The 118,515-nt window shown below is 35.7% G+C and overlaps 4 protein-coding genes, 1 long non-coding RNA gene, 2 other non-coding genes and 1 pseudogene across 10 annotated transcripts; 6 read left to right on the top strand and 2 right to left on the bottom strand.

Annotated features, from left to right (window-relative positions):
- Nucleotides 1-12,084: 12,084 nt before the first annotated feature.
- Nucleotides 12,085-14,085, bottom strand: LOC132634162 (uncharacterized). 2 transcript variants are annotated; one of them, XR_009580064.1, is made up of 3 exons: nt 13,669-14,082; nt 13,136-13,192; nt 12,085-12,374 (listed from the first exon to the last, which is right to left on the bottom strand). It is a non-coding gene; the product is annotated as an uncharacterized LOC132634162 (long non-coding RNA). The 2 variants fall into 2 exon arrangements; XR_009580063.1 differs by having other exon boundaries at nt 12,085-13,192; nt 13,669-14,085.
- A 5,243-nt stretch (nt 14,086-19,328) lies between these two features.
- LOC132632438 (CDT1-like protein a, chloroplastic) lies at nt 19,329-27,052 on the top strand. 3 transcript variants are annotated; one of them, XM_060348365.1, is made up of 9 exons: nt 19,329-19,485; nt 20,590-20,837; nt 20,920-21,039; nt 22,177-22,402; nt 23,009-23,632; nt 25,206-25,401; nt 25,493-25,583; nt 26,425-26,494; nt 26,644-27,052. In XM_060348365.1, exons 2-8 carry the CDS (start codon nt 20,617-20,619, stop codon nt 26,477-26,479), a joined length of 1,533 nt encoding a protein of 510 aa, XP_060204348.1. In that variant the 5' UTR covers nt 19,329-19,485; nt 20,590-20,616; the 3' UTR covers nt 26,480-26,494; nt 26,644-27,052. The 3 variants fall into 3 exon arrangements, with proteins under 3 accessions (XP_060204348.1, XP_060204347.1, XP_060204346.1); XM_060348364.1 differs by having other exon boundaries at nt 25,200-25,401; nt 26,698-27,052; XM_060348363.1 differs by having other exon boundaries at nt 25,200-25,401.
- A 1,084-nt stretch (nt 27,053-28,136) lies between these two features.
- Nucleotides 28,137-30,594, top strand: LOC132632436 (pentatricopeptide repeat-containing protein At2g22410, mitochondrial-like; annotated as a pseudogene).
- A 729-nt stretch (nt 30,595-31,323) lies between these two features.
- LOC132632437 (kunitz trypsin inhibitor 5-like) lies at nt 31,324-32,252 on the top strand. The gene has a single exon (XM_060348362.1). The coding sequence runs from the start codon at nt 31,411-31,413 to the stop codon at nt 32,026-32,028; it is 618 nt and encodes a 205-aa protein (XP_060204345.1). The 5' UTR covers nt 31,324-31,410; the 3' UTR covers nt 32,029-32,252.
- A 20,365-nt stretch (nt 32,253-52,617) lies between these two features.
- LOC132632435 (protein virilizer homolog) lies at nt 52,618-91,377 on the bottom strand. The gene is made up of 29 exons (XM_060348360.1): nt 91,357-91,377; nt 79,178-79,299; nt 78,860-78,948; nt 74,752-74,875; nt 73,038-73,700; nt 72,514-72,882; nt 72,312-72,416; nt 72,021-72,200; nt 69,474-69,615; nt 69,175-69,356; nt 68,797-68,882; nt 68,669-68,717; nt 68,369-68,435; nt 67,764-68,242; nt 67,580-67,679; nt 65,094-65,227; nt 64,590-64,657; nt 64,265-64,481; nt 63,919-64,134; nt 63,614-63,769; nt 63,447-63,500; nt 63,103-63,299; nt 62,912-62,981; nt 60,140-60,462; nt 55,981-56,155; nt 54,511-55,902; nt 53,601-54,407; nt 53,290-53,361; nt 52,618-52,945 (listed from the first exon to the last, which is right to left on the bottom strand). The coding sequence occupies exons 2-29, from the start codon at nt 79,250-79,252 to the stop codon at nt 52,925-52,927; spliced, it is 6,612 nt and encodes a 2,203-aa protein (XP_060204343.1). The 5' UTR covers nt 79,253-79,299; nt 91,357-91,377; the 3' UTR covers nt 52,618-52,924.
- Nucleotides 65,740-65,842, top strand: LOC132634594 (U6 spliceosomal RNA). The gene has a single exon (XR_009580293.1). It is a non-coding gene; the product is annotated as a U6 spliceosomal RNA (small nuclear RNA).
- Nucleotides 91,378-98,753: 7,376 nt separating the features above from the next.
- LOC132634527 (small nucleolar RNA Z279/snoR105/snoR108) lies at nt 98,754-98,859 on the top strand. Its single transcript, XR_009580245.1, has one exon. It is a non-coding gene; the product is annotated as a small nucleolar RNA Z279/snoR105/snoR108 (small nucleolar RNA).
- A 3,130-nt stretch (nt 98,860-101,989) lies between these two features.
- On the top strand, nt 101,990-105,555 carry LOC132631337 (uncharacterized). Its single transcript, XM_060346923.1, has 5 exons — nt 101,990-103,070; nt 103,191-103,308; nt 103,489-104,259; nt 104,372-104,498; nt 104,848-105,555. Exons 1-5 carry the CDS (start codon nt 101,990-101,992, stop codon nt 105,553-105,555), a joined length of 2,805 nt encoding a protein of 934 aa, XP_060202906.1.
- Nucleotides 105,556-118,515: the final 12,960 nt, after the last annotated feature.

Here is a 118,515-nt window from a genome sequence, read left to right as displayed (position 1 = left end):
GAGATGTAGTTTTTTTGGGAATCACTCCTTAAATCTTATGTGTAAATAATATTTTCTTGTCTCATTTACTGATACAACCAACACCATCAATATAACTTACATTATTCTTGCTCTTTTTAACATTTCTTTTCAAATAATATGTATTTTAATTTTTGTATTCCCTTGGCCTTTTTTCAAGTCTCAGAAGTAATTTCATTAAAATAAGAGAGTCAAAATAAATCGTCGAACTTTTTTGTTGTTTTTTTCCTCGAATTTTCAAGCCTTGCATCTAGCATGTTGAAGTAACAAAAACTAATATCAAATTATCTGGTAAATCAGGTTCCATTATTCTATCTTTCTATTATTTTACATATAAAATTTGTTATATTTGAATTTCTTACTTTATATTATGTTTTAAATTATTTAGTAGAATATAAATATGTACATTAGAAAGTATGTATTTGATTATTCAAAACTCAAAAAGATGGATTAAAACTTTAACACAGATCCCAGGAGTTTTAAATAGTTTTACATACCAAAAAGTTAGAAAATAGGTTTCAAATGAAATTATTCAAATGAAATTATATACGATTTTTTTATTTTAACAAAAAGGTTAAGGCCTCTCATTGAAGTTTTGCTTTAGGTCACCATATGTATTGAGCCGCTCCCGTCTCTAACCTCCTTCTCAACTTTGAACCTAAATGTTCACTTTGAGCAATCTCTTTAAGCAATGTACATGTATTATATATTTACGCATACTCGACCGATCATGTATCACACTCATTGAATCTATCTCCTTGCATACTTACATTTAATTTCTTGATAGAGAGATGCACATATATAATTTGATGATGGAGTGAATCTTTTTGAACAATAAACGATAAATAGGTGAATTAAAGAAAAAGAACCAATAATTTGAGGATGGAGTGAATTATATATGTTTGTATCTATATGTATCTATTCGAGCAGAGGATTCTAAAGCTTAAAGTGATTAGAAAACATGTATTGACCATGTGGGTGCAAATTGTGAAGAATCGGAAAACAAGTTGGAAAGGGGGACCCCATTACTAAAAGACGTGAGTTTTAAACAACAAAATAGACCAGTTTTAATCCAACAAAATGTGTACCGATACGAATTCGATTTCCCAATATATATATATATATATAAGGGAAAAGGTGAAAATATATCCCTCAACTTTGTAACGTAGAGCAGATATCTCACTCGTTGAAAAAGTGGTGTGTGTATATATATATCCTTGCCGTTACAAAATGGTGCAAATATACCATTTTTGCTGATAGAATTTTTTGTAAAAATCATTTAGTTTATTTTTTAATTAAAAAAAGGTCACGTGGCTTTAAAAAAAAGTTTACCCATTTTTTTGAGTATACATATTTTTCTAAATTCAAATGGTAATTTTTTTGTTTTTTTTTTTCCTAGTGGGTCTGATTCGTTTTAAAAAATGGGTAGACTTATTTTTTAAAGTCACGTGGATATTTTTTTAAACGAACCAGACCCGACACACTAGTAAAAAAAATTACCATGTGGCTTTAGAAAAATATGTCTACTAAAAAATGGGTAGACTTTTTTTAAAATTAAGAAATAAGCTAAGTGATTTAAAAAAAAAAAATGTCAGAAAAAGGTATATTTGCATCATTTGTGTAACGGCAAGGGTATATTGGCACCATTTTATAACCGTAGGGGTATATATACACTACTTTTTTAACGAGATTGTATATCTGCTCGAAATCGCAAAGTTGAAGGGTAGATTTGCACCTTTACCCTATATAAAATATGGTCCCAACCCAGACGAAGCTTTCTTTTTTAAAACCATCTAATTCGAAACTCACTTTGTAGATTGTAGAATTTATGTTTTAGGTACATTATCGGTGTAAAGCTATTTTGAATTAGGTCATATTTAGAAGACTTATAGGCAACATTTTGTGATAAGTATTGATTCTCCTTATATAACTTAAATACTTGTGCTATGAAAGTGCTAAGCGTTTATAGCGAGTGATTTCGGATGGATTTATTCTTCTTTCCGGTTGAGGAAAACAAAGCAAGATTTAGGGTGCGTTTGACATGGATTTCAAATTTTCTCAGGTTCGGTTGATTAAAATTTTAGAAAATATTTTCTCTAGAAAAATAAGTTTTTTAAAAGTGAGTTAAATGACTTTCATAATATGGAAAACAAGCATCACAAGTGATATTCCACATTGTCATTGATTGTGTATTCCCACGCCTTCCAACACACCTCATCTTCACCCCACCCCTTATAGAATTTTTAAAATAAAATTAAACAAGTTCCACAAGTGATATTTCACATTGTCATTGATTGCCCTGTATAGCATGAGCCTTGCCATGAACGTTTTCAGTAAAGGATTGCATTCTATCTTATCATGCACCATATATCTATAGCAACCTCCACAGCCATAAACTACACCAAAACCATATCCAGAAAGATCACAAACAATAACTACAACAACATATCCAGTATATCCCATAAGTGGGTCTAGATAAGGTAGGATGTACGCGGACCTTACCTCTACCTTTGTGGGAGAAAGATCACAAACTGAAGAAAATAAAGGCTACAATATAGACGTTTAAAACACAAGGGCATAAAAATGTTAGAGCTAATAACATGTACCAACTTAACAAAAGCAAGACCTAGAGTAACATACGCATACGCCTTGCCCCGCCCTGCTCTATTAAAAAAATTCAAAAATTAAATTTTGCCCTGCTCTGCCTTACTCCGCCCCACCCTTTCCCGTTTAAGCCCTGTCCTGCTCCGTTAATGGTTAGCCTTGGCCTGCCCCAATTGCCATCCCTAATTTCGGCCATGAACAGTAGCTCCGTTTTGAGTTATTTCTCCTTTCTTCAATTGATTTTTTTCATTGCTATTTTTGCTCCATGTTTGGTACTTGCTGTGTAGCCATTTCGAAAAGCTTTTGTAACCCTCTTATTATTATAATAGTGGGGTATATGGATCTTTGTGATCCTGTAGTTTATACCTTCGATTTGAAGGGCTTTTCGTGATAAAATTTTGGGTTCTTTATTTGCGGATTTGCCTCTTTTTGACATAACAATGCACATAAACCAAAAAAACAAATTTAATTTGTATATGATGTTATCAAGTGATGCAACTTCGAATATACTCTATTTATATATATTTCAGTAAAAGCAAAATAAAAGGCAAACAATAGAGACTCAGAAAAAATCTTCTGGAAGACTTTGTTACACTACGAGCCAATGCGTGATTTTGTGACGGAGGCATGACCAATCAATAATAATTCTAAAAGGACACGCCGTCCATTAATTGTGAACTATATACTATCATCTATCAAAGTATATCGTTCCTTTCTTTCGGCAATAATGTCAATTTCTAACGGTCACCTAGCCAGTGGCGGAGCTAGAATTTCTGCCGAAGGGGTTCAAAATATAGAAAAGTAAACATATGAAGAAGTTTAAAGGGGTTCAACATCTACTATATATACATAAAAAATCCGCCGAGGGGATTCGGATGAACACCCTCGGCTCTATGTGGCTCCGCCACTGCACCTAGCTAGACATTTTATTTTTTGACTTTCCAACTTCCTTTTTAGATTCATAACACTACTAATCATCATATGCAAAGTCATGTTACGTACTTTGGCCAAACAAATGTGGAAAATAGTGTACTACTCTTATGTGGTCCAAACTTGTACTGCTCATGGTTGTTCATCGAGCAAGAACCTAATCAATGTACGTGTAACGTGTGCAAAGTTGTGAACTCTAGTTTGTCGAAAAGAATTCAATTTTAAGTGAAAATGAGTCATAAATATCTAATGATGAATCACAATTCACGTACTGAATGGAAATTTTGATATAGACAGGAAAAAGGGAAGGTAGCAAACCTCACATAAAATGCAGCAGCTATATATGTGTCATGAGTAAATGCAAAGACGAATTAAGAAATATCATGTTTATCTTTTTAAACATTTTATTCTTAATTCTTTTTTATTCATAAGACTAGTCAATATATCTCATGAAACTTCATTAATTATTTCGTCAAGATATTAATGCGAAATGTATTATAGTGTGGTCCATACTCTTAGTCATGGTTGTTCAAAGGATCAAGCAAGTAGCTAATATATACATGTGTCAAGTTGTGACCTAGTGGAGTGGTGGTACTAGAAACTGACATACAAATTGCGCTGAAATTATATCAATCTTAAATTCTAGTAAGAAATATACAGCTTTTTCCATTTATTGGCGCCTTCTATATGTTATGTAAATAAAAAAATATTTGAATTAGTTTTTCATAGAAAACGTGAAATTTTCTGGGAAAGAAAGAAAGAAGACAACGCTATCGTAACATTATAACAAGCCTCTTGTAATTGTCGCATAATAACTTGTTAAAAAATTGGGCGAATCAGAGTAGGTCACCTAGTGCAATTTCCAAACCTCTATCACGTAAGAGGAATTTCGATTTTTCATTTAGTGTTTCCTCCCAATTTTCTCCTACTCTTGGCCTTTACTTATTAAAGGAATTCTAATCTAAAAAATGTTCGAAATGTTGCTGTTACAAATTTCCATCAGTATGCGTGACAAATTCCCTGAATTTTACAGAAAAAAAAAGTTACAAGTTCAATTTTAGGTGCAACGAGTTATAAATATCTAATGATGATGAATGAGAGAATTCAATTGAATGGGAACTCTGAAATGGACTGAAAAAAGGCAACGATGCAAACCTTTCACAATGACATAAAAATGCAGCAGCTACGTGTCGTGGTGTGACTGTTTAGTAATTACTCCATCGGTCCCAATTACGTAGAATATTTAATTGAAAACAAGATTACAAAAATGGACTTTTTAAATATAGATGAATGACATTTTGTTTGAACCTATTATATAAGTGAAATACATCAAAAACCCTTTTAGAGCCCGTTTGGATTGGCTTACAGCTTAAAGCTGTTTGCAGCTTATAAGCTGAAAAAAATAAGTTGGGGTAGTCCAACTTATTTTTTTTGGCTTATAAGCTGTTTTCAGCTTATAAGCTGCTTTAGATAAACTAAGTCAAATGGGTCCAATTATTTTTTTGAGCTTATTTTAAGCATAAAATGACTTTAAGCTGGCCAGCCAAACACTCAAAAAAGCTGAAAACAGCTTATAAGCTAACTTATAAGCCAATCCAAACGGGCTCTTAGACTCGTTAGTATATTGACTTTAGACACTTAAATAAAGGTAAATATTAATTGATTATCTGAACACATGACAAGTGTTTATTAGGCATTTCTGGGCTCAAATCTTGAAAAGTTCTCTGTAGTGTTTTCAGGCACTTATTATGTGAACAAGTTTATCATTTGAAATATATCATGTCAACCCAGAGGCGGACCCAGAATTTTGAGTTCGGGGGTGCTGGATCCAGAAATTTTGAGTTCGGGGGTGCTCTATTAACTATTTATATTTGTTTCCTTTATATTTTCTATACAGTTATACACTCCGTAACTGAATTTAATGAGTGCCGGAGCACCCAAAAATTCTACATAGGTCCGCCCCTGTGTCAACCTCAATCCATAGAATCTCAAACCTTAGAATGTGTATTGTTAAAATATGAATCATACTTTAGATGATTAACTAATCCATGTAATAAGCGTTGTATAATTATTTTTGCATATTTTGAATTAAAAATATTTTAAACAATAACGATCATGTATTAAAATGCTTAATTACAATTGAATTGGATTTGAGTATCAAAATAAACCATACAAATAAAATTTAAGGGGCTGTCATATATTCCGCATTTATCAATATATTTCACCTTAAAAATAAATTTATGTCACATAAATTGAAATAGCAAAATTAAATGCAGAAACAGAGATGAAGATATATCATGTGAGGCAGAGACGGCAACCGAAAGTAATAACCATTTCGTTTTTTCGCCCATAAAAAGCAACATCACGTGCTGTCCAAGCCAAGCAGCCGTTGGTCTGTTGACGCGTGTCTTCAATTTCACCTTCCCTTCTCCATTATTAATTTATTAGAACTTTGTTCTAAAGTCAATTAATTATTGTCCCTCCTATCAAAAAAAAAAAGTGTTCACTTAGTCATTTACACACCTCTTTAGAAAATATTAATTGCTAAAAGAAAAAGATAATTTAACTAAAATGCCTCTAACTAAATAGGTATTGAGATTTAATCATATAATACTTAATAGGGATAAATTTGAAAAAATAAGGTTAATTCTTTCTTGATTTGTTAAGTGAACAATCTTTTTAACTTAAGAAAAAAGACTAAGTGGACACTCTTTTTGTAACACCGCGTACCTTTAACCTAAGCTTTGACCATGATCCTAAACTTAGAAAATCAGATAAAGAATGTGAGAATTGGAATTTCCCTGTTCAGTTGTAAGATGGGGGTTTACGCCCATGAACAGTGATCATATTTCAGTATACGGGCCGTAATTCAAGTCGTAAACTGGTACCAACGATTTCTAAGCATTCTGGAATTTGGCATTTGGATGTTATATTGTTAAATACGGATCGTATTTCAAAATACGGCCCATATTTCAAAACGTATTTGGAATTTGAGAAAAATTCCTTGATGAAAGTTGTAGATATTTGAAATACCTTTCCAACGCATATTATGGGGGTCAAACAGATACCTGTGCAAAGAGTTATGGCCATTTTACTAAAGAGACGCAGTGCAGTCCATACGGAATACGGACCGTATTTAAAAATACAGCCCGTCTTTCAAAATACGGCCAGTATTTAACTGGGCGTAAAATTCATTTTTTCAGAACAGTATATATTCGTTCATATCAGTTCAAATCATTATTTTTCATTCCTTCAAGCCCTAGCACGACCTCCTACCCTCCTCCATCATCAAGAGCACCAAGGTAAGCCTACTTTAATTATTCCAAGTCAATTCTAATACATATCCTTGTAATCTAAACAAGAAATCATCATTCCTAACCTAGGGTTTTCAAGAAAACCCATCCCAAGGTTCAAGAATTTAAGATTTTGGAAATCCTCTTCAAAGTTAGAGTCTTTAATTCAAGTTTGGGGCATTACCAGGTATGTAGAGTTACTATATATCTACGTGTGAGAACATCATTGTTCTTCCCCACGCCTCATAATCCAGAAATTATGATTCTCTACTAAAACTAGGGTTTCTACATCATGTTCATGACAACCCTAGGTCCATGTCCATAAATAGATTTTGTATGAATTGTTATTATTCTATCATTGTGTTCTTAATAACTCCATATGATTATTGAGAATCAGTTCGTAATCCACGAAAACCCATATCTTGTATTCCATGGGTTCTTGTATGCATGTTTTTAATTAAGAATGATTATTTCATGAATATCCTATATGTCTACAAGTTTTCATGCAACTATATTATATAATTATTTTCATGCTATGATACAAGATAATACATGCTAAATACAAGTTATTTCATGAAACCATGTTGACAAGTTATTTCATGAAACCATGTTTACAAGTTATTTCGTGAAATCATGATTACAAGTCAAGTACAAGTTAATTCACGAAAATCATGGGCTTCTTAGCCAATTATATCATGTTCATGTTTTTGGGAGTTGCACAAGTTACCGAGAAGGCTCAGATAGCCTGAAACTACGTAGCCACCGTAGGATAAGGATCGCTCCGCCCAGTTAGGACGATTCCTTAATTTACACTGAATGGATCCATCAGGCACGTTACCACCTTATACCCTGGCAAGGTATGGGGGCTCTGCTGGTCCGGCGAGGTACCAGACTTCACGTACCCACGTGGTGATATCACATTGTCGGTTTATGAAATGTTCTCCCTACTTATCATGTTTTACTTATGTTATATATATATATATATATATATATATATATATATATACTCATGCTCATGTTCGTGTCCAGGTTTTCAGTTTCAGTTCATATCATGTTATTTCATGTCCCATGTTATTTCATTCGGTTGCTTTACATACCAGTACATTCAATGTGCTAACGTCCCCTTTTATTGCCCGGGGGCCTGCATTTCACGATACAGGTACGTATTTACAGGACGCAGCATCTGCTCAGTAGGATTTACTCGTATCAGCTCATTGGTGAGCCCCATCTCATTCGGGGTTTAGTCAGTTATCTTTATTTTACTAGTCATGCATTTAAAGGTATGATGGGGAGCCTTATCCCAGCAAGTACGTTTTCCAGTCAAGATTCACGATTAGAGGTTTCATAGACTAGTCAGTTTAGTTATGTTAGACATGCAAGGTGTTTAGCCATCTTTGGCTCAACTCATGTTATTTCCGCATTTATGATTTAAACAAGTATTTCATTAAATTATTATGACATCTCATGTTTTATAAAAGCTCATCACGTTCATGCTATATTTTCGCTCATGTATGCCTCATGATGATTCAGCAAACCATGTGGTTCGCTCGGTCACATACAGTATGACACCGAGTGCCGTGTTTCGCCCAGGTCATGGTTCGGGGCGTGACACTTTTTGATCCGGGGGAGTATGTGCATTACTACTTTGTAAGTTTCAACTGTTAAAAACATACTCCCTCTGTTTCAATTTATGCGAACCTATTTCTTTTAGTCCGTGCCAAAATGAATGACCTATTTCTTAGTTTGGAAACAAATTCACGTTATGAAATGATTTACAACCACACAAATATTCAAACTTTATTTTGAACCACAAGTTTCAAACGCCTTCACTCTTTCTTAAATGTCGTGCCCGATCAAATGAGTTCACATAAATTGAAACAGAGGGAACATTATTATAGGAAAAGCGCTAGTATTAGATTATGTATACGAAGTATATATTATTCGTAATAAATGAAAGTAATGATCTAAGAGCCCGTTTGGATTGGCTTATAAGTTGCTTATAAGCTGTTTTCAACTTTTTTGAGTGTTTGGCTGGTCAGCTTAAAGTCATTTTGTGCTTAAAATAAGCTCAAAAAAATAATTGAGCTCATTTGACTTAGCTTATCTAAAACAGCTTATAAGCTGAAAACAGCTTATAAGCCAAAAAAAATAAGTTAGACTACCCACCTTATTTTTTTTAGCTTATAAGCTGTTTGCAGCTTATAAGCTGTTTGCAGCTTATAAGCATAAGCCCATCCAAACAGGCTCTAAAAGTGAGATATATAATCAATTTTAAACCTTTTTTTTCTGTGAGAAGAAATTCTCATGCAAAGTAACCGTATATTGTATTTTATTTGGCCATCATACACTAATTAAGATCGCATTCTTTCCGTCTGACAAACTTGCCTTTTTAGTCTATTCCGAAAATTAACTTATAGCTACATAAATGTCTAAACTTTATGTTAGACAACAAATAATAAAAAGTCTTTTCTTTTTTATTAAATATTATGTCAAGTTAAATGATGTCACACAAATTGAGACGGAATCAATATTATACTTCAAAACCAATCAAGGTCGTATTTGTTTAATGTGCTTAGGTCATGCTGCTGTCTGGCCACGTATAAGGTGCACGTGGAAGGACCAGGGAAGTTGGTCGGCTGGGGACCCACTATGATTTGTTAGGTGGGGCCTGGTGAGTTTGCCGCTATCAAATTTTAAAGATTTGAGGAAGATTTCTAGAGAGTGAAAAAACAATTAGAAAATGATAGTACCCTTCTTTGATGTCAGATTCAGATTTTTTGTCAGCTGATTGATGTTGATTATAAGGAATGGTCTTTTTTTTCCTTCTCCGGAAAGACTTTTCAAGCCTCAAATAAATCGTTTTTTTTTTTTTTTGGACTTAGTAGTAAATCTCATTTTTATTTAATTATTCAATATTTATTTGTGTTCGTAGCAAAAAAAAAATAAAAAATAGTTAAGTTATCAGGATTAAATTAAATAAGATGATAAAAACTAAAAAGATTAACCTGTCATATTACTAAGTTAATATATCCACAATACATTATATTTGTTAATAAAATTTATTTAAACACTCGAATTACAGTTTATTCCAATTGAACATTTTATACGTGGTAAAAAAAAATTATTAGACACTTTCAGATTATTTATTAAGAATCTCTACAATCCCAAAAAGAAGGACAACTATTATTCATTATAGATTCATAATTCACTTTTGTTGTCTGTGAACTACGTCGTTTAATACTATACAGTCAAATTCAAGATGGCAACACCTTTAAATTGAACTACGTTGCAGCTTTATAATAAATGGCCAACAATAACATAACAATCAAACTACCAAATACCTAAAAGAAGCAAAGACGTACATTAGTCCATTCCTATTCTTGGGTGAACCCATTTATTAATGAAATCAATAGGGATAAGAGGACAAAGAGTACAAACGAAGGGATAAAATCTTTTATTCAAGTTTGCGGCGTTTGGGAAATTCTTTTGAAATTAACCTTTTCTGAAGTTTTTTTGTTTGGAAATCTGTTATGAATTATGTGGATAAAGCCCAAACTAATTCAACAAAAGGGATTGGGCCTGGGGAGATCAGACGCAGTCAAAGAGTGAGGCAGCCCAACAAACAAATGAATGATTATATTTGGGAAAAGCACGTGACAAGAGAGAGAGAGTAGGGTGTTAAAAGTGGCAGCAGCGTCATTGACAAGGATAGTCATGAATTTGTTAAGAAAGTTATGATATTCTCATCCCCCTTTCTTCTGTGGCCTCTCACCCCCATTCTCACTATCCTTAGGGTTTTGTTTATTTTCCAGTTGTGATTTTCCTTTTGAGTTGGTAATTTGAAATTGCTCGTTGGAATCTATTAATACAATCGAGTTTGTTCCAATTGGTGCTTTCATTGATCTGACCTCCATGGGTGAATTGGATTCCAAGGACAAAGGCTCGGAGCTTGCTCCGGTGTCACCATCGGATTTTTCCCAGTTATCTTCTAAAGTGGATTCACTTTGCACTACTGTCGCTGCTCAACAGAAACTCTTTCAGGAATTTATTTTGTCCATGGCTTCACAATCCACTGCCGCTGCTCCAGTTCGTACTCAATCTGCGGAGGTATGTTTGACTCAAGGCTCTTGTTCTTCTGCTCCGATTACATTGCGCCATAAGCCGGCGACGGTTGAATTGAGTCGTTTCAGTGGCTCGATTTTGCCGGCCCATCAGTTGTCTCTTGATTCTTTTTACTTGGATGGTGAAGCCCTTGATTGGTACCGCTGGCTGTTTCGGAACAAACAATTGGTTGATTAGTCTCACTTTGCCGACAAGCTTCGTATTCGATTTCGTGCGACGTCTTTGTTGTCGCCGGAGGGCCAGTTGTCTAAGCTTCAACAAACGACCATTGTTGCTGATTACAGAGCTCGTTTTGAATCCATATCTAATGAAGCGGTGTGTTTGCCGGAGGTCTTCTTGGTGGAGTGTTTTAGTTCGGGCCTTCGTCCTGATATTCGAGATGAGGTTTATGCTATAACTGTAATGAGGTCTATTCTGCTACCCATAAGTGCAAGGCTCTTCCTCAATTGTTATTGTTGGAAGACTCTTCTTCCGGTCCCGTTGAAGTGCCAGAGAATTTTTCCCCCGATGATTTACTTGCAGAGGAACTCCAATGTTTGGAGGTACAGAACCTTTCCACCATTTCTTATAATGCTTTGATTGGTGGTCATTCTACTGCTACCCTTCGCTTTGTGGGTCATATCCGTGGTTCTCCAGTTCAAGTTCTCGTTGATGGTGGGAGCACGCATAATTTTGTGCAAGCACGAGTCGCTAAATTTCTCAATATGGTGGTTGAGCGTGCTCCAACTTATTCGGTGATGGTTGGTAGTGGCCAACGTCTGCTCACCGAAGGACTGGTTCCGAATGTTCCTTTATCTATTCAAGGCTGTGACCTGAAACTTGACTTACTTGTTCTTCCGTTTCATGGAGCTGATATTGTATTAGGTGTTTCTTGGTTGAGCACTTTAGGCCCTATCCTGTCAGACTACTCGAAGCGTCAGTTTGAGTTTTTCATCCAGGGAAAAAAACATAGTTGGGTCGGCGAACCCCCGTTGGAGGCTCAGCCAGTCCAATTACAGACCTTATGTCACGACCCAGCTAGGGGCCGTGACGGGTACCCGGGGCTATCCACCGAGCACCACTCGCTCTAATACTCATCTTACTCATTTAATGCCCTTTTACCAATTTTATACACGAATTGTAGGAAAATCATATTTTATATAGAAACATAAATACTTATATACATTTGCCTCTCGGCCATAAAAATAATATATACATAATAATAACATCTTGTGAGACCATCTGACCCACACTGCGTATCTACGAGCCTCTACTGACATACTAAACATATAGACGGAACAAGACTCCGTCGTGCCCAAAATATGCATATATACCAAAAGAAGAATCATAAGCACCTCCGGACAATGGAGTGCTCTTAATCAGCTGACAGCTACTAAGGGTCTGGACCAAGCTTACCTCCCTGTCTACCTGTGGGCATGAACACAGCGTCCAAAGAAAACAGACGTCAGTACGAACATTGTACTGAGTATGAGAGGCATAAACAATGAAGAAAGACAGTGATAATATAATGTGAACATCAATATGAAACATATGAATCTGAATGACAATCATAAAAGAAGTAATGCATGTTGTCTTACTCATACTCATCATAATCTCATATATGCATAATATGCAAGCTGCCCGTCCATATCGGAACGGTGTGATAATTAATAACATTAGCCCGCGTCCAGGCCTCCCGCGTCTGGGGTACCATCTCCTGCCGCCCACTAGTGGTGTCTGCCCATGCCAAAAGGTCATGGTGTATCCGTATAGCTGCCCGCCTTGGCGGTGACTGCCCGGCCAACTAGGCGCGGTGTAATATGATCATGACATGCTCATCAAAAATACTTATAATAATATGCTTATCATAATATGCTTATCATAGTACATGCATAAGATTCAAGATCAACTATACTCTATCGGGGTGGCGTAAGGTCGTGATCCCCCGATTTCATTATGGAGCAATTATTGACATTCTGCCTCACCTTGAAGGAATTAGTACATAAGGTGAGTGTAAGCAATAAATAGCATCATTATCAATATGGCATCATCATATCATATCTCTTATCTTATATAGGCATTTATGGACTTAGGTTTCTAGCTTTCCGGAAAATAGGAACTCATGAAGAGGAAAAGAACTTATGCTATAGGATTCATGCCGTTAGAAAGAAAGGACTAGCCTCACATACCTTTGTCGTTTAGCTATGTTATCGTTCACTTGCCCTCCCCCAATGTCACGCCGTTACCTTCACGGGAGAATTTGTATTAACATTAGTTAATCGATTATAAGAACGCGTCGTAAATTCTAGAGAAAATTGGGCAGCATTTCCCCTGTAAACTTAACAATCCTCGAAATTCCAACTTAGCCAAACATCAATAAAAATACCAACAACAACAATACCAACAATTTCATATCAAACTAGAATTAAATCCATTCTTAAATTACTTCCAAAACAGTCCAATATACATTCTCATACCGATACTTGTATACACTTCCTTATTTTCGTATATACATAGTATAACAACAAGCACAACCACAACAACTACAGCCAATTCCACGATATTCCAGTACACCAAACAATTTATAACGACCACCAAACAGTCCATATGATAACAATAACAATTTATCTGATTTCCCGCAATTAATTTCGTATTTCATTCATCTAGCAATCTAGATACGACTTGGATAAATCAAATACGTCTAGGAGAGAGGATCTCTTACCTTATATGCCAAGGAATACTTTTCTTCCACTTTACTTCTCTTTGAAAAAAAATCTCTGATTTGCTAGGATCCGGAGGAAACCGATGTTATAAACATAAAGTCGACGGAGGAGGATAACTATACATGGTCTTGGAGCAACTCTCTCCCTAGGCCAAATTCCCCATTTTCACGTTGAACCAGTGGCTTGAAAATACCATGGCTGGTGCCCTTTTATTAGCTATACATGGAAATGCTAATCTTCTTGGATGCTATGGTTCTACACAACTAATAAACATATATAGCAACATACGGTGGTGCTAGATATCTAGAGAAACTTAATGTTTAAGAACTAATATGTCAGATGTGTATATATATAGTTATATCCTAGCACAAAAGGAATGCAACAAATATAAACATATGTCGGATACGGTGGTGATTATTTCTATGTAAAGGAATGGTGTCCCACGTGTCTTAATAGAAAATATATCTTATCTCTTTGTCACCACTTTATGTTGGAAGACGTTCCTTGGTAATAATGATCTTAGCAAAATGACAAAATATCATAAGTAATATTGTCAATAGAAAGACTTCAACCTTATTCAAATATAAAAAAAAATATCTTATAACAATTGACACGTAAATATGGAGACATCTAGAAGAGTATATCTTATCTAATTTTCCAATCTCATATAAGGAGTACAAATTTTTTTACCATAAATTTTTAAAACGGTAAAAATATAATTTCCTTTCTTATGAGAAAATAATCTCTATCTTTACAATAAAGGAAAAATCACATTTATAAACTTCCTCATATAAGGTTTCTAATTTAAAGCATATCTAGAAGTAGTAATTTTAATAACTTTATAAAATCATATCTATCAAACTTTCTACTAAAATATTTTACCTAAGAGAAAAATACGGGATGTAACACCTTACGCCGCTTATCCGACACTGAAGCAATATCATCCTACTTCTGCTTAGTTCTTGTTAGTGAAGAATGTCCGGGTCCTCCCACTCTTCCTCCGGAGCTGTGTTCTCTCCTTGAGACCTTTGAGGATGTATTTAACAAACCTCATGGATTGCCCCCGGTGCGGCCGCAAGACCATACTATTCATTTGAATTCGGGCAGTGGGCCAATCAATGTAAAGCCCTATCGTTATCCTTATTTTCAAAAGCAAATAATGGAGAAGTTGGTCACCGATATGTTATCTGAGGGGATCATACGGCCTAGTACCAGTCCATTCTCCTCTCCGGTTCTGTTGGTTCGAAAAAAATATGGCACATGGCGATTCTGTGTTGACTATCGTGCCCTTAACGCCATCACAGTTCGAGATCGTTTTCCCATTCCTACTAGTGATGAGTTATTTGATGAGCTTCATGGGGCAAAATATTTCTCTAAACTCGACCTTTTGTCTGGATACCACCAGATTCGAGTTAGGCCAGATGATATCGAGAAAACAGCCTTCCGCACTCACGAGGGACATTATGAATTCCTTGTCATGCCTTTCGGGTTGTCTAATGCTCCCTCCACATTTCAAGCAACCATGAACTCTGTTTTTCGACCTTATTTACGACGCTTTGTGTTGGTTTTTTTTTATAACATCCTTATTTACAATCACACATGGGCCTTACACTTACAACATTTGACGCAAGTCTTACAACTCCTTCGTTCGCATCAACTCGTGGCCAAACGTTCTAAGTGCCTCTTTGGCCAATCACAGGTGGATTACTTGGGTCATATTATTTCCAAAGTAGGTTTGGCAGTTGATCCGTCTAAGATACAAGCCATTAGTCAGTGGCCTCCACCTCGAAATGTAAAGGCGGTCCATAGCTTCTTGGGCCTTGCTGGCTATTATCGTCGTTTTATCAAGAATTATGCATCCATAGCCAGCCCCTTGACTGATTTACTAAAGAAAGAGCCTTTCAGGTGGTCTTCTGAGACCCAAATTGCCTTTGATGCTCTGAAAGACAGAATGAGCCACGCCCCTGTTTTGGCTTTGCCAGATTTTCCCCAAAATTTCCAATTGGAAATTGATGCATCCGGGTTGGGTATTGGAGCCGTGTTATCCCAAAATGGACACCCCATTGCTTTCTATAGTCAAAAACTGTGTTCTAGAATGCAACGAGCCTCGACATATCATCGAGAGATGTATGCCATCACTCAGGCCGTGAGCAAATGGAGGCAATATCTACTTAGAAGGCGTTTCACCATTTACACTGATCAACAATCCTTGAAGAACTTAACTGAGCAAGTTATTCAAACTCCTGAACAACAAAAGTGGCTAGGAAAATTGGTTGGTTTCGATTTTTGCATTGTTTATAGGCCTGGAAAAACCAACAAAGCTGCAGATGCCCTTTCTCGCCCGCCTGATGGTTCTTTGCAGGCATACTCTAGCAGAACCTTTGAATGGCTAGATGAGATTCGGTTGGCTGCACAAAACCACCTGGAACTCTTAGCTATCAAGAAAGGCTTGGAGCAAGACCCTTTGGCCTTTGCTAATTATAATTTTCGTGATGGACTGTTATTTTTTCGTGGATGTTTGGTCATTCCTTCTGATTCTCCTGTTCGTCTACAACTCTTAGAAGAGTTTCATGCTTCTCCTATAGGAGGCCACGCCGGTGCGACACGAACTTTCCATCGGTTTTCTTCTAATTTTTATTGGAACCATATGCGCAAAGATGTGCGGGCTTATGTTGTTGCTTGTCAAGTGTGTCAACAGATGAAGGATGTTAATCGAGCGTCTGCAGGGCTTCTCCAGCCCTTGCCTATTCCGACCATGGTTTTTGAAGAAATATCTATGGATTTTATAACATGTCTTCCTAGTTCTAAAGGCAAGTCCACTATTATGACAGTGGTGGATCGACTGTCTAAATATGGGCATTTCGTGCCCCTGCCTGCTAGTTTTGATGCTCAGTCAGTTGCCTTGGCTTTTATTTCAAATATTGTTCGATTACATGGACCACCGAGAGTGATTATTACTGACCGCGATCCTCGATTCCTTCATTCCTTCTGGAAGGAAATTAATCGGCTTCAAGGGACTTCCTTAGCCATGAGTAAAGCCTACCATCCTCAAACGGATGGCCAGACAGAGGCGCTAAACAAATGTGTGGAACAATACTTGAGATACTTTGTGTCCGACAACCCGCATGACTGGGTGCCAGTGTTGCCTTGGGCTGAATTTTGGTACAACACGGCCTACCAATCTTCTGCAGGATTGACTCCATTTCAGGTTCTTTACGGGCGAGAACCGCCTTCTTTGGCTCATTATATTTTGGGTAGTGCTGCTGACGACCTAGTAGAAAAATATATGCTCAAGTGTGATGAAGTATTGGCCTTACTTAAAGCTAATTTGCTCAAAGCTCGGACCCGGATGAAGGCGATAGCAGATGCCAAACGAACTGATGTTCAACTGGAGGTGGGAGATTGGGCATATGTGAAGTTGAAACCTTATCGCCAGCACTCTTTAAGGCTTCAGAAACACTCCAAGCTCGGTAGGAAATATTTTGGACCATATCGTGTTCTTAAACGCATAGGGGCAGTTGCCTATAAATTGGACCTACCGGATGACGCTCGCATCCATCCTGTTTTTCATATTTCTTTGTTGAAAAGGTGTATTGGTTCTCCAGCGGTGCAAATTACTCCCATTATCAGGGCTTCTGTTGATGTTCCGCCATCTCCGAACCTTGAGGACAAGGTTCTGGATTCAGAGGAAGGTATTGTTATGAATTATGTGGATAAAGCCCAAACTAATTCAACAAAAGGGATTGGGCCTGGGGAGATCAGACGCAGTCAAAGAGTGAGGCAGCCCAACAAACAAATGAGTGATTATATTTGGGAAAAACACGTGACAAGAGAGAGAGAGTAGGGTGTTAAAAGTGGCAGCAGTGTCATTGACAAGGATAGTCATGAATTTGTTAAGAAAGTTCTGATATTCTCATCCCCCTTTCTTCTGTGGCCTCTCACCCCCATTCTCACTATCCTTAGGGTTTTGTTTATTTTCCAGTTGTGATTTTCCTTTTGAGTTGGTAATTTGAAATTGCTCGTTGGAATCTATTAATACAATCGAGTTTGTTCCAAAATACTTTTAGATATATTTGTTAGAAGAAAAAAGGGGTTTCAAATATTACCGATATTACTTTCTTTGTTCTATGTAAGGGTGTCAAATGGTGGTTGGATTAAATTTGGCGGAATCAAGATTAACTAAATTAATAAATGAGCGGTTTAATCTTTGTGTTGAGATGGATTTTGATTAAGAGATTAAACAATGGACCGTATGCTAACCCACTCAATTCTATCCAAGTTTTATTTTTTTTTATTTGTTTTCTTATAATTTATTTGATTACCAAGCAAAAGTAATATTTTTTTTTTAAAAAATTGTAATATTTTAATATATCAAACAAACAAATATTTTGATCCGTTTTCTTATGAATTAATTTGGAATACATATTTAAGCTATAAAAAAAAATCCAACATTTAAATTTGTAGACTTTGGCTATGCCCAAATTGACCCCTCATAAAAATATGCCCAGCGCCATTTTTAAGCCGCAACTATTTTTTAATGTGTAGCCAGTGTAGGCAACCTCCAAAATAATCGATATCCTACAATGCTTCTTATGAGTCAATGATTACAAACAAAAATAAAAAGATACGATCTTTGTCGCTAATTTGTTGCTAAATAAATCACAGCTAATTATTTTCTTTTGATTATCTGTCGCTAATTCAATGTAAATAGGATTAGGAACGAATTTTTCTATTTAACTGCAAATTTTATCCATCGCTGATCAATTTTTTTCTAATAGTGAAATTGGGATGAATAGTTGACCCAAATCAGATCAATTTTACGGTGGTTGATTTAGGTTGTGCCCAACTTGACCTGTCATGAAATTATGCAGTGCCATTTAATTAGGCGCAAAAACTTTTAATTTTTTTTTGTATTTGTACCCAGCATGGGCAAACTTCAGAAAAATCGATATCTTTTCGTGTTGTACAATGATGTTTTTCGAATCTATAGTAATAGTAGTATAATGCTTTCAAGAAATGAATCATGAGTTTCAAATATGAAAAATGAACTTGAATCAAATGGATATTGTTGGAAACAATTGGAAACATTAACAACTCACAATTGTTGCAAGATTGAAGAAGCAAGTCTTGAATATATAATATGAAAAATAAGTTTGTGGCCCTTATTGAAAAAACTTGAAACTATTGACGAATCACCATTTTGCAAGTTAGAAGAAGTGGATCTCGAAATTTCAATATTAAAATTGAGTACGAATTTTGTGAACTACATAAGACATGCAAGATTTGTCCATCATGCAAAACTTATTCAATTTAACAAGGAAAGTAAAATTTAACATGTCTAGCAAAACTGAAGAAATTGCACTACTTGGCCTTCAAATGGGCTGATCTCTATTTTTCCCCTTTAGCAATCCTTATGCCTAGTGCACATAAGTTCTTTAAGGGAGCGAGACATAACTTGTGTGATATTATCATACGAAAATATAAATATATGCCCCGTGAAAAAGTTGTTAGTTATGAGAGCAAAAATTAAAGACCAACACAAAATAAGTACATAAGTGCCAATGATCCAGCAAAACTTGGGAAAAGGCCCATCTTCCCAGAATTGAAACGTTATCTGGGCCTTGTGGCCCAAAGTCGGATATAACCCACTACATTTTTGAATGAAGATCGAACGGCTCTTTCCCTCTTCTCACAACGGAAAAAAAAAACCTTGGACTAGGGTTTTCAAGTGTTTGGCTGATTCTTCTTATCACTATTGCAATCTACAATTCAATTGCTGAAAGATTTGGTTCACATTCCTCAAAGTAGATCTAGAGGTGAAAATATCTCCATTTTTTACTTTTAAACGTACTAAGTCCATCTTAGTTTTTTTTTTTTTTGGTCACTACTAGATTATACAGTAGAGGGATTAAGAATACTGTTGGAAGTAATTGAGAATTACAGCACTGAAAAGTAATTTATGTGTGCACGTACTGTAATGCTCAAACTAGCAGCATCAAATATGCAATGCCTTATAACTTGTTGTTTCACTGTAGCTGTTCATACTAGGGACCTTATTTTCCTTTGATTAGTTTTAAACTTTTAATTTTATGTTGGTCAAGTTGATTTGTTTTATCTCAGATGCTAATTTTTTAACAGAAGATGTCGTCGCTCTAATTATACGCCTAAACTCCCTCTGGTCCATTTTACTTGTCATTTTTTTTTTTGCACGTTCCTTGAGAAAGCATTAATTAAATGGGTAATTTGACTAAATTATCCTTATTTATTCTTTCTTCTCAATTTAATACAGCTCTCTTTTTCACTACATTAATCTCTCTCCATATTTATTGAGTAAGGGTAAAGGTGGAAACTAATAGTTAATTATATCTTGGTTTTCTAAAATGACAACTATTTTGGACCATCTATTTTTAGCAAGGACGACATGTAAAGTGGACCGGAGGGAGTAGAAGATAAAAGAGAAAGTTTACATCCAACCTTCTCCGCTAGAATGGTGTACGGTTTTGGTTGTTATTGAAAGTTTGTGAAGTTGTAGCTCACAACTACTCTTTCTTTTCCTAATTATGTGTGTTTTTGCCGTTTCCTTTCATTTATTTTCAAGTAAATTGTGATTTGAATTATACTGTACTTCGCTATGCATAGGAGCCTAGCCCTTCAAAGAAAATTTGTCACCGGTAGGCCGTTTATTTGATTGTAGGAGTAATCAACTTCATTATGTCAAAAACACTTAAATAATTGTTTTTTACTGAATGTTTCTATTAGTTTTATGTTGTTCTTTCAATTAAGTGGATGCGTCTACTTTTACTTGTTGTAAATGTTTTGTTCATTGTCTTTGCAATTAAGGCACTAGACTCCTATATGATTCTACCGAATAATTTTGTCCTAATATGAAGGTGCTTATAACACGAGCTTTCTTCTTCCAGGTTTATACTGCTCTTTATATTTAGAACATGGAGAAAACAAACAATGCAGTAGCTGAAGAAGGAGTTCTGGATGTCAAAAATCAAAGCTTTCTGCTCGGGACAGAGAAGTCAAGTTTTCAATCTCCTTTACCTTTGGAGAAGAGGGGGATCACTGGAGTTGCAACAGGTTTTTCATCTGTTACACCAGCGAGAAAGAACGAGCAATCACACATTACACATGAAATAGATATCGCTGAGCTTCCTGAAAAGTCCGTTCCTCATTAAACTAGACTATAAGTTTATCCATGTAATGGTTTCTAACTCTAACAGTGAGTATGTTTTGATCTTCAGATACAGAAACTTGTCAGAGTTCTTTGATCACATGCTTTGCTCGTTGAGGTTGCTCAGTCTACGAAAACGGTCACCTACTTTTCAGAACGTATCCAGTCAGGTTGAAGTACTGACAGGAAGGTAGCTGGGTGGTTGCATACCTCATCTCCTCATTACTGTTTTTTCTTGACTATCTTATCAGTGCAGATTTCCTTCTATATCTGTTCTCTTCTCTAAATTCCTTTCCTGTATGTGGTAAATGGTAATATCTCTGCAATTTTTTGTTGATGGTGGCAGCTCTCTTTCTGGTTATCATTCTTGAGAAAATCAAAACAAAAAGGGTCCCAAAGCTAGTAGAAAATGTTATAACATACATGAATGATATTACCTTCTTCAAGCTCTTGTACATATCTCTCCTTTCAGAATTACCCATGATTGGATTAATGTCTTGAAAGGATCGAGAAAACAGAATTTAACAATTTGAAGCTATTAAATGGCATTTGTTTCAAAACCAGGCGACTTGTCTTTCACCAATAACCATTCTCCTAATAGTTTGGTTGAAAAAAGATTTCAAGAAAATCTCAAAAAAAAAAAAATCGACACTTTTTGAAAACAAACACCACCTGAATTGGTTTATTGGTCTTTCATTTATTTTAAAGAAATCTTTTTGACTTATCCTTAAACAATAGTATTGAGCCATATAATATGCTTTGCTGTGGAATAATTTGGTGTTGCAAATTGCAACATTTACTGAAAAGAAGTGCGAACCACTTGCTTTTAATCTGCTGAAAATTGCGGATATCAAAGGAACTAGAGCACTATGTATATAACAGTTGTTTTTCGACTGCTGAGCTATGAGCACTAGCAAGTAGCTCACTTGTAAGCATTGGTGGGTCACAGAGATATGTTTGACTTGTTAGTTGTTACATAGATTCTCCCATATATATTAAGTTGTATGAAGTGAAGTATCATGACTTTGTTTAGTGATGTAGTGATACTTAGTCCCGCTTTTGTTGGAAACATGTGGATTTATGGATTTATGAAACTGAGCTATGGAAGGGTGGTAAAGTGGGTTGTCTAGGACTGAGGGCGTAGTTGTTGATGTGGATTTATGGGTTGCAAATGCTATCAGTTTTAATTCACTAGTAAATCTACTGTCCCCTGACTGCAGCCATAAAATGTATCATACTAGAATATAGTGGTATCATTTTCTTTCTCAGTCCATTGTTGGAACATATTTCAGCAATTAAGTCTATATTCCTCTACTTCCTTTTTCAGAAAATTCACACACAGGCATCTTGCACAGATAAAGTACATAATTCCTGAAGCCATTCAGATAGATAAATTACTGGTACATGATGCAAAGACCATATGCATGAAGCCAGATGTTAAAATTACCTTGCATTTTGATGTTGTGGAAGATGACCAAGAACAATCGAAGTTTATGACCCTCAGCAGTCTTTTTGCATCCAAACTGATGGGTTTTCTCCATAAACATGCTCAGGTAATCACCCTTAAAGTTTTGGTATTTACCGGTTTCTGGAAGAACTCTTCAAACTAGTCTTGACACAAGTGGAATTGGATATGCAGAATCTGATGCTTCAGTAAACATTTATATCCAATCGAAAAATACCCTCCTTGTTTCTCCTTTCTCCTCTCATGCATAGACTTTTTCTCCTCTAATGCATGAAAAATATTGCTGTATTCATAACCAGATAAAGATAATTGTTCTACTTCATCAAAAAAAATAAAGTTAATTGTTCAAGAATATTTCTTGCGATATCACATCACTTCAATTGCTGATTTATTAGGTTCTTTATTTACTATTTTATGAAGAGCTACTGCAAAGGATTTCTTTATTTGAATGGATATAAGTTGTCTTAATCCAGAATAATGTATTGTAACTCTGTGCATTAGATTTTGTTCTTGCTATTACTTATCAACTCTTTCTTGAAATAATTTTGCTCTTTAAATTGTTTTTTGAAGCATAGAATGTGTGATATCCTGCTATTTGGAGGTCAAGACACATATCATGCATCTTTATTTTTGCAACTAAGTTGATTCCATCATATATATACTCTGAGATTTTAATTTTGCCAACTGTAAACAGGATTGCGACATCCCCGAAGCCATACTTCCTGACCCGTTTAACCAAAGCTGCCTCACTAGCAATGCAGACAAGTCGCCTATTGGTTTATCAAGTTCTCATGAATCCAAATCATTATCGTCATCCCATCTCTGTCCATCCTTCAGTCCACGCTTTTCTCGGCAAACGGCTTCTGCAGAAGCAAAACTAGATCACCTCTCGGTACCTTTGTCCACATGCTCAACTTGTGAATCTGAGTGTACATTGAATCAGGAACTTGACTCTAAAAGGACAATTCCTGAGTCATTCAAATCTTCCATCAACCTGAACAATGTTGAAGCGAGCCAACCTATACCGGCTTGTAGTTTGGTTGGAAATGAAAGTGAAAGAACTCCTGTGAAGATTCTGTCTGAGAGTGAACTAATGGTTGAAACACCTGCTCTGCCCACACCAAAGAGATCGGTGCCTATGACCGAAGATAAGCACAAGAAAATGACAGATCAAGACTCTGTTGTTTCCAATGTAACTGTCAAAAGGTCATTAGATTTTTTTACATTGGCTGGAGAAGAGACGCATGATGTCCTTAAAATGGAAAGGAAGACGATTTCAAAGGAAGATCACGTTAATGCTGATATATGCCCTCATGAGGTACCATTTATTACCTGGGAAAGTTCTTAGATATTTTTACATTTAGAAAAGCCACAGAGAAGTTTCTGATATCAATGTGATTAAGTTCATCTGAACACTCAATAGCTTGCCTGTCGATTACCTGTGTTTCTCTTTGCTCATTTAGTCTTGAAACGGTGTTGATCCACTATCTTTTACTAGTTTAAAACAATTTAGCTTTTACTACTGTAGTCAATTTATTATTGCTTTACCCTGAGTCGAGGGTCTATTGGAAACAGCCTCTCTACCTCCCAAGGTAGGGGTAAGGTCTGCGTACACTCTACCCTCCCAGACCCCACTTGTGGAATTACACTGGGTGTATTGTTTTTTCTTGTTGTAGTTTTTGCTGGCTAGGTATTTCTTCCTTCCGCTATCTTTGGTATAACTTATAAGCAGCTAAGTATTATGCTAATTTGGGCATCTATTTCCTGATTGGCTATTTGGTATTAGTATAGGAATCTTGTAGCGCACCTAAGGGTGTGGCCTAGTGGTCAATAAAGTGGGTGCAAATCTTGGAGACTAGGGTTCAGATCCCAAGAGAAGCAAAAAACAGTAGGTGATTAATTTCCATCTGCCTAAGCACACCAGTTTGCCTAATGTTTAAAACAAAAGTACAAGTTTTCCAGAGGAACGTGATAAAAGTTATCTTACAAAGGAAGAAACAACTAGACTGTTACCTTTTTCAAAAAAAAAAAAAAAAAAAAGGAAGAAACAACTAGAAAGTAGAAATTAGATGACATGCAGTGGTTGACAAGCATGTATGCTAGTAAAAGAGATTATTGGAAATGTTTTCTTTTTGTTCTTTGGATTCATCAATCTTTAAATTTATGCAACAAGACTCTTCTTTTTTCTTTTCTTTCTATTTCCCTTTTTGCTTTTATAACAGTGGTGTCTGGACCATTGTGTGTGCATCTCGACTATTCCATTGGGAACCTGCTGCACTGCTTAGGTATGGCAATAAAACAGTTCTAAACATTGAGTTATCAATTTTGTGCAAGGCAAAAAAGGGCAAGGTTTTAGCGTGATTTAGGTGGAATTTGTTTGAACAACAATTTTAGGTGAAATCAAAGTCCATGATGCTGGATCAATAAATTACCTAACCCTCCACCCCCCCAAAATGATATGTGATGGCTCAAGAACAACCAGAGTAAAGTAGAAAATGAAAGTGAAAACACTATTAAATGGTGGATACATCAGTTTTCATACAATAATAACTTATTGATATTCGGATAGTTTCCCCACCCCCCGATGTACAAGTGGTATTCTAAAGTGAAGCACCCCATGCATGGTTCTCTGCAGAAAACACCCAATCATCTATACTTTGGAACCTTGTGGGTACACAGAACTTTTTCATTCATCTCATTATGTTGTTGCGATTTGTTGAATCTTGTGGTTAAATGGGATTGCCATCATCCAGGTGTATGATTGAATTGCCTTATGTCTACTTTAGCATATTCAGAGCTGAAAGGCAACTTGGACTGTTGCCTCCACATTTTTGCTTGCGTTATTGATATGTTTACCATGAAATTAATTGTGAATCTTCTGGTAGGTTCAGGAAAGGAGTTGCTCCTTTAGCAAGGAAGCGAAGATTTATCAAAGACATTTAACTGCAGCCCGGCAGGAATCCTTTGGTTTATCCGATCTTGTTCGTCTGATTCACCGCATTTTTCAGTCTGTTGGCTGTCGTTCGATGACTAAAGTGGAACTTGTTCACAAGATCATAGTGAATGACTATGATATTGATGAGAACAGTATGCTCAAAAGCTGTTTCTATTCTTTCTTTCTTTTGCTGACTCGTGTTGATCTATTTTATGATCTTGTATGCATTTTGTATTCATGTAGCTGATGTGGAAGGGCAGATAGAAGTTCTTGAGAGGCTAGTTCCAGATTGGCTATGCAAGAAATCTGCTCCTACTGGAGACCTTTTGTACAGGTATCTATCATGTAAAACATTATACTACTTTTGGTTTGATCTGACTGTGTGAGGGAGCGTGCTGTGGTAGGATTTTTTTTTTTTTTCTGTTCTAGAGGTCACAGATTCAGTTTGCAAAGGCATTTTCTTCAGAGTCTACTTTTCCACTGTCATTTAGGTGATTTTGTGGACTCGGAGACTGTTTTCCTTAAAACCTTTATCCATTTTATATACTTGAAATTTGGCTTTTAAAAGGCAGGGTCAATATTGTTGCATTGATAGTGATAAAGGGGAGGCAACTAACCATGCTTAGTCACTGCTGTTTACTGGCACCTGTTTTGCACAATCCTTTAGATTTGCTTCATGTGAACGGAGAAGTGAGAGAAGGTTTTGGTGATTGGTTGGATAACAATTTAAAAGAGGGCTCCTTGTATAGGAGTTTGAGAGGAAATGAGGAAAGTTCCCTACTCTTTGAGATTCCTAATCATTTTGATATAATCATGACTTTCAACAATGACAAAATCATAAGAAATATTCTATAAGTATTTTTAGCGATTCTCTTGAGTTTTAACTCTTTTTGATTGTCATTTAAGCTATCATTAGCTTCTAGCATCTACCATTTTTGTCAAAGCTTGGTTGAGGAGACAACCGTAAACCAATAAACTTTGGCGAATGTTCACTTGAATGGCTTCTTTATGGTGAAGAGTATAATGGTTGCATAAACTTTTGGAGAATGTTAATTTTCATGGCTTCTTTTGGTGAAGTATATCATTGTTCTTCTCTTACTAATTTTTGGCTGTACTATACTTGGTTATTCATGGTTTTAAGTCTTGATGTATTGTAATGCTGTTTCTGGGTGTAGTATCAAGAAAGTTTCGGACTTGAACTCTGTCTGCGAAAGGGTTGTAGGTGTATGATCCATTTGGTGCGAGGTTAGTGGCCTTGCACTTCTATTATTATAAAGAAAAAAAAAATTGTGTGATTAACTCACTTACAAAATAAAACGGGACAATTATCCTAACCTTAGATATACTATGAAAGGCTCCTCTGCAAGCTTGTGATAATTTATGCTCTTTTCCAGGGGACATTTTGTTGGAGCTCCGATAATTTATGCTATTTTTCGACGCTCGTGCAGCATATACAAGAACTTGGTGCATTACCGGAGTATTTGAGAGACAAGGGAGGATGAATATTGTCCCAAAACATGTAGTGAATGCATACGGCCTTGTAATTCTATTTGAAGTAGATTAGTATCAATGAAGGCTGTGGAGCAGCCTGTTGGCATTAAAGTTGCTGTAGATTTGTAGTATGTAATACTAACTCACCTGATTGATTGATGCAGCAGCTTGGTGTTGCATTTCCTCCTCGTCATTCCTGCTTTTATTCTCTCCATCCTTGCCTACATTTACATGTATTTCCTTGTAACACTTTATAGAATTCACTCATTCACTAATATATTATGTAAAATAATGACTCAAACGTTTAGGATTCGGTATAGTTGATGAAACGCATCAAATATTTTGAGACTATGGGTGTATTCGGTTCGGTGTTTTCCAATTTTCTCATGTTTGTTTGATCAAAATTTTTAGAAAATATTTTTTTTGAAAACAAGTTCTTTAAAAATGGGGAAAATGACTTTCCTAATCAAAATAGGGAATCAAGTCTACAAGTGACATTTCACCAACCACCCTATCATTGCCCAACCCACCACCGAACCCCAAAAAACTCTCCCAACCCCACGTAGCACTACAACCCCCCACCCGCCTCCTAATTCTTTTTTTAAGTTTTAATTTTTTTTTCTTAAGAAAAAAGATTTAAAATATTTTTATTTTTTACACCACCCACCGCCCATGACCCCACCACCCCTTCCAAAAAAATAATATTTGAAAAAAAATAGTTTTGAAGAATTCTTTCTGATTTTTTACACCCCCCGTTCCCCCAACCCTTCGTCCCACCAACATCCCTTCCCGAATGTTCTACTTCATATTTAATTTTATTTTTTAAAAAAAATTATAAAAATGAAAAGTTTGCATGGTTGAATTTGGTGAGGTGGGTAAGAAAAAATTTCCCATTTTTTTATATTTTTTTTATAAAAATAAAATAAAATATATGAAATAGAATATTTGGGTGGAGTAGAAGGGTTGGATGGAGCGGTGGGTGGTGGTGTGGGGTAGGGTGGGTGAAGATGGAGTGCGTTCGAGGTGGTTGTTGGTTGGTGGTGGGGTGGGGAGAGATAAAAAATTCTCACCATTTCTTAGATTTATGGATCCAATTCAATTCAGTGAGATCTTTCATTCACATTGATTGGTAAGTGTGGGGGTTGGTGTTCGTATGGGTTAGGGGGTTAGTGGGGCTTCGGTGGTATTTTTCAAAAAATATTTTCTATCAACCAACCGAACATGAGAAAATATATAGAAATTCATTTATTTTTCAAGAATATCTTTTTGAGGAAAACACATTTTCCTCCTTACCGAACGCACCCTATATATGTATTGGAAGTTAAAGAGTATAAACTACCGAATTCCTTGGGTTTCAATGTCCCTTGTATTAATGTTTGGTACTCATAAACCATAATCACTCTAATCGTAATTGCTTTTGTTTAATTAGTTTCAGAGAACTCTTTTCCTTCTAATTCCATTTTATTTGGACTAATATTTGAACTCTAATGAATACACACGTCATCCAAATTCACAAGACATTTGTAGAAATGACCACCAAAGGCAAACGTCGAAGCTTGGAGGAAATATTAGAAGTAACCAAAATGCTGCCCATTAAATTAAAAATAGTCGGCGAATGTATAATGTGTATAATCCATGTATACTATATAGTTGTGCATTATAGAAGTATCAAGTGAGTGGACATAGTATTGAAGTGTTGGTACATTGATGATACAAAACAGTGAGAAACTGGTAGTAACAGCGACAACCTTGCAACGTCTACTTGACAAATGCATAATCCATAAGAATTTAATCAAGCAAATTCATGCTCAATCCATCACATGTGGTCTCTTTACCCAATCTCATCAATCTTTTGCATGCAAACTACTCAACGTGTACACTAAACTGAACAAACCATTGGATGCCCACAAGGTGTTCGATCAAATTCCCCAACCAGATATTGTCTCCTGGACTTGTCTTCTATCTTTACATTTGCAATTGCAACAACCCACTAAAGCCTTTTCTCTGTTCAACCACTTATTGGTTTCAACTTCACTTAAACCTGATTCCCATTCAATAGTTGCAGCTCTATCAGCTTGTGCTCGTACACAAAACCTGATAAATGGAAAAACAGTACACGCTATGGTTATATAAATTTATTGATCAACCTGAACCCATTGTAGGCAATGCACTGATTGATATGTATAGCCGAACGGAGAGAATCCATTTGGCTCAACGTGTATTTAACAGTATGTGCGTTAAGGATATTGCTACTTGGACTAGTTTGCTCAATGGGTTTGTAGTTTCCGGGGAAATAAAGTCTGCATGGAAGTTGTTTGATGAAATGTCGCAAAGAAATGTGATCTCGTGGACCGTGATGATTGTGGGATGTGTACGTGGTAAAGAACCCGTTGGGGCATTAGAACTGTTTAAGAAAATGAGGAAGGAAAGTGATGATAGCCCCACCTCAATTACGATAGTTGCTGTGTTATCTGGTTGTGCTGATATTGGAGCTCTTGATTTTGGGATGTCTATTCATGGATATGTAAACAAGGTAGCGGGTTTTGTTATGGATGTTGGGGTAAATAACGCGCTGATTGATATGTACGCTAAAAGTGGGAATCTTGATTTTGCTACGATGATATTTAGGGGAATGATAAAGAAGGATGCGTTCTCGTGGACCAGTATAATTTTAGGTTTGGCACTTCACGGTAGGGGAAGAAATGCACTTGAGGTTTTTGATGAGATGTTGGAATCTGGGGTGACTGCAAATGGGATTACGTATCTTTCAGTTCTATCTGCTTGTAGCCATGCTGGATTAGTTAATGAGGGGAAGGAATTATTCAACAGGCTGAAGAATGACACTAGTTGTGCCACTAAAATAGAGCATTACGGATGTATGGTGGATCTCCTTGGTCGTGCGGGTCATTTAGATGAAGCAGTGCGATTGATAAACCAAATGCCTATGAAACCGGATGCTGTTATATGGAGATCACTTTTGAGTGCTTCTGTCGCGAATACAAATTTGGAATTAGCTGAAATGGCTGCGGAGAAAGCACTTGCATTAGAACCTTACGATGATGGGGTGTATGTACTGCTTTGGAATTTGTATAATTCTGGTAATATGTTGGAAGATGCTTCCAGGACAGTGAAGATGATGAGAGATCAAAGAATCAAGAAAAAGCCTGGGTGTAGTTGGGTCGAAATTAATGGAATGCTTCATGAATTTGTGGCCGAACCTTCTGGACAACATGTTTATGATGGTATTTACAGGGTTTTAGACACAGTTGTAAAGCAATCAAATTTGGATATTCTTACTTATCCTGCAGAAATGTAGTCTTTTGAAAGCTGTAAAATTTTCTGCCCTGGATTGGTGTGACGTTGGGACAAAGGACAAAAAGCTATAAGAAAAGGTTCCAGTCCTAGTTCTTTTAACTATGGAAGACACTTCGTAATGTTTGGCAGATAAACACAATGCAGTAAGTTATTCTTGGTTAACTATTCTTGGCAATATGCAAATCAGCAGAGGCGGATCCAGGGGTTTAGGATTCTATCACAACTCATTTGATTTACTGTGTTTAAAATCAATTATTTACATTTAATTAGTGAAAATTTTAACACATATACAAAGTCTAAGCGAAAGCTTCTGAGTTTGAATGAAACCATACCCGTAACTCTACATCTGCCCCTGTGCAAATGCATCTATTGCACTCGTGTAGTTAGAATTTTCTTTTGTTGCATTTTTAGATTAGTATTGTGAATTGCAAGTTCTGGTTTTGTGTTCTCTTCTTCTCCATTCAATTCCTTGACTTGGTCATTGTATTTCTGGCACTACTAAAATTACAGTACTACTGCTATAATCTTGCCAGATAGTAGACTCTGATCATTTTTTCTTTTCTGTTCTTGCCTTTTAAGTTTTATTTTTTTGGATTTACTGGAAAAGAAAGACTCAATGTAGCCCCTAATCTGCGCGCAGCCCCTAATCAGGCTAATCAGCAGTACAAGTAAGAAACTTCCATTTTCCCCTTCTGATGGATACTTTAATAGATGATCTTTGACACGTCACGTGAGGTGCATCTAGATCATCTTATCCAGAGTATCCGCATTTAATTTTCATGCTTAGCTAATGGATGATCTATTCTAAATAAAATATTGTCAACAAGTAGAATTGTAGCAGAACTAGGGGCCAGCATGTAACTCCAATAATGATGTTGACTCGATTAAGTTTGGCCTTTTGAATGTTGAAACTTGGACTGGCAAAAAGAATTATATACATATATTATAAGTAAAATGAAGCTTAGAGGAAAAAGTAGCAGCATAATTTGCCAGCCATGAACTTATAACGTGCCGTAAAGCAAAGTAGAAGCGACTAAAGCGCATTGTTTAATAAGCTATACGTGCTCATCATTTTCTCAGTATCTTATCAATTTTTCAGAAAGTAGTAATTTGAAACTGAAAGTGATCTAAAATTAGAAAGTCTAGGATTTTGTGAAAGTCAAACACCACCCAAAGAAGAAAACCAATTTTTTTGTGAAAGTCAAACACCACCCAAAGAAGAAAACCAATTTTCTTTACATTTTTTTTATCCAAGGCCATGTGCGTTTCTTGAATTCCCACACCTATAAAAACCCAAAAATCCTTCAATACAATTGCAACATTACCTCAACTCCACATACCAAATACAGCTCAAAATGAAGATCAATCAACTCTTCCTTCCCTTCCTCATCTTAGCCATCTCTTCTAACTCTTTCCTCTCCTCAGCAGCCGAAGCCCCGCCAGCAGTAGTTGACATTGACGGAAAGATACTCCGAACAGGCGTCGATTACTACATCTTGCCAGTGGTACGTGGCAGAGGTGGTGGACTCACCCTGGACAGTACTGGCAATGAAAGTTGTCCTCTTGATGCTGTTGTCCAAGAACAACATGAAATCGACAATGGCCTCCCATTGACCTTTACACCCGTTGATCCAAAGAAAGGCGTTATTCGCGAATCCACCGATTTAAATATCAAGTTTTCAGCAGCCTCCATCTGTGTTCAGACCACCCTGTGGAAGCTTGGTGATTATGATGAGACGGCGGGGAAATACTTTGTCAGCATCGGTGGAAATGAAGGAAATCCTGGCAGGGAGACTATAAGCAACTGGTTCAAGATTGAGAAATTTGAACAAGATTATAAGCTGGTCTATTGTCCTACGGTGTGTAATTTCTGCAAGGTCATTTGCAAAGATGTTGGCATCTTTATTCAGGATGGAGTGAGACGTTTGGCTTTGAGTGATATCCCATTTAAGGTTATGTTTAAGAAGGCTTGACGGTTTTAACTCGTCAAGGATTCAAGAAAAATGATAAAAATAACAAAGTACTCAGCTTATTAATCTAATTGAATTTGTCTGAGATTGTACTGAATGTAGTTGTAATAAGAGAAGCATGAGCTTCCAAAGTCAAGAAAAGCTGTTAAGAATATATTTCTTTATGCCTTGTACTCTTTTGATTAATGTTGCTTCTTCAAGTCGAAAACATTATTATTGATGATTGATCTCTGTGTGTGTGTATATATGCCCGGTCCTTTAATTTCCTTACACACACACACACTACTACAATAATCATGTTTTTATATCAATTTTGTGTTAATTATGTTATCTAAAATCTATATATATATAATATAAAGTTAGGCAATAAGGAGCTAACGTGACACTTTTCTTTGGCTAAGGATCCTATTTATCTTTTTTCTCCATTTTTTGACTTTCTATCTCATTTTTCTCAATTGTTTTATTATAAAAAATCATCCCATAACTTACACCTCTTCATCTTCATAATTTCTACTTTAATTAGTATTAGTAATATCCAGTGGCGGAGCCACATTGAGGGATTCAAAATATAAAAAAGTAAGCATACGAAGAAACCTAAGGGCGTTCAACATTTACTATATATGCATAAAAAATAATTTTAACCTTGTAAAAATAGTGTTTTTTTCCGCTGAGGGTGTTTGGACGAACACCCTCAGCTCTATGTGGCTCCGCCACTAGTAATATCCATAACTCCCGAGCCTTTTATGTTTATAATCCTCAATTATTTAACTTTCTATTAGAAAACCCAATGCCAACCGTTTCTTGGATTAGAAGTGTTGTGTTTTAATAATATATATATATATCAAAGCTTAATACTGATTTACAATAGGGTTTATATTACATAGGTTTTTGACTGGGCAAGAGATTGGAGCATTTGATGAAAGAGAAGGGGAATATGGAAATTTTCTAGAGAGAGTTGGCTGATGCTCTTGTTGGTGACAATCTTTGCTTCTTCACAAATGCTGCTATTTATAGGTGTCTGGCGGACTTCAACTTCGGATTTCAAATGCTAAAGAATCTCTTGAGTTCAGCCTGGTGCTCTTTGAGCCCCATCGTCATGTGAACTTTTTCAAAAGAAACTTGATTTACTCGTCTTTTAGCTGATCTGTTCATTTACTGTGGCTGCTTTATTAAATTTTCTTTTAATAAAGCCTTATTTTTCTGCAAATGTCTGCTAGCCGTTGCTTTTTTCAACGAATCTTTCAGCCTTTTGTCTCATCATAACTATTTACGTCTGTCTGATTGTACACATATACATATATAATTTTTTTATGTGTCTAAATTATGTAGTGCAATAGAATCAAAACTCATGCCTGAGTCTACATCATTCGGATCTTGAGAGTCTTGAAATGCACTGTCTTGGAAATTAATATCATCTCCTTCGAAATCTGAACTATGGACTGGTGACATCCCTTGACTTGGAGATAATTCCGGACTAGGATTTTTAACTATATGTTTATCTTGTTCCTTTGTCTGGATTTTTTTTTCTAGTGTCTCTTTTACTATACTTTCTATTTTTTCATTCTTTTTCTTTTTTTTGCAAGTGTGCTTTTCTTTGTAGAAGTTGCTCCTTGCGTAAGTGTTTTTGGTAATCTCCGTCTTGAACATCCCTCATCTTCACTTTTTAGCAAAGTGACAACCATTAACGGATTTGATAAGTCTTTACCGACTAGCGTTTGAACCGGACTAGCTGTATCCTTACCCGATACAGTAGGTCTGACTGCATTCATTGGGGAATGCACACCCTTCTCATCCATTTTTCTCTGAGATGGAGAACTCTGAGATTGCATCAATTCGAACTTAACAACTTGTAGTCTTTGTTCTAATGTCTTCACTTGATCCAAGAGTTTCATTTTTTCTTGAACCAATGTCTCTTTCTGCTGTTTTAATCGTTTGACCATGTCGGTCATAGTAGAGCAGTGATCACAAAAAATTATCTTGTCTGTGTCTTTTTGTACATTGTACTGAGGGATTTTTTCTGGGTTTCGTCTGAGAGCTGGAGAAATATAGTAGTTTAGACCCAATGCTCCTCTTGCATAGTCTAGTGCTTCAGTGAAATCATTAAATCCTTTAAAAAGAGGTTTTCTTATGTCTTTAATAGAGTCTACAACTTCTATCCAAGTTTGAAAAATACCATTAGTTTTATCGTGAACTACAACATAAAATTTAAATTTTTTGTCTAAATTTCGGTCTGTAAAATACTGACGGAGAGAATTTATAGTAGCTACAAAATGTTTAGCGTCTTTTCCATTATGCGAAATCCATAAATTATCCACTAAGCATCTTTGTTGTCTGTCTATTACATCTTCTGGTAATACTTTAAAAGTCCAATTTGATGGCTGGAAAGCTACTAAGTTATTGGCTCCGAATTGTATTCTTTCCATAGTATTTCTCTCTAATAAAGATGTAGGTCTAAAATGAAGGTTACCTAATACCGTCTGTCTGTATGTGTCTTGGGCTATGCCTTTCCCCTTGTCTGCTGTCTGAGAACTGGAAGGTCTCATGCTGTTCAAATAAAAAATTAGTTAGTAGTAATCTTTAATCTACTTAATTGGTCTGCTAAATTATTATCTTTTCCTTTTATATGTTCAAATTTTAAATTATAAATTGAAATGGTATCTAAAAAATTTAGCCATCGTCTTCTGCTACTATTTTTATCATTTATCTTTTGATAAAATTTAACTATAGTTTCGCAGTCTGTTCTAACTAGTATTTCTGGTTTATTTAGGATATATAATCTAAAACTATTTAATCCATATATTACAGCCAAAATTTCTGCATCTATACTACTCATGTTTCCTTTTTCTTTATATTTACCACTTTGATAAGCACATATCATTTCTTCATTTTTATTACTATATTTATTAGGTTTTGCTTTTAATACTGCTCCCCATCCCTCAAAACTGTTGTCTGTTTTTATAATTAAATAGTCTGTTTCTAGAGGCATATTTAAATCGGGAATGTTCTTTATTTTTTCTTTTATTTTCTGTACTAATTTAATGTCCTCAATATTAAAGTGTTTTTGACCATTAGATCCAGTCTTTGAATACAATGGTCCTGCTATTTTTCCTAAATCCTTTATGGAATTTCTAGCATAATTGACTATTCCTAAATATTTCTGTAATTCCTTAACATTGTCTAACTTATCTGGCATTTCTAAAGCTTTTTTAGCTATATGAGGTTATAACTTTATCTTACCTTCTCCTAGTACTACTCCTAATTAATTTATATAATTTTTACATAATTCTATTTTTTTCTTACTAATTATTATTCCATTTTCTACAAATAGTCTAAATACTGTTCGTAGGTGTCCTAAATGTTCTTTAATATCTCTACTAAACACTAGTATATCATCTACATATACTAATACAAACCTTTTGTATTCTCCAAATATACTATCCATTTTTCTTTGGAAAATTGGCGGAGCTGTCTTTAATCCAAAAGACATTACTAACCATTCGAAATGTCCTTCAGGACAGGTGAATGCAGTCCACTCTATACTTTCTTCATGCATTCGCACCTGCCAATATCCTGATTTACAATCAAATTTGTTTAATATTTTCTTTCCTTAGATTCTATTTATTAATTTTGTTTTGTCTGGTAACTTATATCCATCTGTTCTAGTATTATCATTAAGTCTTTTATAGTTTATTACCATTCTCGCTTTTCCTCTTACTATTTCGCTGTGATTCCTTTTTTATTATATTATCTAGGTTTTTTTGATTTTTTATTATTCCTATTCTTTCTATTCCTGTTATAAAATTATATAACTCTGTCTCTATGTCTATTAAAGTATAATTTTTTTTCTAACGAATCCTCTGCTCCTAGAATTTATTCTTCTTCTAGAGTTAATTTTTTTTTTATTTCTGGCTTATCTTTACAACATGTATTATTTTCTTGACACTCTTCACAACAACTATCTTTTTTTTTTTGCAGTTTGCGTTGATCTGGTGTAAGGATCTTCTTATGACGGATTCTAGTTTCAGTCTTAAGAACTTGTACTGGTGTATGAGTAATGTTAGAAAATTACTCCATCTCTTGTAATCATACAACTGCCATTATTATGTAACATAAAGTCTAATCCTATGACAAAATCTACATTTATATTAAGGTCTCTTACCCATATCTTATCCATTTTATAGCTTGGTTTGTAAAATTCTGAACATGTATTTATAAAGCTAATATAGGCCTTATGAACATAATGTCTATATATGTTATGTGTTTCATCCATTTACATGGCTGCAACTGGTTTTTCTAGAATTTTTATTAATTAGGTGGAACTATTCTTTTATTTATTATGCACTTTGTGCACCCTGAATCTACTAATGTTAATGTTTTTATCTCATAATCATCTATTTTAATCCTGACAAGTATTTTTATTCTTCCTTATTTTTTATCTTCATTACATACCGATGCTTCATGATCTTCTATACTCATTAACTCTGCTTGAGAATCTTCTGGTATTATTCTTAATGGTTTCATTATTGGTTGTATATTTGATAATCTTATTTCTTCGTCTTCATTATCTACTTCTTTTTTGTTTTCTTTTTTCTAGGTTACATAATCTAGTTTCTAATTCATTTATTCTTGTTTCTAATATTATTATTCTTAGATTAAGAGTAGGATCTTCAATTTTTTTTTATGAGTTTCCTCTCTATTTATTTTTGTCTTAAATTCCTTTTCTATACCCATTGTACATCGTTCTATATAGCAATTTTTACATTTAGCTCTTTTGTCTCTACTAGGATACCATTTACAAAAGAAACATGCATTACTATCCAATCCCTTATTTCTTTCGAACTCATGGTTACAGTATTCCGCTATATTTGCTAAATTATCTATTGCTTCTAAGTCTAGATTTTCTAATCCAATTTCATTGATTAATTCTTCTGCTTCTGAGTCTGACGAGTCTGTTTTGATTTTTCTTCAGTGTCTACACTTACTATAAAATATATACTCTCTGTGTCTGACATATATTCGTCTACATTTATTAATGTTTCTTGAAAATCTTCAATTAACTGAGAATTTCTTATCTTATTATTTATTCTTTTTGGACATGTATTTGCTAAGTGTTCTATACTTCCACAAGTAAAACATTCTAGTTTATTTTTATAATTCCTTTCTGTTCGATATTTTCTTACATGCCTATTTCTATCTAAATAAGGTTTTTTGGCTGCTGATTTTCTAAGATAATATTTCTTTCTATTATATTGAGGATAATTTCTATTATAATGTGTTCTGTATTTTTTATGCTTTTTCTTTTTGTAATTGTCTTTATCATAACTTTGTGTACTATAAACGACGCTTTTACAAAAGTTCATTTCATTTTGTTTTAGCTGTATTTGTATTTGTATATGGGCGCATTTCTCTTGTAGTATATCCATTATATGTTGTATTCTATCTCCTATAGACCATTTTAGATTAGGATTTTGCACTACTCCGTCTCTCTTATTTCATCTATCTTCTATTTCTCTTCCTAAGGCTCCTGGTAGTTTATTAAATAATTTTTTACCTAATTCTTGGTCAAACGCATTTCCACTGATAATACAGTAGTAAAAATAATCGTTCAAAAACTTCTTAATATGAAACCAATTACTTATGCTTAGTTGTTCTAATTTTATTACCGCATTTCTCTGTAGTACTAATAATCCACTATTTGGGTCTTCTCCTGTAATTAAAGTATGTATTTTATTAGTAAAGTTAATTATATGGATTTGCTCCCATAGATACTAAGTGTTGAAATTCCATTGGAAAATTTTCCTTATAAGCTTCCCATAGAACTTTGGCTGATTCTCCTAAAAATGTTTCTAAATATTTATACATTGTTTCTGCGTCTGTATCACTATATGTTTTTATATAGTCTGCTACTACTATTCCTTTCTAAAGATCTATTACTGAATTCCATCTTTGTGGATCATGTGCTGCTATATTTAATATCTTACCTTTATTACCTCCTTCTTGAATAATAATAGGTTCTTCTATAGGCATTCTTTTTCTCGATGGTTTAACATTGTCTATAGGTTCTCCTGCTGTTCTAAAAACTCTTCTTCTAGGTACATTTTCTGTGCTTGTGTTCACTGTGTATTGCTCTCCTGTTGTTCTTTGGAATGGACTAGAACTAGATGCACTAGATTCCATTAATTCTTTTTGGCTTACTATTGAGTCTATCTCTATTTCGTCATCACTATATTGCATATCTTCTAATATTTTATCGAATCCGTCTGATTTCTTTTGGTATATATGTTCTACTCTATATCCCCAATTATCAATTCGAGCTTCACATAATTTAAAATGACTTATGACTTCTTTTATTGTTAGTTCTCCGAACTTACACCCTTTACATCTAAAAAACATACTTTTGTTTTCCTTTTGAAGCCTTTTTTCCTCTTCTATAGCTATGTCTACTTCAAAATCTCTTTGTATTAATTCTATGTTCATAAAGGTTGACTCAGTAGTTTCATTTTCATCTAGAGTACTTTCTTCTTCTTTGTCTTTTTGTGGCGTATAATTATAATTAGTAAAATGTATAGATGTTTCTCCCTTAGAATTAGTGTACATTATGTGAGATTCTGGTTGTAGAATCTTTCTTCTATTAAAATCTTCTAGATTCCATTCCATCCCCGCATATTCTTCGGGGTTTATCTTTATGGGTTTTATTAGTCTTATTCCTCTATTTCCCATTACTTCTACTACATCTTCTACCTTAATTTTAAATTTTGTATTACTATTATTAGTCATTTTTCCTAGAAATCCTACACATATTAATAAATTATTACCATTATACATCTCTTCATAGCCCTTGGTCCGTATTCCTATTTTTATGTGCTTTCCAAATTCTGCTAAATTCATTATAAAATCTGGGCTAATATAAAAGATTCCTCCATTATTTGTCATATTTACCTCTGTTAGTCCTATTATTGATTTCTTCATGTATGACCATCTATCGTCGTAAATCACTATTAGAACTTTAGTTCGTAAGTTCTTTCTAGTTAATCCTTTTAATCCTACTACTATTAATCTCATATGCATTAAACTTCTTCCAGTATTTTTTATTTGTCTTACAGTCGCTGGGTTTATTAAATTTATTGTAGTAACTTTAGTTCCTATGGCTGATAATTGTTCTTCTCTATAATGTCTATATAATTGTGCTGTACTTGAGAACTGTCCTATATTATATAAGGTTTTTGGATTTAATAGTTTTAATTGGTTTTGTTGGAAAATTTGTATGCCTCTATTTACGTCTATTACCTCACTTAGTTGTTGATTGTTTTCTTCTAGGGTTCTTCTACTTAAGATTCTTGATAAGAAATTATTACCTATCCTATTTTCTGAAAAACTTACTCTTGGTCTTTCTTGCCTTTCTGATCCTCATTCGTTTCTTGGTCTAGTTGAAAGAAGGTCCATCTTTGTGGTTTTCTGATTGCTTTAACTTTTTCTTTTTGGGGTGTTATTTCAACCTTCTTCAAGTGCTCTATTAATTCTTCAACTTCTTTATTTTTAGGGGTCTCTTTATTTTTCTCTGTTTGTTGTTCACTTAACCACCGAACGCGTTCACCTAATAATTCTAACCTTGGTACTATTATTTCTATTTTCTTTATTATTTATAATATTAGTGAAATTATAGTAATATTTTGTTGTATTATTATTTGGTCCGATTTAGTGTTAGATATATAATCTTTATAGTCTGCTAGTAAAGGTATAGACTTTTCTATTAATTTTGAGGCTTCTTCTTGAGGTAATGTTGGTCTACTCATGAAAGAGTGATTTCTTTTAGTTCTGCTACTGTCTTTTTTAATTCTCTAATGTCACTGGTTAAAACTTCTACTTGTTGCGTTATTTTACGGACTATGTGGGTTGTTTTTAGTTCTATTTCTTTTGGTTTTTCTGTAACAACTTTAACTAACTTTTCTATTTCTGTCTTTGTAGGTAATTTTTATAGATTAAATTTATTAACTAGAGTCTGAACTTTCTTTTCTAATTCTAATTCTTGTGTTTTTAAGTAATCTAATTTTTTGTTCTAATTTTTCTAATGTTTTCTTTTGCTTAGTTTGAGATGCTTCTACCACCTCTAGTATTCTAGTGATATCTTTATTATTTTCTTGTATTTTTTTACTAAAATTTATGAGTAAATCTATTAATGTATTCAACTGTTTATCTTCACTATGTAGTATATGTTCTCCGTTACTGAAATTGCACTTTATAATACCATGGTCTTTCAATGCTCTATACTTCTTTTCTGGATATATTCTTAAGTCTAAGTATTCTAGATTTTTTTAAGGTATCTATTTTTCTAGGCCTATTTATTATCCTAACGGAATTGTTATTTTACAAGCCTCCTTATCACTTTATAATAGTTGTAAGTCTTGCTATATCTTCTCTTAGACCGTGCAATTCCCACGTTATAGCAGAGATTGTCTCTTTGTTAATCTGACTTTGTAAGAGTCTATTGTTTATTAGTGATGATAATGTTTCTGAATTTAGTATCTCTAAGTACGCACTTAAGGCTTTTTCTACTTGTCTATATTCTTATCTTTTCTTTATATCTCTATAAATACCAATGATTAATATGTATTTGTCTAACAAAGGGTAGTGTTCTCATACAATTAATATGGTCTAAATCGATTTTGGTTCTTTGAGGTCTTCTAGATTATATATATCCTAGTAACTTATATTCTAATCTTGATGTTATATCTATTAATTCTTGTAGTCTTAACTGGTTTTCTTTGGTACTACTTAATTTAAGATATTCTGGGTATAGGTTATTTATCTCTTGCTTGACTTTTAAACAATTATCTTGCATTTATTAACTGAAAGGTATAAAGTTTACATTTTGTTCTAGACGTCTAATACGATCTTCAGCTCTAACGATCTCGTCGTTGATTATAAATAATTCCCAATTAAGATTATTTCTTAAACTTAGTATTGTTATATTATTATGTAAGTCTCGGTGATGGACTATGTCTATGTATCTACTGTATTCAATTAAAAACTTTCTTGTTTGTCTAAGATTTGCAAGTCTTCTTTGGGTGAAATATATCATACGATAATTAACTTATATATTGAGTAAAACTATGTTGTCTCATATAATCTTGTCTTTAAATAGGTATAGGTCCAAAAATCTTCTCGCTCTGATACCAAATATAACGGGGGTAGTAAATTTCTCAATAAGAAAAGTTCAAAGGACAAAGCAGGAAATTTATATTGTTTTCCAATAAATTTTTAACAATTTGATGTAGTACTGGTGTAGTACTGTTCACTTTTACTGTTCATTAAAAACTGTTCAAAGGTGATGTGGCATGCCTCTAAAGCCAAGGATGGCATTTATCTTTTTTTTCTCAAACCTTTGACATTCTTCTTAGTTTTTCCTATTTATATGATATATTAAAACATCTAAAAATTACTTCTTAATTACATTCTCTTAATTACCCATCTCTTTTTCAGTTTAGAAAGCTCAAAATTCATTGTCATCAATTTACGTGATTTAATGATCATTTATTACTCCCTTGGTTCACTTTTACTTATCAACTTCGAACTTTTCATGCTGTTTCAGAAATAATAAATGGAGTACATAATTTACCAATATACCCATATTAATTGATGCATAATTTTATTGGATTTGAAAAATGATTTGAAGTGAGTAATTAATACTATGGGTAAAATAGAAAAAAAACAAATTGTCTTCTCTTGATATGCTAAAAGTGACAAGTAAAAGTGAAAATTCATTTTTAGAATACCGGACAAGTAAAAGTGAACGGAAGGAGTATGCAATAAACAACGTAAAGAAGTTACCCATCTATCATTTTTCTTGATATTTTGCCTTTGTTCCAAAGAGTCCATATTGAAAGAAGTTAATTACACTGCCGTTTTCCTTTCATTTTGTGTACTTCATTTAATTTTATGCTTTTATTTGCCTATTAAACTTTCATTAATCACTCCATCAAGGCTCAAATATAACGTTGCCTTCACATATAGCTAGGTTTCTTGAAATTGTGATTTCATGATCCTTGGATAACATTTTTTTTACTACATATAGTCTTTTGCAATATTATGTCATTCATTTCATGCAATATAAGGATATTGAAGAGGAATATGGCATGTCTGGAAAAGCTATACGGAACGCCAATCAGTTGATTCGGTGTTCGTAAGTCATTTGTTTGACCTGACCACATTATTACAAGATGGTGTTCTTCGTAGAATGGATAGGGCCAGTCTTATTTTCATTTTCAATGTAATTGGTTGACATGCAAAATCCAAGCCTTATTCATATTGTATTGAAGACTTAAAGTAATCAATTTTAGATTGCCAATTTGTTTGTGATTCACTAATTTTCTGTTTTGCTAGCATCATTAAAGAGATTAATTTCATTCTACTTCTGGATTTTTCCCAGGCTATTATGGCTTTATGGGTTTAAAGGATTTGACAAACAGAAGGTCATGCGGAATTTGAAATATTGCAAGTTGTATCCCATGAAGAGGTGAGAAATCTTATACACCTATTTCTCATTCTTTCCATTTATTTGCTACATTAATAAACTGAAACGTCACTAATTCTTATGCGTTATGATCTTTCGCCTTTTTGTAGCAGTTGCGGATCCCTCTCCATTAGTTTGTGGAGTTCTTCTTCCTTTTTTTTCTTTATAATTTTTCAAATATTTGACTTATTTATTGTTTATGCAGGTTGATCAGTGTATAAATTTTTTGGATTTGGATTATTTTATTCTTAAAGATATTGTTAAAGTTATTTCGCAAGGGAATTCTTCAAATCTATTGTGAGGACCGGTAATTGTTGCATCAATTATTACCTTTTGAAAAGGAGTAACTTGCTTCTTCTTTCTCCTGTTTTTCTTTTTCTTTTTTCCCTTCCCATTTCTTCCTTGATTTTTGAGTATTGTAGCTTTTGTTTGTATAAAATGAAATTTTGAGTTATTCGTCTTTTAAAGAAAAAAAATTAGATTAATTCATTCTTTGAAAGGGGAAATAAGATGTATTTTAATTTTCTCGATGACAATTGTAGCCATTTGAAATTATTAGAAGTAGTGTTTTCAAGAAGTTGTTATAGACTATGTTGCTTGAACTCTTCAAAAATGTCATTGGCTTCATGTCGGATTCTTCAAAAGTAATGCATTTTTTGAGAATCCGACACGAGTGTTGCTGCATTTTTTGAGAGTTGAGCACATAGATTATAGATGCTTATGGAAATCTAGGATCTTCCTCCCATGAGTTTTAGTCGTTGCCTGTGAAATTGTTGTATATGACAATTAAGGGTATCAAAATTAGGTTATTCACAATTTCTTTATGTGTATGAATTTTTGTGAAAATCTGTGAATACTTTTATATTGCCTATTTAGTTCTTCGATTGATTTTGAAATAATAATTAATTTCTTTTCATGAATGAATGACACCGTGTATGAATTGATGCTAATATCTATACTGAGTTCTATTGGGTTTTCAATTCAAAAAGAGTTTAAAAAAATGATCATTTCTCTAGTGTCAACTTAATCTGAAAATTTTATTTATTTTCTTAATAATTGTTTTGCTTAGTAGTGAAAACAAGTCTCGGCTCTATGCAAAATAGAATTTCTCTGTTTGTCTCTACTTGGTTTATAAAAAGATCGTTCTAAATTGACAGCTTTGAGCGGATAAATTCACTAGTTTAAATATATGATAAGGTTTGATAATATTGTTTGGGTGAGCTAAATGAGCTATGAATCAGAGAGAAATTACCATGTACCATAAAAAGTAACGGAGAAAAATCTTAACATCCCAACCATGTCGATTTTGCAAAAGAATATTTTTTATAGAGGGTGGGCATGTAAAAGATGAGCAAAAATTTCTGTCTGGAAAATACAAAAGCCGAAGTGCACTTACAGAGGCTCTCGGTCGGTTTTCTGATTTTTTCTTTTTGAAAAATACCGATTGCGGGCGGTCAATTTTTTTTTAATTGAAAAAGTTTTTCAAAATTACACAATTATGAAATGTGTCATTCGGGGATCGAAAACCCCATCTTTACTATGGTAGGATACTTTTTTATCACTAAATTATTGATGCTCGTGGGTTTTAGACTTTTGTTTTTTTTATTTATATCCTTCAAATTCATTTTTTCGTGAAAATACGGTCGGTTTCCTTTTAATTTTTAATATTTTGCAAAACCTGACCGTCGTTGGTTGGTATTTCTAAAAAAAAATGTGATATTTTTTAAGACCGAGCCCAGTCGGCTTTAAAAAATTATTTATTCTAAAAAAGGAAAAAAATCAAACTGTCGACGAGTCGATTTTGACCTTTTTTAAATAGTGATGGCGACACCACCCGCATCCTTTACCGTTTGGCCTTGATAAGTTACAGACCCTTTACACTCACAGACCACAATCTTGGCATTAACATCAGTGCCTTCCAGCGATCCTGATTCACGTTGGGAAATCTCTAGACCGTACATGATAGGTATACCAAGGAAAATGAGGTACGAGGGAACTTTTTATTATACAAGTGACTCGCCATCATATGCTTTCCAAATTTCTAGCACGGTTGTTGCTACTATCTTTCTATCATTGGTGTCAGCACCAACTGTGAGAATCCGAGGTGCCGCGTTAGACATTGTAGCATTGCCTGGACCATGGTTATCAACGGAGATGATCACCATATATAATAACTTTCCGTATTGCAGTGAAAGAACCAACGACGATACTGTCATCATAAAACTTTGCGAAAGGTAAACCAAGGGACACAGAAAGTACGTCCGCCCCATCATCTATTGCAACATCTATCGCAACCAGTATGACATCGTTTGGACGTGCGGCCAAATTTTGTACACACCTTGTACATGGAAATGTGGCAAGAGGGGCCATACTGAATGTTGTGCCATTGGCATTGCCAAATATATTTGCATTAGCAACAAAATTACCTGCAGCCGTGCTTGAAGGATGTGTGTCGTAACCTTCATCATCAAATGGATCCGTAAGGCCACTCAAAAAGCTCCTTGCACCAATGGGCTTCTTGTTACATGTTATGTTTTCACATTTTCCTTTCCATTTTATCGGTGGAAGAGAGATGTTTTTGTCATGGAAAGAGGGATGGTGCGGTGTAATCCCAGTGTCTAGGACCCTAATAATCACACCTCTCCCATTATTGGATTCCTCCCAAACGCCAACGTCTTGCCCTGCTTTTTTTTTTAGTTATGCACGTATTATCCTAACTATGACATTTTTTGCGCAAAAATAGAACCTCATGATGATGATGATGATGATTTTGGATAGAAAAAAATGCACAATACATGCACGACTCATTTGTTAGCCTTTTTAAGGATTGTAATAGCGTATTAATACAAGAACCAAAACTGCTATTATCGCCTTACTTTTTCTTTTTTCTTCTCAAATGATTTGGCCAACAAATAAATAATTTTGATATCACTGGCTGACTAAATACTATCAAATATTTGTTCGAAAAGAGGAGGGAGGAAACGATACTTTAATTGGTAAATTCCTTTAAAGATTTTAGCTATGACTTCACCCTTTTGATTGGTAGGTATAGGCTTTACGTTGCTTTTTTTTGTTTTAATTATTAATTTGCGATCATTTTGGTCCCCCATTTATTATAAACACAAAGAAGGATACATGAAAATATATAAAAGAAGAGGGGGACTTGGCCAGTTGGCTTTTATTACCTCTTATTCTATCCGAGAATTTAGTGAAAGAAACGTAAAGCTGATGGATTGTCCATGAAATGCGAAGTATGAATAATTAAGCTAGTATGTATAAAGTTAAAGCATATAATTTTTTTGCTCTTTTACCTGTAATTAATACGTTTTCAAAATTAAGAAGAATCCCTGCAAGCTGTACCGACTTTTCTTTTAACCAACAGTGGACAAAAGTGGCAAATTGTTTTGGAAGGTCGCTCTGTCCCAATTTATTGTGTCATCTAAATTAACACTTTTGCTTAGTAAGCTTTGAATATTTTGAGATGATTATTTAACAAACTCAATCATTAAATACGAAGTATTTTTCTAAAAGTATGTAAAGATTAAAATTAGATGCACGCGCTATGCACATATACTTTTAGACGAATTATTACTAAATTATTAACGGTCTAAATGTCTCTTTGGTACATGAATTATCGCCATAAATTTACTTTTATTTCTCCTCCTATGTATTTGTTCAAATTCGTTAAATTAATTAAATTCAGTACTTATAATATACACATATTATCATAAGTAAAATAATTTTGTGCGAAAACAAGTCAATCTTGATAGGTTCACCACCGTATAACCTCCTAGAATTTGAGTGATGCTAACAACATAAGTAGAGTTTGCATTATTAATATTTGTAACTTTTTGAGAATGATTTTTTTTTTTTTTATTGAGAATGAAACAATTGTATCATGCCAGTATCGACCCCACACTTATTAACATTTGTAACCATCGATCCTTGTAAATATACAAGAATAGTTATTAACATTTGTTACTATTCTTGTATATTTTTTTTATTCTCTGCTCCAAGTATAATGGAAAATGAAGGATAGTTCTGCTCCGTCACAGATATGCTCGATAGTAACGAGCAGTTGACACTTTGATGCACAATGCGCACAATCTCCTTTTTGGTGCAGCCAATGCCACACAACTATTGAATGCAGTTTATAATGGGGGGATGGATATCATAAATAAGCCCAAGATTACTTGCTTTTGATGGATTCACGTATAGCACCAATGACAAATACATTAATGGAAAGTTTCTTTCTTCAAGGATGGGCAACCCTTGCAGTTGGATTGATCTGCTGTAATCATAATTGCAGATTTAATTACAGCTGGAGAACAATCAGGTGTGCAATTTTGAGCACAATACCGCTTACGTGGGTAAAAGATATTGAGGTATTTGAGATGATGTCAAATGTCGAATCTATGTTCTCCAAGAAAAAAAGGCTGTTGAAATTAATTCCTCCAAGATTGATATTCAGGATCAAGAATCTCACGAGGAAGAAGATGAGCTTGGTTGTGTTGATGAAAGTGAGATTGGTCGTGTAAGTTCTAGAAGATGATTAAGGGTTCATGTCTTAATCGATTTGGGTATAACATTGGTCCAATTGACTGATATCTTGTTGGGCCTCTGATGAATTTGGGCCTGGTCCGAATCTGAAAATGAAGTGTAGAAAACTTGGGCCTCTTGGCCTTCTTGCTAGCACAACAACAGTGGCCCATGTCTGCATAGTTTGCAAGGATCAAATTGGTTATAGATATTTATAGGCTGTTACATGATAGCAAATAAATTGTACACACAGCCAATAAGAAAATGGACAGCTGTATAGGAAAATGTACACTGATTATTTTTGTATTCTAGCTAGAATATATTTGTATATATACGTGAACAGTGGAATGAGAACATCATCAGAAAAATTTCACAAAACAAATCTATCTATTATTTCAAAATCCCAAATGGTATCAGAGCATTTCTAAAGCTCTCAGTCGTCAATCACTCTAAACTTTTATCATTTTCTTCTTTCTGAATCTTCTATCATTTCATACTCATGGCTATCACCCCTGAAAACACCTCTGAAGCAAGCACTGGCAGCGAAACCCATGGGGTAGTCGACCAGACCAGTCCTTATTTTCTCCATGCATCAGACTCGCCTGGTATGACCCTTGTTTTGACTCCCTTTGATGGATCTGGATATGGTGCATGGAGGAGATCTTTGTTCATTGCACTCTCAGCCAAGAACAAACTCAGCTACATTGAAGCTTCTTCTGTCACACCTAGTTCTCAGTTTGCTGAATACAAGATGTGGAGTAGGTGCAATGACATGGTAACTTCCTGGCTGCTCAAATCTCTCTCAAAAGAGATAGCAGGAAGTGTCATCTACTCCAAATCAGCCAAGGAATTGTGGAAGGACCTTGAAGACAGGTTTGGACAACCAAATGGTGCTATGCTATATCACCTGCAAAAGCAACTTACAGATTTAGTTCAGGGATCAATGGATATTGCTGCATACTATACCAAAATGAAAAAGACCTGGGATGAACTTGACACTTTATACACAAAGGTGTCATGCTCTTGTGCTTGTGACTGTGAAGGAAATGATAAAATGAACAAGTCCCTACAAGATGAGAGGTTGGTGCAGTTTCTTATGGGTTTGAATGAGGTGTATGCACCTGGTAGGAGCAATATTCTGATGATGTCACCTCTCCCTAGTGTGAATCTTGCTTACTCACTTTTAATGCAAGATGAGAAGAAAAGGGAGAGTTACATGAATACCAATTTTCCTGGGGTTTCTAGTTATTTTCTTGCTGCTCAACACTACCCTATGGGACAAAGGACTTCTTCTGTTGATTTTAAGGGTAAGAAAAAGGAGCTTGTGTGCTCAAACTGTAAGAAACTAGGGCACACTATTGACAAATGCTTGAGGATCATTGGTTTTCCAGCTAACTTCAAGTTTACTAAGAACAAGTCACAATCTGTGAGGAGCAATGCAGCAACAGAAAATAAGGGATTTACTCAAGACCAATCTGTAAGGAGCAATGCAACAACAGAAAACAAGGGATTTACTCAAGACCAATTGATGCAAATGATGCAGATGTTTCAGAGTATGTCGGGTATGAATCAAGAAGTCACACCATCAGATACACATGCAAATGTTGTGCATTGTGCTAGTAACATTTTCAATAATTCACTATCTTATTTCTCTCTTATAAATTCTAGTTCTTGGATCATTGACTCAGGGGCTTCTGAACACATGTCTTTTCACCCTAGATTTTTTACTACTTTAGCTCCCTTACTCTCACCTGTGTTTATCAACTTACCAAATTCTTTTAGGGTGAAAGTCACTCATGCAGAGACTGTCACACTTTTTCCAGACTTCATTCTGAAAAATGTACTTCTAGTCCCAAGTTTCAGAATCAATCTCATCTCTGTACAGAAATTTTGCAAGCAGTTATCCTGTAGTCTAAGTTTTTCCTCTTCTTTATGTTTTATGCGGGACCCTTCAGTGAAGATCCCTCTGGTTCTTGGTGAAGCAAAAGATGGAGTTTTCCTATTATCTTCTAGTATCAATCAGTCCAAGAATTTCCTTAGGTCTAGTGTTTCTTTGAATTAATGTATTTCAGTTTCTAGTGTTTCTCCTATTCTTGTAAGTTCTCAGTCTGATGTGCATTTGTGGCACATTAGATTGGGACACATGCCTTTCAATTCAATGAAGAAGTTTAATTTCATTTCATCTACACAATGTGTTGATTGTCCCTCTCAAATTTGTCCATTAGCAAGGCAAACCAAATTGCCCTTCCCCCATGCAACAAGAACAATCAATATAGGGCTGATAATGGCAGGGTTTAGTATGCCCGGACTTAGAAGGTTTGGGCCCATGCATGAAAAAAATGTTACGGATGATGCATCCTTAAAGCCCCATCTTTGTTCCTTTGAAATAGATTTCCACTCTAGCCCTGGAAGATGAGTTAATGTGAGCTTCATCTTTTCACCTTCAGCATAATCCAAATAAGTTGCTGGAAGGACATGAGCAACTTTAAAAGTGATATCACCAAGGAACTTTGAATAGACAAGAATCATGGCGACACCACCCGCATCCTTCACCATTTGACCTTGATAAATTGCTGGCTCGAATCATTATCACGCACTACAAACTGCCTTTAACATCAATTTTGTCCAACAATCCTGGTAGACATTGTGCATGCTCTTGACCGTACATGATAAGGTATACCAAGGGAAATAAGGTACGAGGAAAGTCTTTAGTTGGATAGTTGACTCGTCATTATATACTTTCCCATTTTCTAGCACGGTCATTGCTATTTTTTCTATTCTTGTAAACAAATTTTATTGACGTGAGATGTGTGTACTGAGCAACTAGTTTATAAAATATGCATATAGACAAATTTTCTATTATTTTAAATATGATGAATGTAATGATAAAAGATGCACGAGCTATGCACATACCTTTAGACTAGTTATTACTTATTAATAACTCTCTTTCTCTCTCTCTCTCACAAGCTAGTAGATTAATTCTCACCATCTAAGTGACTTTAATTATCTTCTTGTTTATTTGTTCAAATCCATTAAACTAAATTTAGTACTAATATTTTGCAAAAAACAAGACCTCGTCCTAGCGATGCATTTGAATAGAAAAACTCACGACTCATTAATTAATTTTACCCCATTTTATCCTTAATATTAAGTGATCTTGAAAGCAACTAATATGCTATTACATAGCATGGGGATTATAAATTTGAAGAGTTAAAACAAGATATTATTGGTGTGATAATGTGGATCTTCCTCTTTAGAGAGATGCATGCTAAAGAAACTTTACGTACCTAAATCACATCCATAACCAACAGGTTGCCCAAATATGGAACTGAATCATCTTGAAAAAGAAACTTCAGAACAATTACACATGGCTTACATACATCTCTTTATCATAAGTTAATGCGAAGAGAAAACATTAATGATCTGGACCACCTCAGATATATGTTGCAGGTATCACCTATCAGTCCTAAGTTATCACAACTGAGGTCTGAGGTTCATCCACTCTAATCCTCTATATAAAGCAGCGAAAGAAGAGAAGACACTCATCCAATTCTAGCATGCCTTGCCTCCTATCAATATTGAAAATCATCTTGCTGTTTATTGCTTTTTAGTCCCCAAATTCTTATAACAAATATTTGTAATGATAAAAGTGTGTACCCAGTGATGACTCTCATTTTTATTGAGTTTCCACAACCCTATTGCTGAACAGAAAATTTGAAATTTACATCATTTTTGTAAGTTTGCCTGTTGCCAACGTTACTGCTAATCTCGAAAGCCACTACCAGTCCTTTTTACCGGAAGTTGTTTTTGATTCAGAAAAACCGTCACACATTATTCACTCCTACTGCCTTTGCATCCAAATTGTCAGATGGGGAAGTGAAAGAAATTGAGATGACGGACAATTTTGTCTCAGCAAGGCTACAAAGATATTAAAGGCATTTGAATTTTTACTTAATTTTGAATACTAAGTAAACAATTTGCTTACTTAGCTTTGATTTGCCACGATTACTTAACTAAATCAGATTATTTACCAAACTCAACTATTAATGCCAAGTATCTTTTCTAAAAGTTTGTAATGATTAAAACACGATGGACGAGCTATGCACGTATACTTTTCGACTAGTAAGGAAAGAAACATGACGAGCTTCTAACAATAGACCTTGTCTAGTCAATATCGTCTCGTATTTCTCATGCAACGAGGGTATGTTGATTTGTTTCCGATGAACGCTTAGCTAAAGAAATACTCCCTCCAATTGGGTTTTTTACCTTTTCATTTTAGTCCGAAATAAGTAGTGTTTCACATACTTAAGAAACTATTAATTAATATTTTTCAAAATACCCTTATTCAGATAAGTCACTACTAGAAACAAAGGTTTTCCCATAGACATTCAGTGGAAATTATACTATAAAACATGATTTTCTCATTTCATTCCCACCGAACCAACTCACTGAAAAAATGCATGGTGGGAAAAAAAAATTCCATTGAAATGCTTGGAAACTAACTTATTTTTCTGTGTGAAAACACTACTATTTTGATTTTCACCAGAAACATTTAGTGGGAAATAACCAAACACTTTTCAGTGGGAAAATAGAGATCTTTTAGAAACATAACTAAGAAATCATATTAAACATAACTAAATTGTCGAGTGACGTGTCAACTGGCCTGTATAGTATTTTGGATCTCTATGTAATATCATCGATATCTCTATATCACCAAGCTAGATCATCACTAGGCATTGATGAAGCAATATCACGATAACTGCGGCTTTCATGAACAAGCTAGGGGAAAAAGAGATTCTAAATACAAACAACACATCCGACAAAAGGTGCATGTAGTAGTATTGTGGATAAAATGAAGGGAGAAAGGGTCCAAAAAGCCCCTCTACTTTGGGAAAAGAGTTAAAATTATTTTCTATTACAAATTTGTGTAAAAAATACCCCTCCATATGCGTTTTTTATTTAGTTAAATCTAATTTAAATAAAACAGGTTTAAAAATGAAATCGGATGTTGTTGAAAATTTCCGTTAAGACATGAATATATTTGAAAACTATGACAGAAGGAATATTTTTGACCCAAATTTATAACGGAAAATATTTTTAGCCCTTTTCCCAAAATAAAGGGACACCTTTGACCCTTTTCCCTAAAATGAAAGCAAGTTGCTTGAGATGGTTTGATCATGTCTTGTATCGACCTCTAGGGGAACCGGTCTATAGATGTGAAACCATGATAAGTGAATATAGAAAAGGATGAATTAAACCTAAAATCACATAAAAGAAGTTGTGTTGAAGATCTGCAATCTTCGGTATCCATGCAACACAAAAGAAACAGCCCGGTCCACTAAACTCCAGCTATGCACGGCCCCAGAGAAGGGCCGGACCACAAATATCTATTGTACGCAACCTTACCCTACATTTCTGCTATCTTTGGTATCCATGCAGACTAGAAAAAATAGGGCTAAATGAAAGAAAAAGAACTATATACGTGATACGATGTGGTTTCTGTAGAAGAAAATCAAACCACGAGAGTAAGATTAAAAAAAGACTAGCAATGAATGCAAACTCATTTAACTGAACAGCTACGCTTAGCTGCAACAAAATTTACTTGTAAACATCCAATGATGAATTCTAAAGCTAACAAACTAAATATAATGTACAATGACATACAGGTTTATAAACATTGATTGAGCCATTAATACAACATTTACTGTACAAGGGGGCGACCCCTGTTTCTCCAAAACTTCTAAAATTGCATTTAACAGCTCGCAACAATAATGGCCGTGATAAGTTCCATATTCTACAGGCAGAAAAATAAGAAGCCAGAACATAGCCATGATTGCACTGGTTTCCCACTTAGAGGTGGCCCAATCTCTCCTGCCAAACCATTAGCATTATTAGAAACTTTCTATACATCGACACATTCCCCCATAGTAGAATACAAAAGATTAAATAAATGGAGGGAGGAGACTAAAACAATTAAGTATGCAAGGTACATTGGGTGACAATATGAAATCAAATAAATTGTCACAAAATGAAAACAGAAAATGTGAAAGAAAGAGGGAAGGGAGGGGGGTGTGGGGGGTGGGGAGGAGCTCTGTTCAGCATAGCAATATTAAATCGTGATAACCCTCAATTGTGAAGTGCACAGCAGCAGGACAAAAGAAAGAACAGAGGAATGCATTTAATTTAACTGCATAATAAGCAGATGGCAGTCATACCTCAAGCATTTGCATCAACTTTGGATGTTGTTCTAATAGCTGGCAGAGTTTGTCACGGTCACTCAAGAGCGACTGCATGATGCATAATTATCAAAATTAGCTTAGATAACTATCTGATACAACTAATACTCTCTACTTAATAATTTGACACATTACTAAAATAAAGACACTATAGTTGATCCAATTAGTTAATGAACATCATAACTATTTCTGGTGTTCAATAATTTGCAGTCTCATAATAACATCAACTACAGAGAATTGGTTGCCGCAAATGCAGAATGTGACACGCAAGTCAGTGTTAGCATAAGTACCTGAATAGCTTCTGGAGATCTAAAAAACTCTTGTAACGACACCCCAGAATCTAATTGCTGGGTGACAATATCACCATGCTGCTGCGGAACTTGAATGCGAGAATGTTCTATTTGTTGCTGTTGTAACGAATGTGAGACATTCTCCTGTTGTTGGGTCTGGTAGTACACATGAGCTGGAGAAACTTGAGCTTGATGCAACATCTGTGGTGACTGCATTTGCATTTGCATGTGTAGGGGGCTTTGTAGCAAAGGAACACTTTGCTCTGACTGGGGTGAAGGTGGAACAAGTGGTCTAAGATGTTGTGGAGGACGAGGAAGTTGAGGGGGCTGGAGTGGCTGCAGCTGGGTGAGAGATGGTGTAGAGTGAATTGAAGGAAGATGCTGTGAGATACTAGGGAGCTTTTCATTGTGATATGGAGCTGAGCTACTTCCGTAAGGACTGACAGGCACTGATCCATGTCTATTGAATAGCAAGGGAGGTGCTAATGGAGGTGGAGGATAAGTTGTTAGAATGGGACCAGATGCTGAAAGGTTACCTAATCGAACATCACTCGCAGCAAGGGAAGTCTGCTGAAGCTCGTAAGTTCCAACACTTTGATTATAAACTGGAGTCTGGGAAATTGGATTTTTTAACGAGGATAAATTAGAAAGGCTAATTGTATATGGGGGCGGTGTTGGAGGAAGTGGTGGAAGAGGCCTAACAGATCCTCCAGGTGAAGAAAGTGATGTCCGACCAAACTTTGAATCTGGCATAGGACTGGAGGTCACAGTGGCTGAAGCACCAGCTGATAAGTACTCAGGTTGAACCTGTTACAAAAGAAAAACCCCATTTTTTTTAGCCAACAAAGAATAACAATAATAATAATAATATAATAACTGAAAATAAAACACAGAGATTGCATCTTCTCACATGGAAGCCTGGTGGTAAATGAGGCTGGGCATCTATCATAGAGCTAACAAATTGAGAAGATTGGTTTACAATACGATCTGCACTTTGAGACAAGAAAGATGACATTGTCGCAGGAGGCGGAGTTGGTGGTAATGGTGGCTGCAGTTTCTGGTCAAAATATCCCTGGGAACCAACAGTTGGAGTAACTCCACTTTGCTGTCCAGTAGATCTAGAATAGAAGTTAGGTGGCATTCGAGAATCAACAGCTGCCTGTACAGATGATGGCGAAGACTTTGTAAACGCAAAAGCACCTACACTAGAACTAACTGCTGTTGCAGGAGAAGCAAACGCAGTGGAGGTTTTAGGTGGGAAATTTTTCGTGTCCTCGTACTGATCATTGAATTTCCTTTCCGAAGAAATACTAGGTTCTCGAACCAATGGAAGCTCAGGACGAGAAACCGACATCCTAGAAGAAAATTCACTTTGGGTATTTTCATCAGCATTTGAGGCCACAGGTGTACCCAGCTGAGAGAAATGGCTCGTTTCATTCACCTCGCTTTCTGTCTCTTCAACAATTGATCGAGGAGAGTTTTGTTCAATAACTACTGATGCAGGTTGGTGAAGATTATCATCTGGCTGAGGAAAAGGCAGTTTATCGTCAGGTTCAGATTCCTCTGCATCAAATACGATATCTATTCCCTGGAGATCATCATCTGGATCAGACTTCAAATGCCGAGATTTGCTTGACTTCTCCGCATCTGTTTTGTTTTCAGGTAGTGCTGTTTTCTCTTGTACAGCAGCCGAATCAGTAACCATGATCCCTGGAGGATTTTGGCGTTCTCTTTGCCGAGCCATGAATTCATCAACGTGAATTGATGGGGGTCTACCACTAGTAGATCCTATTCGTGGGACTGCTATTACATTAGGATTATTAGATCCATCTGCACTTCTTTCCCTTGCAACATAGTCATCTACATGCATAGAAGGAGGTCTGCTCGTGTTTGGCTTGCGTTGGCGGAAAGTGTCCCTGCGAGTAGGACCTGAAGGGACAGTGGTAGGTACAGATCCCCGTGGGAATGCACCCTGTATGGCATTCTCAGCCGAGGCATTATCTCCCCTGGCACGCCTATTTGGCCCTTCCATTGAGGAGATCTTCCTTTTACTAGTAAGACTTGTCTGTGTCAACCTATCACGCAAATTTTCTGGGCACTCCCATGAAAACTTGTCTCCAAATTCATTTAAATCATAATCCTCAATCCTTTCAGTACCACCATCTACTATGGCGTGTATCTTTGAGGAACACGGTGTACCAGTTGGTGAAGGAAAAAGAATACTGCTCACTATATCATCTGCCTTAACTGTGCCAGTAGGTTTGTGCAGAAGAAGCATTAATGATCTTGCTGACTCCTTGATCTGTCCAATAAAAATCCAATTACATACATTTTGAGGTAACAACGAGCATGAACCAAGAACAGGAAATGAAAGGTATACCTGGTCCAAAGAAGTCTTCTCCAATACAGGTAAGAAGGAACTGTCACTTGACTTCAACAAATTTACAAATTCCTCTATAGATTCAATGCTCTCTTCAACAAGCCCGTCCATGGCAACATTGTCATTGTCAAACCCGAAGAGGTACTTGACTGCAGTAACTCTCTCCATGTTCACACTGAAAAATTAAAAATAGTTAAAAACAAAGAGCACGTCAAAGTACAAGAGAAGTTAATCAGCATTGCTCGTGTAAAGCTTTATAGGTCATGGTGCTGATTTTGACTAATATTCATCCAAATAGGATAAAAGTCAGGCTATAGAAAGTGCAGAAGAATGCTTAGCATGTAGAAATTGTTTACACATAAACAAAATAAAGGACATGAATAAATCTAATCATAACTCTCATAAACCCAACCCCACATCAATAAATGCACATCTGAGGACAAATTGATCTCATGTCTTTCAGTTGTTAGAAGCATGAGGAACTGCATATACATAAGTGTATTATCTTCACGAATAGTACAAGACCGATACCCAAATCCAAAAATGCAAACTCTAGTTGCCAGACCTATTCAATTCTGTTTTACATCTTAAGTTGTATATGACTATCTCAGTACTCACTCTTTAGATCTGTACAGCAATATTTTCTCATCTTCAGATAAAGCAAATTTTAGACTTAGTTACTGTTTGTCATGTATATAGATCAGTTAAGCAAGATGCTTGCTCCGATTCTCTAGCATCAGGAATTTTTCCAAGCGATAGAATGAAAAACTTATCAGAAGAAGTCCAATAGGGATGAATAATAAACATGAAGGTTAATTTTAAGGGAAAAGGGTCAAATATACCCCTCTACTTTAGTTTAATAGTTAAATATACCCTCCGTTAATCAAAGTAGATAAATATACCCTTTCCGTTAGTCAAAGTAGATAAATATACCCCTTCCGTTAAGAAAGTACACAAATATACCCCTCAATTGACATAATTCCCAATTCCACCATTAATTACCCGATTTAACTTAAAAAAAACCATGCCCGCCCCGCCCCGACCGGTAAATTAAATTCTTTCCACCCAAATATATCCACCACCACTACAACTGACCCAACACAACCACCATCACCACTCATGAATTGGGATGTTGTCTCTAAGATAGGCTAAAATTAGCGTTGAACTTTAATTTAATTTATAGTTTCTAATTTTGTGACTTCAAGTTATGAGCAGACTGGCATTATATATAATCAATTGTTATGCGAGCATTTGGAATTACAGTAGCCTACTAACACACTCCTAACGCTTCAGCCATGTCAAAAAATACCATAGTTGTTATCATGATTATTGCCTTTTACCTCTGCCATATCAATTCTGCATCAAGTTTTGTGATGCCAAGGGAATGGGATGAATCATTGTTACCATCTTCTGGCTCGCTACAACTGATTAAAAATGATGAACGGTTGTGTATAGGAGTAGCGTTGTGGTTGTGGTGGTGAAGTGGTGTTTGTGTTGGGTCGGTTGTAGTGGTGGGTGGTATATTTGGGTGGAAAGAATTTAATTTGAGGGTTGGGGCGGGGCGGGCATGGATTTTTTAAGTTTAATCGGGCAATTAATGGTGGAATTGGGGATTCTGTCAACTGAGGGGTATATTTGTGTATTTTCTTAACGGAAGGGGTATATTTATCTACTTTTTGACTAACGGAAAGGGTATATTTATCTTTGACTAACGGAAGGTATATTTAACTATTATACTAAAGTAGAGGGGTATATTTAACCCTTTTCCCTAATTTTAATGTGCTCGCATAACATGAATTGAGTAGCAAGTTATATCCATCCTAACATACATCCTCAACAATTACAGCTCAATGAACTTATATGAATCTCATTGTCCAGTTGCTCCATTTAAGCTCATCTCAGTCCAATGCTATACAACAACAACATACCCAGTAAAATCCCACAATGAGGTCTGGGGAGGGTAAACTGTGCGCAGACCATACCCCTATCTCGGAAGACAGGGAGGCTGTTTCCGAAAAACCCTCGGCTCAAGAGAAATCATAACGAGAAAGGTTAGATAAGCACAAGCAGTTCAAAGCAGAATGCAAATGAAACTAAAGAAAGCGAATAAGTCCGAATAAAGCAGTCTGGAAAAAAAAGGGAACAGTAGCTACCACAGATAAATAAGATAATCGAAGTACAAGAAACCACATATAGTAGCAAGAAACAAAGGGCAATAGACTATAGATCGAAACGACTACCTACTAGCCTTCCATCCTAATTTGAGTCCTCCAAAACCTCCTATCTAGGGTCATGTCTTCGATAAGCTGAACCTGCGCCATGTTCTGTCTCAGCACCTTTCCCCAATACTTTTTCAGCCTACCCCGACCTCTTCTGAAACCATCCATAGCTAACCTCTCACACCTCCGCACTGGAGCGTCTCTGCCTCTCCTCCTCACATGCCCAAACTATCTCAGCCTCGCTTCCCTCATCTTGTCCTCCACTGATGCTACTCTAACCTTATCCCAGATATCTTCATTCCTAATCCTATCTCGCCTGGTGTGCCCACACATCCATCGCAGCATTCTCATTTCCGCAACTTTCATCTTTTGGACATGAGAGCTCTTGACTGCCCAACACTATGCCCCGTACAACAAGGCTGGTCTCACAACCACTTTGTAGAACCTGCCTTTAAGTTTTAATGGCACCTTCTTATCACACAGCACTCCTGAAGCAAGCCTCCATTTCATCCACCCTGCGCCAATACGATATGAGACATCATCATCAATATCCCCATTTTCTTGTATAATAGACCCGAGATATTTGAAACTTCTTTTCTTTAGGATGACCTGGGTACCAAGCCTCACTTCCACGCCAGACTCATGTGTCACGTCACTGAACTTGCATTCCATGTACACTGTCTTGGTCCTACTCAACTTGAACCCTTTAGACTCCAGAATTTGTCTCCAGACCTCCAGCTTAGCGTTCACTCTGCTGCGTCTCGTCGATCAAGACTATGTCATCCGCAAATAACATACACCATGGCACCTCACCTTGAATTCGCCGCGTCAGACAATCCATCACTAGAGCAAATAAAAATGGGCTAAGAGCTGATCCTTGGTGCAACCCCATCTCCACTGGGAAGTACTCCGAGTCTCCTCCCACTGTCCTTACCCTGGTCTTGGCTCCCTCATACATGTCCTTGATCGCCCTAGTGTACGCTACAGGTACACCTTTGGCCTCCAAGCATCTCCATAAAACCTCTCTTGGCACTTTGTCGTAAGCCTTTTCTAGGTCGATGAAAACCATGTGCAGGTCCTTCTTCCTCGCCCTATACTGCTCCACTAGTCTCCTCACAAGATGGATGGTTTCTGTAGTCGAGCGCCCCGGCATGAATCCGAACTGGTTCTCTGAAATGAGCACGCCTCTTCTCACCCTCATCTCCACCACCCTTTCCCACACCTTCATAGTGTGGCTTATCAGCTTGATCCCTCTATAGTTGTTGCAACTTTGAATATCACCTTTGTTCTTATACAAAGGGACCATCATACTCCACCTCCATTCCTTAGGCATCTTCACCGTCTTAAAAATAACATTAAACAATCCAGTCAACCACTCCAAACCTGCCCTGCCCGCACTCTTCCAAAACTCCCCAGGGATCTCGTCAGGACCGGTAGCTCTTCCCCTGCGCATCCTGCGAACAGTACCCTTAACCTCCTCCACCTTTATACTCCTACAATCTCAATCCAATGCTATATAAAATAAAATTTGAAACAGCCTATGACAAGAAGGAAAAAAGTTTCTCTAGCACTAGAAGTTCTCTATAATTTCTAATGGCATATAAATCTCTAACAAGACAAAAATGACTCGCAGCAAATATTGGACCTAAGTAATTGTACTAACATGACTATAACCTAATCCTAATTAATTGGTATCAACTATATAGATCTTTTTCTTCTATTATCCCCCATTTTTCGCTAGTTCTACACAAAATCCAAAAGATTGCTGATCTTTCAAAACAACTTTCTTTCATGTGATTTAAGATCTAAAGTGATAGGCATGCATCCGGATGGATTTGAACTATGGCCATGGGCCTGCGAAACAGGCAGAATCCTCACACTTAACCAATGCACCCGCGGTCCCCCACTTATAAAATGTAATTGAACAAGGGCAAACAAACCTTTCCCCATCCATGCAGAAAGACAAGGCACCCGAGGATAATACCCCAATGCCCTGAACAGTATAAGTAGGTGGATCATCCTTTGAAGCAGGTGTCCTTAACAGAGTTTCCCAGCAACATAGCAATGGAGGACGCTCCTTCCAGTCAAGAGTGAAGTCACGGTTTATACCATTTTCAAATTGTTTCTCCAATTCCTGCTCCTCAATGCTAGAGGACTGAACATTCAGACAAAGCGAAAGCAGAGTATCTTTTCCTTTGGCAGATGACCAAAATAATCTCAAAGCTAGCAAGCATGAAAGCATTTCTTTCCCAGCAGGCAGGACCTGATATTTTTGCAAAAGGAAGTAATGTCAGAAGATTCACAAATGAGCGGAAACTAAAGGCAAGAAATATACTTGTTAAGTTACATTAATAAAAGAAAACAGGAAAAGTTTTAGTTGAGTCATATCATCTTAAAACCTAGTTAGAAATTGAATAAAAATACTAACCCAGGTTCAGGGTACCAGTAAAAACCCCAATTATATTTTACATGGGCTGAAATCCAAATGACATAAAAATGTTCCCCACAGAATACAGTTATGATTTTTGGAGACCAATCCCGAGGCAAAAATATTATTCTCTAAAAATTACTTCAACTGGGTGAGTCATGTGCAACATTGATATTTCGGTAGAAGTACAGGTAGTGGACTGGGGAGGTGTGTGTGGAGGGTGGGGTAGGGGGTTTGGGGGGGGGGGGGGGGGGGATAGTGTTTGCTGTAAATTTGAATCAGGTAACGGTATATTCTTCCGCACCAAGATGGAACTGGTACGTCAAGTATTTACGGAACAAAGGAAGCCCTGTAAATTACAGGAAATCAAAGTCAAGTATTTACAGAACAAGGAAAGCTCTGTAAATTACAGGAAATCAAAAAGGTCTACAAGTGATTCTGGATCCTCTATATAGTTCTCTTTACACCAGAATTGAAAAGACAAAATACAATTCAGTTTAATTCTCTGTATAGAACTACATTTATCCTCAAAACATCTACTAACTGCATACTTGCTAGGACTACAGGAGCAACTTGTATATAACTGGAATATAGAGACTTGTAGCTGCAAACACTTTGCACCTTTTATATTACCAGTTTGAAAAAAGGCCTAGATTATTTGTTTTTAAGAATGGTAACAATTTTTATATCGATGCACAAAAGTTGTGCAAGAGCCATATATACAGATGTGGAGCTTTTCAAAAATTTCTACAATAGCTTCACTATACACTAGAGCTTCTTTAAACCAAAAATAAAATAACAAAAGGGAATTCATCTTGATCTTCTGTATTGAACAATCCTTGCCTATTTGTTTTCTTTACCTGTTGTAAAATATTTTAAAACATTTTCGACGTATAAAACATAATCAAACACCATAAAATGAATATTTTGCCTAAATTTCCTTCTCCTTTCAGGACCGTGGTACGTGTCTCCCACTTTCTTTTTTCTTTTCTTTTTTGCCTTTGTAAACATGCAAAGATTTCTCACTTGGAAAATATAATTGGAAACCAATGGGTTTTTTTCTCACTTGGTATAGAGAACACAATGGATACTGTTAAAGAGGTTTACCCATCAAATTTTGGCTGGCTTCGATATAGTGAATCGGCTAATTAATTTTTTCAAACCTCAAATCTTATTTGTCTTGTCAAACAACATTAACAAACACAACAAACATCCTTGGCAGTCGCTGGTTCTTCTACCACAAAAGTTTTATATAACCCTTCACCCCTCTCTTCTGTCTCCTGGAGTGTGTAGTGATCATGAGTTTCCCACCTCATTGAAAATTTCCCCCTAATTTCTCTTTTTCTTGCTATACATGTGAGATATATATGATTGAGAAAAGAGAAGGGAAAGAGATGGTTGTTGGAGAAATGCTACTAAATATCTTGGGGATAGGGGATGCTTACAAACTATACTAACAGTTTTTGTTAGGAATCTCTTAGAGCCCGTTTGGATTGACTTATAAGTTGCTTATAAGCCAAAAAAAATAAGTTAGACTACCCCACTTATTTTAACAGGCTCTTAGCGCTCCATTATTCTTTCTACTTCGTCTTATAACACTTTCTACTCTAACTTGGATCTTCAATCTAAAGGCTAAAAACTGAGTTTTGTACCTTCTTTCTTCCCCCACTACCCATCCACCTCCTTTCGGTATAAGAAAATGGAGAAGTACGCAACCGTTACAAGCAAGTTTTGCAAAATATGAAAACCAAAAACAGGTAGCAGATTAGTTTTAAAATAGAAGAGTTGCGTGAGAATGAAAATAAGAAAAAAATTTGTTAACCAAAAGACCTGTGTATATCAAAATATCAACCCAAAGAGTCATAATAGGAGAATCAAGATCTCATTCAAAAAAGACGGATACTATGAGTACTTTATTTCAGGAATGAAAATGCTTTAATTTCCCAAAGGACCGAAGGAGCAAATATTATAATGCACTAGTTACAAATAGAAATAAAAATGTTGATGGTTCCCAGCCAACCCACTAAAAAACAAGAGGAGAAAACGTCAACGTATCATAATATTAGACACTGCAGCATAACTTACAAATCAAAATCCAAGGAAATTTGAATGCTACCAAACTTCAGAAGCTTAACCAAAATCTTTTTTGATCAAGATGCTTAACAAAAAACTTAAACTGATTTCCAGAAAGCAACTACCAATTAGAGCATAAATAAGATGCACCGCAGCCCATGAGTAATCATACCCAAGCCATAAACAAAAACAGATAACGAATAGGAAATACCTTGGAAAATTTAAGGAGCAAAGACAAAAGCAAGCAACTTTCTTCAGCAGTCATATCTTCAGGGACGTGTCTAGAAATCACAATAAATACACCAGAAACATAAGCATCAATAGAAAACCATAAGAATTCAATACAACCAAAAAAAGCTACAAACGAAACCAGATAGCTGAACACATGCAACCCTAGCTAACCTCTCAACTATTCCCGGGGTTTGCAGAGAAGCTTTGCACTCATTAAGTAGTCGAATGGACTTGAATACAGGGAGACACCAACTAATAAGTGAAAACCCTTTCTGAGGTAACTGTTTTGCATCTGAGCTAGCAGCTGCTAAACACATTTCTAGAACCTTGATTAGCATCTGAAGTCCACCCTCCTTCAAGAATAACCGCTGAGCACAAAAAGAGGCGGGCAGCTGCTTAGTAACAGATACATATACATAACTATAAAGCAGATTGAACTTATAAGTGAATGCTTAGTAACAGGTACATTTGTAAAACTAGTTAAGCAGATTGGATTTGTAAGTGAATGTAGACACCTTTCCATGTGGGTGCTCTAATAGTAGAGACAGAAAGGAGAGCAATCGCTGGATCTGAAAGAGAACAGTTTCCAATCATAAGTAAACAAGTTCAAGATAATAACCTGGGAAAAAACAGAAAAAATATTATTGCTATGACACATGTAAAGAGGGAAAGTAAATACAACCTTGTAAGCATCCAAATCACACAATGGCAATTTTTCAGAAAGACGATCACCAATCCACAATACCATTGGCCGTAGAAGTACTGAAGCATTATCACTGCTTATACATGCAATACGAATAATGAACACTCGCAGCATGTCTTGGATGACCACCAATGTCTGATAAATAGCACCTTAATCATCAGACAAATTGCAAATCAAGGATAAATGAAAATATTCTCCAGAACTGCCTATTAAACCCCTAAAACCACACATAAGCATCTGAAGATAATAGAAAGAAAACTGGGGACTAATAAATAATTACTTACACTGGTGGAGCAACAAAGGATAATCTGCGCGAGTTTGCCCAAGTGTGGTTTCAACTGGCCAAGAAGCTTCTCCCGTAGTCCATCCTGCAAGAACCAATTAATCTCCTTCTCCTTCTTAGGTCCTAATAATGTCCTCACAGCCAAGGTTCTCAGGACACTCAATGTGGGTGTTCCATTTTCCCAAAGCCAGACCCCTTCCTCTGCGAATAAGTCATTCTTGAATGTACGTACATATATGATCCAGAGAAGAGATAGTCAGATTCCAACTAGCATCACACAACATATTAGAAAAAATGAACATCAAGCTTGCTGCTGAAGAATGACCGAGTTATCAAACGTCACATACCAATATGCAAAGCAGACTACAGATTTCCTTGGGACCCAACGCCAACATCGAAGTTGCATGAAGACTATCTAGGAGGAAATGAAAAAGGCCAGGAGTCCAACCATAAACTGGCCAACAGGCTAACGCAGACACTAGAAGATCGCAAGCAGCTTGAAACCCAAGTGCAAAACTGGGGTAAGGATAGGATACATCTGCTGCACAGGCAGCTAACTTCGGACTGCAACAAAAGAATAAAATTAGTTAAATAAAGACAGGAGGAGAAACTAAGTAAACAGAATTGCTGGATTTAGATGAAAGTGCAAGACTTGTAAGACGTTTCCCTTACCTCACTTCTCTGTGCAACTGTAGAAGAGCATTTACTAGTTTAGTATTCCTGTGCTGCTCCTTAGCTTCCTACAAATGGAGTAAGATAACAACTTGCCTCTGTCAGGAATATGTTGTGCAATGAAGAACTTGAGAAAAGATTGATCATAGAGCTAATAAAAGGTAACACCCAAAACAGAGATGTGCAAGAAAGGGAAACTGCTAATTGAATTAGATCTAACAGTACAATAGACAGCAATTACTCCAAAACATCTTGTAACTTCTGTTTTGGCATGAGCTTAATGCTAATTGCGCTAACATAAGCACTCACTAGTAGTTTATAAAACATGGAGAATCTTGTTTCAGGACATAAATATGGCAATGCTCATGCAAGGTCGACCTGCTCTACATTTCAATGAGGAAGGACAGATAACGCAAAGAGCAAGCATATGAAGACTAGCACTGGAAGAAAAAACTAGAAATTGTAACAGCAAGTACTTTCTCCCCAAAAATAGTCAGTACAAACCTTTAGCTTCTGCAATAGATTAATCAACAGCACCAGACAGGGAATTAGTAAATCAAGGAGGGTCTGTTCACGATTACGTTCCAGTAATAAATCTGAAGTTGAATTGCATTCTGTACCCTCATCAACTAGGTAATCTGTCAAGGAAAAATGGAAACAACACGAGAAGATTGTAATGAACCAACATATACTTTCTGGGGTCAGGAAAAACCAGAAGGTAAAATAGAGAAAGGAATTGATGATATGATGCCACAACTAAATAAAAGTAAAATATTCATTAGAAACCTAAGTTAGATCTTCCTAAAAAGGCTCCCCAAGAACGACGTCCATAGAGCATTAGGGTCAAAAAGACAGATATCTGTCAGAAACAGAAGCTCCAAAGCATGCCAATTTATTATTCATCAAATAAGGGAAGCCTATAATTTGCATACTGACGCGATTTGATTGATGGAACTGACAAATCTGGGGGGGGGGATTCTCTTTTGCTTTCCAGGGGCTCTGGTCGCAGTGGAATGGAATTAGGGAACTGCAATCTAGCATTTGCTACAGAAGCACTATGTTAACTGCCACGTGACGCTTGGTCCCGTTCATGTGGCACTGCATAATGATAAGGGACTCCAAGAACAGATTAAAATCCATATTTCCTACTATTCCCTTCAGGATGTCTGATAAAATTGGAGCGATACAGAGAAGATAAGCATGGCTCCAGAGCAAAGATGACACGCAAAAGTTGAAAATTAGTCCATTCCACTGTGGAACTTGTGGGTGCACAGAGATCTTTTTTGGACTTTGTTAGCTCCGTATCTTTAGTATAGGGTACATTGAAATGGAGCTAACAATTTCACTTTTGTACTATTTGCATCTTCTTGACACTCTTCATCAAAAAAAAAAATCCTCTTGACGCCATCAAATGATATCACTTTCTCAATGAAAAAAAAAAGGACAGATTTGGGATCTTTTCCCAAGTCTTTTGGTGCACAATGGGTGATGCTCAAAGTGTTAGAAACTTATTAGAATGCTGGCTCTGCCTGGCATTCCTCTTTACAAAGGATTGAAACAGATCTAGAAAACCATTCATCTTTGCATCATATGGACTAATTGGGTAGAAAGAAATAAGAGATGTTTTCAAGGCCAAAGAATCATATTTCTGTTAAAAATAGATGCTTACAATACTTCAATTTCTGGTGTAGGGATAGCATGATTGAAAGCCTGGCACAGTACATAAATTTTTTGGATCTGCTGGGAATGAAACTGTAACAGCAGTTCTGTAAGATTCTATCTGCAATTGAGGTATCTTGGGACTAGAAAAGCCGAGAAGGCTGCCCATAATTCTCACAAGCCTAAGAGGGCTGCCAATGCTTCTTTGTCTTCATGGAGTAGAAGCATCCAGAACAAAACGAAGAATCTTGTATGATTTCTTCAAAACATGTTGGATGATTTTAACAGCAAAGGCCATAATGGCAAACTCTTTTTTTATGACCAAGAAATCTGCCTGGGGTCCACCCTATAGAACCAATCACGGCCTTCGAAACTCAGGATAAAAGACCCGCCCCTTTACCCTTCTCCACTTAAATACCAGGTTTACAAATGGCGTAGGGGCTCGAACCTGGGACCTAACTCAAAGTCGCGCAACTTTTGCCACTAGAACTAAGTCCTGGGTCCTACAAGACATTCTTCACATCCTTTATCGGGAAACACGTTTTAGAGCTACTTTCTTCACATTAAAATAGAGCATTAGATCCAAAAAGAGTTACACGTCCTTTCGATCACTATTAAGATTGACCATAAAATTCCACTCTTTGAGACAGTGAGTCCTTATCAAGACTGATCATGAAATTGCACTTTTTTAGACTATATAAGTCCTTGTGCCGCACCCAAGGATGTGGCTTAGCGGTCAATAAGTTGGAATGGACCTAAGGAGACTAGACTTCAAATCCTAGTAGACGCAAAAGAGTCAGGTGGTTTCTTTCCATCAGTCTAAAAAATAGAGGTTCACGCAAATTGACTCAGACACCATTGCTACCCCATAAGGAGTTTACAGATCAAATGCTTTGACAGAACTAACAAGAAAACTTTTACTGTGAGCAACACAAAGAAGGCACCAAATACAACAATTGATTAAATCATGAAAAAAAATAGTATCAGGAAAGATGATACTTCATTCCAAAGCATAACCAACTTATTAAATAAATACGTAATAAGGCGCGAATGTGGTGCTATGACAGATTTTACAACAAAAGATTATAAACAACTTAGAAGTAAGTTCTTCTGTTTGGGGTTTTGACCAGTGTCCCATAGTCACAAAATATTGTTGAACGCTTATTTTCTTTTGGATAATTTCAATTTTTGATAGAATGTCACAATCATAATATGTTATGAATACTTTAAACATCCAACAAAGGGGTCAGAAGTTAGTAAAGCAATGTGTATGCATACGAGCATAGCTGAATCTTGAAATTCAAGCAAACATGACGGTTGGAGAAACTGACCATATATGTTTGAGGACCTCTCAAGCATGAGCCTGCAGTTGATCAAAACAGCATGGATAACCATGACAGCGCCTTCATCATAAAGAGCAGCAGTGACGGCCTTCACCAACAAACAACACTATTACACAAGAGTTTTCTCTAGTAAACATGCAATATGATCAAAATAACACCACTAGTGTCATACCGAATTATCAGAAATAAAAGCCAAAATTCGAAAGGCTGTTGTCAGTTGAACAACTGATGAGTCACGAAGTACAACACCAGGAAAATCCTTCTCAGTGATGCGTTTCCCAAGCAAATTCTCTATGATATTACCATCAGTGTAGGAAGAATCCCCAATGACATTATCAACATCCATGCCATCAGATGCCAAAAGACTTGTTGAGGCCATGTGAGCATCTCCTCCAGAAGCTAAGATAGCAGTATAGCGTAAAAGACCAATTGCTCCACTCCTGTGGTACACCACACTAGCATCAATCCAGTCCAAAAGCCTAGCAGGAGCATCTTTTTTGCTGGATCCTGGGGAGGAGGAATGTAAGACTCTATGAAGTTCTTTAGCATGTCCAATCCAAGACCCCAAAGAAGATGCACTTGAGTCCGAAACAATGACCTCAAAAATTTCAGCCGTAGAGTGGAAGATAGCTAGGTTCAAAGGTGAAGCTCCTGAAAAATCAAGAAGTTATTATACATGCTGCAAAGACTTTCAAAATTCAATGTAATCAGTATAGAGTAGCATCGATTCCATATTTTCTTGAGGTAAAAATTGCTGCAAAATGAACTCTAAAGTACCACTATTTGGGGAAACTGGATCCAATTCCCTGACTGAATGTAGTATCGCAATTAAAGCTGAAAGAGCCTACATTATACAAAAGAAATTTCAGACCATGGAAATAAAACACCTGAGATGGTCAAATGCATATCAAGGAGCAAGGGAAAACTCTGTTATTAGAGTTTCAAAATGAATCCATAAATGATAAGCTATAAATAATAAGGATGACGACAGTAACTGTGAAGACAATAACCCTTACACATGAAGCTTTAACATATTTCCACTTTTTATTAGAGCGATGCAGAATAAGAGCATATTACCTCGGGGAAATGAACCAGAGCCAACAAAGCTTGGCGACCACAATCAGATCTGGGGAACATCTCAAAAGCATTCATTAAAAGGCTTTAGAGATCGTTATCCTTTAGCATAAAATAGAAAAAGCTCTTACCTGGCAAGACCACAGAGCTGCCATACTATCCACAACAAATCTTCAGAGTCTGGACTTGATGTCGCTAAACAATCTATGGCATTGATCTGCAACAAGTACAAGAGGAAACAAAAATACAGTTGATTACCAGAGAGAAAATATGAACACAAAAGAGTTTAAGGGTGAGGACCGAGGAGCTGCGAGAAGAATTGGTTTTTTTTTTTTTAATTAAGTAGTAATAAATTTCATTAAAAAGGGCAAAAGAAAAGCCCGCATACAAGAAGTAAGTTGTGGGAAGGTTTGTTTCGTTGCTTTCTTTCATGTCTATATAACTCAGCAGAGTTTAGAGGAACAAAGAAACACGGAAGACATGTATTTTCAACAATAACCAGAACTCACTGCCTTCAAATGCATCTCAATGATCAGTGCAACATCGCGTGGATGACAAAAGAAACCCTTGGATATTAGGACAGATGCATGTCGAAGGGAAATGGACTCTTCCTTCTTCCAATTATCAGTACCCCTTAAGGCATGAATTATTGTAGTGGCAACTTCAGGGTCACGACCAAGAAATATCAACCCTGAAAACAGAAAAAGTATATATAACAGAAAGACTTCGAAGTGTTTGATACTGTGAAGTAACACAACATCGAACTGAGGTGGAAAAGCCAAACGTATCATATTAATATAAGCCAAACCTGAGCGAGTAGAAAGAAGAGAAAGAACAATGGCCTCAAAGTATGATACAATATCCACAAACAAGTCCACCGTGCCGGCTGTGTCAGACCATAAAGCAGAAGATGACAATAGAGCAGCAGACAAAGGGAGGAAACCCCTCTCCTGCTCACAAGAAGAAGAAGAATAAAAACAAAAAAGATTTAACAAAGTTAGTTTCAATACAAAGTTTTATTAACAAGAAAAGCAATGAAGTAGACTTTCTGGAAAATCAAAGAAAGGCGAGAGCAAAGGAGGAAAAGTAACCCAATAGAGTGGCCATAGCAGTAATCTCGGAGATATCGCTCCAATGATAACTCTAAGAATGACTTCAATTTGGGAACTCTTGTAAGGAGTTTAAAAACAGCTGTTTTATAAGGTCTTTTTTTTTTACATGAAATTTCTGCTTTATAAGTTTGAATTTCATTTGTTGGTTTTTGTCCTTTTTTATTGGGAAAAGAGGAACTAGATTTGCTCGCATACTATAATTTTGGCTTTCAATCTTAACCCGTTAAAGGCCCAAAGCTTGATCATTATGAATTTTAACCCCAAATTTTCTAGCTCTGAAAATATTTCAATGGTTGACGATTAATTCAGGCTACAAAAGGCATGCTAAAATATACTTAAAGGACCAGTGAATCGACATCACAAACCACCAGTTGGGCAAGCAAAAAAAAAAAAAGAGCTCAGTCTTAGCTAATTATATGGTATTAGTAAAACTATCACAGAAAAAATTATGTGGGGTTCAAAAGGAAATATGGGGAAACAAATGTCCGTTAAGCCTCAAAGAAATAAATTGGTTGCCTACACCATTCTTTTTTGTGCTTGATCCCTATTAGAATGGAGTCATGGTATGGAATCTCTTTCCAGATCCATAAGAATGCTTGATTAAGAATTGAAACAGCTTAGCTAGCCTGGACAAAAAATGATTGTAAATCTGTTCATTACGTTCTGTGCAAGTTGGGTGAACTCTGATTTGTATACATGTATGATTTTATCATATTCTTCAAGATATTCCAACTTTTTCTTATTTTTCAAGTATAAATACATGATATACTCCTTTTTGTTCATTTTACCAGTCTATTTCAAAGTAGGACCACAAGGTCAACTGGTTACATGGATTGCTTAGAAATAGGGGTTCAGTAATTGTGCTTCAGGGAAATCATTGGCCAGATATTCACAAGTAACTCGCACTAGGAATTTCAGACTCACTCTCTTTTTTACTTTCTGGGTCGCTGGGTCCCTCACTGATATATTTTCCCTGTGATTTCAAATAGATTTACAAAAGCTTTTGGAGGATCCGACACAATCATTTTGATAAGTTTATTACAAAAGCTTTTGGAGGATCCGACACAATCATTTTGATAAGTTTATTGTTTCTAAATCTTAAAAGAGAGCATCGATGTCATTTGAAAAGTCAATTAAAATAACAGTATGAATTATTGATCAAAAAATTAGGGAGGTTCACTCTTCACAAATCCACGTTAAGGGAATAGAATTCTGCGAGAACTGAGTCGGTTTACTAAAATGCCCCGCAGTTATACTCTATTAATTTGGTTTCTGTACGTACAAGTAACATGCATTTCAATCAAGTTCTTTTTAGTAAGTGCATTTCAATCAATTCCATAAGATTTAGACAATAGCGATGCACTTTTTTTTGAAGAAATTCATTCCTTTGTGAAAAACGTAGCATTTTAAATGCAGATTACTTTGCTCGCCGATATTGTTTGTTAACAAATGACATTTCAAATCTGAAATCCATCCAAAAAAATTAACAAATAACATTTCCCCAAGGATAAGGAGATATGAACCTTATAAAGAAAATGATGTACTATGAATCAATTCCAGGTTTATCAAAAAATGAATGGATTACCATGATGGTCAAATACAGAGCAATTATTTTATTCCCTATAACATAACAGAACTAAGAGCTTAGATTATCAACCAGTTTGAAGTTTTAACATATTTGAATAAGGAACACCACCAAAAACTCTTTCTGTGATAAGTGAGACTACAACTTTTTTTTTTTTTTGAAACTGAAAGTGAGAGTACAACTTAAAACTCACAGAATAATTCACACTGCTAGCCGTTCTGTCTTTTGGTATGAAGGATTAAGGTGAATAGGCAAAATGGTCATAGATCAAAGCGACCATGGTTTAATGCCTATGTCTATTTATCACTGGCATCATTCAGGACCAGGGAAGGCAAAAAGAAATAATTCATCCAAAAATTGTTCTATTATCTGTAAGAATACATAAAGGAACCACCCTTTGCTGTCTTTCAGTAGATTCATTTACTAAAATTTTCACTAGGCTAAGATCAGAACATGTGGCAAAATCAAGCAAGGATCTAAGGAAGTCAACTTTGAAGCAAAACTTTTTCTATTTTTGTGTTGGCATTTGCGTTGTCTAGAAGTCAAAACTCCTTTTGTGGACCAAATTCTTTTCCGAGTTACTGAAAAGTTTAACCAAAATGTTGGGGGACGGGACAAAGATAAAACTTCTGGCTACTAAAGGTTGGTTAAAATATACCTTCAGAAGGGAAAGCAAATGTTGATCCATGTCATTGTTAGAAAAGCAACAACTTGATCGAGTAATCAAGTCACTGGTTGAATTAAATGATAATTGTCCACCATCACCAAGAACTAAAGATTTAATTGCACACGCCACCGGAGAAGGATCTTCAATTGGGCCAGAGGAACTTATTAATTTCTGCACCAATACTTGTCAACAAAAATGGATGACAAAGAAATTATAATACCACGATAAACATGTAACGACAGGAAAGCCAAGATGTACCAAAGTAAGGGAGTTTCAACTGACCAAAAGGTTCTTGAGTTGAAGTTTAGCATTGGCAAGTATATCCATCGTGGCACTTGTAGCCTGGACAGAGCCAGAAAGACCTCCCAGGACAGACAATATGGAGCACTATTGAGAGTTGAAAGAAAGAGAGAGTTCATATCTCCAAGGAAATGTTTATCAAATGCACAACAAGACATAAGGGAGAATTAACAAAATGATTTACCTCATATCTGAAAGAAACTTCATAAAACCGCAAACGATGAAGTATATAAGTGGCAAGAGAGGCTACGTCATGCCGCTGATTGTGCAATAGTAACTTCAACAATTGATTGTATCTCTCACTGGTACCAGAAGGAATATTCTCATCCTCATGAGGCCACCATCCAAGGAAACCTTCGCAGCCAACTGAATAGCGAGTTGCCTGTTCAATAACTCCAAGGTGCAGCAATTTGAGAGCATTAGACTTCTGCAAGCTACTAGAAAAAGCATAACCAAGCTGCTCCATGCCACCACAGTTGACAAAGTGATAGCAGCTTTCTCTTGCAGAAGACACTAAAAGAGCCAGAGTCAAACAGAGAACCATGTTCTCTCTCTGAAAAGAGAAATCAAAATCAGAATCATACATGACAAAGTTTACACAAGAAAACTATAGACAGACCTAGACAATGAATAAACAGAAACCTTCTAGCTACATTAAAATGAGGATATGATATCATAAGTAAATACACAAGCTAGATATTCCGTCACCTTTGAAAGCTCACGATGAGCAGCATCATCAGGACTACTACCAAATTTAAAGTAGTGGCTTAAGGAGTCCAGCAGTTGCTTTGGAGCAGCAGTCTCAATTTCAAATTCAACCAACATAGCATCAGTTGCAAATTCAGTAGACTGGTCACCAGGTTCAAAAGTAAAGCTATTATGCATCTCCAAAAGCTCCTTTTTGGCTTCAGCAATTGCAAGTTGAACTTCTTGATTACAAACCAACTTATCCAGCCCAAGTTGCTCTTGCATTGTAGGCATAGAAGGAAAGCAAGGAGTGGCATAGATTGAGGCCACTGATAATAAAGAAGTAAGAACCTTATTTTTCACAAGTCCAAATTTTGGTGATTCCATCATTTTAAGAACAAGTTGTAATAACTGCCTGAGCTCGAGAGGAATATCCCGAGGAATACTTTTCAAAGACAACGATTTCAAAGAAGACAATGTTTGCTCAGTAGAGAGATTATTTGGACGCAATGCAGGTGGGAGATCTTCAAGGTCTCCCTGAACAACACGAACAGTATTAGCCAAAGAGCCATCTAAATCAACATCTATGTTGAATTGGCCAAGATCTTCGGTAGTGTTTCCATACACAACCAAGCTAAGGCTTCGATAGCTGCCTCGTACAACCAAATGATTGGTAACAATTGCCTGCACAAGTCATCATTCCCTTTAATGAATAGCAAAATACTTTACTTCTCATTTTCCTTTCCTGCTTAAAACTTTAAGGAGGACAAAACGTGTGACAACAATGACATAGATAAGAGTTCAAGGAGGAAAAAAGAGGGAAGTAATGTTGCAAAATAAGTTCATATTAGCTTTGTCCAACTGAAGTCTAGTATGCACCATAGATAAACCTGCTAGTTGCATATGATAGCATTGACACCACGATTATCCCCAAAAAAAAGACACCGCGGTTATTTAAAAAAAAAAAAAAAGAGAGAGAGAGAGAGAGAGAGATGGTTGTAATTACAGGGAAGACACTTGTTAGCAATGCAAATCACATAGCTCTTTCTTTCAAGTCATAAAATAAATCCATCAATTTGACATTGGATTCTTCGTTGAGGTGGAGCTTAAGAATATATGGATTAGCTTATGACAGGTGGACGCAATCATTGGGCTAATAGGTTCCATTTTTGACTGTATAGACGTCAAAAGTTATGGATATAATATACAATAAACGGTAAAACAATCCATTTGGGAACTAATTAAAACACATTCCACTCAGGGAAAAAGCTACTGTTTCAAGATAACCTGCCAGAGAAACCAGAGCATTCACACAGTAACAGGAGAATACAAAACAAATTCCTCCAAATGCACTGTGGCTAGAATATTTTTTATATAAGGATCACTGTGGCTAGAATTGAAACAATCAGTTGTAAAAGTGAACAAGAACAAGAAAATATACAGCAAGACGCCATTAAAGGCCACAAAATAAGAACTTCCAAATGGATTAATCCAAAACAAATATCTGAAGGATTTGTCATATGAACAATAATTACTTCTGAATAATAGAAATAAAATAGAGCAGTACTTTTTCCTATACACTGATTGCAAACAATGTGGATTAGTTCTTACAACAAATCCTAAAGACTAAACCCACTTTTAAGACTGTCAAGTGAATAAGACAAGAATATACAATTTTACCCACTTTTAAGACTGTCATATGAATAAGACAAGAATACACAATTTTACTTGGTACCTCAACATCAAGCACATTTGATGAAGAATGGGAATACAGGAAAGGCTGACTTAGACGCCTAAACCTTGTCTCTCCCTCGCATTGGACAAAAACTTCCAAAGCAAATGAGGGTGGTGAAGTGGCCCTGCGCAAAACGAAAGGTAGTATCAAACCATACGTCAAGAAGTATTCTCATTTTTAGTGAGAATTATATAAACTTTCATAGAAGGGTCTAAATAGGTCTTCATAAGTCATAACAATCATGACAACACATATAACATAATTCCACCAAGCTCCAGAAAAGCAAGGTGATAACAATTTCAGAAAAAAAGTATAAGCCTCTTCAAACAATAATGGGGTAAATTTGTCCTATCAGCGTAAAAGTAGATTTATGGAAAGGATGTGATATCTTCAGGATCGCTTCGTCTTCCACTCTAAAATCGCAGCAGCTCGTTTGGTAAAGAAATAACAGCAAGATCCCATATAATCTGGTCGAGAAATGCAATCATATATTCTGGTTAGACTGTTACATTAGATTTTTTTTAGTTATGAATAGCATTAAGCTAGAATTTCCCAAAAGATACTTTACTGACCTCCAAAGTTAATGTGAATGTAAGGCTTTTTTCATTGTATTTATGCACAAAAAAGAATCGTTTTACTGTATACCTCCTTACTAACAACGGCTGCTCTCATATGAAAAAGATCATAAGCTTATCAGTATTTAACATATAGGATCTTCCTTTTTATATTATATATAGGTGATTGTTCCTCCATCAAAAAAGCAGATTATTGATATTTGACATTGGATTCTGAAATGAACATGAAATAACATAGGGCTTTCCGCTTGAACCAGCTACCATATAAAGGCTTTTCATTAATTTCAGAAATAAAAACTAGGAAATTAGATGAAAATATTCTCCCTGCATTCACCACATGCATCACAAAGAGAGTAAAAAAATGTTCAAAAGGACTCCGCAAGAAGATCTTTTGCTACTATTAATTTTCTATAATACATAGCAAAAGAGCATCAATTTCACTCTTCATCGAGATTAACTCAAGTAAAAGTTATTTCATACTCACAGCCAAGAAACATACATGAGGAAGTCCTTGACTCTATCCAGAATCAAAGCCTAATGATGAAATGGTTATGGAAGACAGCATGCTCTGGAATGATGTCATCACTGCTAAACATGGAATGGAAGATAACTGGACAAGAAATATGGTAACTATACCATACAGTTGTACTGTTTGGAGAGCAATCAGGAACTTGTGGCCTATTATGCTAGCAAGGATCAGATGTAAGGTTGGGAATGGGTTAAAGGTTTCATTTTGGCATGATAAGTGGATTGATAGTACAACCCTGAAGCAGCTGCACCCTGACCTATTTGTTCTTTATCAACTTCAACAAGCTACTGTTGCTGAGATATCGACTGGACAGGGATGGAACTTGAACCTGAGAAGAAACATTGAATGATTGGGAGATAGAGAGGATAGCAGCATTTCATAATACAACGGCCACTTTCAACAACTTGACAGGAGAAAGAGACAATAGAGTGGCAGAAGCGCAACAAAGGAATTTTCTAAGTTAATTCAGCATATATAAGGATTTGAACACCTCAACTATGCAGGAGGATAACTGGATCTTGAAAAATATCTGGAGGACAAAAGTTCCATACAAAGTGAACTTGTTCAATTGTCTTTTAGAAAAGGAAGCAATGCTGACTCATGACAACTTGAACAAAAGAGGTTTCCACCTATGCTCAAGGTGTTTCTTATGTGGGGAACACAATGAGACAATCAACCATCTCTTTTTACACTACAAATGGACAGAACAGCTATGGACGATGTTCATCAGTCTGAGGAAGATCAAGTGGGTGAAACCTGGGAGCATTAAAGGAGTTCTAAACAGCTGGAATAGGGATGGAATGCAACAAAGGAGGAGGAGAGATGGAAGATTGTCCCATCATGCATATGGTGGACTGTGTGGAATGAAAGGAATCAGAGGTGCTTCGAGAGCAAACAGTGCTGTCTACAGAAGTTCAAGATGAATTGTTTAGGTCTTTATTACTTCTGGTGTAAACAGGTAGTTTTAGTGCAAACAGAAGATATTTTTGATGTTTTGGATTTACTGTAAAAGGAAGATCATGTATGGAAAATGTAGTATACCTGAGGATATATAGATTAACTGTTACCATTCTCCAAAAAAAAAAAAATTGCACCAGAACACGGCAAACCTCCTTTTCAGACAGTAAAAGACATCACAGGGTAGACCGTATTTTTAATCAACCTCCATAAAATATAATTACAACCTCCTCTATCCTGTACGGTACGATTCAAATAATTTTGATAGCAAGCAAAGTATCACATCCCTTCCATTGAAGCGAAGACCATAAGCCCATAATATATTAAGTTCTCATCCAATAGGCACTTCTTAAATCTGTTGTCATACTCAGACACGAAAAATATGCGAAACAGGCTGCTTGTCCAAGTAGTTTGCTAAAGCCCAATGGTAAGAGAGCAGCGTATGATGTGTGGGTTAGGCCACGTCATGAGTTCGAAACCTTGCCGCAAACAAAAGTCTGGTTTTAAGTGGAGAAGGGCATAGCGGGAGGCCATTATCCTCCGAGTTTGGCAAAATGTGACACTGGCCCTTGGGCATTTCTCGATTATCAATAACAAAAGTTGGCTGCTGATCAATTGAAGTTCCAATATCACTAGGTAAGATACTTGGGAAAGTGACTTCTACCAGACAATCCCTCCAAAACTATAAGCTTTACAAACTAATCATAAAAATCCACATTAAGACTCATAATAAGAGGATAAAGATACACTTTTTCTAGCTTCTCCTCAACTTGCTACTACTGCTAACTATCATCTATTTTTCTTTGTACCATTGTGATTACTAAGCATCGTTGTCAAAGGCTCAATTAAGGCGCGATTCAGCCCAGAAGCTCACAAAACCTCAGGGAGGGCGCTTCACCTCGATTAAGTAAGCAAGACACTAAGGCGTGCATCTTATTGCCCATGCATTGTATTTTGAATCGAGTGGTACTAAACAATACACATAATCAGCAAATTAGATATATTAGTCATTAAGAAAAACATTATGAATGAATTTGTCACTCTTTTCTTGCGTTACAAATATTTCATTTCCTGCATTACACTTTTTTACTAAAGCCCACACTTTAACTGCGCTTTCCACTTAAAGCGTCACTAGAATTTTACAGCCATGGACTGAAAACTCATGTGTAAAATTTGACATTCTACCATGTGCATGATTGTGCCTGCGAATATCCATTCATCTCAAGTTTCACAATCAAAGGATCTGTCCCTTTGAACAAACTTAATAAGTTCAGAAAAGCACTTCTAAATTGAATTTTAACAACTTCCAGGTGCGGAATAACACTTTGCATCTTCTTGATTCCAGCTATGAATCTACTTACTTCATCAAAAAACATCCAGGTGTGGACTTCATAAAAAAAACTTTCAGGTGTGGATTCCCAGTCTTTGGACACTAATCTTGACCACTGTTAACACTTCACAGAACCCAGTCTGAGATTTTCAACTTCCCTTTGTGATTCCTTGAACCTGTAATCACATCATTTCCAAACTATTCGGCTTCAAAGCTGAGCAGAACCAGCCCTAAAACTTCAGCCTTCGATATTTAACACAGGCATATATTTATCTCTAACCAGTCTTTGACAAATTTGGCCCCTACACTTTCTAAAGAATGGCACATCTCAGACAAATCCTTTTTGTTTTGCTCCCCTACTTCTCATTGTCAATGTTGATAACTTGATTGTCTGAAAGTCTCAAAACCACCCCCTTCCATTGTAAGCATAATATACAGTGTATCAAGGGGGTGTGTGTGTGTGTGTATGTGTGTGTGAGAGAGAGTGCGCGCGCGCGTGTGTAAACTGGCACTAATGCAATAAAACATCAATAGTAACTACGACCTAGAACTCTTTGAATTCACACTTTTAGCGACAACTTAAATACAGCTTTGTGCAACACTACTTCATGGTGCAAAATAAATGTAGTGAAAGCTTAATTCAAGAAAATAATGACAATCACCAGCACCTGTGCTGTTCCACCTAACCGAATAAGCAAATATGAATAGAAACCGTACCCCACGAGCTTGAGTGAAGAACATGCGGAAGTGGCATTCTGTTCAAGAAACTCGCAAGCACTGACGACAACCGGCTCCGAAAATAACACCTGGAATCACACAGATGATAACACAATGACATCAAATAAATAAAGTAGAAAAAGAAAATAGATAAAACACAACAATTTCTCCACATAACATGCCCTTAGTCCCATCCCCCCCCCACCCCCACCCCACCCCACCCCTCTACATAAAATTTAAACTACAACTACTAAATGAATTGAAAATTAATCGTAACAAGTTAGCATTGCCTATATAACCACAATTAGAAATAGTTACCTCGTCAACATACTCGTCAAGTTGAGGGTGGAGAAAAGTGTGGGCAAAGAGCACACACGGTTCCGGTCGACCCATACCCGCCGGAACAACTTGACCCGAGAACCGTTAAATCTGAATCTGTGTTTTTTGTTGCGCTAGGGTTTTACCACATTGAGAAAGAGGAGGAAGAAGAAGAAGATGTAATGTAAGGAGAAGCGTCTGATTAAACTCGATTATGGTATTTATGTCATTAGCTTTGACGGTGCTACAAAGTTTTCCCATATTTTCCACCCTCTTTTTATTTTAAGTTTTATTTAAAAAAAAAAAAAAAAAGTTGTAAAAGTAACTTTCATTAGTTTTTTTTTTTTTAGGCAAATAACTTTTTTTTTGTGATTTTGTAAAATTATTTAAATATTTTAATTATTAACTATATTGAGTTGTAATTGTGTAATTGTGTAATATGTAAGTTTGTGTTTAAAATACTTAAAGAATTTATGTACAAATTTACATCGAAAATTCGGTGTTTTGACTTTGAACTCGTAACTCCTTCACATAAGTTGCACGTGACTAAACGGTGCTTTATTGCAAGTTTTCATTTTCAAATCAATTTAAATATTTGTTAATTTATGTCCTATTTACTTTAAGTTAAACTAATCTTAACAAATGGAATAGAGAATTTTTTTTATTATATTATTTTATAGTACTGAAATAGTCAATCAGTAAATGTGTTAGGGAGGAGGACAAATGGCGCAACTGGAATGCAGAAAAGAGCTAGGAATTTTGTTTTGAAAATTATATTCTATGGATTATCGTACTATTAAGAATATAATTAGTCTAAGTTGTTTATAAGCTAAATCGTGATAATAACCCCCCTATAATTTTGACTAATTTCTCAACTCGTGAGCACTTCACTTGGAAGTATTTTATGTGTTTACCTAACTTATATGTTTGGCTCTAAGAACTCTAATTTATTCTTTTTTATATTGCAACAGGCAAGCTCTCATTATTTTGAATCTTTAAAATTAAGCAAATTATACTTTTGTACATTGTTTATGGGTTTAAACCATTTTTTATCTAACCTTTTAAGAAAAACTCGTGCACATATATAATAACATCTCTTGAAAGTAATTTTAAAATAGATTCACTAATAGTGTACATAAAATATGTGTCTTGCCCTACAAATGTATAAATTTAGAGTTTTAATCCATCTTCATTTATAAATCATGTTCGGAGAGATACATTAAGTTTGAATTTTCTTGCTTTTTGTATCAAGACATATATGCAAAGAGTTTCACAATGGATTGAAAAAAAAAATCAATAAATTGGATGGTGTAAATGTTGTATTAAGAGTACTAAACAACTTTCAGTGATATACAAAAATGTAAATCTTTTTATTAGCCTACACATTCCAAGAAATTGAATCGCATATGATTACTACATATTCAATTTCTTACTCACTTATTATCGGTATTTTTTTAAAGCAGCATGTATTTAGAAGAACACAATGTAATATTCTTACACCTTCCTGAACATGACTTCTAAAGGCTCATTACTCAGAGCCAAAAGTGTTTGGCCATTCTTCTGCACAAAAATTTCAATGTTCTTGCAAATCACATCATAATAATTACATACACTTGGACAAAATACAAACTTATATTCAGCTCCGTATTTCACAATCTTGAACCAATTGCTATAAGTGTCAAGATCAGAATTTCCTTTCACTCTGCCATCAATTATCACATGATCCTCCTTATGAGGATTATAGTGATTGAGCCTCCAGACGTTGGAGTGATATTGGCATATAGTATGAGTCTCTTGAACTCAACATTTAGATTAGTAGACTCGCGAATTACACCCTTTTTGAAATTCATAGGGATGAAATTTATTGAAAGGCCTGGGTCGTTAGGATTGAGACGTGGGCCCAAGTGGACAAACTTGGGTTTCAATAAATGCTAGCCCAAGTTCGCCTCCTAAATCCTTCCTTACTGGCACGACCATGTAATCGAACCCTGCTCGAATAATTTTTCTTGTCGTGTAGGGCACTGGATTGGTTGCAGAAAGTGCTTCAGAAAGTAAAGGATTTGATATAACCGTTAATGTAATTAAGATAAGGCAAGATAGTGTTGTTTTCTTCCTTGTGTAAAGATTATTTCGAATTTTTTAAGGGGTCGTTTGGTACACGGTATTAGCTCGGATATCCAACACTAACTATGGGATTAATTTTGTACCAAACAAAGTATAAAATGTATCTCAAACTTAAAGATGGGATATCCCATCTTATCTCATTAATCCTGGGATTATTTTATCCCATCTCCTTGATGGGATAAATTAGTCCCAAGAGATGGGATAAATTAGTCCCAGGATTATAATCCTGAAATAAGTTTGTCTACGTACCAAACGACCACTAATAGTACTATTTTATCAATGAGTCCGGCACTCGGACTGGATTAAATCTCCATGTGCACAACTCAATTCAGAGGTGAAACTAAAACTTTGAGTTTATTGGTTCTAAATTTTAGAGAAAAAAAAAGTTATTGGGGTCTTGATAAGTTATTTTTATCTATACATGTTAAATGGATTAGTAATATAAATTACTACTATATATAAGTGTCAATAGGGTTTTTTTGTAGTCCTCACATCCTCAAAGCACCCTATAGGAATTTTACATATTGGTGTTGTGAATTATCCTTGCATATTTTCATTTTTTCATTTTTGTCTCATTCACTACTAAAGGCCACCTCACATATGGGCTTTTATAATTGGTGTGTTGTGTATACCTCTTCTTGGTGCTCATTAGATTATTCTTCTAGCGGAAAAGGGCAAAAAATACCCCTAACGTATGAGAAAAGGCTCACAAATATCCTTTATCCACCTATTGGTCTAAAAACGCCCTTAACCTATTTTTTTGGCTCAAAAAAACCCCTCAAACTTGTTGGGAAGAAACAAGCAATAACCAAATTGCACGACGAGTTAACAGCGAAAGAAATACCCAAGTCAAAACTTCCCACACTATTTGAACCAAGAGAAGACAATAAATACTAACACAAATGGAAATTCGGGCAGCAGCTATACCAATAATAAAATAGCAAAGCAAGTATAAATAAATCGAATGCAACAGACACCAAATTTACGTGGTAAAACCCCTTCAAGGTGAAGAGGAAACATCCATGGGACCTCCAGCCGACAAAAGCTCCACTATAATCAACAAGAGTTACAACAATGTTCTCCAAATGGCTATAACAACAAATCCAAGCACAGAGCAACAATACGTAAAAGATAGTTCCAAAACTAATGAAAAAAGGAGAGAAATCACCCCAAAAAAACGAGCTACTGTTCATACTCAAAAATTGGAGTTACAGACTACAAACTACGATCTCCACCGTTGAAAGCTAAGAACCAGATGCTGAGAACCCCCAGTTCAAATTTCAGCACGATCTAACGGTTAACGAATCCTAAAACACAATTTAAAGCGGACTGCTGTAGCAGAAAATTTCTGAACAAAAATCTGCTTTCTCTCTCACGTTTTTCTCTCTATATGGCTGCTATGAATTCACTCTTGTGTTATGAAAAAAGGACCTAAATTGATCCTATATATAGAGGAATTTTTGGGCAAAAGTAGTCTGGTCCAAATTGGATTGGGTTTTATTAATCCAATTCTACATAGGAAGGGAAAACCCAAAAACCTAACAATTCTCCCCCTCCCGACTATGTGGAGGAATCTGTCATCCCGGCGATCAAGCAACACTCTAAATCTAGACTTGCAGCCAAGCCCATAACAACCCGAATGGATGACATCTTCACAACTAGAGAAAAAATTTCATCAAAATGAACTCCCTTCTTCTGATTAAAGCCTTTGACAACCAATCTAGCCTTGTATCATGGAATTGGGTTACCATCTTCATGTTTCACCCTAAAGACCCACCTATTTTTCAAAGCTTTTCTATCTCTATGAAGCTTAACCCAATCAAATGTATAATTATCATGCAAGGATTTAATCTCATCTTGCATAGCATCAAACCACCTTTCTTTTTCTTCACTGTCCATGGCCTCATCAAAACTTTCAGGTTCTCCCCCATCAGTCAAGAGTACAAATTCATTGGGAGAATAACGAGATAAAGGTACTTTCTCTCTAATAGATCTTCTGAGAGAACTCTCTGAAGCATCAATAGCAGCTGATTATTGGCCAACCACATCATTTTCCACTGGAGCATCAACAATATCATGCTGGCCATTCTAAACATGATCACTATCTTCACTATCAACTTGATCTTCATTATTTTGAAGACTTTCTTCAGGTGCAATAGTCACAGGAACTGGATCAACATCAACTAAGCTCTCATTGCTCTGAGAATCAACCTTCTCAGCTTTGTCAAAATCTTCAATTGTCTGGTCTTCAAAGAACACAACATCATGGCTTCTAACAAGTTTCTTCTCAACTGGATCATAGAAACGATAGCCAAATTCGTCTTGACCATAACCAATGAAGATACACTGCCTAGTTTTAACTTCCAGCTTTGACCTCTCATCCTTAGGAACATGCACAAAAGCCTTACACTCGAAGACTCTCATATGAACATAAAAGACATCCTTACCAAACCAAACTCTGTCAGGGACATCACCATCCAAAGCAACAATAGGAGATAAATAGATAACATAAGCAGCAGTATTAAGTGCTTCCGCCCAAAATGAATCTGGAAACTTAGCATCTGAAAGCAAACATCTAACCCTCTCAACTAGAGTTCTGTTCATCCTCTCTGCTAAACCATTTAACTGATGAGTCTTTGGAGGAGTTTTCTGATGCCGAATACCCTGCTGTCTACAATAATTATCAAAAGGACCAATGTATTCACCTCTATTGTCTGAGCGGATGCATTTTAGTTTCTTCCCTGTCTGGCTCTCAACCAAGGCCTGAAAAGTCTTGCACACATCATGTACTTGATCCTTGGACTTCAAAGGAAATACCCAAAGTTTGCGAGAATAATCATCAATAAAAGTCACAAAGTAAAGTGCACCACCACGAGAGCTCACTTTAAAAGGACCACACAAATCAGAATGTACCAACTCCAGCAAATCCAGCTTTCTTGAAGGAGAATGACTGTGAAAAGAAACTCTTTTCTGTTTCCTGGCTAAGCAATGAACACATTTCTTTAAATTTGCTTATTTCACTCCAGAAAGCAAATTCTTCTTAACCAAGTTATCAATCCCCTTTTCACTCATATGACTCAGTGTCACGACACAGCTCGCCATGATTGGAACCCAACTAAATCCTAGTAGGCGAACCAACACATAAGATCTCTATTCATTCAAGTCTGATTTTATATTAAACAAGTTAAACGATTATACTCATTCACACATCAAATAAACTGGGTAATTCATGCCATAAAATACTGAAACAAGTGCGGAAGTCTAACTATTACAAATTTCTCAGAATCCGAAAGTCATCGTACAAGACTCTAAGCCAAAAACACGTCTAAGAACTGAAATCTATCTAATAAATATCCATAATGTCTAGAATAAGAAAATACATCATAAGTAGAAGATTTTCGGGCGGCCTGGCATGAGAAGGAGCTCACCCCAAAATCTGTCAGCAAATATCCTCCACGCTAGATGTGAGGATGAGTAGCGGTCTCTATATCTAAATCTGCACTTAAAGAATGTAGTATGGTAGTATCAGTACAAACACTATGTACCGGTAAGCATCATAGGCCGACTAAGATTAGTATCATGCATATCATATGACATCACTAAAATAAACAAGCCAGTCAATCATACACGAATATCAATTCATCACAACAAGTCAGCCACAGACAAACACAACAGATCACTGAATTTCCAAGAATCACAAACACGTCAACTACGACGGAGATAGAAGTACGCTATACCCCCACTTCCTATACACACATACTATATGATGTCATAGCTCAGTAGTCATGACCTGTAGGGGACCGATGGTGTCTATGTACCACTCGTTCCGGAACACTCCTCAGACCCGAGTATAACCTACGCTCTGGAACGAACCTCGGACGCGGGATATAACAATAAACCGCTCGTTTCCGGAACTAACCTCGGACCACGAGCCCATAATATAGGCCACATATGTGTCTTGTCATACCTTTTACAGAACAATGTTTCTTACCTTCTCAATATCCATATTCACCTCATCATTTCATGTCACAATACCCTCGAGAAGACTATATTAACTTCTCCTCACAATACAACCACTGCAGATTAAATCACACGGGAATAATGGCATGAAGCCTACACGACATTCAATCACAACATATAGGAGCTCAACCATACAATATCATATAATGAACATTAGACATGCTTTCTCCTAATGAAATCACAAACATACATTTAACTAACCAAAGTCTAACTCAAGTAAACTGTAACCTACCTCAAAGCAGAGCTGGAACAATGCAAGTTACTCTGCTATAACCTTTCCTTTCCTCAAAGCCTCAGAACGCTCAAAGTCTAGAAATAGAAGGCTCAATGAGTCATAATACTCAATCACAAGTTCCAATGCAAGAATATCCTTCCCTTACCCCATTCCAAGAGGTGGATGATTTTCTAGGTGGTAAACAACCTATCTAGACCCTTAGTAATCATTACTCATCACTTTATAACAACATTCTATCAATATTCCCATTACAAGTAGTTTTCCATGGCAAGACACTATTTTTATATAACCCTAGGTCTTCAATCACTTACTTTATGTCTATAAATGTTCAATTTATGACAAATAGCAACTAACCAACACATTTAGATGATAACTAAGTGATAATAATCATAACCCATCAAGTTTAGAAGTTTCATTAATATTCTAGGGTTTCTAATTCAATTTCACCATTAAAGACCCATGGGGATGATTACAATAATGAAGGGGAAAGGAATGATAGAATGAAAGCAATGAAACTTACCTCACAAGATTGTCTTTCCCTAGCTTAAAAATTCTCTCTAAGTGCTTGTTGGGAAGTGTGCTGGGGTGTTATGAATGAGAAAATAAAACTAAGGCACTTAAAACCTGGTTACTGCCTCCCATCGACCGTTGTGGCGGTAGCTACGCCGCTGCAGCGGTCCCCAACTTTCCCGCCTGACCGCTATGGCGGTCGGTTCACCGCTATAGCGGTACCGCCATAGCGGTCCACCTTCCGCCACAGCGGCCACCAAAGAAATGGTTAGCTACTTGCAGTGGTCGAGTCATCGCTATAACAGTACCGCCGCAGTGGTAATCCCACCGCTGCAGCGGTCCAATTTGGGCAGTGAGGTCAGTTTCTGTCCAGTTTTTCTCCCTATCACCCCACATTTCATCCAAGGCCTCAAAACGCAATACGAAACATGCATACATACAAAAAGACGCCCTACGAATCCACCCGTGACCTCGAAATTCCCAATCGAGTCCTAAATTTTCATAACGACCGGAAGGGTCGTTACACTCAGCCTTCTATGCATAATTCTGATGAAGTATCATTCTCCACCAAATTTACCGAGTCACCACAAATAGAGCCCTGAAATAAGTACAAGTTAGACATCTTGTAACCTCGAGCCACAACCATTGAACCTCTAACTAGCTTCCACTAGTCACCACCAAAGGTTTGATCATAACCCTCATCATTAAGTTTTCCTACAGAAATTAAATTCAGACGAACATCTGGAGCATGCTTGACATTGTTAAGAACCAACCTCGAGTCGTTCTTACTTTTCAAGAAAACTGTGCCGATGCCAAGTACCTCAACCACACTATTATTGCCTATTCGTAACATTTTAAAATTACCAAGAGTGTAAGAAGAAAACAATTCCTTCTTTGGCGTGATATGAGAAGTGGCACCTGAATCCACAAACCAGGTAGACTCATCACAAACAAGATTAATATCATTTTTACCACAAGCAATAAGAAGATCATTTTCAGCAACAACAACAACACGATTTTCATTATCGCCTTCTTTCTTTTGCCTTTTCTGATCTCTCTTAAACTTGTAACAATGTTTCTTGATGTGCCTTTTCAAGTGGCAATAGTCACATGTAAGATTCTTGTACCTGGAGGATCTTGACTTGATTCTACTTTTGCCTCTGTCATTCTGACCTCTGAAGTTACTTCTCCCCCTGTCTTCAGTAACTAAAACATCGGAGTGTGAAGCGGAAGAAGACGAAGCTTGAGATCTTCTTCTCATCTCTTCATTCAAAACACCACTCTTAGCATATTCCATAGTTACACCATCACTGGGAGCAAAATTAGTCAAAGAAACTCTTTCCCAAGAGTCTGGCAAAGTATTAAGAAGCCAAAGTCCCCGTATTTCTTCATCAAACTTGACACAGATAGCTGATCAAGGACACCCTGAAAATCATTTATATGATCAGAAATGGGATTGCCCTCTTTGTATCTAATATTCATCAACTGTTTCAGTAGGAACAACTTATTATTGCCAGTCTTCGAAGCATAAAGTGTCTCGAGTGTTTCCCCATAAGCTTTTAGCATTTGTCTCATTCACAATATGATTTTGAACATTATCTTCAACCCATTGCCTAATATAGCCACAAACCTGTAAGTGCTCAAATTCCCAATCCTCATCTTCAATAGACTCGGGTTTCTTAGAAGCGAACACTGGTAAATGCAATTTCTTGACAAATAGAAGATCTTTCATCTTGATTTTCTAAATATGGTAATTACTGCCATTTAAGCAGACCATCTTGCTCATATTTGCCTCCATCACTCAAATAGACGATCAACAGAAACAAATACAACCACAAGCTCTGATACCACTTTGTTGGCAAGAAACAAGCAATAACCAAATTGCACGACGAGATAACAACGGAAGAAATACCCAAGTCAAAACTTCTCACACTATTTGAACCAAGGAAAGACAATAAATACTAGCACAAATAGGGCAGCAGATATACCAACAAAAAATAACAAAGCAAGCAAAAATAAATCGAATACAAGAGACACAAAATTTACGTGGTAAAAACCCCTTCAAGGTGAAGAGGAAACATCCACGGGACCTCCGGCCCACAAAAGCTCCACTATAATCAACAAGAGTTACAACAATGTTATCCAAATGGCTACAACAACAAAGCCAAGCACGGAGAAACAATACGTAAAAGATAGCACCAAAACTAGTGAAGAAATGAGAGAAATCACCCCCAAAAATGAGCTACCATCCGTACTCGAAAAATGGAGCTACAGACCACAAAATACGATCTTCACCGTTGAAAGCTAAGAACTAGATGCTGAGAATCCCCTATTCAAATTTCAAAATGATCCAACGGTTAACGAATCAAAATACAATTTAAAGCGGACTGCTGTAGCAGAAAATTTCTGGACGAAAATCTGCTTTCTCTCTCACGTTTTTCTCTCTATATGGCTGCTATGAATTCACTCTTGTGTTCTGAAAATAAGACCTAAATTGATCCTATATATAGAGGAATTTTTGGGCAAAAGTAGCCTGGTCCAAATTGGATTGGTATTTTTTAATCCAATTCTACATAGGAAGGAAAAATTCAAAAACCTAACATTGTCTCATTCATTACTAAAGGTCACCTCCCATATGGGCTTTTATAATTGGTGTGTTATGTATATCTCTTCTTGGTGCTTATTAGATTATTCTTCTAACGGAAAAGGGCAAAAAATACCCTAACGTATGGGAAAAGGCTCACAAATACCCTTCATCCACCTATTGATCTAAAAATATCCTTAACCTATTTTTTTGGCTCAAAAATACCCCTCAAACTAACACCCTAAACTTAATGATTTTTTCAAATTTGAAAAAGTCACGCGTCTTAGTATGATTAGTCACATATATTATTTAATTTAAAAAATAAACCCCACCCACTTTTAAACTCAAACCCGTTAACCCGACCCGTTTCTTTTAATCAAATGTTCAAAACCCACATTGCCATTTCCTGCAATTCTCTCTACTATTTGAAAGGTTAAATTAACAAGTTGATAAACTTTAGTCAATCGCATTTAGTAGCAACAAAAGCTTGCTGCTTTTTTTGACATATGATTCACCTTAAGATTAAAGTCTTTTAACAAACATTGACAATACGTCCTCAGTTCAATCCCATTTAAGTATCGAAATTTAACTCTAACAAGGCATATCTTTTTATGTAAACAGACGGTGAGATGAAGATAAGATTAACTTCTTGATGAATCTGACTTCAATAAGTACACTGGATGTTGTATTGTGTTACCTTATTGCTAAGTGTAGGAGAGGTTTCTGGTAAGGAGAGGTGACATAGTATTTCATCGCAACCCAAAAATCTGAGATAACTAATTTGGGACAAGTAAGATGTAATTTCTTAATTAGCAGCAGTCCATGATAAGGTGCATGTATCCCTAGTTTTGTATGGTGTTAGGAGCCATCGGGTTTTTATACCAGCTGAATCATTTCCGTACCTGGTTCTTATGCTCTATATCTAGTTTTCGTGAAATGGCTCCAGGTGTTGTAGGAATTGGGTGTGGTTAAACAAAACGGTTCGGGTTAACGGGTCTGGGTTTAAAAGTGGGTGGGGTTTACTTTTTAAATTAAATAATATATGTGGTCAATCTTAATAAGACACGTGGCTTTTTTAAATTTGAAAAAATCATTAAGTTTAGGGTGTTAGTTTGAGGGGTATTTTTGAGCCAAAAAAATAGGTTAAGGGTATTGTTAGACCAATAGGTAGATGAAGGGTATTTATGAGTCTTTTCCCATATGTTAGGGTATTTTTGGCCCTTTTTCGTTCTTCTAATCCATATTATATGGTGGTTTTAATTTGTATATATAGTTTAAAATAAATAATTATTTATATAACTAAGCAAGTATTTTTTTTTTAATTCCCTTATTCTGATAAGTGAATTGTTACATAAGTAATAACTATTAAATTGATAGCATTTAATTAAAAATATTTTAGTCTAGGGGTGAGTGATTTTTTAAAGGGTGTAACCAAACTGAAAACATCATATAATATGAACTGGGGAAGTACCTTGTAAATTATTTGTTCTTAAACTGGTATAATTTAGGTAAATTTGCCGCCAAATTTTCTTTTTCAACTGAACCATTTATTAGGCCTTACTTTACATTTAAACATACCTTACATAATATATTCCTCACCAACATTTCCTGTCTATTATTTTAAACTTCCAAAATTTTTCTTCTTTAGTGCAATCACATATGCTTACAAATACAAAAAGTAAAATTTATTGAATGGTGTTGTATAGTATTGAAAATGAAGGTAGTATTATCAGTCAAAACTGAATTAGCTTTATAATCATGTTTGATTAACTAGGAGCTAATCCTTTTAAGCATAAAGTATATATGAAGAATTAAATTAATTTTTAAGAAGTAATTCTTTTAAGCATAAAATAAATTACGTACGACCCTTTGATATTTGCTAATTTTCATACCAAACTTGCTTTCTCATAAATAATTTGTTTGTTAAAAATGATCCAATTATATGACAAAATAAACTTTAATAATTATGAAAATTTATGGAGAAGATATGTTTAACCTGCAATTACATTAAATTAATTATGTAGTAAACATATGTGACACAAATTATACTTATTTGATAAAAGTTACGTACTATTTTTATAATTTGAATTTAAGCCCGGGCCTACTACAACTTGTACAATATATATGTCAAAGTTATTGGGTTCTGCCGAACTCATAAGTAGAGTGCTATCTCCATCCCTTCAGCTTATCCTTAACAATTTAAAAGAAATAAAAGGATCTGAATTTCATTAATTTGTTTATAATTGAAACAAAAGTTCAAAACAAGGTTGATTTTGGACAACTACAGTAGCAGTATGCTGGGAAATATAAATAGTAGTCTAATACAATTGGTTCTCATTGAAATACAGTTGATTTCCAGTATATGATAAATCCAGTATATCCTATCCCACTCTATGTCATTCCAATCTCAATAATTTGTCTTAATAAGACTTGAACAAAGATTGTCTTATTCCGCACTGACATACAAATATCTAACTATGACAGACACTTGACATAATGTAAGTGAACCAAATAAATTGAAACTTAATCGTAACAAGTTAGCATTGCCTATATAACCGCAATTCGAAATAGTTACCTCCTCAACATACTCGTCAAGTTGAGGGTGAAGGAAAGTGTAGGCAAAGAGCACACACGGTTCCGGTCGACTCATACTTGCCGGAACAACTTGACCCGAGAACAGTTAAATCTGAATATGTGTTTTTTTTGCGCTAGGGTTTTACCACATTGAGAAAGAGGAAGAAGAAGATGTAAGGAGAAACGTCTGATTGAACCCCAGAGAATCGACTATAAGAAAAAACACTATTATCCCGATAATAATAAGATTGTTCTATTATATATTGAGGGTAATTTTGTTATTGAACCTTTTTTTGGGCTCTTTAAAGACTAACTACTATGGTATTCATGTCATTAGCTTTGACGGTGCTACAAAGTTTTCCCATATTTTCCACCCTCTTTTTATTTTAAGTTTTATTTTAAAAAAGTTGTAAAAGTAACTTTCATTAGTTATTTTGAGGCAAATAACTTTTTTTTTGTGATTTTGTAAAATTATTTGAATATTTTAATTATTAACTATATTGAGTTGTAATTGTGTAATATGTAAATTTGTGTTTAAATACTTAAAGAATTTATGTACAAATTTACATAGAAAATTAGGTGTTTTGACTTCAAACTTCTAACTCCTTCACATAAGCCGCACATGACTAAACAGTGCTTTATTGCAAGTTATAATTTTCAAATCAATTTAAATATTTGCTAATTTATGTCCTATTTACTTTAAGTTAAACTAATCTTAACAAATGGAATAGAGATTTTTTTTTATACATTATTTTATAATATTGAAATAGTCAATCAGTAAATGTGCTAGGGAGAAGGACAAATGGAGCAATTGGAATGCAAAAAAGAGCTAGGTATTTTGTTTTGAAAATTATATTTTATAGATTATCATACTATTAGGAATATAATTATTCTAAGTTGTTTATAAGCTAAATCATGATAACAACCCCCCATAATTTTGATTAATTTCTCAACTCATAAGTCATAAGCACTTCACTTGGAAGTATTTTATGTGTTTACCTAATTTATATGTTGGCTCTAAGAACCCTAATTTATTCTTTCTTATATTGCAACAGGCAAGCTCTCATTATTTTGAATCTTCAAAATTAAGCAAATTATACTTTTGTACATTGTTTATGGGTTTAAACCATTTCTTATCTTACCTTTTAAGAAAACTCGTGCGCATATATAATAACATCTCTTGAAAGTAATTTTAAAATAGGTTCACTGATAGTGTACATAAAAGATGTGTTTTGCCCTACAAGTGTATAAATTTAGAGTTTAAATCCACATTCGTTTATAAATCATGTTTGGAGAGATACATTAAGTTTGAAATTTCTTGCTTTTTGTATCAAGACATATATGCAAAGAGATTCACGATGGATTGAAAAAAATTCAATAAATTTCATGGTGTAAAAGTTGTATTAGAGTACTAAACAACTTTCAGTGATATACAAAAATGTACAAAAATGTAAATCATTTTATTAGACTACACATTACAAGAAACTGAATCGCATATGATTACTGCATATTCGATTTCTTACTCACTTATTATCAGTATTTTTTTTAAAGTAGCATGTATTTAGAAGAACACATGTAATATTCTTACACCTTCTTGAACATGACTTCTAAAGGATCATTACTCAGAGCCAAAAGTTTTTGGGCATTCTTCTGCACAAAATTCCAATGTTCTTGCAAATCACATCACAATAATTACATACACTTGGACAAAATACAAACTTATATTCTGTATTTCACAATCTTGAACCAATTGCTATAAGTGTCAAGACTAGAATTTCCTCTCACTCCGCCATTAGTTATCACATGATCCTCCTTCTGAGGATTATAGTGATCGAGCCTTCATACGTTAGAGTGATGTTTGCATATATTATAAGTCTATGTGAACTCAACATTTAGATTAGTAGACTCGCGAATTACACCCTTTCTGAAATTCATAAGGAAGAAATTTATTGAAAAGCCTGGGAAGTTAGGATTGAGACGTGGGCCCAAGTGGACAAACTTGGGTTTCAATAAACGCTAGCCCAAGTTCGCCTCCTAAATCCTTCCTTACTGGCACGACCATGTAATCGAATAATTTTTCTTGTCATGTTGAGCACTGGGTCGGTTGTAGAAAGTGCTTCAGAAAGTAAAGGATTTGATATAACCACTAACGTAATTAAGATAAGGCAAGATAGTGTTGTTTTCTTCCTTGTGTAAAGATTATTTCGAATTTTTGGTTGGTGAAATTTCTTACGAAAAACTCTTTCTTTTACAGGTAAGTTTGGTATATGAATATAAGTATACAACATTTTTTTGCGCGGATTGTCCTTCTTTTGGGTTGGTCTTTAATTTTTGCCTCTCAAATTGGTGGTCTTTAATTTTTTCCCTTCACCTAATACTCTAAGATTCTGGGTTCGAACCCCAGCTCAATTTAAAAAAAAAAAGGAATTTTGGCAGAGGTTTGAATTCGCAAGGCAGAATTTTACGAATTTTGCCTGAAGATAAAATTCTGCCTTAAGGCAGAGATTTGCCCAAACTCTACCGTAAGGCATAGTTTGCAGGCAAACTCTGCCCTATGCCCATTAGGCATAATTTGCCTCAAACTCTGCCTTAAGGAAGTGTTTTGCAGGCAAACTATGCTCGATGGGCAGAGTTTGTAGGCAACCTTTGTCTAAAGATTTTTTTTTTTTTTAAATTTTTGCCTAAGCAAGGGTTTGAACCAAAACCCTGAGGTTTTAGGCAAAGGACAAAACTTAAATACTTTCTTTTTAATGGCCAAAAATTAAAGACCACCCCAAAATAAGGACATCACTGCGAATTACCTAGTATACAACTCAAGAAGTTGCCAACAAATTAAATTGATGGATTTTGACTTACTTTCAATGTTGAGATTCACACAAACCAATATTTTATGTCCTCCACTAAACAGGGAAAAAAAAAAGTTTAAGTTTGAACACATTATTTATTTCTAATTAACTTGACTTTTGGATCTTTAAGAATATTTAAAGATATCAAACTGTTAATTGTATTAAACGGTATTAATTCGACGGTTTGATTAGATTCTGAAAGTGGATTGCAATCAACCAAGGACATCGTCACTAATGAGTCAAAAGTCAAAACCAGTGGATTTTTATTTTTTAAAATTAAATATATGTGAAAATGATTGAATATTTTAATAGCACTATTTTATCAATGAGTTCGGCACTCGGACTGGATTAAATCTCCATGTGCACAACTCAATTCAGAGGTGAAACCGGAACTTTGAGTTTATTAGTTCTAAATTTTAGAAAAAAAGAAGTTATAGAAGTCTTGTTAAATTATTTTTATTTATACATGTTAAATGGATTAGTAATATAAATACAATATATATGTCAAAGTTATTGGGTTCTGCCGAACTCATAAGTAGAGTACTATCTCCGTCCTTTCAGCTCATCCTTAACAATTTTTAAAAGAAATAAAAGGATCTGAATTTCATTATTTTGAAGTCGGGATTTTTATAATTGAAACAAAAGTTCAAAACGAGGTTGATTTTGGACAACTACAGTAGCACTATGCTGGGAAATATAAATAGTAGTCTAATACAATTGGTTCTCATTGGAATACAGTTGGTTTCCAGTATATGATAAATTCAATATATCCTATCCCACTCTATATCATTCCAATCTCAATAATTTGTCGTATTAAGACTTAAACAAAGATTGTGTCCGTTTGGCTTAGCTTAAAAAAGTGGCCTATAAGCTGGTTTGACTAAAAAACAGCTTATAAGGCCAAAAAATAAGTTGGGCTGCCCCAACTTATTTTGTTTTTTGACTTATTCTAAGCACTTTTTTAGCTTATAAACTGGTTTGCCAAAAATCTAAAAAAATCAAAAAACAATTTATAATTAAGCTGGTTTGACCACTTATAAGCCAATCCAAACGGGCTCATTGTCTTATTCCGCACTGACATACAAATATCCAACTATGACCGACACTTGACATAATGTAAGTGAACCAAATAAATTGAAACTTAATCGTAACAAGTTTGCATTGCCTTATAACCGCAATTCGAAATAGTTACCTCGTCAACATACTCGTCAAGTTGAGGGTGAAGGAAAGTGTAGGCAAAAAGCACACACGGTTTCGGTCGACCCATACCTGCCGCAACAACTTGACCCGAGAACAGTTAAATTTGAATTTGTGTTTTTTGTTGAGCTAGGGTTTTACCACATTGAGAAAGAGGGAGAAGAAGATGTAAGGAGAAGCGTCTGATTAAATCCCAGAGAATCAACTATAAGAAAAAACACTATTATCCCGATAATAATAAGGTTGTTCTATTATATATTGAGGGTAATTTCGTGGTTGTTTTATGGATTATCATACTATTAGGAATATAATTAGTCTAAATTGTTTATAAGCTAAATCATGGTAATAACATTTTTTCTTATATTGCAACAGGCAAGCTTTCATTATTTTGAATTTTCAAAATTAAGCAAATTATACTTTTAATTGTTTATGAGTTCAAATCATTTCTTATCTCACCTTTTAAGAAACTCGTGCACATATATAATAACATCTCTTGAAAGTAATTTTAAAAATAGGTGCTCTGATAGTGTACATAAAATATGTGTCTTGCCCAACAAATATATAAATTTAGAGTTTAAATCCATCTTCATTTATAAATCATGTTTGGAGAGATACATTAAGCTTGAAATTTCTTGCTTTTTGTATCAAGACATATTTGCAAAGAGTTTCACAATGGATTGAAAAAAATTCAATAAATTTGATGGTGTAAAAGCTATATTAGAGTACTAAAAAACTTCCAGTGGTATACAAAAATGTAGATCTTTTTATTAAAGTACACATTACAAGAAACTGAATCGCATATGATTACTGCATATTCGATTTCTTATTCACTTATTATCAGTATTTTTTTTTTGAAGCAGTATGTATTTAGAAGAACACATGTAATATTCTTACACTTTCCTGAACATGACTTCTAAAGGCTCGTTACTCAGAGCCAAAAGTGCTTGGCCATTCTTCTGCACAAAAATTCCAACGTTCTTGCATATCACATCACAATAATTGCATACACTCGGACAAAATACAAACTTATATCCAGCTCCATATTTCACAATCTTGAACCAATTGCTATAAGTGTCACGACCAGGATTTCCTTTCACCCCACCATTAGTTATCACATGATCCTCCTTTTGAGGATTATAATGATCGAGCCTCCACACATTGGAGTGATGTTGACATATGGTATAAGTCTCTGTGAACTCAATATTTAGATCAGTGGACTCGCGAATTATACCTTTTTTGAAATTTACAGGGAATAAATTTATTGAAAGGCCTGGGTCGTTTGGATTGAGACGTGGGCCGATACCAAGTGGACAAACTTGGGTTCCAATAAAGGCGAGGCCAAGTTCGCCTCCTAAATCCTTCCTTACTGGTACGACCATGTAATCGTGCCCTGCTCGAACCATTTTTCCCGTCGTGTCGAGCACTGAGTTGGGTGCAGAAGCTGATTCATAAAGTAAAGAGTTTGATATAAAAATTAATGTAATTAGTAGAAGGCAAGATAGTGTTGTTTTCTTCATTGGGTAAGATTATTTCAGATTTTTTGGTTGGTGAAATTTCTTAAGAAAGAACTCATTCTTTTATAGGTAAGTTTGGTGTGGATATGTACAACTGAAGAAGTTTCCAGCAAATTAAATTGATGGATTTAGACTCACCTTCAACGTAGATATTAATTAACATCTAAAAAGTATATTATATGTCCTCTCCTAAACTGAAAAAGACAAGATAAAAAACGGAACATGTTTGGGTTTGAACAATTTATTTATAACTATCTTGATTTTTGGATCCTTTAAGAATATTTAAAGATTCAAACTGTTAATTATTGAACGGTGTTTATTCGATGGTTTGATCAAGTGGATTGCAATCAGCCAATGACATATTTGCTAATGAGTCAAAACCGGTGGATTTTTACTTTAGAATTAAATATATGTGAAAAATGATTTGAATATTTTAATATTTAATCAACAATTCGGACCCCCTGATTGGAATATTAAATCTTTGTGTGCAGCTCAATTTAGAGACGAAGCTAGAATTTTGAGCTTATATTTCTAGATTTTAGGAAAAAAAATTTATTGGGTTCTTGATAAATTATTTATATATGTAGGAGGGTTTCTAATACAAATATATACAACAGATGCGTCAAAGTAGAATGCAAACTCCACCCCTTCAGATCATCAATAACAATTTAAAAGTAGTAAAAGGATCTGAATTTCATTATTTCGAAGCCATGACTTTTATAATTGAAACAAAAGGTTCAAACCAAGGTTCATTTTGGACAATTACAATAGCATGCTGGGAAAAGTGGTTTCGGTCTAAGCAAAATAAATTCTCTCATTTGTTTCAACTGAACTTACAAAGGATCATTTTCAAATTCGCAATATAACGCGTGAAGCGCAGTCAAATTCACTAATTATAATAGCATGCTGGGAAATTTAAATAGTCGTCTGATACAATGGGTTCCCACTGGAACGTCCTTCCTATAGATCCCCTTGGTTCCTACAATAGTACGCTGGGAAATATAACTTTTCCAATTGCAGAAATGGAAACAGCGTAAAGACCTTTACTTTAAAGTTACAAACTAAATGAGAAATTGCACGAAAGCGAACTCACTAAGGACTTGAGCAGAGGTGATGATGGACTTAATAATTATTTCTAAAACTTTAATTAAGTCATGTAACTTTGTAATATAAAATTCTCTTTTGATTTATGACACAACACTTACTACTTTAATTTTATGTAATAATTCGTTTAAACTATTTATCATTAATATAAAAAAAAAAAGTAAAAATCATGGCACTCAAAGTTGGGTTGAATATCGCAATAGAAGGAACTTCGTCCCAATACAAATTAAAATGGACTATAAAGAGATTATCAATATGGTAGTTAACACTAACAATTTATATTCAAATACTAGTCTTAAGTGTACATGCGTTGCACGTGTATATCACGTGAATCAATAAATAATTTATATAAGATTACATTTTTTATTAAAATAAATGCAATTGTCTAAAAGATGAAAATGAATAATATTACACAGACATAATAGTTGAATTCAATATTTACTGAGCATGCAAACAATGTGAAATTTGGTTACAGTATTGGTAATTGTAGATATTTTAGTATATGAGAGACAATATATTATGTTATTGTATCTCACATACTATCTTTTTATAACAATGTTTTTATCGTATGTTACGTTTCCTTATCAGATGATAATTTTTTGTGGGTTGATATTTTCAATGACATTATATTAAGGCACACTGATAAACAATAGCTGATGTGGACTGTATTTGCTGCAGTATATTTTTTTACATGTACAACCATATTGCACTTTCGAGGGGAATATCAATGTCAATTACATGAGTTTGGTCATGACTGAGTAGTCAAATCGACAAACAAAAAAAAAAATCATACACCAAGAATGTCGTCTACAAAAAGATATCGGTCAAGATACATTAATATAACTATATCCTTCAGGCAAGTTTTAATGGGATGTGATGAGTGGTCAATGTTCGCAATTAAATATGCGAGAAGGGCGTTCCAACTCAGCCTGGTTACCACAATTTGGGTGCTCTCATTTATACCAAACTGTCCCTATAAAAAACAATATCATACGATAAAATATCTATAATTACAAATACTATATAACTAACCAACTAAAATCTTCATCTTGCAAGACACTCAATTACTCTATTTGTAAATAAGTCAATTTCAAATTGATAATCATTTATTAGACATTGTAACAAAAATCACAACTGACAACTTTTCAATAATATGCAATTGTCTCTCAAGAATACACGATCATGTATTAATACTAACGAAAAATTTACCCAAATCACAAGCAAGTTTACCTCCGCAATCATCGACTTTATCGGTATTTCATAGTTAAAAATGTGGAGTACAAGCCTCTTTTATAGGAATGTTCATTTCCTTTCTAATCTAATTTTTTTTTGGTTTTAAAACTCCAAAAAATTAACGGAAGTAACACTAATTGGTAAACGAATTTTAAGCCTAAAGTGATTTTAATTGTTGAATATTCCTAAATCTAATATTTTTCCTTTGTTGTCTAGGACAGTTTTGTTAAAAGGATCTTACTAAAGTGAATTTTAAACCTAAAAAATAAGACACAGCATATGTAATATTAATTGGTGTAAAAAAACCTAAAGTGAATCCTAACTTAAATAAACAGAAAGATTTTTGAAAAAATTATACCAAGAAAATATAAGGACTCCTGACTTAGTAAATTATATGAGGTGTTTTCCCATCTAATTAATAAAAACTATTAATTTATCAGAAATAGTAAATCTATAAGCAAAGAGGGAATCACCTTAGACCACCACCACTAACAGGCGCACCATCAGCATGCAGTTGATTAGAAGATGACGACAATACCGAATTCAAATAACTCATTATGATCCACGAAATAGAAATTATCCAATTTGCAATGCTTTAATTATTAAGCATAATCCTAAATTGTCATTTCAATCAGCAAAATTATCAATTGAGCTCTGCAAAAAAATAAAAAATAAAAAATCCCACCCCAAAAATGTCGAATAGAAATGTTTGATTAAAATTTTTCCCGTCATTAAAAGAATAAAGTTTAAAATCAGAAGTCCTAAGTATTCGAGAGTTTGAAATCAATTAAAATTGTACCATATATAAATTTGTTCCTATCTGAACTATAATAGAAAAATTAGAAAAACTCACGAGTCCATTATCACAACTTAGACCCCTTGTTGATTTTCTTGAGGAATGATATCTTCAGAGCCACTATTTCAGCTTCCAGTTTCTTCGGATTTCTCACAATACTCTTTATTTTACTCGACAAATCTTCCAAAAATAATCTTAAGCGGTTCTTGATGTCCTACATTAGTGAGCGTGGTAATAACCACTAAAAATAATCTTTAATTATGTAGTTCATAATCTTAAAACTCATTAACTAAACGAAATAAAGAAAGAAATAAAGGAATATTACGGTCGATGCAAGAAAATAGTTTTCATATGTTTCGCCACAAGCACGCATCAACTCAAAGTGAGAAGTTCGAGCAAAAAAAAAAAACCTCAACTAAATAGATCAAACTCAACAGTAACGTTTATAATAAGTTATGGTCAATGAATAGAGGAAAGTCAACAGTAACATTTATAAACGGTGATGAAACAATATGTAAAAGAAAGAATGGAAGGCTTAATTTGGCAATTTTTACCTTCAAAGAGCAAAGCTTAGTAAATCAAATTGGAGAGGGGCGAAACTGATGATGTGTATACAGAAAAAATTATACAGAAAGAAAGTGACTTGATGTGTATAAATCAAACAGTAATGCAATAGAGCGCTACTAAAAAAACTGGTTTTCCCGACCTCAAAAAACCGACCTCATGAGGTCGGTAAAGTCGTAATATTTATTTTTTATTTTTTAAAAAAATAAACCGACCTCATGAGGTCGGTAATATTGTATCAAAATTTGAACAAATAATATACCGACCTCACTAGGTCGGGAATTTATTTCCTGATAAATGTTATAACTTTATTTTTAATTTAAAATAAACTTATTAAATATACCGACCTCATGAGGTCGGTATTATTTTAAATTAAATATACCAACCTCATGAGGTTGGTATTATTTTAATCACTCAACTAAAATGCACCCAGACCCAATTCGTTCCCATTTCTCTGCTTCTCTCCTCTCACTGTTCTCTCCCCCTCTCTCTAACCCTAGTATAACTCCGGCGACGTCACCATGTCTCACGCCCTTCTCTTCTTCCATTGCTCTCCACCTTCATTTTTCATCTTCTAGGTAAGCCCTAATTTCTGCTTTGATTCACTAATTTCCTTTCTCATTTTAATTCCCAAAGTTACTTCCCCTTTTTTTTGTTAACTCTTACTAAAATGTTAAAGCCATGGCTGGAATTGACCCAGTCTTTCCCTTATTTTAGTTGCCATTTCAGCTGAAGTTGTTTGTGCTTGATTTAGGAGATCATTGTGCTGCTGCCTCTATTGACAGCTTTGACGCTTAATTAGTAGACAGCCTCCTTAAACTTTCTGGTGTGTATTTTCCTATCTCAAAATGTGCTTTCTCTATTTTAATTGTTGAATTGATGCTTAATGTAATTTGGAATTAGAAACACTGTAACTGTTATCTTGCTATCTTTCGTCACGTAACTTGGAATTAGAAACACCGTAATTGTTATGTTGCTGTCTTTTATCATGTAATCTGGAATTAGAAACACCGTAATTGTTATGTTGCTGTCTTTTGTCTTCCATTGTTTTGTACAACTTTATTTGGGGCATGATGGCATCATTAACTGGCCAAAACAGTAAACCATTTTGTCATATTAGTAAAGTTCGTGTAGGACTTTGACAAAAAAAGAAATATAAAAAGAAAATAATTAATGAAGGATATTAAAGTTGTTGAATTGTAAAGCAAAGAATGGAGTACCTAAGTAGTCTACGGGCTATGATTCTTTTCTTTATGAAAATTCAAAAATAAGTCCAGAATCATGACGTTCTTTACTATTCCAAAAAGATTAGTCGGTAAAGGATGGAAAAGGTAAATAAATGATAATTAATTTTGAAGTTTTCTTAGATTAAATTGTCCTAGTTAGTTTTTCCTAGTCTGAAGCTTTAATTTGCTAATTAGGGCAACTGGTGATTTGGGTTTTGAACATTGAATTAAATTAAACATTGAATTTGTTCCGTAACAATTTCAAATTTGGTGTTATTTGTGTAGATGGAATCTCGTAATTGGATGTATAATAGGACAAACGAAAACCGAGGGGGGATGAGGCAAGAATTTGTAGACGGTGTCGATGCTTTTGTTGGCTATGCAATGACACTTGAAATTTTTCTAAGTCATGGCTTGGTTAGGTGCCCTTGCGTGAAATGTCAATGTAGGAATTACGAGAATCCAGAGATTGTTAGGCTTCATCTCTATAAAGACGACTTTAAAAAAGATTATACAGTGTGGACTAGTCATGGAGAAATGAATAGTAGTTTTGGTAGATTTCAAGACTTTGTTGTTGGTGAAAGTAGTAGGGCGGTGGAACCTAATGTCCAAAATTCTAGAATGCACGACATGGTTCAAGATGCTTATGGGATGCATTCTGATTTTGAATCCGGTAACCATGGTGAAGAAGCTCCAAATGAAGAAGCTAGTCATTTTTTTGAACAGTTGAAAAAGGCTAGTCAGCCTTTATATGACGGGAGTCCCCACTCTCAATTGTCTATTGTTGTTAGATTATTAAGCATCAAAGCAGATTGGAATGTTCCTCAAGGTGCAATGGATGCTGTGATTGGCCTTATACATGAATTAGTTGACTCGAATTTAGAGATACCTGAAAATTACTATAAGGCAAAGAGACTAGTGTCTAAGTTAGGACTCTCGTCGATGAGAATTGATTGTTGTGAAAATGGATGCATGTTATACTATAAGGATGACGAAGGTCTAGAATTTTGTAAGTTTTGTGGAAGAGCTCGTTTTAAGCGGACTCGTAGCGGGAAGAGGGTTGCCGTTAAGGCGATGCATTACTTAACTCTTACACCAAGGTTACAGAGGTTGTACGCATCAAATAGCTCCGCTCCTCATATAAGATGGCACAGTGAAAATAGAAGGCCGCCAGGTGTTATGTGTCATCCATCAGACGGAGAGGCTTGGAAACATTTTGACACAACATATCCAGACTTTGCGGCTGAACCACGAAACATTAGGTTGGGTTTATGTTCTGATGGATTCACTCCACATTCTGTTTCTGCTGCACCATATTCTTGCTGGCCTGTTTTTTTAACACCATATAATCTTCCGCCTGAGTTGTGTATGACTAGTCCATATATATTCCTTACTTGCATCATTCCTGGCCCACGTAATCCAAAAGTTTTGATTGATGTATACTTGCAACCTTTGATTGATGAGTTGAAAATGTTGTGGGTTGAAGGGGTTGAGACGTTTGACGTTTCTCTTAAGCAGAATTTTAATTTGCGGGCCACTTTAATGTGGACTATTAATGATTTTCCTGCCTACGGGATGTTGTCTGGGTGGATGACTGCTGGAAAGTTAGTCTGTCCTTACTGCATGGAGAATACTAAATTGTTCACTTTAAAGCATGGCAAAAAAAAATTCATGGTTTGATTGTCACCGTCAGTTCTTGCCAATGGATCATGAGTTTAGGAGTATGAAAAATGCATTTAGGAAGAACAAAATTGAATGAAACTATCCACCTCTAAGACTTTCAGGAGAGGAAATTTGGGAGAGGAAATTTGGGAGATGGTTGAGAACTTTCCAAAAGTTACTGAAGAACCACCGTACAAGTTCGATGGGTATGGGCTTGCACATAATTGGACCAAACAGAGCATATTTTGGGAGTTACCATATTGGAAGGATAATCTTCTCCGGCATAATCTTGATCTTATGCACATTGAAAAAAATTACTTTGATAATTTATTCAATACAGTAATGGATGTCAAGGGCAAGACAAAGGATAATCCAAAGACAAGATTGGACTTACAGGAATATTGTATGCGTAAAGAGTTATGGTTGCAGGACAAAGGGAACGGGGTCTTCAAGCCTAAGGCTAGTTATTCATTCACAATGGATCATAAGCGAAAGATTTGTGAATGGGTTAAGAAATTGAAGATGCCTGATGGGTATGCATCAAATTTGGAAAAACATGTTGATATGGCGCAAGGGAAGTTACATGGGATGAAAAGCCATGATTGTCATGTTTTCATGGAAACTTTACTCCCCATTGCATTTAGTAGCTTGCCTGCCCGAATCTGGAAGCCTATGACAGAAATTAGTTTGTTCTTCAAAGACTTGTGTTCTAGTACGTTGAGGGTAGACAACCTGGATCGGATGCATCATAATATTCCTGTAATAACAAGTAAGTTGGAGAAAATTCTTCCACCGGGGTTCTTCGATGTGATGGAACATCTTCCAATTCACCTTGCGGAGGAAGCTCAACTCGGAGGCCCAGTTCATTATAGTTGGATGTATCCCTTCGAGAGGTAATATGTGTAAATTTTTATTTATTTCTCTCTACTAATTTATTTAAAAAAAATCATGCTTAAAATAATATTATGCAGAACTATTGGCAAGTCTAAACGGGGTATCAAGCAGAAACATAGAGTTGAATGATCAATTTGCGAAGCCTACCTTACTAAGGAAACAACTCATTTCTGTTCTTACTACTTTGGGAATGATGTGCCATGTTTGCGAAACAGACCCAATCGACATTATGAAGGAGGTGAGAATGATGCTTTAGCGAAGCCAATATCAATCTTCAATCAACCGGGTTCAGGTTCAAAAAAACGTACAAGACAATTTAATGATATGGATTCTAAATCTGCATCGATACATGTCTTGCTAAATTTCCCGGAAGTTCAATGATATTATGAGTAAGTTATTATTATTTTGCACTAAATTTACTACCGAAGAACGATCTAAGCATACAAAATGGCATTGAAAAGGTGTACGACCATTTTGGGAAGTGGTTTAACAATTATGTAAGTGTTAAAACCTTTTCACAAAGCTAATATAATTTAAAAAGTGCGCATTATATTATTGCTAACTTACTATTTCTTAACTACTAATAGGTTTACAGTACAGAGTATGGTTACCATGACCAACTTTTAAAGGACATATCTTGGGGACCCGGTATGGTCTATTCTATGGACAAATATGTGGTAAATGGTTTTAAATTTACTATCGAAGAACGATCTAAGCATACAAAAACTAACAACAGTGGGGTTTGGGTTAAAGGTGGCGATGGAAACCAAGCCGGGGTCGATTATTATGGTGTAATTAAGGAGATCCTAGAACTGGAATATTCTGGTGGTGGGAAAAAAAGAATTGTACTTTTTCGGTGCAAGTGGTTTGATCCAACCCCAAATAGAGGTACAAGGGTACTCAAGCAGTATAACATCATAGAAGTAAATCACACGAGGGAGTATGCGGCTTATGATCCTTTCATTATTGCACAAAATGTTAGACAAGTGTACTATGCTCCTTATCCCTTGCGTCCAGATAAGTCTGCTTGGTGGGTGGTAATTAAAGTCAAGCCTGTGGGTCGAGTGGAAGTGGAGAATGTGTTGCCTGTTGCGTTCCAGGATGACGACATATCAGTTGTTCACCAAATAGTTGACAATGAGTTAGAAGATGATTTAGAGCATGCAGAACACATATTGGAAGAAATAAATGCAGAAGATATTAACGCAGAGGTGAACGAATGTAATAATGGAAATGAAACAACTGATGAGGAAGAATGGTCAGAAGAGAGGGATGGGGATGGGGATGAGGATTAATAGCAATTAGTAAGTATTTTTTTAAGACTTACTTATTTTATTTACATGTTTAAAATTAGTAGCTGATTGTTTACTTCCTATTTATAGGTTCTATCTGGAATGGTTTAGCTTTATTACTCGATTTTCGAATACTATCAGTGTTTTGAAATTGTCAACTTTTATGAAATTACATTTTTATGCGTCTTTATTCTTCCTCCTTAGCCTCTTAAAAGCATCCTTATGTTGTTTCTTTCTCTTTTGTTTCCTTTCAGATACCTCAACGAAGACATTCTTTGAGCCATTTCGACATTTTAGAGATCTAAGAGGGGTAATGCACTTGACCATCTTGACGGTGTAGTGGTAAGTTTTATGCTTTTTTAGCTTTTGTAGAATTTTACCTTACTAATCCTATTGAGGCAAACTAACATATCTGTGTACCATGTATACCACTGGTATATCTGTGTATATCAATCTGTTGTTCATATGCAAACTACAACCTGCATATTCTGACCATGCCACATTTGGAGCTTTAAAAACTACCTCTACATACAGTTTGCTATTGCTGCATTTCAGCTGCATTGGTTCTGCTTTTTGCATGACTTTGAGATTATATGGATTTGAGTTCCATGAATTTGCTATGGACTTGCAGGTGGTTTGTTAAATTCCTGATGTACTTGCAGTAGCTAGGGGCACTTTGGTGGCTTATTCATGTCTTTTAGTAGTTGTAATCTTTTTTCATGTTGTTTGACTAGTCCTGCTTAAAAGGGTGAACTTTGGTTGCATATTCTTGGCTTTTAGTAGCTGTAATCTTCTTTTTTGTGTTTTGTTTTTTTTGCTGTTTAATAAATGTTGTTAGTCTTAATTTTTTCTCTTTCTTGAACTTCTGTGATACTTTTGCATATTCACTGGAGAGAAGAAAAATCAGAAGGTTTTGAGTTTCTTTTGTCAATGTCAGATGTAAAGTTAGTTGAATCTAACCCTTTCCTCAGAAAATTGAAGTATAAATAGCTTCCATTTCTCCTACTAACTAACTACATACAGTTTGCTATTGCTGCATTTCAGCTGAATTGCTGCTAGGCAAACAAATGACATGTTCTTGTCCATGATTCCATTGAAATCAAAAGCATGGATTCTGCAGTATCTTTCATTCATTTCTTTGAGTTATTGTCTGCATGAGAGCTATATGTATATCTGCCTGTGTATTTATCTCATTCTTATGAACTCCATCACTTCTGGGCTATTTATGAAAATTTAAGTGTGTCTGCTTTGTTTTCTTCTTGTACTACTTCTACCTGTTCAAATTATAGGTTTCACACTATTGCATTCTGCCTAGAGTTTTGCCATCCCATTGTTCTGTTTTGTGCTGTGCCTTCCTATTCAAGTCATAGGCTTTATATTTACCTTCTGTTGCTGTTAACATGGCAAACCCCTCCCTATGACTTCCTTTGTTCTTTCTTGGAAGTTTGATTCCCTGTGTGAAATTGATTCCCTGTGTGAATGTTATGCTGACTGCTTGTGCTTAAGGACCTGGTACATGTTAAAGTATAGTTAAGTAGCCTTATGTGAAAGAGAAGGAGAGTTTAACTAAAGGATAAGACTTGAGTCCTATCATAAAAGCTGAAACATTAAGGGCATCAAAACCATTTCAATCCTTTTTCTCTCAAATTTAACTGAAAAACATAGTTTTCTGGTTGTCTTTGTTCCCTATCAATCTGAGTTAAAGTATATATAAGCTATCTGCTTGTGAATATATCTTCTCTGTCTGTCTAAAATGTAAGCAGTTAAGCTGTTCATTTGATCATTCATATGCAAACTACAACCTGCAGATGTACAGAAAATAACATGTTCTTGAGAACTGAGGTTAAGATTCCTGAGGCTTCTGCAGTAGCAACTTGTACTTCATAGGAACAGTTTGCATACTTAGTGGATCTATAGGCAAATGTGTTTTTTGATATTAATTTTATTCCCTGTTGATGGTTAGAGAGTTTTCCATATCTTCTACTAGATAATAGTGACGCAATCTTTTTCTCTGTGTCCAGAAATCTCATATTATGATCTTAGTTCCATACACTTGGTCATATGGCGTTGTATGTTACTGAGTAGTTACTTGTTTTTGCCATTAAAAAACTCCATACATTTGGTCATATGGCCTTATATGTTACTGAGTAGGTACTTGTTTTTGCCATTAAAAAACTCCATACACTTGGTCATATGGCCTTATATGTTACTGAGTAGTTACTTGTTTTTTCCATTAAAAGGTAAGGGAGTATATAACATTGTGAAAGCAGATAATTTATGCTAGTATTAAGCTGTAGGAAGAAACTGAAATTTTTACTGGCTGCATTTTCGGCATCTGATCATATACGAGACAATCTGGTCTGATTTTAAGATGTGAGTTAAGACCTTAACAGAAACAATGTCACCATCATGTGAGGCACTTTGGTTCTTGGCAGAGTCTGGGCTAACATGATTTATCATCACTTTGTTTATGATGATGTGTGCATTATTAAGAGATTGATTAGTGTATAATATAATACCATAATCAAAGATAATGCCATCAGCTTTACTTTAACATCTAAAAAAAAAGGTGACAGATGCATCTAAACAAACAGATTCACTTATCCAATTTACAAAAAAACAATTTTTGAATCTGCAATAGTATTAACACCTTCACTTGATTTTTGCAAGTTGCTACTAGGACAAAACTTGCCATCAGCAATTCAGTGACTCAGTTATTATCAGGAAATAATACCAAATACATCACCAGTCTCTGACATCACCAAGCTGCTCCTCTGCTGTTTGTCTGATAGAGGCAGTAGTAGAACCTGTATCTCCATGTTAAGCATGGCTATGATGTTAATGCCATCACAGCAGCCTTCAACTTGGTCCTACTGCTTTGTGTAATATCAGTCTGGAGTTTAGCAAAAAACCTCCAGCCTTCTCTGCATATTCATCCCCTCCCCCCCTTTGTTTTAATCATTACTCCCCTCCTAGTTGCCACCAGCAATAATGGTTGCTGTCTTTATGATGCTTTTATGTAGAATTCCTGTGTCTCTGCCCTTCAGCTGCACATTATTTGCAGCCTATCTTGCCTTTCTTCTTTTGATCATTTTTAGCCTGCCATCACCTGCTGCAACAAACAGCAACACCTGGTGTTGCTACACTTATTCATGTGCAGCTACTCTGTAGATTTGACTCAGCTGCATCAACCACACCAGGTGCATTATTCATCAGAGCAAACAGCAACACCAGAATCCTTTTGTTCAAAGAACAGCAGTAGAAGAAAGTACTGCTGCTGCCCTATTCTAACAACTAAGGAACTAACAGCTCTGTAGCAGCTGAAAATCATCTAAGCAAACAACAACCATCAGGATCCTTTGTGCACAAAGTTCCCACAAATACATATACCAATAACCACCAGGGTCAACAACCACCTTAGTTGCAAGATAGCAACTTATCAATCTTTAGTATTAACCAAGAACTCCACCAGATTTATACAATAACTTGTATCAGCCTAACGTCAAGGCCTCCACCTGATTGTAACTTCAATGCATCAGACTTCATCTGTGCTGGTTTCTTCATCTAACCAAATGCCCTCATCTACCAACTAATTATGCTAGAGTAAGCACAATATCCAGCTTATACAAATTACCCCTGAACCACCATAGCAGTGATGTTTTTACTAAGACTACACTAGCAACCAAATACAACTCAGTAACACATCATCTCCCATATACCTATAATCCAGGCTCTCCACCCAAAACAGTTGTAAATGAATGGCTCCAGCAATCTGTATCTTCCCATCAAGTGTTTCTAACCAAAAAACCATATTTTCCATTTTGCCCCTAATCATGAAAAACCAGTCTTACAAAAGGGAAAAAATGTGAGTAATGTTTAAGGTTCTAAACTGTAACTCCGTAGGATAAAATATGAAGGTTTAAGTGTTTAACATCAAAGATAACTTGAAGATTTAGTCTCTTAAAATGTTACTGTCATTTTAAAGAATCCTATACAGAATACAGAACCCTCCAGAATTTCTCAAATGCTACTGGAAACTTGGAAAGAGTACTAGAGTAGACTGTGATAAAAAGTGTCAAACAACAATTAAATCATGAAGAACAAAAAAAAAAAGAAGCAAACAGCTCACTCTCATGACCAGATTAATAAACTTACAAACAGATCATATTTACTACGTAGTTCGTTGATTTTAGTTAAATAGGTGAATTATTTAAATAAATTTTGAAGCTTTACCTTTTCTATTAATTTATATTTGCGATACTTACATATATTATTGTGTAGATGGCAGGTGAAAAGAGGGGTAAGAAAACAAAGAAGGCTAACGAGACAGCGGTTCCCCGGAGACCACCAGAAAACCTTGCGATTAGAGATAGAAGCCCGTCACCATGTCTCCCACCACGCGGCGCTCCATTGCCTCATGATCCCCTCATGAATGGCATTGCATATAGTCTTCCACCTCCGTACAGCTTTGGTCGGCCCTATATGGCTCCACGCCAGGGCTTTACTGAGGTGCCTCCTCAGAGCCCCTCGATGATGTCCACACCAGGTTATGCTACCCCACAGGGCTTCACTCGGTATACTTTCGGGTCTCAGCGGGCTTCGTCTAGTGGTACTCCGACGGCCACTCCCAGTCCGACTGCATCACATCACTCTTCATCATCTACTGAACAGTACGAGATTACAGGTCCTGACCTTCGAGCAAGTAGTTCTGTGCCTGACGCTCCTGCTGCGAATGACTTACCTGGAGGTGTAAGTGCTCCACAACTTGAAACTTATGACTCATCAGGGCGACTCATCATCGAGCCTGTGGGATACGGGTAATTTGTTTTCTTCATATTTTTAGTTTTTCATAAAGTCCACTAGGCATGATGCCTAGGGCTGATTAACATATATTTTCTTCAAAGCAAAACGATTAAAGAAGCTTTACTAAGTGTTTAATTTTATATTTTTGATAGTTGGTTATCGGACAAAGATTCATCTCTCCTTATAGAAGAGATACAAAAACTATTTAAAGACTCACCTACTTGGGGCCAGATGTCACCAAATCGCCAGAGACAAATCTATTTTGCCTTTAAGGTATATGCTTATTTTTATTTAAACAATCCACTTATATTGATCAATTCCTTATTAATAAACTCATTTACTTTTCATTGCAGGACAAATGTGTCTGGCGCCTGGAACATGAGACACAGATGACTCAAAACTTCAAGAAGAAAGCTCAGCGCTTACTATGTGACATGTTAGGAAGGATTCGTCAATCTAACAAGAAGCCTAGGTGGATCCTTCCTGAAAACTATAACAAGCTACTTCATTACTGGGCAACTAATGAAAGATTCTTACAACTGAGTGACATAGGGAAGAAGGCTACAAATTCGACGAAGGGTGGCTCCCTACACACTAGTTAGGCTATGAGTTAAGAGGCCGTGAGGAGGAAGCTGACAAGTCTACATTAACTCTACTTGAAGGATTGTGAATTTACTTTATTTTCTTTTAGTATTATCATTTACTTATTATTTTGCAGGAACTAAAACGGGGGACGCCAGTGCCTCAAGATGAGGCGTTCAAGATCACTCACGTGAAGAAGAAGGCAAACGCTAATGATCCAGATGACTGGTGTGACGAACGGGCTAAGCAGACCTACGTAAGCTTCTTTTTATTTTTCATATTTTGTTTGTTAGACTATGAAACGGGGATCCGGCTCCTATCTCATTTTTATGCTTGATCTTTATTTTTGGTTTTACAAGATTCAAGTTATAGTGATGTTTCAATAATAGATCCACTGAAGAAAATTATGATACATGTATTACGCATTGCAAGTCGATGGTATACCTTATGAAAATGTGATAACTATTTCATGGATAAATTATGAAACTTCAATGACAATTTGGGGAGAAGTTGTTGAAGGAACTCTTAGGTGAATGTGATAGGTTGAAGTCATTATAATAGAGTTCCTTTGTTTCCACTGCCTTTTAAGTCCTGAAGAGCATTTTTTTTTGGTAAGTAAATGATTTTATTAATACCAAGTAATACACAAAAAACCAAACAAGGCAGACCACTTGTTTCTCATGTCAAAACCAGCCCCTGTTCTAGACTCTACAATTCTAAGGAGTCTAGTTCTAGGTAGACACTAGGCAACCACTACTTCATTTGGCAACCAGTTACAAAAAAAAAAAAGTCCAGTGACTACACCTAGCTAAGACAATACATAGGTAAATTCTATCAGCTTGCTAGGTTGCATCCGATTGTCAAACTACATCATTTTCTCTGCGTTTCCTCCTTGTTCTACCTCTAATATGCAGATGGACAACAACCTCTTTGCATAATCTATCTTCATAGTAGTATTGATTTGAACCATGTTCTATTTTGGTTGTTTACTAAATGTTTGATAGCTTTTTCTATTGAATGTGAGATTTAAGTTGGTTGCTAATGTTTCCTTTTTATTTCAGAATAAAAAAAAGTCCAGTACTACATCTAGCTAAGACAATACATAGATAAATTCTATCAGCTTGCTAGGTTGCATCCGATTGTCAAACTACATCATTTTCTCTGCGTTTCCTCCTTGTTCTACCTCTAATATGCAGATGGACAGCAACCTCTTTGCATAATCTATCTTCATAGTAGTATTGATTTGAACCATGCTCTATTTTGGTTGTTTACTAAATGTTTGATAGCTTTTTCTATTGAATGTGAGATTTAAGTTGGTTGCTAATGTTACCTTTTTATTTCAGAATAAAAAAAAGTCCAGTGACTACACCTAGCTAAGACAATACATAGATAAATTCTATCAGCTTGCTAGGTTGCATCCGATTGTCAAACTACATCATTTTCTCTGCGTTTCCTCCTTGGTTACTTCATTTGGCAACCAGTTACAAAAAAAAAAGTCTAGTGACTACACCTAGCTAAGACAATACATAGATAAATTCTATCAGCTTGCTAGGTTGCATCCGATTGTTAAACTTACATCATTTTCTTTGCGTTTCCTCCTTGTTCTACCTCTAATATGCATATGGACAGCAGCCTCTTTGCATAATCTATCTTCATAGTATTATTTATTTGAACCATGTTCTATTTTGGTTGTTTACTAAATGTTTGATAGCTTTTTCTATTGAATGTGAGATTTAAGTTGGTTGCTAATGTTACCTTTTTATTTCAAAATCGGGTTCAACAATCAAAGGCAGAGTTTCTTCGTACTCAGCCACCTAACACACAGCTGACACAATAACAAATGGAGGAAAGGTGGCTTGAGAGTGTTGGTGGTCCCACTAGGTTTGGCACAGCTTACGGAATGCCACATCGTGAATTTCGTCAATACCGGTCACCCCTGGAAGGCCTACATTCTTCCAATACCGAGTCGTTCGATAGAGTGAGTGCTATGGCCATGGAGCAAAATATTGCTGAGCTATCTAGCCAGCTACAGGCCTCAGAGGAAAGGGAGAGGCGGAGGGACGTGCAGTTTGACGGTATGAGGGCCCAATTAGACGCACTACTAGCTTCGAGGGGGATTCCCTCGTGTCCTGATGATGCTCGTAACCCCCATACTCAATGTAGTGGTGCAGATGATGATGGGACTCACGTGTCAAACACACAAATGCATGTTTGAATGTTAATGTTTTGGTGGATTTGTGGATTTGCGAGGGGTAAAGTAGTCTAATGTTGTAGACTAACTTAGTGTAGACTAGTTTAATGTTTTGTGGATGTTTACCAATGTTGAAGTAGTTTAATATTGTTTTGATGTTTGAGAAGGTTGAAGTAGCTTAATTAATGTCTCTTGTAAATGTTTGATTGACGTTTTTATTCAACTTTGAAGTAGTTTCGAATTGAATTTGATGTTTTGGTGGTTGTAATATATGTGTTGTAATAGTAACTTATTGTTTTATGTATTTATAGTAGTTTGGTGTATTGTTGGCAGCTATTTGGGCTCGTTTTAGTTGAAAGTAAAATTATTTTCATCTTGACAGGGAGGCAGCTGGAATAACAGATAGGTGCTACAATTTTTTTTTGCAGAATACCGACCTCATGAGGTCGGTAATGGGCAAAATTTACCCAGAAAGTGCTAATTACCGACCTCATGAGGTCAGTTTTCTGGAAAATTTTCCCAGAAATTGCAAATTACCGACCTCATGGGTCGGTATTCTGCAAAATTGTTCAACATATGGCTAATTACCGACCTCATGAGGTTGGTTTTTTGCAAAATATACCATATATATTCATATAAATTACCGACCTCACGAGGTCGGTAAACTCATATGATTATATAATTAATATAATTTACCGACCTAATGAGGTCGGTATTTTAATTAATTAATACCCAGCTAAAAATTTTTACCGACCTCATGAGGTCGGTATTTTAATTAATTAATGCCTGGCTAAAAAACTTTACCGACCTCATGAGGTCGGTAATAATTTCGACCCACTATTTTCCGTCCTGAATTTGAGGTCGGATTCTGGCCAAAACCGACCTCATGAGGTCGGAAATAGCCATTTTTTAAGGTCGGGAAAACCAGTTTTTTTAGTAGTGAGAAAGGGAACCTTGCATTATTAGTTCAAAATTCAAATAAACAAACAACGTAACTCTTAACATTGAAGAGAAAGTAAACTTACTTTCCCTCATAGACTTTAGCATGAGCACCCTCTCCAATCTTAGGACCAACAAAGAGAAGCTTCGAATTAATCAACCACTTCGCCTCCAAATTAAACTCGTCACAAGAGTAGAACCTAGCAGATCCCACTTCAATACCAAACTATATATTCATTGTAAATAAACTTGGTCTATTCGTTTAAACTTTAAAGTGGTGAAACAAGAAAGGAATTTCAAATTTTACTTAAATAAAATTGTAGTTTAATAATGGGATCTAGCCAAAAAGGACTCCAAAAATAAGGATGGGTTTTTTTAACTTTATCCCGGACCAGGTGAAATGTTGGAATTTTTAATAATTCTTTGATGACTTCACCACACTGCTACCACTAATACGAAAAATATGTTTATGAAGCTTCTTTGCACTTACAATATTGAATTATTTATATTGAATCAATTAAAGATGTGTGGTAACAAAATCTTATGAATTCTTGATAAGCAAATATAAAACCGAGAGTTTTAATGTGAATCCCCTCATCAGACCCTCTCTCTCATCATAACGGCTATAAACCCAATTTGAGCGGTTGCTGACCACGCTCCACCTCATGGGGCCGCCCGACGGCGTCCCTCCGGCGCGTGTGGATGCCCAAAATGAAACCCTTCTCGGCACGAACAGAACCCCTCAAGAAATTTTAAGGAAACAAGTCTCCTATGCACAATCTGTGACAGAATCGCCTTGTTCCTCTGTGAATCTTATTCACCAAGAACAACCGACCAAGGCAAGGAGAACCACTCATAATGGAATGCATGCTGTGATTTTTAAAACCAGAGATTATTATGGGATCTTGTCTAGTCAATGCAAGAGAACTTTAGTGAGTCGATTCATCAGAAGTCGACCTCAGATAGATGCTATTCGCTCCCGATTCTCAGAGAAATTCTCGCTGAAAGGATCTGTCAGAATAGGAGTTTATGACAATTTCAATGTGTTCTTGAACTTTACCAATGATGACGACCTCAATGTTATCCTATATAAGAGAATGATTGAACTTGAAGGTCTTCAAATGTGGCTTCAAAGATGGACTCCTGATTTCAAACCTGATGAGGATCTGCCTATTGTGCCAGTATAAGCACTTCTACCAGGTTTTCCATTTCATATGCATAACTGGAACTGTATTGAACAAATTGTTAGAGATGCTGACATACCGCTAGAACTTGATATTGCTACTAGAAATCTGAACCGACCTAGTATGGCGAAAGTTAGAATTGAAATAGATTTGTCGAAACCGCTAATTCATAATGTATGGGTTGGTGATGAAGATGAAGATTCCCCTCATAAAGGATTTGTCCAGAAGATTGAATATGAGAATATCCCGAAATTTTGTAAACACTGCAGGAGGCTAGGTCATAACTTAGCTAATTGCAGAGTGATAGAAAAAAAGAGGCAAGATGAAAAGAAGGAGGGGGATCAAAGAAATGAATCTGGGAGGAATATTATGGTGACAGTTGACACAAAGGAGAATGCAAAGCTGCCTACTAACAGTGAAAAACAAAAGGAGAGAGGCAGAGATCAGCAGAAAAATCGACATGCCAATAACCCCAAAAGAAGGGGCCAGAGTGAACCTCCAAAGGAGTACAAACCTACAGGAGTTGTGTTTGGAATTGATAAACCTCATCCTACAAATGAGACAGTGAACAACCAGGAAAAGAAGAGCTCCGAGGACAATATAGAAAAGGAAAATATGAGCACTGATGATGGACAGGAACAAATCAATGAGAATAGAAAGGAACAAAGTGTTCAAATTATCAAAGCCAGCAGTGAAAATCAGGAAACTAATGACACTGGTGAGGAACAAAATGGCCAAAATGTCAAAACCAATACCATGGAGGATAGCAATGTGAATGACAGTCAGGATATCAATAATTCTAAGACTAATGGAAACAAGGAGGATCAAAATAAGAATCCTAAGCCTACAGAACAATTGGATGATATAACAGTGGCAAATGATACTTATAGGGAGGATCAGGTTTTTATCATTAAGGACCACAATGAGCTACATGTGGATTTATTTGTAGATGAATGGCAAGAGATAAGAGGAAAAAACGTTGTTAGAAGAACCAACAATACTACTAACAAAGCTCAGAATGTCAACCAGGAAAGCAATCAACAACAATTACTCCAGGAACAAAGTACTCCCAAGACGCTAAACAGTTTTGATTTTCTAAGAGATAAGCAGGAAGAAAAGACACAGGATAGAGGAAAGCAAAGTGGTACAAATGACGAAATGCAAAAGAAATTAGAACAAGAGCAGGAAAATGAAGCAACAAATGAATGGGCAGATGCAAGTTCATCTGAGGACAATACATCTGAAGAATCCTCAGATGAGCAGGCTGAAGTGCTCATACAAGCTGTGGTGGGTTCTAGTTCTAAGAAAAACAATAATCAAGAGGGGCAGAAGAAAGTACAACCAAAAAGTTTGTCACCAAAGAAGAATTACAGAAACAAGACCGAACAACTGGTTAGAGAAGCCCCTAACACCAGGGGACAAAAGTTGAGCTTACAAAAACCTTCCAGTAATCTTTTTAATGATTAATGTTCTTAATTGGAATATTAGGGGCGTGAAGTCTCAAGCTTCCACTGAAAGGCTCAAATACATGATTCAACAACATAGAATTTCTCTTGTGGCTATTCAAGAACCATTCATCAAGGATATTAATATAGAGAAATACAAAAAGATTCTCGGAATGCAGGGCTGTCATGTTAACAGTAGTAACAAAATATGGGTATTCTGGAATCAAGATATGAACTGCTCCATTCACGCTTCTGAAGATCAAATGGTTACTTGCAAATTCAAGATCAATGATACTGAATGCTTTATTTCAGTTGTTTATGCTAAGTCTAAATCTTTGGGCAGGGAACATCTATGGGGATATATGAGAGCAATTGCTAGCACTGTTAATTCTCCGTGGGCTGTTTCTGGAGATTTTAACAACATTCTATCTGTAGAAGAAAAGGTTGGAGGTAGACCCCATAGGCTGAACAAAAGTATTCCTTTTATGGAGTGTTTGCAAGATTGTGGGTTGTTAGATATTGGTTTCTCTGGACATAGATTCACTTGGTGTAATGAAAGGAAAGAAGAAAATATAATACGGAAGAGGTTAGACAGAATGGTGGTCAATGACAGCTGGAATGATGTGTTTGCCAACTCTAATGTGACTCATTTACCTAGAGTTAGTTCAGATCATTGTCCATTATTAATCAAATTTGGTGAGGCAGATGCTGATAATGTGAAATATTTTAGATTCCTTAACTTCTAGGCTGATCATGATGGCTTCATGGAGGTGGTTAACAACAACTGGTACTCTCAGACTGAAGGCAACATTTTCTGGGAAATTTAACAAAAAATGAAGAACACAAGTAGAGCTCTTAGTAATTGGTCTAGAAATACTATCGGGGACATATTTGTTCAAGTTAAACAATTGGAAGAGAGGATCATTCAGGAAGAAGAAAACTATATGAATTCTTTATCCCAGATTGATAGGATGCAATTGCATAAATCAAAAGCCGAGCTTATCATTTGTCACAAACAAGTTGACTCTTTTTGGAGACAGAAAGCCAACCTTAAATGGCAAGTTGAAGGGGATGAAAACACAATTTTTTTTCACTCTGTTGTGAGAGGTAGGAGAAGTATTCTTCACATTCATAGAATTCTGCAGGATGGTAACTGGATACAGGGTGATCAGGACATTGGTATTGCTGCTGCAAACTTTTACCAAAATTTATTCTCTCAAGGGAATCCAAATATTGATAGAAGCATTTTTGATGATATTCCTGGTCTTGTTACTGAGGAAGATAATGCTGATTTGAACTCTGAGCCTACTATCCAAGAAGTTAAAAATGCAGTATTTGAGATCAGCCCCAATAGTTCCCCAGGTCCTGATGGTTTTAATGGACTTTTCTTCCAAAAAGCCTGGGATATTATTGGAGAGGATCTTCTTACCATGGTTAAGGCTGTCATCTCTGGGAAGCAAATGCCAAAATTCTTTACTAGCACCTGTTTAATTTTGCTTCCTAAAGTGGAATCACCTCAGGAATTTTCTGAGTTCAGGCCTATTAGCCTGAGTAATGTCACTCAAAAGATTGTCTCTAAGGTATTAAATAACAGACTTTCTAAGCTTATTCCTAAACTTATCTCTCCTAACCAAAGTGGATTCGTTAAGGGAAGAGCTATAGGGGAGAATGTATTACTTTCCCAAGAGATTATTCATGACATGAAGAAAAATAACAAGAGAGGCAATGTGGTATTCAAGATTGATATGAACAAGGCTTATGATAGAATGTCATGGAACTTTATTTGTTCTGTGATGAGGAAGATGGGTTTCAATGAAGC

The sequence above is a fragment of the Lycium barbarum genome, chromosome 3, assembly GCF_019175385.1.
Source record: "Lycium barbarum isolate Lr01 chromosome 3, ASM1917538v2, whole genome shotgun sequence".
In the NCBI taxonomy this organism is placed as follows: Eukaryota; Viridiplantae; Streptophyta; class Magnoliopsida; order Solanales; family Solanaceae; genus Lycium; species Lycium barbarum.
This window is presented reverse-complemented; position numbering and strand designations above follow the sequence as displayed.

Bases quoted from the DNA above. Each gene is read 5' to 3' on its own strand.
- LOC132631337 (XM_060346923.1), top strand. From the start codon at position 101,990: ATGGAATCTCGTAATTGGATGTATAATAGGACAAACGAAAACCGAGGG. The intron at 103,071-103,190 runs GTATGACTAGTC...TGTGGGTTGAAG, and splicing joins TAATCTTCCGCCTGAGTTGT to GGGTTGAGACGTTTGACGTT. The intron at 104,260-104,371 runs GTAATATGTGTA...GGTATCAAGCAG, and splicing joins TGGATGTATCCCTTCGAGAG to AAACATAGAGTTGAATGATC.
- LOC132632438 (XM_060348364.1), top strand. From the start codon at position 20,617: ATGGAGAAAACAAACAATGCAGTAGCTGAAGAAGGAGTTCTGGATGTC. The intron at 21,040-22,176 runs GTAGCTGGGTGG...TTCCTTTTTCAG, and splicing joins GTTGAAGTACTGACAGGAAG to AAAATTCACACACAGGCATC. The intron at 25,402-25,492 runs GTATGCTCAAAA...GTATTCATGTAG, and splicing joins CTATGATATTGATGAGAACA to CTGATGTGGAAGGGCAGATA.
- LOC132632435 (XM_060348360.1), bottom strand. From the start codon at position 79,252: ATGGGTCGACCGGAACCGTGTGTGCTCTTTGCCCACACTTTTCTCCAC. The intron at 72,201-72,311 runs GTCAGTTGAAAC...GTATTGGTGCAG, and splicing joins TTCAACTCAAGAACCTTTTG to AAATTAATAAGTTCCTCTGG. The intron at 53,362-53,600 runs GTACTTATGCTA...TGCATCATGCAG, and splicing joins GATCTCCAGAAGCTATTCAG to TCGCTCTTGAGTGACCGTGA.
- LOC132632437 (XM_060348362.1), top strand. From the start codon at position 31,411: ATGAAGATCAATCAACTCTTCCTTCCCTTCCTCATCTTAGCCATCTCT.